Source organism: Pseudophryne corroboree, chromosome 1 (assembly GCF_028390025.1).
Source record: "Pseudophryne corroboree isolate aPseCor3 chromosome 1, aPseCor3.hap2, whole genome shotgun sequence".
Classification (NCBI taxonomy): domain Eukaryota; kingdom Metazoa; phylum Chordata; class Amphibia; order Anura; family Myobatrachidae; genus Pseudophryne; species Pseudophryne corroboree.
In genome coordinates, this window is record NC_086444.1 from 447,988,574 (window position 1) to 448,126,038 (window position 137,465).

Consider the following 137,465-nt stretch of genomic DNA (forward strand, 5'->3'; position numbering starts at 1 on the left):
GGACAGGACAGATACAGATAATACAGCATTTCTGTCCTGGGTGCCCCTATCTGCTATGTGCCAGTGTTACTTTATGATTCTTTTTTTAAAATGCCAGGGTGTTTGTTCATCTAAGCATGTTACATGCTACATTGTCTCCAGAGGATCTCTTGGTAAGTCCCGTAAACCTGCGCCTGCTGTCTCCGTGGACCAGACCACCGGATCCCCTGCCGCTAAGCCTTCTGCTTGACGGTTGGCCCCAGCGGCAAGGCGACTTACAGGTAGTTGCTCGCCTTCAACACTTCGTCCACGTGTGGGCGGAGTCCTGCCGGGATCCTCGGGTGAGGGACCTCATTTCCCAAGGATACCGGCTGGAATTTCAAGCACTCCCTCCTCACAGGTTTTTCACGTCGAGCTTACCAGATTTACCCGCAGCAAAAGTTACCTTGCAAGATGCTATTCGAAAACTTTTGCAGACAGGGGTGGTAGTTCCTGTACCTCCTCCGTTACGCAACAGGGGTTTTTACTCCAGTCTTTTTGTCGTTCCCAAACCAGACGGTTTAGTGCGCCCCATCTTGAACCTGAAGTCTCTAAACTCGTATCTGTGGGTGTTCAAATTCAAGATGGAATCCCTGCGGGTGGTGGTGTCTGCTCTGGAGGAGGGGGAGTTCCTGGTGTCTCTGGAAGTCAAGGATGCTTCCCTACACATTCCCATGTGGGCCCCCCCCCCCCCATCAGGCTTACCTCAGGGTTGCCATATTGGATGACCATTTCTAGTTTCAGGCCTTACGATTTGGATTATTCACAGCTCTGAGGGTCTTCACCAAGGTCATGGCGGAGATGATGCTGCAACTGCGCGTGATGGGAGTGAATATAGTCCCCTATTTGGACGATCGCCTAATAAAGGCTGTGTCCAGGGAATGTCTACTGCACAGCATCAATCTGACTACTTGCCTACTTAAGGATCATGGGTGGATCCTAAATTTTCAGAAATCTCACCTGGAACGGACCCAACGTCTTCAGTTCCTGGTAATGATACTGGATACGGTATCTCAAAAGGTGTTTCTCCCGATGGACAAGGCCTTGACTATCCAGGCGATGGTCCGCTCGGTACTCCGTCCTCGCAGGGTGTTTATACATCTTTGCATCCGATTACTGGGCAAAATGGTGGCTGCTTATGAGGCAGTCCAATACGGCAAGTTTCATGCCCGACCTTTTCAACTGGATCTGCTGTACAAATGGTCAGTTTCTCACCTTCATATGCATCAGGAAGTGACCCTGTCTCCGAAAGCCCGGATTTCTCCGGCAGGGTCCACAGGTTATCCACAGGAAACAATGGAATATGATGAAGCAACAGCAGATTTGCATTAATCGGTCAAAGCTTTTCCGGCCTACCAGCATGCAATGGGCCCGTCCATATATCCCCTCCTCCTTGCTCAGGCAAATCAGTTTTTTGTTTGGTGAGGCAGGAGCCGGACCATGGTCAGAGGGCTGCTGATTCTTAGCAGCCCTAAGCTTTCTTATTTTATTTTTATAGTCTTACTGTTTTTTTAGTGATCTTTCTAAACAGAGTTGCTCCAACAACTCTCCGCCGGGTCACGACAACGCTTACCCATGAGTACAGTGCTGTTTTGATGGGCGTCTGTGTCGGATATACTAGCAGATCCAGCAGACGTTACCAGGCTGTTTCCGGAGCACGGGGAGAAGGTAAGGCATCGATTCCTCTTAGAAGGGGAATACGGACACAGCCACACTGTTTTGGGAAGGAGACCACCAAACAGTCGCTGACGCGGCTGCCACCGTGGGTGCACCAGTGCTAGGACTTAGGGATCAGAGGCTCCAGGATTAGTATGAGGCCGCGATCCCTAGGGTTGATGTCAGCAGTGGGGACTCAGACACTCTCCTGGTCGCCCCTACCCCCGGTTCATGAGCAGTTTCCTCCGAGTCTCCCGCCATGAACTGTTTCCCGTTTTCTGTCTCAGACGCTGTACAGGACCCAGTCGCATCAAAGGCGGCTGTGTGACTGGTGCGTCCGTGTTCACTAAGCGTCTGTGTTCACTACAGGTTGATGGAGCGGCAGTGTACACTAGTAGCGTCTGGATCCACTCAGCATTCGCTAACGTATTGATCGGTCCTGGAAGCGAGGTGAGTCTCCCTGTATCCCACTCTACTGAGTACGGGTAATACAGCACTAAGTCTCTATCTTGGTCCTTTCGCATTTGCATCTTAATACGTTAGATCTGTTTAAAACACGATGCAGTAATATGTTCTCCTACATACTTAAAATGTAGCTGTAGTTGATGTTGTGCTAATATTGCTTAATATACAAATGTATAACGTGACTGACTGCTAGTGTGATTGCTGACTTTACTATATTTCTGTCAGTTTGTCTATTCCGATCCGCAATGCCGGTGCATGAGTAGGGTTGGATTGTGATTACAGTCACAAATTGTGTAGTACACTGTGGAAGTGTTGATTATTTATCATGTCTAAGAGCGGCAAAGGTGAGGAAGGTACACTCACAGCAACACCAACACTCATATCATGTTTGTCTTGCAAAATTGTGTTATCCTCTCAGGATCTGATTCAGGATGGTTTGTGTGCAAATTGTTTTAGCTTTCGTCAAGGGTTAATGAAAAATACAAGGCAAATTCAGGTGCAAATTCAGGTACAAATGGATCCACCTTGGGCTATGTTTGCACATACTTTATCCAGTATAGCTGAAAGGATAATTCCTCCAACTCCTGTACCAGGAAAAGGTTACACTATTAACCCTTACATGTATAACTTCCAGCAGCAGCTTTTCAAAAGAAACAAGCTGATAAACCAGTGGTAAGTACATTTTCACCTTCACAGGCTACACATGATTCAGCATAAGGATTCATTGGAAGATGAAAGCTCAATTCTACTTCGGCATACAAAGTAGAGGAGGAAGGTCTCAGCTCAGTGGATATAGCTGAGTTAATTAAAGCAATGAAAGCATTCTATCCATAGAGGAATCAGCAGAGCCTGTGTTAAAAACCAAGGCACCTGTGTTTAAACGTCCCAAAACAGTCAAAACTGAGTTTCCAGGGTCAGATCAGCTGATGGAAATTATGGAAGAGGCTTGGGCTACGCCCAATAAGAAGTTTAGAATTCCTAAGAAATGGAATTCCAATTATACTCTTCCAGTTGGGGATTGTTAAAAAGGGAGGTGGCTCCTAAAGTAGATACGCATTATCTACCATTATCTATTAGTGCCAAAATCTACATTATCTTTGCCTTCAACATCATTAAATGATGTCACGGATTGAGAGTGGATGGTTTTAAAAAAAACACATTTTTTCCCTGTCTGGGACCAGCCAAAACTTCAGCTTGGATGGCAAAGGCAGTGGCTGCCTGGGCTGATGCATTGGAGGGGGATTTTTCTAAAGCTTCTAGAGAGCAAAAATCCCATATAGCTCATATAAAACAGGCTGCAATGTTCCTGGAAGAAGCAGCATTGAATATGGGTACTATTGCCTCCAGGGCATCAGCTTCAACAATAGCTGCTCGCAGAGCAGTTTGGCTACGTATGTGGAAAGCTGATTCAGAATCCAAGAAGGTTTTGGAATCATTACCTTTTTCTGGAGATAGTCTTTTTGGTAAAGAATTTACAGATATTCTGGAGTCAGAAGCAGGCTCTAAGAAGGTCAAGTTCCCTTCCACATACAATTTCAAACCTAAAGTTCCAGCTTTTTGGCCCTTTCAGTATCAAGGAAAAGCTAAAGGAAAAAATGAGGGCAAGCAGGTCCAATACAAGAAGTCTGGTAAGACTAAAAAGCATTGGGCTACCAGAGGACCAGTTGGGAAGGCAGATGCAAAACCATCAGCCTGACGTGGGGGGGGGGGGGGCGACTTCTTCAATTTGCACAGATCTGGCAGCAGTCTACAACAGATGCCTGGGTGCAGGAAGCGGTATCTCTAGGTTATGCTTTTGCCTTCAAGAAGCACCCTCCTCGAAGTTTTTTTATGTACCAGCCCGTCTCAGGTAGACGAAGTTCAGGGCTTTGTTAGAGGCAGTTCAGAAATTGCTTCACTCAGGAGTAGTCATTCCAGTTCCTCCGGCGCAACGAGGACAGGGGTTTTACTCCAACCTGTTTTTAGTTCAGTAGCCAAATGGGTCTTTTCAGCCCATTCTCAATCTCAAAGTACTGAACAAATACATTTGGGTACCTTGGTTTCTTATGGAGACGTTACGTTCCATCATTTTGGCCATGGAACCAGGGGATTATATGGTATCCCTGGATATACAGGATGCTTACCTATATGTTCCTATAGCACTGTCCCATCAGTGCTATCTCAGGTTCGCTATCCTCTAACAGCATTTTCAGTTCCAGGCCCTACCTTTTGGGTTAGCCACAGCTCCCAGAGTATTTACCAAGATTATGGTGGTAATGGTAGCTTATCTCCGCCAGCAAGGGATAAGAATTTTTCCATAGCTCGACGATCTTTTAATCCTGGCACAGAAGCAGGAGTTGCTCTTATGTCATCTACGACAGACAATAACATGTCTGCAGAACAACAGGTGGCTCATAAATTGGGCAAAATCGTCCCTGGTTCCGTCACAACGGATGACTCACTTGGGGGCGGTACTGAATTCAGGTCTTCAGAGAGTAAGTTTACCTCTGAACAAGATGGCCAAGGTCCAGTCAAGGATTCAGGACTTGTTACACAATCAAAAGGTATCCATTCACGCAGCAATGCGGGTGATGAGTTTGATGGTATCAGCGTTCGACATGGTGGAGTGTGCACAATTCCACTCAAGGCCTCTGCAGCGTCTAATTCTTGCCAAATGGAATGGGTTGCATCAGACGATAAAAGCTCAGACCCTGTCTCTTACGATAGAAGTAAGAAGGTCATTAGCCCGGTGGCTACAGACATCCCATCTGGACAAGGGAAGACCCCTTTGAATATCAGATTGGGAAATTCTGAAGACAGATGCCAGACTTCAGGGCTGGGGAGCAGTGTCAGGAAGGTTGTGTTTTCAGGGGTAGGCATTACGGCAGGCAAGAGTCCCTATTTTATATATTACGGCAGGCAAGAGTCCCCATTTTACACATTACGTTAGGCAAGAGTCCCCATTTTACACATTACGTTAGGCAGGAGTCCCCTTTTCACACATTACGGCAGGCAAGAGTCCCCATTTTATATATTACAGCAGGCAAGAGTCCCCATTTCACACATTATGGCAGGCAAGTGTCCCCTTTTTACACATTACGGCAGGCAAGTGTCCCCTTTTTACACATTACGGCAGGTGTCCCCATTTTACACATAATGGCACTCAGAGTGAGAGATTGAGAGAGACAGAGAGAGAGAGGGTATACTTACAGAAGCGATTCCCGCTCTTCGGCCCGCCTCCCCAGTAGCTCCTTGCGCCGGCCTCCTCTCCCTCTTCTTAACTTGGTTCCCCCTCCTCCTCAGTACTCCGCTCGGGGAGGCGGAGTTTCACGGAATGACGCGGTTGCGTCGTGACGTCACAACGCAACCGCGTCATTCTGCGAAACTCTGCCCCCCTGAGCGGGGTACTCGGGGAAACGGAGGAAGGGGAAGCAGGGAGCCACAGTTAGTGCCACGGCGGGCGCCCCGTGCGGATGCACGGCTAGCCCGCCCCAAGAAACGGCCCTGGTCCTAATCAACGCAACCATGCACACTTCCAAACACAGCCACACACACTTCCTGGATGTCCTGCCCACTACATAGATCTTCTTGGCTGCAATGGTTTCAAATGACAATTGAAACTAGCTTCATATAGTTAAAATTATAAGGCTTCCTATGCAATAGCAATAGCTCATGTGTTTAGGGACCTCGGTATAGGATGGTAGGAGTTTGAGCCCCATGTATGGTATGCTTTGTTTTAAATACAAGGATTTAGATTAATGACAAAGTGCACATAAATCACAATATTGAGTGCTCACAAGTGAAGGGTATAAATATAGTATTAGAGGTTTGGCAAATATGTGATATCCCGTGCAATGCAGGCATCGGTGTGAGTCTTCCCAATGTTTTAAAGCAGCAATTATTTTAAATGCAAACCTGGGTTGGTGTGTTAAGTAGCTAGTACACTTTAAACAAGTTGGAACATCGGTTAACTTTGGAAACCATCATGTTCCTGAACCAATGTTTAGGACTGTCACGATCTAGGTAATTCCTTATCAGTATTTACTTTCCAAATGCCTCCTGAGACTGTCCCAGCGTTCCAAGCCTGGATTCCATCTGCACTGTCTGCATGCAGCACGCTGCATCTCACAGACCCTCCAACATGACCCGCCCCACTAGGTACAAAATGCTCTGTTTCTGGACTTCCCTCTTAATTTATGATTTCCATCACCTGTGTTGAACTAGTTAAATGATAAGAAAGCTGTTTCTTCACAGGTGATTGCAATAATAAATAAAGAGGGAAGTCCAGAAACAGAGCATTTTGTACCTAGTGGGGCGGGTCATGTTGGAGGGTATGCATCTCATTGTCTCAAATCTCTTTACTGTGATTCTGGCAGCTTCATGGTTAAAGCTCACATTCAAGTTACAAACAATCTTTCCCTCCAAAAGCTACCATGGGCGCAGCCATGTTTGCTTTCATCACATGTTGCTTTTCAGCCTATCAGCTGCACTCTGGTTTCTACCTAATTACCCAGCAGCTGCACTCTAGACTCTGCTTAATCAGCCAGCCAATCCCTGTTTCCCAGCTGGTATAAATATCTTGTTCCTGGGCTGGAAAGATTGTCAGTGCTTCAATTGTCTTCAGTGATCCCAGTGTGCAGTCCTCCCATGGACTTTCTCTGCAGTACAGCCTGACTCTGCAGTGTCTCATCATTGCATCCTGTGACTGGCAGTTACCGACACCAGCTTCCAGCAGTGCTCTGCCCTGCCAGTAACCATCTGTGTTTCACCATCGATCTCCAGTGACCATCGGTGTTCCGCCATCGATCCCAAGTCTCCATCGGTGTTCCGCCATCGATCCCAAGTCTCCATCGGTGTTCCGCCATCGATCCCAAGTCTCCATCGGTGTTCCACCATCGATCCCCAGTAACCATCGGTGTTCTGCCATCGATCCTCAGTAACCATCGGTGTTCCACCATCGATCCCCAGTAACCATTGGTGTTCCGCCATCGATCCCCAGTAACCATCGGTGTTCCGTCATCGATCCCTAGTCACCATCGGTGTTCCACCATCGATCCCAAAGTTACCATCAGTGTTCCGTCATCGATTCCAAGTCACCATCGGTGTTCCGTCATCGATCCCAAGTATTTCTCTGAACTGTGTTTAATAAAACCTTTGAACTTTCCCTTGTTGTCGTGGTCACGCCTTCGGGCATTTGTTCTAAAGGTACCCTGTATGTCCAAGAACCCTGTACTGCCTCCCAGGTACACATATACCTCAGCCCCTACAACTGAGGCTTCCCCCTGGTCAGCACCAGCCCTCAGTTGTGACAGTAAGCACTGACCTCATGGATCCGGCCGGAGACCAGGTCCAAGCGACCAGGCCGATGCAAGAACTTGCAGCCCGCCTTGAACGTCAGGAGGCTGCACGGGGCCATGTGATTCTCTGTCTCCAGGACCTCTCCTCTTGGCTGGATGGAATACAAGTAACCCTCCGTGGTTCAGGGACGTCCAGTGTGCCGACTGCAGTACCTTTGGTGGTATCCCCACCCACCACTCCTGTTTCTGCTCCTTGTCTCCATTTACCGACATCTGCCAAGTTTGATGGTTCCCCAAAAGCCTGTCGGGGTTTCCTAAATCAGTGTGAGATATATTTTGAGTTACAGCCTGGCAGTTTCCCAACTGACCACACCAAGGTTGCTTACATCATCTCCCTCCTCAGTGGCTCCGCCCTCGATTGGGCATCACCTCTATGGGAGAAGTCTGATGCCCTGCTCTCTTCATACACAGATTTCGTGGCAACCTTCAGGCGCATCTTTGACGAACCCTCAGCCTCCTCTGATATCCTCCGGCTACGTCAGGGGACACAAACAGTCAGTCAATGTCTGGTACAGTTCCAGATCCTAGTGTCTGAACTTTCCTGGAATGATGACACTCTTTACTCAGCCCAGGAAGGGGCGTCTGTGTCTACAGCCCAGGAAGGGGCGTTTGTTTCTGCAACCCCAGGAGGGGTATCCAATGTTCATGCTCTAGTAGGGGCATATGAGTCTTCTCAAAAAGGAGTTTCTGATCTGTCAACCCCAGGAGGGGTGCTGGAGAAAATAACCCTGAGAGAGGTGTCTGATTCATCAACCCCAGGAGGGGTCACCAAAGTTTCAGTCCCAAGGGAAGTATCCAGAGCCAAGTTCCCAGATGGAAATTTTTGTGCTACAGATGCAGTTATGAACTCCTGTTTGCCGTCTTCAGAGAGCACCACCCTGTTGGCATCCAGCATGGACCAGGTCCAGGATGGTCTAACTGAACACTCGGATACCACTCATTCCGGTTCTAACCGGATTCTGACTCCTTCAGTTCCAGCTGATTCAACTGTCTTTAGACTCAATCCGGTTCCATCCGTCTGTCTGAAGATTCCTTCGGTTCCAGCTGATTCCGATATCTTTGGACCCAATCCGGTTCCATCCGTAGGTCCAAAGACTCCTTCAGTTCCAGCTGATTCAACAGTCAATCCAAAGACTCCTCCGGTCTCAGCCGGTTCAAGGTTTTCTGGACCCAATCCGGTCCCATCCGTCTGTCCGGATCAGCCTCCTTCGGTTCCAGCCGATTCCAATACCTTCGGATCTAATCCGGTCCTATCCGTCGGTCTAAAGTCTCCGCCGGTCTCAACCGGTTCAAGTTTGTCTGGACTTAATTTGGTCTCGTCCATAGGTCCGGTACAATCTCCTCTGGTCCCAGCTAGTTCAAGTTCATCAGGATGCAATCTAGATCCTTCCATTTGTTCAGGTAAAGAACTTATAAGAAGTGTCCTGGGGCCACTCCTAAAGGAGGGGGTGCTGTCACGATCTAGGTAATTCCTTATCAGTATTTACCTTCCAAATGCCTCCTGAGACTGTCCCAGCGTTCCAAGCCTGGATTCCATCTGCACTGTCTGCATGCAGCACGCTGCATCTCATTGTCTCAAATCTCTTTACTGTGATTCTGGCAGCTTCATGGTTAAAGCTCACATTCAAGTTAGAAACAATCTTTCCCTCCAAAAGCTACCATGGGCGCAGCCATGTTTGCTTTCATCACATGTTGCTTTTCAGCCTATCAGCTGCACTCTGGTTTCTACCTAATTACCCAGCAGCTGCACTCTAGACTCTGCTTAATCAGCCAGCCAATCCCTGTTTCCCAGCTGGTATAAATATCTTGTTCCTGGGCTGGAAAGATTGTCAGTGCTTCAATTGTCTTCAGTGATCCCAGTGTGCAGTCCTCCCATGGACTTTCTCTGCAGTACAGCCTGACTCTGCAGTGTCTCATCATTGCATCCTGTGACTGGCAGTTACCGACACCAGCTTCCAGCAGTGCTCTGCCCTGCCAGTAACCATCGGTGTTTCACCATCGATCTCCAGTGACCATCGGTGTTCCGCCATCGATCCCAAGTCTCCATCGGTGTTCCGCCATCGATCCCAAGTCTCCATCGGTGTTCCGCCATCGATCCCCAGTAACCATCGGTGTTCCACCATCGATCCCCAGTAACCATCGGTGTTCCGCCATCGATCCCCAGTAACCATCGGTGTTCCGCCATCGATCCCTAGTCACCATCGGTGTTCCACCATCGATCCCAAAGTTACCATCAGTGTTCCGTCATCGATTCCAAGTCACCATCGGTGTTCCGTCATCGATCCCAAGTATTTCTCTGAACTGTGTTTAATAAAACCTTTGAACTTTCCCTTGTTGTCGTGGTCACGCCTTCGGGCATTTGTTCTAAAGGTACCCTGTATGTCCAAGAACCCTGTACTGCCTCCCAGGTACACATATACCTCAGCCCCTACAACTGAGGCTTCCCCATGGTCAGCACCAGCCCTCAGTTGTGACAAGGACTAAACAATGTTTTTTAACTAATGTTAAAATATTAATAAATACAGGTGAAAATCAAAATAAAGTACTAATTCAGTTGAAATAAATACAAATTGTTGTCTTCCCCTTTAAAAAGATAAAAAATATTTTTTTTCCTGTGAATGCAAATATCAACTAAATAATGTTAATATAAAGCAGCAGCCACAGTAATCATATATACAGTATTAGTGCAAGGGATCAAGATGCAGTTAGGCAAACATCAGTGCTTACTTACAAGAAGGTTTGTAAACCTGTAAGATATATGCCTCCTGGCACATATGTATCTCTGCTCTAATGGTTTTACTGCAATTACTGATTTTGGCTAATTATCAAGTTACAAACACATCTACATACATATGGTATATATACCGATGAAACGTTCAGCAACCAATATAGGTGTGTCCAATAGTTAAAATAGGTGGGGTTTGTCCAAGGAAGGCATGATGGATTGGGCATGGCCATAACATTCAGCTTATACAGTGCAGTATGGTGGTGGGTATGCACCTATGAATCTTCAAATCTAAGAATCAGAGTTATCTCCTGCGTTAAGCAAACAAACGCTTAAGACCGCAATACCCATCATTCTCATATGGGGCAATTTACTAAGCTTTACTAAGGCCAACTTCAGATGGTATTCACCGTTGATAACAGATATTAATTAATTGAGCAAAAATGTGACCATTGATAAATGAACAAATAAAATAGGATATTAATTACCTACCGATAAATCCTTTTCTCGTAGTCCATAGAGGATACTGGGGTCCATTTAGTATCATGGGGTATAGGCAGGTCCACTGGGAGCCATGGGCACTTTAAGAATTTGATAGTGTGGGCTGGCTCCTCCCTCTATGCCCCTCCTACCAGACTCAGTCTAGTTAACTGTGCCCCAGGAGATGGACATACTTTGAGAGAAGGATAGATAAGGAAAGTGGTGAGATTCTGAACCAGCACACACAACAAGAGGAAAGCCAAGCTAATCAAACTTGAAACAGGAACAGCAACGGCTGAACCAAAATTACTTAACCAAGTAACAGTGCAGGAAGAACGAAGCACTGGGCGGGCGCCCAGAATACTCTACGGACGAGAAAAGGATTTACCGGCAGGTAATTCAAATCCTGTTTTCTCTTACGTCCTAGAGGATACTGGGGTCCATTTAGTGCCATGGGGATGTACCAAAGCTCCTAAACTGGGTGAGAGAGTACTGAGGTTCCTGCAGAAGTGATTGACCAAACTGAAGGTCCTCAGAGGCCAAAGTATCGAACTTGTAGAACTTTGCAAACGTGTTCGAACCTGACCAAGTAGCTGCTCGGCAGAGCTGTAAAGTCGAGACACCCTGGGCAGCCACCCAGGAAGAACTCACCAACCTAGTAGAGTGGGCCAGTACAGAGTTTGGACATGATAAACCTGCTGTGGAATAAGCATGCTGGGTAGTAAGCCTGATCCAGTGTGCAATGGACTACGTTGACGCAGGACACCCAGTTTTACTGGGATCATAAAGAACAAACAGCGAGTTTGATTTTCTGTGACGAGCTGTTCGCTTGACATACACCTTCAAAGCTCTCACAACATCCAAAGACTCTGAAGTAGCAGAGGTGTTGGTGATAACCGGAACCACCATAGGTTGGTTGGTGTGAAACGCAGACACCACTTTAGGAAGAAATTGCTGACGAGTTCTGAGTTCAGCTCTGTCCTCATGGAAAATTAAATAGGGACTTTTGTGAGACAAAACCCCCAGCTCCGACACACGTGTGACGGTCTTCCACGTAAGATATTTTATGTCCGCCTCCTGCAAGGGTTAAAACCAATCCGATTAGAGGAACTGCAGCACCAACTTGAGATCCCAAGGTGCCATGGGAGGCACAAAGGGAGGTTGTATGTGCAGAACACCTTTCAAGTACGTCTGGACCTCAGGGAGAGAAGCCAATTGTTTCTGAAAGAAAATGGACAAGGCCGAAATCTGTACTTTTATGGAGCCCAGACGCAGGCCCACATCCACACCTGACTGCAGAAAAAGCAGGAAATGTCCCAAATGATATTCCACCACAGAATAAATGTCTGCTCTCACATCAAGAGATGTATTTCTTCCAAATACGATGGTAATGCTTAGATCTTCCTGGCTTGGATCATAGTCAAGATAACCGTGTTAGGGATCCCTCTCCTGGCTAGAGTCAGCCGGTCAACTTCCATGCCATCAAAAGTAGCCGCGGTAAGTCCTTATAGACTAACGGGCCCTGTTACAGAAGATCCTCGCACAGAGGAAGAGGCCACGGATCTTCGAGGAGCATCTCCAGAAGGTCCACGTACCAGGCCCTTCTTGGCTATTCCGGAGCAATGAGTATTGCTTGAACCTTTTCCCTTTTTATTCGCTTAAGAATTCTTGGGATCAGAGGAAGTGGAGGAAACACGTACACCATTTGAATCTGATAGACCCATGGAGTTGTCAGAGCGACTACCGCCACTGCCTGTGGGTCTCTCGACCTGGAAAAATACCGCCTGACCTTCTTGTTGAGACGAGAGGCCATCATGTCGATCTGTGGATATCCCCATCACCGTGTCAAGCACCTGAACATTTCCGAGTGAAGACCCCACTCCCCTGGGTGTAGGTCATGTCTGCTGAGGAACTCTGCTTCTCAGTTGTCTACTCCCGGAATGAAGACTGCTGACAATGCCACAGCGTTTCTTTATGGCCAGAGGAGAATTCTTGACACCTCTGACATTGCTGCTCTGCTTTTCGTTCCGCCCTGTCGGTTTATGTACGTTACTGCCGTCACATTGTCCGACTGGACCTGAATGGCTCGATCTTGAAGAAGATGTGAGGCCTGCAGAAGGGTGTTGTATATGGACCTGAGCTCTAGAATGTTGATTGGAAGGATGACTTCCTGAGTTGACCATCTTCCTTGATAATGCACCCCCTGAGTGACTGCTCCCCAACCCCTGAGGCTTGCATCTGTGGTTAACAGAATCCAGTTCTGAATTCCGAACCTCCAATCCTCGACGAGGTGAGAAGTCTGTAGCCACCACAGAAGGGAGATCCTTTTCCAACGGACCGAACACTTTCTGCGACTCCGTGTCCAGTATCATTCTCAGGAGGAGTTTGGTTGAGAGACCAATGCTGTCCAGCAACCTTTCCCTGGACAGTGCTTTTATCAAAAGATCATCCAGGTACGGAATTATGTTCATTCCCTGTTTGCAGAGTAGAAACATAATCTCTGCCATCACCTTGGTGAACACCCTCGGTGCCGTGGAGAGACCAAATGGCAGGGCCTGGAACTGGTAGTGAAAGTCCTGCAGTGCAAACCGTAGATAAGCCTGATGAGTCGGCCAGATCAGAATGTGAAGGTACGCATCCTTGATATCCATAGACACTAGGGATTCCCCTTCCTCCAGACCTGAGATCACCACTCTCAGAGCCTCCATCTTGAATTTGAACACTCGTAAGTACGGGTTCAACGACTTGAGGCTCAAAATTGGTCTTACCGAACCGTCCGGTTTCGGTACTACAAACAAGTTGGAATAATACCACTTGTTTGTTGATGAGGAGGAACTGGAACAATGACATGCTGTAAAGTTATACTTGCCTCCTGTGAAACTGGTAAGCCTGATTTGAAGAATCTGCGAGGTGGGAGCTCTTGGAACTCCAGTCTGTAGCCCTGGGAAATAAGATCTATGACCCAGGGATCCTGGCACGAACTTGACCAGATCTGACTGAAGAATTGTAGTCTGGCTCCCACCTGACAGCCTTCCAGGAATTGCGGTCCACCGTCATGCTGAAGGCTTTGAGGAAGCAGAGCCTGAGCTGGCAGTTGCTGGTTTGCGTGGTTTACCTCTTGCGCCGCTGGAGGATGTAGAAGCACCTCTGGATTTGCCCATCCGAAAGGACTGCAACTTAGAAGCTGAATAAGTCCTCTTGGTAGGGGGGGGGGGGGGGGCTGCGGAAGGGAGATACTTAGACTCACCCGCAGTAGCTGTGGAAATCCATTCGTCTAGTTCAGTGGTTCTCAAACTCGGTCCTCAGGACCCCACACGGTGCATGTTTTGCAGGTAACCCAGCAAGTGCACAGGTGTATTAATTACTCACTGACACATTTTAAAAGGTCCACAGGTGGAGCTAATTATATCACTTGTGATTCTGTGAGGAGACCTGCAAAACATGCACTGTGTGGGGTCCTGAGGACCGAGTTTGAGAACCTGTGGTCTAGTTCATATCCAAATAAGGCCTTTCCAGTGAATGGTAGGCCTTTCACGCCTTTCCTGGAGTCCGCGTCAGCAGTCCACTGGCGTAGCCACAAGCCCCTGCGTGCCGACACTGCCATAGCGGTGGTGCGTGCATAAAGCAAGCCTATTTCTTTTACGGCTTCCACCATAAAGTTTGCAGAGTCCTGTGTATGCTGCAGGAGTAAAACAACATCCCCCCTAGACAAGGAATCTAACCTCAATTAGGTTACCTGACCATTTTGCAATGGCTTTTGTGATCCACGTACATGCAATAGTGGGTCTTTGGGCCACCCCAGCAGCTGTGTACAATGATTTGAGTGTAGTCTCAATTTTACGATCATCCGTGTCTTTCAGGGAGGCTACACCAGGAACAGGCAATACAATTTTACGTGACAGCCTAGAGACTGATGCGTCCACTATCGGTGGATTTTTTCCATTTTTTCCTATCCTCCAGAGGAAAAGGAAAAGATGAGAGCAACCTTTTAGGGATCTGAAATTTCTTATCAGGATTAACCCATGGTTCTTCAAACAGAATATTAAATTCCTTTGATGTAGGAAAAGTGACTGAGGACTTCTTTTTTACATTAAAATAAGATTCCTTGCACTCCTCTGACACCTTATCAGGAATATGCAGAACATCTCTGATAGCCTCTATAAGGGGTGGTAGTCATGTGACCGCCGGTCAGCTGACCGACAGTCACATGACCTCCTCCGTGAGCCCGACGGCTCACTATCCCGATGGTCGGCATGCCGACCAACAGGGACTATTTCCACTCGTGGGTGTCCACTGCACTCGCCCCTCCCCGCCGGGATCCCGGCGTCGGTATGCTGCCGGGATCCCGGCGTCGGTAAGGTGACCGGTGGTCAGGAGACCGCCGGTCACCAGTACTACACCCTCTATAAGAGCCTCTATTCCCTGTGACAGAGCCACATCCCCCCTCTCCAAATCCACCTTACCCTCCTCCATGTCTGACCTGTCAGCGTCATACTGCAGGATATGGGCCAAATAGCGCTTTTGCGGACAAATTAAAGGGGATTGAGACGCTGTTTTGGGGACTGAGCCTATGTTCAGAAACTCATCCACAGTCTGTTTTAAGTATTGCATCTCTTTCTCATTGCGGGACAATTTTGTAGAAAGAGTGGAGATCATTCCTTTAAGAGAATTAACCCACTCCAGTTCAGCCCCACTCTTCTGTGAACTCTGAGTGCCCAGTAATGAGTCCCCTGGTGAAGAGGAACACTCCGCTGTACAAGAAACACACTCTTTGCCTGACATAATGTAAATTTGACAGTACACGCACACACCGGAAAAGGTTAAGGACAAGTATCCCACAAAGAGCCCTTCAGGGAGACACAGAGTTGTTCGAAGCCAGCCCCCACCACGCCCTTACCGCTAATGTCAAGCTTAGCCGAGTCGCAGACTAAGTACCCTGATAGGGGACTTAGTACACTAATAGTCGCTCCCTCCCTGCTATGACCCCATTACCGCTGAGGTAATTTGGAGTCACACCAGAGGAGCTGCGTGTCCCTGTCAGTCAGCGTCTGTGTCCACTGCAGAGGAAAAATTGCGCTGGTGAGCTGCTGGATCCTCTCATAGTGAAGCCCCGCCCCTTCAATGGTGCGCCGTCTTCCCGCTTTTTTTTATACTGGCTGAGGTAATTTTTGTGCTTAAAATGGAGCAGAACCATTTTAAGGCTGTGATTGCGAGTTCGGGTACTGTGTACAGTGTACTGAGACGCAGTTGTGTACTGTGTCTGGAGATGTATTCCGCCCCATTTAGAAGCCGTGTGTCTCCGTACCCTTGTGCCGCCATAGTACTCACCACTCTTCATTCTTCTGGCTCTGTTAGGGGTGGCGGCGTGCTGCGGGAATGTACGCTTGCCGTGGTGGGGCTTGCCAATAGTTCCCTTAGGAGCTCAGTGTTCTGTCAGCGGGGAACGGGACCATTAACCCTTCAAGAGGTTGGGACGTCCCCCCCCCCCCTAAGTCCCACGAAGCAGGCAGGCTGTTGCCAACTAGCGCTGCCTGAAAATAACAAACTTAGAAAATAAATGCAGAAAACTCTTCAGGAGCTTCCTTCAGCGTGACCGGCTCCTCCGGGCACATTTTCTAAACTGAGTCTGGTAGGAGGGTCATAAAGGGAGGAGCCAGCCCACACAATCAAATTCTTAAATTGCCCAATGCTCCTAGTAAACCCGTCTATACCCCATGGTACTAAATGGGCCCCAGTATCCTCTAGGATGTAAGAGAAAAAGCCAATGTGGAACCATTTGAAAGCTCTTATTTTAATCTGTGGCCATGAGCTCTAGCTCAAATAAGTTGTTATAGCAGAATCTCTAGTCTCTACTGCAATTTTAATAATTAATTCAGCAATTCGAGTGTGACCATGTGAGCATTAAATTTGTTTTAGGTCCATACAGGCCTCCATAAACTGTAACAATACTAAAGTCTCCCTTGTGAATTAAATAAAATAAAAACACACTGTCTTTACCATATGTATTTATTAAAATCATCAACCCCACATAGAAAGTAAGATTTTTTTCACTTCAACCATGAGTCTTTTAGTCATTATTCTTAGGTAGTGTCCTAAAGATCTATTCTTAGGTAGTGCCCTAAAGTAGAAACTGAAAAACTATTAGCAAAGGAAAGCAAAGCGAATCCCAAAAAATTATTTAAATACATTAATAGCAAGAGATTAAAGAAGGAGAGTATAGGCCCTTTAAAAAACAAGTTGGGAGTCTTAAGCAAAAATGATAATGACATAGCGGACACACTAAATGAGTTTTTTTCAATAGTATTTACTAGAGAGGACCCAATTCAGGGACTAACACATAATCTCAATAATGAGAATATCCCACTGATAGGTACTTATTTAAGCGAGGAAGTAGTCTGTGACCAATTAAAACATTTAAAGATTAATAAATCACCAGGTCCCGATGGCATTCACCCAAGGGTTCTAATGGAGCTTCACTCTGAACTTGCAAAACCGCTACTTTTGATCTTTAAGGATTCAGTAATATCAGGTATGGTTCCCAAAGACTGGCGTATAGTGGAAGTAGTGCCTATATTCAAAAAGGGAAGTAAAGCTGAACCAGGTAATTATAGACCAGTTAGTCTTACAGCTATAGTGGGGAAAGAATTGGAAGGTATTCTAAGAGATAGTATTCAGAAGTTCCTTGAAGTCAATAAGGTCATTAAAAGGAATCAACATGGGTTTATGAAGTACAGATCCTGTCAAACCAACTTACTTGGCTTTTATGAAACAGTAAGCGCAAACCTAGATCAGGGTAAACAGGTGGATGTAATCTTTTTAGATTTTGCCAAAGCATTCGACGCTGTACCACGCATGAGACTTATCTACAAGCTACAAGAAACAGGGCTAGGAAGCACAATATGCACTTGGGTCAAAAACTGGTTAGATAATAGGGAGCAGCGCGTTGTGGTTAATGGATCTTTTTCAAATTGGACTGAAGTGCTAAGTGGTGTGCCGCAATGCTCAGTATTAGGACCGCTATTGTTCAATATTTTCATTAACGACCTAACAGAAGGTCTAGAGAGCATGGTGTCAATTTTTGCAGATGATACCAAATTGTGTAAAGTTAAAAATGTGGAGGGGGATGCTAAGTCGCTTCAGAACGACTTAGTTAAATTAGAAGCTTGGGCAGCGAAATGGACAATGCGCTTCAATACAGACAAGTGTAAGGTAACGCACTGTGGTAACAAGAACAAAAATAACACCTACCTACTAAATGGGGTAAAATTAGGGGATTCTGTACTGGAAAAGGACTTAGGTGTCCTCATGGATAGCAAACTAAGCAGTAGTACCCAAAGTAGGACTGCAGCAAAGAAGGATAATAAGATATTCGCATGCATAAAACGGGGAATTGATGCTAGGGACGAGAGTATTATACTACCGTTATATAAATCACTTGTGAGGCCACACCTTGAATACTGTGTACAATTCTGGGCACCTTACTACAAAAAGGATATCCTGGAGCTAGAAAAGGTTCAAAGGCGGGCGACCAAACTAATTAAGGGTATGGAGACGCTGGAATACGGGGAAAGGCTTGCAAGACTAGGCATGTTTACACTGGAAAAGAGGAGATTAAGAGGGGACATGATCAACATTTACAAATATATAAGGGGACAATATACAGATCTTGCGCAGGACCTGTTTTTGGTTAGATCAACACAGAGAACTCGTGGACATTCGCTCAGGTTAGAGGAGAGGAGATTCCGCACAATACGGCGTAAAGGCTTTTTTACGGTAAGGACGATACGTGTTTGGAATTCCCTGCCTGAGGGAGATGTAATGGCCGACTCAGTCAACACCTTTAAGAATGGGTTAGATAAATTCCTAATGGATAAGGATATCCAGGGTTACGGGGCATAGTCACGCACTATGGTTATTATAAAAAGGAGGTGTAAAACGTAACGGCAGTCATCAACTTCAGTCAAAATTTTATACAAAATAATCGTGCATAGGAGACCACAAATAGGTTGAACTCAATGGACAATTGTATTTTTTTAACCTTAGATACTATGTTACTATATTACATTCCTTTTACTACCTCTCTCTCTCTCTCTCTCTCTCTCTTAAAAGCGCAAACAAATGTTTTAACAGGATCACAGCTCTCAGCATGTCAAGTGATGGCATAGGATGGGGAGGATGTCACAGTGCACAAGATGCTTTTTGTGGGTGGTTATATCAGGAATTGTCATTTTATGTTTAGACTCGGTTCTCTATAATGAATTTTTAGCTTGCTTTGTCAATCACAAAGAATTATCTCACATTAAAATGAATGCCTTATTTTTTTTTATACAAGCTAGGTGTTAAATTAAGTAAATACTTTTATAAGTTAAGTAAACGATGATATATAGCCAGCCTACAGTGTGTACACAAAACGCATCAGCTCTTCCTAGGAATAGCGGCCATTTTCCCGTAGACCAGTGCAGATCGCTGTAGCACGAACAGAAGAATAGAAAGTGTACTCACTCTAGCTACTGATGACTTCCTAGCGATGGGAAGAGACGTGATGATGACATGACTTTAAAAATCTCCCGCTTAATAACAGCTGATGCTGCAGTGTGTGGAGCCAGTTTATTGCTATAGAGATAAAGCGACATTTTACAAGGTTTGCACCATATGTTCGGGGAGGGACCGTCCGCACTGCAGTATTCCATGTCACGCTTACATTCTCTCCCGATTGTTTTATAGGAGACCGCACTCTGCCCGCCGTCGCACCATGTCATCCCGCAGCCTGCAGTATGGTGAGAACTAATAGCATTCCCTAGCGTCATGCACGCATGTGTGTGTAATGTGCTCCTGGAAGCAGGCAGGGCTCAGGCTGATCATACTATCACTTAAGGGTATGTACTAAGCCTTGGAGAGAGATAAAGTTGACGGAGATAAAACAGCCTGTACATGGCAGTTAGGAGCTGATTGGTTAGTACTGTATCTTTCTCCACTTTATCTCTCCCCAAAGCTTAGTACATGGACCCCTTAGTTATTTAATAAGTCTTTGTTGAAGTTTTTTCTCATGAAAAGTTGGCAACTGCTTTTGCATTTCTCGCCTGCATTTTGCGGTAACTGAAACAGGTTGTTGATAATCCAAGACATTTTTAGGCAAACTACCTTAAGGTGAGATCTGCGCTTGTGATTTTCACTATATAGTCCAAATCATAAGAAAAGTTTGCACATATCGCACCATATGTATACAGCTTGTGATACCAATGCGCTGTCCCGTGGGGTTGGTATCGCAAGAAAAAATATACCGCGCAGGCATGGCAGTTTTGACTAGAAAGTGTACAATCTAGTTTGTAGCAGGGACGTGCGGTGAGCTAAATGGCTCAGGAGGCACTGGCTAGCACCAGAGCCAGATTTACATGCAATATATGAGCCAAAGTGTACATCGGGGCATTATACATAGGTGCAGCAGTATAAGCTCCTGGAAATTTGGTGAGTTTTGATCAGAGATGTGCGGAAAAGTTACACAGGTGAGGCACTGCCTCACCTGCCATAGACTTTTTACTCCGGAGATTTGGCTATAAAAATTGTTAGAATAATGCAAAGAAGATATTTCAAACATATTCTTTGTATTTTTGATATACTTTATACAGTCAAACTCTGGCACAAACGTTAGTATGACAGGAAAGGCTCTGCCTCACCCCACCGCACGTCACTGGTTTGTAGTATAGGCAAAATTGTATATAGTCAAAATCGCACATAGTAAAAAACGCAGGTAAATATAGTCAATATTGGTGGTTCTGTGTTCCGGCCAGTTCAAGGGAAATCGCAAAGTTAAAATTGCACATAGTCAATATCTCAGTGTGTGTATGCACCTTTAGTCCAAGTTGCAGATGAATATAAGTAATAGAAGCAGAGCTGTATGCTATGGTCTCGGGTCAATTAGGAGTGATCATCCTTTAGAACAACCCTACCCGCAAGTAATAGGCCCTACACACTACGCAATTTCACAGAAAGATATGAACGATCTCGTTCATTAATGAACAATATATTGTTCGTATCTGTCAGTGTGTAGGCACCAATGATGAACGATGCGCGACCCCTGCGCTCGTTCATCGTTGGTGCCGCGTCGCTTGTACATGCAGGCCAATATGGACAATCTCGTCCATATTAGCATGCGTTGCTATGGGGCCGGGTGACCGCCACCGTCGGGCACCTCGGTGGCACATCGCCGTTATGTGTAGGTGCTTATTCGGTATACCTCATTTACGGTAGCTCTGGACTCGCTGACAATTTTGTTAGCAGCCACCAAGAATCGTCAGGTGCAGGGCGAGATCGTGCTGCGAGGCACCACCCTTGCCCTAATTGAATTGTTATTGGGTAATTTAGCTAATAAGCTTGTGTCCTATTTGTCTTCTGTACTGCAATGAAACTTGGATTTTAATATTAATATCTTTAAGTCTGGAATTTGTTAGGGGCAGGGACTGGGGTGGATGGTACACATCGTATTTTCTTGTGGTCAAATTTGCATCCAAATAGAATGATAGACGTTGTTGTTTGTCAATGTGCGCAGCACTTCATTGGTAATACAAAGATTATTTTTACTCAAACCAAACATCAAAATGCACTATAATAGTGTAACTATCTACTTGTTTATTGGGTAGTCCATCTTTCTGGATTTATTTTATTTAGACCAGTGATGGGGAACCTTCGGCCCTCCAGCTGTTGTTGAACTACACATCCCAGCATGCCCTGCAACAGTTCTAGCATGGCAAAATTGTAGCAAGGCAAGCTGGTATGTGTAGTTCAACAACAGCTGGAGGGCCGAAGATTCCCCATCCCTGATTTAGACCCATTGGAGTTTTGTGCAAATCTAGCTCCCTACCCAGCTGCCCGTGTTTAATACTGTAAATTGGCTAAATGTTTTGACCCAACAGAACGATTATCCAATAAGTGTGCACCCTACACACTGAGCTGTTTTTGCCTAGTTTGTGCTTTCTTCAATGGAATCTATAGGTTGCGTTGGAATTTTAAGCAGGACTTACAGGTGAAGCTTGGGAAACTAGAATATTGTGCAAAAGTTCATTTATTTCAGTAGTTCAACTTAAAAGATTAAACTAATATTATATAGACTCATTACATGCAAAGTGAGATATTTCAAGCCTTTATTTGTTATAATGTCTCTTACGTCCTAGAGGATGCTGGGGTCCACATTAGTACCATGGGGTATAGACTGGTCCACCAGGAGCCATGGGCACTTTAAGAATTTGATAGTGTGGGCTGGCTCCTCTCTCTATGCCCCTCCTACCAGACTCCGTTTAGAAAATGTGCCCGGAGGAGCCGGTCACAGCTAGGGAAGCTCCATAGGAGTTTCTTTAGTTTTATTTTTTTTGAATAGAGTTTAGGCACAGGGAGGCTGCTGGCAACAGTCTCCCTGCTTCGTGGGACTAAGGGGGGGGGGGGGGGAGTAGTGTCCGCCCTGCAGGGTCTGAGCCACTATCTCTGCTGACAGGACACTGAGCTCCTGAGGGGATTGATCGTTCCCTGCCACAGGGGATCGCTCACCCCAGCAGCATGCCGCCAACCCCCTTTCAGAGCCAGAAGACATCGGTGGCGAGTTAGTCACCGGCCCACCTGACAAGCGGGGAGCCGGTGTGAAGATGGCGGCAACAAGGTAAGGAGTGCAGTACTAACTGCGCTTCAGGGCTTAGCGGTACTTGGTACGGTGCTGTGAGGGGCGCCCTGGGCCAGCGCTTAAACCCTACACTGGTCGGCAAGCCTGTCGGGGACCCCAGATCACCGCCAGCACAATTCCTCAGGCCAGTATAAAATTCAAACAGAGTGGGAAGCAGCGCCGGAACAGGGGGCTGCACTTCTCCTCAGAGTGGGACCCAGCAGCGTTCAGCGCCATCTTTCCTGCATGCAGAGACTCTGACAAGAGAGAGCTGTCCCTCCACATCAACTCCAGCTATCTGTGCGGTACCAGGGGGTTGTAGAAGGTAGGGAGGCTGTGCAATAGGCTGTGTAACCTATTAAGGTACACAGCTGGCGCTGGTAAAGGGCGTGCTGTGTGTGGGTGGGCTCCAAACTCTGTGTCTCTCTTGGCATTCTTAGGAGGGAAACTGTCTGCCATTTCACTGTGTGTGTGGGGGGTGCTTGCTGTCTCTCATAAGCAATGTCTAGGGATTCTGTGTCATATGCTGCAGAGGATATTTCATCTCAAGATGATCCAATTCCATCTAATCAGATTGCTCTGGTTAAGCACAGATTCCGATAAGAGAACCTGAATGGTTAACCTCTATTAAGAGTATGATATCTACTAGGATAGCACAGAATGAAACTGCAACTCAGGTTTTACAAAACTCTATGGCTGTTTGGGCCCCCTGGCACTCACACTCAAAAACGTGCTCTTGCCCAGATTAAGCAAGATGACACGGATACAGACTCTGACACGGTAGACTGTGATGGGGTCGTGCTGCGGGGGGCGGCATCTATTGCAAAAGGGGTGCAGTTGATGATTGAAGCCATTAGAAATGTGTTAAATATTGCTGACGCAATACCTGAACAGGTTGAGGAGGCTTACTTCACGGATAATAAGAAAGGCTCGCTAACCTTTCCTGCGTCTAAAGAGTTAAATGCTATATTGGGGAAAACCCAGAGAAAAAATTCCAGATCCCATGAAAGGTTCTGGTGGCATTCCCCTTCCCTGAGGAGGATAGAAAGAAATGGGAAAACCCATCCATAGTTGAAGCATCTGTGTCAAGACTGTCAAAAAAAGGTGGTTTTACCTGTCCCGGGATCTGCCGCGTTGAAAGAAGTGGCTGATCGCAAAATTGACACTGCTCAAATCCATATACACTGCTTCGGAGGCGATATTACGCCCTACTATTGCCTGTGCATGGATTTCTAAGGCTATAGTAAAGTGGTCTGGCACGTTACTTGAGGAATTGGATACAATGGATAAAAGTGACGTTGAATTGCTCTTATGTAACATACAGGATTCTGCGGGATTTACGGTGGAATCCATGAAAGACCTGGGTTCGATGGCTGCAGGGATATCTTCCATGTCTGTCTCGGCTTGTAGAGGATTCTGGCTGCGCCAATGGTCTGCTGACACAGAATCCAGGAGAGGCGTGGAGAACCTACCCTACACAGGTTAGGCTCTATTTGGGGAAGCGCTAGATGCGTGGATTTCCACGGCAACTGCGTGTTAGTCACCTTTTCTTCCTTCAGCTGCGCCTGCTACGAAGAAACCCTTTTCTTCAGCTACGTCGCAGTCCTTTCGGACTCCTAAAACAGGAAAGAACAAGCTACATAACACCACCTTTAGAGGAGGGCGGGCAAAATCCAAAAAAACTGCTACTGCAGGCTCCCAAGACCAGAAGCCTGCTTCTGGTACGTCAAAATCCTCAGCACGACGGTGGACCGCACGGCCTGGAGGTGGGGGCGAGGTTCCGACGATTCAGCCATGTGTGGGTGTCGTCTGGCCTGGACCCCTGGGTACAGAATATTGTGTTCCAGGGATACAGGCTGGAGTTTCAAGAACTCCCCCCTCACCGATTCTTAAAATCAGGCTTGCCAGCTTTGCTGGCAGGCAGGGCTATCCTACAGGAAGCCATCCAAAGATTGGAAGGGTCACAGGTCATTGTCCCAGTTCCACCTCATATGCACAGCAAGGGTTACTATTCGAACCTTTTCGTGGTACTGAAACCGGATGGTTCGGTCAGGCCAATTTTGAAATTGTTAAAAACCCTATCTGAGGGAGTTCAAATTCAAAATGGAATCTCTGAGAGCGGTAATCTCAGGTCTGGAGGAGGGGGAGTTTCTGGTATCCCTGGATATCAAGGATGCGTACCTCCACATTCCAATTTGGCAGCCGCATCAGACTTATCTCCGATTGGCACTGTTAGACAGTCACTTTCAGTTCCAGGCACTGCCGTTCGGTCTCTCCACGGCACCGAGGGTGTTCACCAAGGTGATGGCAGAGATGATGGTTCTCCTCCGCAGGCAGGGAGTGAACATAATTCCATACCTGGACGGTCTACTGATAAAGGCCGTGTCCAGGAAGAGGTTATTGCAGTCTATCACTCTTATGACTCAACTACTCAGGAGTCACGGTTGGATCCTGAACCTTCCGAAATCGCATCTGAACCTTCCGAAATCGCAAGGAGATTGTCTTTCCTTGGAATGATCCTTGACACAGAAGTGCAGAGGGTGTTTCTTCCAAAAGAGAAAGCGTTGGTGATACAATCCATGGTCCGGGATTTCTTGAAACCTGCCCGGGTATCGGTTCATCAGTGCATTCGCCTTCTGGGGAAGATGGTTGCCTCCTACGAGGCTCTACAGTACGGGAGATTCCATGCTCAATCTTTTCAACTGAATCTCCTACACAAATGGTCGGGATCTTATCTGCACATGCACCAGAGGATAAGTCTCACCAAAGGCAAGGATTTCGCTCCTCTGGTGGTTGCAAATGCCTCGCCTTCTGGAGGGCCGCAGGTTCGGAATCCAGAACTGGATCCTTCTGACCACGGATGCAAGTCTCAGAGGTTGGGGAGCGGTCACCCAAGAGGAAACCATCCAAGGAAGATGGTCAAATCAGGAAGCCTTTCTTCCAATAAACATTCTGGAACGAAGAGCCGTGTACAACGGTCTTCTCCAAGCGTCTCATCTTCTACAAGATCGGGCCATTCAAGTACAGTCGGACAATGTGACGGCGGTGGCCTACATAAACCAACAGGGAGGAACAAAGAGCAGGGCTGCAATGTCAGAGGTGACAAGAATCCTCCTCTGGGCAGAAAGGCACGCGTTGTCAGCAATCTTCCTTCCAGGAGTGGACAACTGGGAAGCGGACTTCCTCAGCAGACACGATCTCCATCCAGGAGAATAGGGCCTTCATCCAGAGGTGTTCAGACGTGACCAGTCGTTGGGGCATGCCTCAAATAGACATGATGGCCTCGCTTCGCAACAGGAAAATCCGGAGGTACTGTTCCAGGTCAGGAGACCCACAAGCGGTGGCGGTGGATGCCCCGGTAACTCCGTGGATGTTCAAGTCAGTGTATGTGTTCTCTCCACTTCCACTCATTCCAAGAATTCTAAAGCTCATAAAGAGAACAAGGGTTCAGGCAATTCTCATTGCTCCGGACTGGCCAAGGCGAGCTTGGTATGCAGATCTTCTGGATCTACTGATGGAAGAACCGTGGCCTCTTCCTCTTCGCAAGGACCTTCTGCAACAGGGGCCGTTAGCTTATCGGGACTTACCGCGGCTACGTTTGACGGCATGGCGGTTGAACACCAGATCTTAGCCCGTAAGGATATTATGAGCAAGGTTATTCCTACACTGATACAGTCTAGGAAAGGGGTAACGTCTAAACATTACCATCGCATTTGGAAAAAATGTGTCTTGGTGTGAATCCAAGAAATTTCCTACGGTGGAGTTTCAACTTGGACGGTTTCTCCTCTTCCTGCAAGCAGGGGTGGATATGGGTCTGCGTTTGGGATCCATAAAGGTCCAGATTTCGTCCTTGTCTATTTTTTTTCCAGAAACAATTGGCTGCCCTCCGTGAGGTTCAGACCTTTTTGAAAGGGGTTCTGTACATCCAGCCTCCCTATGTGGCGCCGACTGCACCCTTGGATCTTAACGTGGTGTTGCAGTTCCTGCAATTGGATTGGTTTGAGCCACTACAGGAGGTTGAGGTCAAGTTTCTCACGTGGAAGGCTGTCACTTTGTTGGCCTTAGCTTCCGCTCGACGTGTGTCGGAGTTGGGTGCTTTATCCTGTAAAAGCCCCTATTTTAATCTTCCATGAAGATAGAGCTGAGCTCAGGAAGCGTCAGCAGTTCCTTCCAAAGGTTGTGTCGGCTTTTTATATCAACCAACCTATTGTGGTGCCAGTGGCTGACTCCTCAATTTCATCAAAGTCCTTGAACGTGGTGAGAGCTTTGAAGATCTATGTGAAGAGGACTGCTCGTCACAGAAAATCGGACTCTTTGTCCTGTATGATCTCAAAAAAACTGGGTGTCCTGCTTCTAGGCAGACGATTTCTCGCTGGATTGGGTTCAGTATCCAGCATGCATATTCTATGGCAGGATTGCCGTGTCCAAAATCTGTTAAGGCCCACTCTACTCGTAGAGGGTTCTTCCTGGACGGCTGCCTGGGGTGTCTAGGCTTTACAACTTTGCCGAGCGGCTACTTGGTCAGGGGTGAACACGTTTGCTAAATTCTACCAGTTCAATACTTTGGTCCCTGAAGACCTAAGGTTTGGTCAGTCAGTTCTGCAGGAGCCTCCGCGCTCTCCCTCCCGTTCTGGGAGCTTTGGTACATCCCCCATGGTACTAATGTGGACCCCAGCATACTCTAGGACGTAAGCGAAAATAGGATTTTAATTACCTACCGGTAAATCCTTTTCTCGTAGTCTGTAGAGGATGCTGGGCGCCCGCCCAGCGCTTCGTGATCCTGCAGTGGTTATCTGGTTCAGTTCAACTTTGTTCTTGGTTGAGTACTGCTTTTGTTACTGGTTAAGTAATGTTTCTGCTTTTGCTGAGTTTCAAGCTCGTTAGCTTGGTTTGCCTTGTATGTGTGAGCTGGTATGAATTTCGCCACTATCTGTGTATAATCCTTCTCTCGAAGATGTCAGTCTCCTCGGGCACAGTTTCTAGACTGAGTCTGATAGGAGGGGCATAGAGGGAGGAGCCAGCCCACACTCTCAAACTCTTAAAGTGCCAGTGGCTCCTAGTGGACCAGTCTATACCCCATGGTACTAATGTGGACCCCAGCATCCTCTACGGACTGCGAGAAAAGGATTTACCGGTAGGTAATTAAAATCCTATTTTTGATTGTTTTACAACTTAAAATAACCCCAAATCCAAAATCTCATAAAATTAGAATATTACATAAAGTCAATAAAAAAAAGATTTTAAATACAGAAATGTCGACCCTCTGAAAAATATAATCATGCATATGTACTCAGTACTTGGTTTAGGCCCCTTTTGCATGAATTACTGCGTCAGTGCGGCGTGGCATGTATTCTATTAGCCTGTGGCACTGCCGAGGTGTTATGGAAGACCAGGATGCTTTAATAGCGGCCTTCAGCTCTTCTACATTGTTCGGTCTCATGTCTCGCATCTTTCTGTTGGCAATGCCCCATAGATTCTCTATGGGGTTCAGGTCAGGCGAGTTTGCGAGTAATCTCAGTCATTGAACTAGTGATGTGCACCGGAAATTTTTCGGGTTTTGGGTTCGGTTCCGCGGCCGTGTTTTGGGTTCGAACGCGTTTTGGCAAAACCTCACCGAATTATTATTTTTTTTGTCTGATTCGGGTGTGTTTTGGATTCGGGTGTTTTTTTTCAAAAAACCCTAAAAAACAGCTTAAATCATAGAATTTGGGGGTAATTTTGATCCCATAGTATTATTAACCTCAATAACCATAATTTCCACTCATTTTCAGTCTATTCTGAACACCTCACAATATTTTTAGTTCTAAAATTTGCACCAAGGTAGCTGTGTGACTAAGCTAAGCGACCCAAGTGGCTGACACAAACACCTGGCCCATCTAGGAGTGGCACTGCAGTGTCAGACAGGATGGCACTTGAAAAAAATATTTCCCAAACAGCACATGACGCAAAGAAAAAAAGAGGCGCACCAAGGTCGCTGTGTGACTAAGCTAAACGACACAAGTGACCGACACAAACACCTGGCCCATCTAGGAGTGGCACTGCAGTGTCACGCAGGATGGCCCTTCAAAAAAATACTCCCCAAACAGCACATGACGCAAAGAAAAAAGAGGTGCAAGATGGAATTGTCCTTGGGCCCTCCCACCCACCCTTATGTTGTATAAACAGGACATGCACACTTTAACCAACCCATCATTTCAGCGACAGGGTCTGCCACACGACTGTGACTGAAATGACTGGTTGGTTTGGGCCCCCACCAAAAAAGAAGCAATCAATCTCTCCTTGCACAAACTGGCTCTACAGAGGCAAGATGTCCACCTCCTCCTCATCGTCCGATTCCTCACCCCTTTCACTGTGTACATCCCCCTCCTCACAGATTATTAATTCGTCCCCACTGGAATCCACCATCTCAGGTCCCCGTGTACTTTCTGGAGGCAATTGCTGCTGGTGAATGTCTCCATGGAGGAATTGATTATAATTCATTTTAATGAACATCATCTTCTCCACATTTTCTGGAAGTAACCTCGTACGCCGATTGCTGTCAAGGTGAGCGGCGGCACTAAACACTCTTTCGGAGTACACACTGGAGGGAGGGCAACTTAGGTAGAATAAAGCCAGTTTGTGCAAGGGCCTCCAAATTGCCTCTTTTTCCTGCCAGTATACGTACGGACTGTCTGACGTGCCTACTTGGATGCGGTCACTCATATAATCCTCCACCATTCTTTCAATGGTGAGAGAATCATATGCAGTGACCGTAGACGACATGTCCGTAATCGTTGGCAGGTCCTTCAGTCCGGACCAGATGTCAGCATCAGCAGTCGCTCCAGACTGCCCTGCATCACCGCCAGCGGGTGGGCTCGGAATTCGTAGCCTGTTCCTCGCACCCCCAGTTGCGGGAGAATGTGAAGGAGGAGATGTTGACTGGTCGCGTTCCGCTTGACTTGACAATTTTCTCACCAGCAGGTCTTTGAACCTCTGCAGACTTGTGTCTGCCGGAAAGAGAGATCCAACGTAGGTTTTAAATCGAGGATCGAGCACGGTGGCCAAAATGTAGTGCTCTGATTTCAACAGATTGACCACCCGTGAATCCTGGTTAAGCGAATGAAGGGCTCCATCCACAAGTCCCACATGCCTAGCGGAATCGCTCTGTTTTAGCTCCTCCTTAAATGCCTCCAGCTTCTTCTGCAAAAGCCTGATGAGGGGAATGACCTGACTTAGGCTGGCAGTGTCTGAACTGACTTCACGTGTGGCAAGTTCAAAAGGTTGCAGAACCTTGCACAACGTTGAAATCATTATCCACTGCGCTTGAGACAGGTGCATTCCACCTCCTTTGCCTATATCGTGGGCAGATTAATAGGCTTGAATGGCCTTTTGCTGCTCCTCCATCCTCTGAAGCATATAGAGGGTTGAATTCCACCTCGTTACCACCTCTTGCTTCAGATGATGGCAGGGCAGGTTCAGGTGTTTTTGGTGGTGCTCCAGTCTTCTGTACGCGGTGCCTGTACGCCGAAAGTGGCCCGCAATTCTTCTGGCCACCGACAGCATCTCTTGCACGCCCCTGTCGTTTTTTAAATAATTCTGCACCACCAAATTCAAGGTATGTGCAAAACATGGGATGTGCTGGAATTTGCCCAGATGTAATGCACGCACAATATTGCTGGCGTTGTCCGATGCCACAAATCCCCAGGAGAGTCCAATTGGGGTTAGCCATTCTGCGATGATCTTCCTCAGTTGCCGTAAGAGGTTTTCAGCTGTGTGCGTATTCTGGAAAGTGGTGATACAAAGCGTAGCTTGCCTAGGAACGAGTTGGCGTTTGCGAGATGCTGCTACTGGTGCCGCCGCTGCTGTTCTTGCAGCGGGAGGCAATACATCTACCCAGTGGGCTGTCGCAGTCATATAGTCCTGAGTCTGCCCTGCTCCACTTGTCCACATGTCCGTGGTTAAGTGGACATTGGGTACAACTGCATTTTTTAGGACACTGGTGAGTCTTTTTCTGACGTCCGTGTACATTCTCGGTATCGCCTGCCTAGAGAAGTGGAACCTAGATGGTATTTGGTAACGGGGGCACACTACCTCAAGCAATTCTCTAGTTCCCCGTGAACTAACGGCGGATACTGGACGCACGTCTAACACCAACATAGTTGTCAAGGCCTGAGTTATCCGCTTTGCAACAGGATGACTGCTGTGATATTTCATCTTCCTCGCAAAGGACTGTTGGACAGTCAATTGCTTACTGGAAGTAGTACAAGTGGTCTTCCGACTTCCCCTCTGGGATGACGATCGACTCCCAGCAGCAACAACAGCAGCGCCAGCAGCAGTAGGCGTTACACTCAAGGATGCATCGGAGGAATCCCAGGCAGGAGAGGACTCGTCAGACTTGCCAGTGACATGGCCTGCAGGACTATTGGCTTTCCTGGGTAAGGAGGAAATTGACACTGAGGGAGTTGGTGGTGTGGTTTGCGGGAGCTTGGTTACAAGAGGAAGGGATTTACTGGTCAGTGGACTGCTTCCGCTGTCGCCCAAAGTTTTTGAACTTGTCACTGACTTATTATGAATGCGCTGCAGGTGACGTATAAGGGAGGATGTTCCGAGGTGGTTAACGTCCTTAACCCTACTTATTACGGCTTGACACCAGTTGTCCGCATTTCTGTTGAAATAATTCCACACTGAAGAGCTGATTTTTTTTGTATTTTGACCAGGCATGTCAATGGCCATATTCCTCCCACGGACAACAGGTGTCTCCCCGGGTGCCTGACTTAAACAAACCACATCACCATCAGAATCCTCCTTGTCAATTTCCTCCCCAGCGCCAGCAACACCCATATCCTCATCCTGGTGTACTTCAACACTGACATCTTCAATTTCACTATCAGGAACTGGACTGCGGGTGCTCCTTCCAGCACTTGCAGGGGGCGTGCAAATGGTGGAAGGCGCAAGCTCTTCCCGTCCAGTGTTGGGAAGGTCAGGCATCGCAACCGACACAATTGGACTCTCCTTGGGGATTTGTGATTTCGAAGAACGCACAGTTCTTTGCTGTGCTTTTGCCAGCTTAAGTCTTTTCTTTTTTCTAGCGAGAGGATGAGTGCTTCCATCCTCATGTGAAGCTGAACCACTAGCCATGAACATAGGCCAGGGCCTCAGCCGTTCCTTGCCACTCCGTGTCGTAAATGGCATATTGGCAAGTTTACGCTTCTCCTCAGACGCTTTTAATTTTAATTTTTGGGTCATTTTACTGAACTTTTGTGTTTTGGATTTTACATGCTCTGTACTATGACATTGGGCATCGGCCTTGGCAGACGACGTTGATGGCATTTCATCGTCTCGGCCATGACTAGTGGCAGCAGCTTCAGCACGAGGTGGAAGTGGATCTTGATCTTTCCCTATTTTAACCTCCACATTTCTCTATCGTCCTAGTGGATGCTGGGGTTCCTGAAAGGACCATGGGAATAGCGGCTCCGCAGGAGACAGGGCACAAAAAGTAAAGCTTTCCGATCAGGTGGTGTGCACTGGCTCCTCCCCCTATGACCCTCCTCCAAGCCAGTTAGATTTTTGTGCCCGGCCGAGAAGGGTGCAATTCTAGGTGGCTCTCCTAAAGAGCTGCTTAGAGAAAGTTTAGCTTAGGTTTTTTACTTTACAGTGAGTCCTGCTGGCAACAGGATCACTGCAACGAGGGACAGAGGGGAGAAGAAGTGAACTCACCTGCGTGCAGGATGGATTGGCTTCTTGGCTACTGGACATCAGCTCCAGAGGGACGATCACAGGTACAGCCTGGATGGTCACCGGAGCCGCGCCGCCGGCCCCCTTGCAGATGCTGAAGTAAGAAGAGGTCCAGAATCGGCGGCAGAAGACTCCTCAGTCTTCTAAAGGTAGCGCACAGCACTGCAGCTGTGCGCCATTTTCCTCTCAGCACACTTCACACGGCAGTCACTGAGGGTGCAGGGCGCTGGGAGGGGGGCGCCCTGGGAGGCAAATGAATACCTATTTTGGCTAAAAATACCTCACATATAGCCTCCGGAGGCTATATGGAGATATTTAACCCCTGCCAGAATCCGTTAAGAGCGGGAGACGAGGCCGCCGAAAAAGGGGCGGGGCCTATCTCCTCAGCACACAGCGCCATTTTCCCTCACAGAAAGGCTGGAGGGAAGGCTCCCAGGCTCTCCCCTGCACTGCACTACAGAAACAGGGTTAAAACAGAGAGGGGGGGCACTAATTTGGCGATATGCTTATATATTAAGATGCTATAAGGGAAAACACTTATATAAGGTTGTCCCTATATAATTATAGCGTTTTTGGTGTGTGCTGGCAAACTCTCCCTCTGTCTCTCCAAAGGGCTAGTGGGTCCTGTCCTCGATCAGAGCATTCCCTGTGTGTGTGCTGTGTGTCGGTACGTGTGTGTCGACATGTAGGAGGACGATGTTGGTGAGGAGGCGGAGCAATTGCCTGTAATGGTGATGTCACTCTCTAGGGAGTCGACACCGGAATGGATGGCTTATTTAGGAAATTACGTGATAATGTCAACACGCTGCAAGGTCGGTTGACGGCATGAGACGGCCGACAAACAATTAGTACCGGTCCAGACGTCTCAAAAACACCGTCAGGGGTTTTAAAACGCCCGTTTACTTTAGTCGGTCGACACAGACACAGACAGGGACACTGAATCCAGTGTCGACGGTGAAGAAACAAACGTATTCCTTATTAGGGCCACACGTTAAAGGCAATGAAGGAGGTGTTACATATTTCTGATACTACAAGTACCACAAAAGAGGGTATTATGTGGGATGTGAAAAAACTACCATAGTTTTTCCTGAATCAGATAAATTAAATAAAGTGTGTGATGATGCGTGGGTTCCCCCCGATAGAAAATTATGGGCGATATACCCTTTCCCGCCAGAAGTTAGGGCGCGTTGGGAAACACCCCTTAAGGTGGATAAGGCGCTCACGCGCTTATCAAAACAAGTGGCGGTACCGTCTATAGATAGGGCCGTCCTCAAGGACCAGCTGACAGGAGGCTGGAAAAATATCATAAAAAGTATATACACACATACTGGTGTTATACTGCGACCAGCGATCGCCTCAGCCTGGATGTGCAGAGCTGGGGTGGCTTGGTCGGATTCCCTGACTAAAAATATTGATACCCTTGACAGGGACAGTATTTTATTGACTATAGAGCATTTAAAGGATGCATTTCTATATATGCGAGATGCACAGAGGGATATTTGCACTCTGGCATCATGAGTAAATGCGATGTCCATAACTGCCAAAAGATGTTATGGACACGACAGTGGTCAGGTGATGCAGATTCCAAACGGCACAAAGGTGTATTGCCGTATAAAGGAAGAGGAGTTATTTGGGGTCGGTCCATCGCACCTGGTGGCCACGGCAACTGCTGGAAAATCCACCGTTTTTTACCCTAAGTCACATCTCTGCAGAAAAAGACACCGTCTTTTCAGCCTCAGTCCTCTCGTCCCTATAAGATCATATCTGCCCAGGGATAGAGGAAAGGGAAGAAGACTGCAGCAGGCAGCCCATTCCCAGGAACAGAAGCGTTCCACCGCTTCTGACAAGTTCTCAGCATGGCGCTGAGACCGTACAGGACCCCTGGATCCTACAAGTAGTATCCCAGGGGTACAGATTGGAAGGTCGAGACGTTTCCCCTTCGCAGGCTCCTTAAGTCTGCTTTACCAAGGTCTCCCTCCGACAAGGAGGCAGTATGGGAAAAAAAAATAAAAAATTCACAAGCTGTATTCCCAGCAGGTGATAACTAAATTACCCCTCCTACTACAAGAAAAGGGGTATTATTCCACACTATATTGTGGTACTGAAGCCAGAAGGCTAGGTGAGACTTATTCTAAAAAATTTTTTGAACACTTACAAAGGTTCAAATCAAGATGGAGTCACTCAGAGCAGTGATAACGAACCAGGAAGAAGAGGACTATATAGTGTCCCGGGACATCAGGGATGCTTACCTCTATGTCCCAAATTTGCCCTTCTCACTAAGGGTACCTCAGGTTCGTGGTGCAGAACTGTCACTATCAGTTTCAGACGCTGCCGTTTGGATTGTCCACGGCACCCCGGGTCTTTACCAAGGTAATGGCCGAAATGATGATTCTTCTTCGAAGAAAAGGCGTCTTAATTATCCCTTACTTGGACGATCTCCTGATAAGGGCATAGTCCAGGGAACAGTTGGAGGTCGGAGTAGCACTATCTCGGATACTGCTACAACAGCACGGGTGGATTCTAAATATTCCAAAATCGCAGCTGATCCGACGACACGTCTGCTGTGCCTAGGGATGATTCTGGACACAGTCCAGAAAAAGGTGTTTCTCCCGGAAGAGAAAGCCAGGGAGTTATCCGAGCCTGTCAGGAACCTCCTAAAAACAGTGCATCATTGCACAAGGGTCCTGGTAAAAATGGTGGCTTCCTAAGAAGCAATTCCATTCGGCAGATTTCACGCAAGAACTTTTCAGTGGGATCTGCTGGACAAATGGCCCGGATCGCATCTTCAGATGCATCAGCGGATAACCCTATATCCAAGGACAAGGGTGTCTCTCCTGTGGTGGTTATAGAGTGCTCATCTTCTAGAGGGCCGCAGATTCGGCATTCAGGATTGGATGCTGGTGACCACGGAGCCCAGCCCGAGAGGCTGGGGAGCAGTCACACAAGGAAAAAATTTCCAGGGAGTGTGATCAAGTCTGGAGACTTTTCTCCACATAAATATACTGGAGCTAAGGGTAAATTTATAATGCTCTAAGCTTAGCAAGACCTCTGCTTCAAGGTCAGCCGGTATTGATCCAGTGGGAAAAACATCACGGCAGTCGCCCACGTAAACAGACAGGGCGACACAAGAAGCAGGAGGGCAATGGCAAAAACTGCAAGGACTTTTCGCTGGGCGGAAAATCATGTGATAGCACTGTCAGCAGTGTTTCATCCCGGGAATGGAAACTGGGAAGCAGACTTCCTCAGCAGGCACGACCTCCACCCGGGAGAGTGGAAACTTCATTGGGAAGTTTTTTCCACATGATTGTAAACCGTTGGGAAATACCAAAGGTGGACATGATGGCGTCCCGTCTGAACAAAAAACGGGACAGGTATTGCGCCAGGTCAAGAGACCCTCAGGCAATAGCTGTGGACGTTCTGGTAACACCGTGGGTGTACCAGTCGGTGTATGTGTTCCCTCCTCTGCTTCTCATACCTAAGGTGCTGAGAATTATAAGACGTAGAGGAGTAAGAACTATACTCATGGCTCCGGATTGGCCAAGAAGGACTTGGTACCCGGAACTTCAAGAGATGCTTACAGAGGTCTTATGGCCTCTGCCGCTAAGAAGGGACTTGCTTCAGCAAGTACCATGTCTGTTCCAAGACTTACCGCAGCTGTGTTTGTCGGCATGGCGGTGGAAAGCCGGATCCTAAGGGAAAAAGGCATTCCGGAAGAGGTCATTCCTACCCTGGTCAAAGCCAGAAAGGAGGTGACCGCACAACATTATCACCACATGTGGCGAAAATATGTTGCGTGGTGTGAGGCCAGGAAGGCCCCACAAAGAAATTTCAACTCGGTCGTTTCCTGCATTTCCTGCAAACAGGAGTGTCTATGGGCCTCAAATTGGGGTCCATTAAGGTTCAAATTTCGGCCCTGTCGATTTTCTTCCAGAAAGAATTGGCTTCAGTTCCTGAAGTCCAGAAGTTTGTCAAGGGAGTATTGCATATACAACCCCCTTTTGTGCCTCCAGTGGCACTGTGGGATCTCAACGTAGTTCTGGGATTCCTCAAATCACATTGGTTTAAAACCAGTCAAATCTGTGGATTTGAAGCATCTCACATGAAAAGTGACCATGCTCTTGGCCCTGGCCTGGACCAGGCGAGTGTCAAATTGGTGGTTTTTTCTCAAAAAAGCCCATATCTGTTTGTCCATTCGGACAGGGCAGAGCTGCGGACTCGTCCCCAGTTCTCTCCCTAAGGTGGTGTCAGTGTTTCACCTGAACCAGCTTATTGTGGTGCCTTGCACCTACTAGGGACTTGGAGGACTCCAAGTTGCTAGATGTTGTCAGGGCCCTGAAAATATGTTCCAGGACGGCTGGAGTCAGGAAAACTGACTTGCTGTTATCCTGTATGCACCCAACAAACTGGGTGCTCTTGCTTCTAAGCAGACTATTGCTAGTTGGATGTGTAATACAATTCAGCTTGCACATTCTGTGGCAGGCCTGCCACAGCCAAAATATGTAAATGCCCATTCCACAAGGAAGGTGGGCTCATCTTGGGCGGCTGCCCGAGGGGTCTCGGCTTTACAACTTTGCCGAGCAGCTACTTGGTCAGGGGCAAACACGTTTGCTAAATTCTACAAATTTGATACCCTGGCTAAGGAGGACCTGGAGTTCTCTCATTCGGTGTTGCAGAGTCATCCGCACTCTCCCGCCCGTTTGGGAGCTTTGGTATAATCCCCATGGTCCTTTCAGGAACCCCAGCATCCACTAGGACGATAGAGAAAATAAGAATTTACTTACCGATAATTCTATTTCTCGGAGTCCGTAGTGGATGCTGGGCGCCCATCCCAAGTGCGGATTATCTGCAATACTTGTACATAGTTACAAAAATCGGGTTATTATTGTTGTGAGCCATCTTTTCAGAGGCTCCGCTGTTATCATACTGTTAACTGGGTTTAGATCACAAGTTGTACGGTGTGATTGGTGTGGCTGGTATGAGTCTTACCCGGGATTCAAAATTCCTCCCTTATTGTGTACGCTCGTCCGGGCACAGTACCTAACTGGCTTGGAGGAGGGTCATAGGGGGAGGAGCCAGTGCACACCACCTGATCGGAAAGCTTTACTTTTTGTGCCCTGTCTCCTGCGGAGCCGCTATTCCCATGGTCCTTTCAGGAACCCCAGCATCCACTACGGACTCCGAGAAATAGAATTATCGGTAAGTAAATTCTTATTTTTTGTTCTCCATATTTTAATGCGCACAACTAAAAGCCACCACAGGTATACAATGTAGATGGATGGATAGTATAGTATTATATTACTTATGGACGACGAGTGCACTGACGACACAGAGGTAGGTACTGCCGTGGCCTACCGTACTGCTATATATAATATACTGTATAATAATAACGGACCTGGTGGACACTGTCAGCAGACTGCTAAACTAGTATGAAGAAAAAAAAAAGCCACCACAGGTATACAATGTAGATGGATGGATGGATAGTATAGTATTTTCTCTGACGTCCTAGTGGATGCTGGGGACTCCGTAAGGACCATGGGGAATAGCGGCTCCGCAGGAGACTGGGCACAGCTAAGAAAGATTTAGGACTACCTGGTGTGCACTGGCTCCTCCCACTATGACCCTCCTCCAGACTTCAGTTAGAATCCTGTGCCCGGCTGAGCTGGATGCACACTAGGGGCTCTCCTGAGCTCCTAGAGAGAAAGTATATTTTAGGTTTGTTATTTTACAGTGAGATCTGCTGGCAACAGACTCACTGCAGCGAGGGACTAAGGGGAGAAGAAGCGAACCTACCTAACTGGTGGTAGCTTGGGCTTCTTAGGCAACTGGACACCATTAGCTCCAGAGGGATCGACCGCATGGAACCGGCCATTGGTGTTCGGTCCCGGAGCCGCGCCGCCGGCCCCCTTACAGAGCCAGAAGCAAGAAAAATCCGGAAAATCGGCGGCAGAAGACATCAGTCTTCACCAAGGTAGCGCACAGCACTGCAGCTGTGCGCCATTGCTCCTCATACACACTTCACACTCCGGTCACTGAGGGTGCAGGGCGCTGGGGGGGGGTGCCCTGAGCAGCAATAAAAACACATTGGCTGGCAAATATATCACAATATATAGCCCCAGAGGCTATATATGTGATAAATACCCCTGCCAGAATCCATAAAAAAGCCGGAGAAAAGTCCCCGAAAAAGGGGCGGAGCTATCTCCCTCAGCACACTGGCGCCATTTTCTCTTCACCGTGCAGCTGGAAGACAGCTCCCCAGGCTCTCCCCTGTAGTTTTCAGGCTCAAAGGGTTAAAAAGAGAGGGGGGGGGGGGGCACTAAATTTAGGCGCAATATTGTTTATACAAGCAGCTATTGGGGGAAAAACCACTCAGTTATAGTGTTAATCCCTGCATTATATAGCGCTCTGGTGTGTGCTGGCATACTCTCTCTCTGTCTCCCCAAAGGACTTTGTGGGGTCCTGTCCTCAGTCAGATCATTCCCTGTGTGTGTGCTGTGTCGGTACGGCTGTGTCGACATGTGGGATGAGGAAGGTTACGTGGAGGTGGAGCAGAGGCCGATAAATGGGATGTCGTCCCCTGTGGGGCCGACACCAGAGTGGATGGATAGGTGGAAGGTATTAACCGACAATGTCAACTCCTTACAAGGCTGGATGACGTAAAACAGCTGTGGGACAGCCGGCTTCTCAGCCCGCGCCTGCCCAGGCGTCTCAAAGGCCATCGGGGGCTCAAAAAAGCGCCCGTTACCTCAGATGGCAGACACAGATGTCGACACGGAGTCTGACTCCAGTGTCGACGAGGTTGAGACATATACACAATCCACTAGGAACATCCGTTACATGATCTCGGCAATGAAAAATGTGTTACGCATTTCTGACATGAACCCAAGTACCACATAAAAGGGGTTTTATTTTTGGGGAGAAAAAGCAGCCAGTGTTTTGTTCCCCCATCAGATGAATGAATGAAGTGTGTAAAGTAGCGTGGGTTCCCCCAATAAGAAACTGGTAATTTCTAAAAAGTTACTGATGGCGTACCCTTTCCCGCCAGAGGATAGGTCACGTTGGGAGATATCCCTTAGGGCGGATAAGGCGCTCACACGTTTGTCAAAAAAGGTGGCACTGCCGTCTTAGGATACGGCCACCTTGAAGGAGCCTGCTGATAAAAAAACAGGAGGCTATCCTGAAGTCTGTATATACACACTCAGGTTATATACTGAGACCTGCAATTGCCTCAGCATAAATAGTGCTGCTGCAGCGTGGTCTGATACCCTGTCAGATAATATTAATACTCTTAAGACAGGGATAATAGTTTGCTAACATAGAGCATATTAAAGACGTCGTCTTATATATAAAGGATGCACAGAGGGATATTTGCCGGCTGGCATCCAGAATAAATGCAATGTCCATTCTGCCAGGAGGGTATTAGAAACCCGGCAGTGGACAGGTGATGCTGCCTATAAAAGGCACATGGAGATTCTGCCTTATAAGGGTGAGGAATTGTTTGGGGATGGTCTCTGGTACCTCGTATCCACAGCAACAGCTGGGAAGGAAAAAATTTTACCTTAGGTTTCCTCACAGCCTAAGAAAGCACCGTATTTTCAGGTACAGTCCTTTCGGCTTCAGAAAAGCATGCGGGTCAAAGGCGCTTCCTTTCTGCACAGAGACAAGGGAAGAAGGAAAAAGCTGCACCAGCAGCCAGTTCCCAGGATCAAAAATCTTCCCCCGCTTCCTCTGAGTCCACCGCTTGACGTTGGGGCTCCACAGGTGGAGACAGGTGCGGTAGGGGCGCGTCTAGGGAACTTCAGGGACCAGTGGGTTTGCCCACAGGTGGATCCCTAGGTTCTGCAAATAGTATCACAGGGATACAGGCTGGAGTTCGAGGCGACTCCCCCTCGCCGTTACCTCACCTCAGCCTTGCCTGCTGCCCTCGGAGAAAGGTAGTACTGGCGGCAATTCACAAGCTGCACTTCCAGCAGGTGAAATCAAGGTACCCCTCCTTCAAGGCCGGGGTTACTATTCCAAAATGTTGTGGTACCGAAACCAGACGGTTCGGTGAGACCCATTCTAAAATTGAAAGCCTTGAACACTTATATACGAAGGTTCAAGTTCGAAATGGAATCGCTCAGGGCGATTATTGCAAGCCTGGAGAATTTCATGGTATCACTGGACATCAAGGATGCTTACCTCCATGTCACTATTTACCCTCTTCACCAGGAGTACCTCAAAATTGTGGTACAGGATTATCATTACCAATTCCAGACGTTGCCGTTGGTCTGTCCCCGGCACCGAGGTATTTACCAAGGTAATGGCCGAAATAATTATCCCGTACTTGGACGATCTCCTTATAAAGGCGAGGTCCAGGGAGCAGTTGTTCGGCGGAGTAGCACTATCTCGGGAAGTGCTACAACAGCACGGCTGGATTCTGAATATCCAAAGTCGCAGCTGGTTCCTACGACGCGTCTACTGTTCCTGAGTATGGTTCTGGACACAGAACAGGATAAAAAGGGTTTCTCCCGGAGAAGTCCAAGGAGTTGTCGTCTCTAGACAGAGACCTCCTAATACGTATACAGGTGTCGGTGCATCAATGCACGCGAGCCCTGGGAAGGATGGTAGCTTCTTACGAAGAAATTCCATTCGCCAGGTCCCATACAAGGATTTTCCAGTGGGATCTGTTGGACATGTGGTCCGGGTCGCATCTTCAGATGCATCGGCGGATAACCCTGTCTCCAAGGGCCAGGGTGTCGCTGTGGTGGTGGCTGCAGAGTGCTCATCTTCTAGGGGGGCCGCAGATTCGGCATACAGGACTGGGTCCTGGTGACCACGGATGCCAGCCTTCGAGGCTGGGGGGCAGTCACACAGGGAAGAAACTTCCAAGGCTAGGGAAAAGTCAGGAGACTTCCCTACACATAAATGTTCTGGAACTAAGGGCCATTTACAATGCTTTAAGTCAGGCTAGACCCCTGCTTCAACACCGGCCGGTGCTGATCCAGTCAGACAACATCACGGCGGTCGCTCATGTAAACGACAGGGCGGCACAAGAAGCAGGATGGCGATGGCAGAAGCCACAAGGATTCTCCGATGGGCGGAAAATCTTGTGTTAGCACTGTCAGCAATGTTCATTCCCGGAGTAGACAACTGAGAAGCAGACTTTCTCAGAAGACACGACCTCCACTCGGGAGAGTGGGGACTTCATCCAGAAGTCTTCCAAATGATTGTACACCGTTGGGAAAGGCCACAGGTGGACATTATGGCATCCCGCCTCAACTAAAAGTTACAAAGATCTCAGAGGACCCATGGCCTCTGCCGCTTAGACAGGACCTGCTGCAGCAGGTGGCCTGTCTGTTCCAAGACGTACCGCGGCTGCGTTGGACGGCATGACGGTTGAACGCCGGATCCTGAAGGAAAAGGGAATTCCGGAGGAAGTTATCCCTACGCTATTTAAAGCTAGGAAAGAAGTGAACGCTAACCATTATCACCGCATATGGCGGAAATATGTTGCGTACTGTGAGGCCAGGAAGGCCCCAAAGGAGAAATTTCAGCTAGGTCGATTTCTGCACTTCGTACAGTCAGAGGTGACTATGGACCTACAATTGGGTTCCATTAAGGTCCAGATTTCGGCTCTATCGATTTTCTTCCAAAATGGAACTGGCTTCACTGCCTGAAGTTCAGACTTTTGTTAAGGGAGGGCTGCATAGTCAGCCCCCGTTTGTGCCTCCAGTGGCACCGTGGGATCTCAACGTGGTGTTGGATTTCCTGAAGTCGCATTGGGTTGAGCCACTTAAATCCGTGGAGCTATAATACCTCACGTGGAAAGTGGTCCTTCTGTGGGCCTTGGCGTCGGCCAGGCGTGTATCAGAATTGACAAAAGCCCTTGTCTGTATTTTATATGGGAAAGGCGAAATTGAGGACTCGTTCCCAATTCCTTCCTAAGGTGGTATCAGTTTTTCATGTGAACCAACCTATTGTGGTGCCTGCGGCTACTTGGGACATGGAGGATTCCAAGTTACTGGACGTAGTCAGGGCCCTGAAAATATATGTTTCCAGGACAGCTGGAGTCGGGAAGACTGACTCGCTATTTATCCTGTATGCACCCAACAAGCTGGGTGCTCCTGCTTCTAAGCAGACGATTGCTCGCTGGATCTGTAGCACGATTCAACTTGCACATTCTGCGGCTGGACTGCCGCATCCTAAATCTGTAAAAGCCCATTCCACGAGGAAAGTGGGCTCTTCTTGGGCGGCTGCCCGAGGGGTCTCGGCTTTACAACTTTGCCGAGCTGCTACTTGGTCAGGGGCAAACACGTTTGCAAAATTCTACAAATTTGATACCCTGGCTGAGGAGGACCTTGAGTTCTCTCATTCGGTGCTGCAGGGTCATCCGCGCACTCCCGCCCGTTTGGGAGCTTTGGTATAATCCCCATGGTCCTTACGGAGTCCCCAGCATCCACTAGGACGTCAGAGAAAATAAGATTTTACTCACCGGTAAATCTATTTCTCGTAGTCCGTAGTGGATGCTGGGCGCCCGTCCCAAGTGCGGACTGTCTGCAATACTTGTATATAGTTTTCTCTGACGTCCTAGTGGATGCTGGGGACTCCGTAAGGACCATGGGGAATAGACGGGCTCCGCAGGAGACTGGGCACACTATAAGAAAGATTTGGTACTACCTGGTGTGCACTGGCTCCTCCCTCTATGCCCCTCCTCCAGACCTCAGTTAGATTTCTGTGCCCGGCTGAGCTGGATGCACACTAGGGGCTCTCCTGAGCTCCTAGAAAGAAAGTATATATTAGGTTTTTTATTTTACAGTGAGACCTGCTGGCAACAGGCTCACTGCAACGAGGGACTAAGGGGAGAAGAAGCGAACCTACCTGCTTGCAGCTAGCTTGGGCTTCTTAGGCTACTGGACACCATTAGCTCCAGAGGGATCGACCGCAGGACACGTCCTTGGTGTTCGTTCCCGGAGCCGTGCCGCCGTCCCCCTTACAGAGCCAGAAGCAAGAAGATGGTCCGGAAAATCGGCGGCAGAAGACTTCAGTCTTCACCAAGGTAGCGCACAGCACTGCAGCTGTGCGCCATTGCTCCTCATACACACTTCACACTCCGGTCACTGAGGGTGCAGGGCGCTGGGGGGGGCGCCCTGAGCAGCAATAATATCACCTTGGCTGGCAAAATAACCACAATCTATAGCCCCAGAGGCTATATATGTGGTAATTACCCCTGCCAGAATACAGAAAAAAGCGGGAGAAAAGTCAGCCGAAAAAGGGGCGGAGCCATCTCCCTCAGCACACTGGCGCCATTTTTCCCTCACAGTTCCGCTGGAAGGAAGCTCCCTGACTCTACCCTGCAGTCTACACTACAGAAAAGGGGGGGCACAAATTTGAGGCGCAGTTAATATTATAGCAGCTATAGGGGACATAATTCAGTTAGTCCCTGCATTATATAGCGCTCTGGTGTGTGCTGGCATACTCTCTCTGTCTCCCCAAAGGGCTTTTGTGGGGTCCTGTCTCCTTTAAGAGCATTCCCTGTGTGTGTGTGTGCGGTGTGTCGGTACGGCTGTGTCGACATGTTTGATGAGGAGACTTATGTGGAGGCGGAGCAGATGCCTATAAATGTGATGTCACCCCCTGCGCGGCAGACACCTGAGTGGATGGACTTATGGAAGGAATTACGTGCAAGTGTCGACTCCTTACATAAAAAATTTGACGACATGCCAAATGCGGGACAGCCGGCTTCTCAGCTTGTGCCTGCCCAGGCAATTCAAAGGCCATCAGGGGCCCTGAAACGCCCACTACCTCAGATGGCAGACACAGATGTCGACACGGATACTGATACCAGTGTCGACGACGAGTCAAATTTAATGTCCACTAGGGCCATTCGTTGCATGATTGAGGCAATGAAAGAGGTTTTACACCTTTCTGATATAAACCCAGGTACCTCAAAAAAGGGTATTATGTTTGGGGAGAAAAAACTACCAATAGTTTTTCCCCCATCTGAAGAATTAAATGAAGTGTGTGAAGAAGCGTGGGCTTTCCCTGATAAGAAATTGGTAAATTCAAAAAAATTACTAATGGCGTTCCCTTTCTCGCCAGAGGATAGGTCACGTTGGGAAACTCCCCCTAGGGTGGATAAAGCGCTCACACGTTTGTCTAAAAAGGTGGCACTACCGTCTCCGGATACGGCCGCCCTAAAGGAACCTGCTGATAGAAAGCAGGAGGCTATCCTAAAGTCTATATATATATATATACACACACTGGTGTTATACTGAGACCAGCTATTGCTTCAGCGTGGATGTGCAGTGCTGCTGCTGCTTGGTCAGATTCCCTGTCAGAAAATATTGACACCCTGGACAGGGACACTATATTGCTAACCGTAGAGCATATAAAAGACTCAGTCTTGTACATGAGAGATGCACAGAGGGAGATCTGCCGGCTGGCATCTAGAATAAGTGCATTGTCCATTTCTGCTAGGAGAGGCTTATGGACTCGGCAGTGGACAGGGGATGCAGATTCTAAAAGGCACATGGAAGTTTTGCCTTATAAGGGTGAGGAGTTATTCGGGGATGGTCTCTCAGACCTTGTTTCCACAGCAACAGCTGGGAAGTCAGCATTTTTACCCCATGTCCCCTCACAGCCTAAGAAAGCGCCGTATTATCAGGTACAGTCCTTTCGACCCCAGAAAAACAGGCGGGGAAAAGGCGGGTCCTTTCTGTCTAGAGGCAGAGGAAGGGGAAAAAAGCTGCACCACGCAGCAGGTTCCCAGGAACAAAAGTCCTCCCCCGCTTCTTCCAAATCCGCCGCATGACGGTGGGGCTCCACAGGCGGAGCCAGGTACGGTGGGGGCCGCCTCAAAAATTTCAGCGATCAGTGGGTTCGCTCACGGGTGGATCCCTGGATCCTTCAAGTAGTATCTCAGGGGTACAAGCTGGAATTCGAGGCGCCTCCCCCCCGCCGTTTCCTCAAATCGGCCTTACCGACAACTCCCTCTGGCAGGGAGGCTGTACTAGAGGCAATTCACAAGCTGTATTCCCAGCAGGTGATAGTCAAAGTACCCCTACTTCAACAAGGATGGGGTTACTATTCCACACTGTTTGTGGTACCGAAACCGGACGGTTCGGTGAGACCCATTTTAAATTTGAAATCCTTGAACACATACATAAAAAGATTCAAGTTCAAGATGGAATCGCTCAGGGCGGTTATTGCAAGCCTGGACGAAGGGGATTACATGGTATCCCTGGACATCAAGGATGCTTACCTGCATGTCCCAATTTACTTTCCTCACCAGGAGTACCTCAGATTTGTGGTACAGGATTGCCATTACCAAAACCAGACACTACCGTTTGGACTGTCCACGGCACCGAGGGTGTTTACCAAGTTAATGGCAGAAATGATGATACTCCTTCGAAAAAAGGGAGTTTTAATTATCCCGTACTTGGACGATCTCCTAATAAAGGCGAGGTCCAGGGAGCAGTTACTGGTCGGAGTAGCACTATCTCGGGAAGTGCTACAACAGCATGGCTGGATTCTAAACATTCCAAAGTCACAACTGGTTCCTTCCACACGCTTACTGTTCCTGGGGATGATTCTGGACACAGAACAGAAAAAAGTGTTTCTCCCGCAGGAGAAAGCCGAGGAGCTGTCATCTCTAGTCAGAGACCTCCTAAAACCAAAACGGGTATCGGTGCATCACTGCACACGAGTCCTGGGAAAAATGGTGGCTTCGTACGAAGCAATTCCATTCGGCAGGTTCCATGCAAGGACCTTCCAGTGGGACTTCTTGGACAAGTGGTCGGGATCGCATCTTCAGATGCATCAACTGATAACCCTGTCTCCAAGGACCAGGGTGTCTCTACTGTGGTGGCTGCAGAGTGTTCATCTTCTAGTGGGCCGCAGATTCGGCATACAGGACTGGGTCCTGGTGACCACGGATGCCAGCCTTCGGGGCTGGGGCGCAGTCACACAGGGAAGAAATTTCCAGGGACTTTGGTCAAGTCAGGAGTCGTCCCTACACATAAACATTCTGGAACTGAGGGCCATTTACAATGCCCTAAGTCAGGCAAGGCCCCTGCTTCAAAACCAGCCGGTTCTGATCCAATCAGACAACATCACGGCAGTCGCCCATGTAAACCGACAGGGCGGCACAAGAAGCAGGGTGGCCATGGCAGAAGCCACAAGGATTCTCCGATGGGCGGAAAATCACGTACTAGCACTGTCAGCAGTGTTCATTCCGGGAGTGGACAACTGGGAAGCAGACTTCCCCAGCAGACACGACCTACACCCGGGAGAGTGGGGACTTCATCCAGAAGTCTTCCTACTGTTGGTAAACCGCTGGGAAAGGCCACAGGTGGACATGATGGCGTCCCGCCTCAACAAGAAGCTAAAGAGATATTGCGCCAGGTCAAGGGACCCTCAGGCGATAGCTGTGGACGCTCTAGTGACACCGTGGGTGTACCAGTCGGTTTATGTGTTCCCTCCTCTGCCCCTCATACCAAAGGTACTGAGAATAATAAGAAGGCGAGGAGTAAGAACGATACTCGTGGTTCCGGATTGGCCAAGAAGAGCTTGGTACCCGGAACTTCAAGAAATGTTATCAGAGGACCCATGGCCTCTACCGCTCAGACAGGATCTGCTACAGCAGGGGCCCTGTCTGTTCCAAGACTTACCGCGGCTGCGTTTGACGGCATGGCGGTTGAATTCCGGATCCTAACGGAAAAGGGCATTCCGGAGGAAGTCATTCCTACGCTGATAAAAGCCAGGAAAGAAGTAACCGCAAACCATTATCACCGCATTTGGCGAAAATATGTTGCGTGGTGTGAGGCCAGGAAGGCCCCTACAGAGGAATTTCAGCTGGGTCGATTTCTGCACTTCCTACAGTCAGGAGTGACTATGGGCCTAAAATTGGGTTCCAGTAAGGTCCAGATTTCGGCTCTGTCGATTTTCTTCCAGAAAGAACTGGCTTCACTGCCTGAAGTTCAGACTTTTGTAAAGGGAGTGCTTCATATTCAGCCCCCTTTTGTGCCTCCTGTGGCACCTTGGGATCTCAATGTGGTGTTGAGTTTCCTAAAATCACATTGGTTTGAACCACTTAAAACCGTGGATCTCAAATATCTCACATGGAAAGTGGTCATGTTATTGGCCTTGGCTTCGGCCAGGCGTGTGTCAGAATTGGCGGCTTTGTCATGTAAAAGCCCTTATCTGATTTTCCATATGGATAGGGCAGAATTGAGGACTCGTCCCCAGTTTCTCCCTAAGGTGGTATCAGCTTTTCACTTGAACCAACCTATTGTGGTGCCTGTGGCTACTAGGGACTTGGAGGATTCCAAGTTACTGGACGTAGTCAGGGCCTTGAAAATGTATGTTTCCAGGACGGCTGGAGTCAGGAAAACTGACTCACTTTTTATCCTGTATGCACCCAACAAAATAGGTGCTCCTCCTTCTAAGCAGACTATTGCTCGCTGGATTTGTAGCACAATTCAGCTGGCGCATTCTGCGGCTGGATTGCCGCATCCTAAATCAGTGAAAGCCCATTCCACGAGGAAGGTGGGCTCATCTTGGGCGGCTGCCCGAGGAGTCTCGGCTTTACAACTTTGCCGAGCTGCAACTTGGTCAGGGGCAAACACGTTTGCTAAATTCTACAAATTTGATACCCTGGCTGAGGAGGACCTTGAGTTCTCTCATTCGGTGCTGCAGAGTCATCCGCACTCTCCCGCCCGTTTGGGAGCTTTGGTATAATCCCCATGGTCCTTACGGAGTCCCCAGCATCCACTAGGACGTCAGAGAAAATAAGAATTTACTCACAGGTAATTTTATTTCTCGTAGTCCGTAGTGGATGCTGGGCGCCCATCCCAAGTGCGGATTGTCTGCAATACTTGTATATAGTTATTGCCTAACTAAAGGGTTATTGTTGAGCCATCTGTTGAGAGGCTCAGTTGTATTTCATACTGTTAACTGGGTTTAATATCACGAGTTATACGGTGTGATTGGTGTGGCTGGTATGAGTCTTACCCGGGATTCAAAATCCTTCCTTATTGTGTCAGCTCTTCCGGGCACAGTGTCCTAACTGAGGTCTGGAGGAGGGGCATAGAGGGAGGAGCCAGTGCACACCAGGTAGTACCAAATCTTTCTTATAGTGTGCCCAGTCTCCTGCGGAGCCCGTCTATTCCCCATGGTCCTTACGGAGTCCCCAGCATCCACTACGGACTACGAGAAATAGAATTACCGGTGAGTAAATTCTTATTGTTAACTACAAGGGTTATTGTTGAGCCATCTTTTGAGAGGCTCTGTTGTGTTCATACTGTTAACTGGGTATATTATCACGAGTTATACGGTGTGATTGGTGTGGCTGGTATGAGTCTTACCCGGGATTCAAAATCCTTCCTTATTGTGTCAGCTCTTCCGGGCACAGTATCCTTACTGAAGTCTGGAGGAGGGTCATCGTGGGAGGAGCCAGTGCACACCAGGTAGTCCTAAATCTTTCTTAGCTGTGCCCAGTCTCCTGCGGAGCCGCTATTCCCCATGGTCCTTACGGAGTCCCAAGCATCCACTACGGATTACGAGAAATAGATTTACCGGTGAGTAAAATCTTATTATATTACTTATGGACGACGAGTGCACTGACGACACAGAGGTAGGTACAGCCGTGGCCTACCGTACTGCTATATATAATATACTGTATAATAATAACGGACCTGGTGGACACTGTCAGCAGACTGCTAAACTAGTATGAAGAAAAAAAAAAAAGCCACCACAGGTATACAATGTAGATGGATGGATAGTATAGTATTATATTACTTATGGACGACGAGTGCACTGACGACACAGAGATAGGTACAGCCGTGGCCTACCGTACTGATATATATAATATACTGTATAATAATAACGGACCTGGTGGACACTGTCAGCAGACTGCTAAACTAGTATGAAGAAAAAAAAAGCCACCACAGGAGTGTTTTTCAGGCAGACAAACGTATACTGGACTGGTGGTCACTGTCGGCAAAACTGTGCACTGTACTCCTGCTATAACTGCTCCCCAGTCCCCACAATTAGGCAGTGTGAGCAGTGCACTCAGCACAGATATATCATGCAGCAGTGCAGCACACTGAGCACAGATATGGTGGAGCGTTTTTTCCAGGAAGAGAAACAACGGATTAAACTCACTGGTGGTATTATAATCAAAACCCTGCACTGTACTCCCTAACAGCTGCTCCCCGTCCCCAATCCTCCCCACAATTATAACTAAGTCACTTTTTTCTACTATAACGGAGAGGACGCCAGCCACGTCCTCTCCCTATCAATCTCAATGCACGTGTGAAAATGGCGGCGACACGCTGCTGCTTATATAGAATCAGAATCTCGCGAGAATCCGACAGCGGGATGATGACGTTCGGGCGCGCTCGGGTCAACCGAGCAAGGCGGGAGGATCCGAGTCTGCCTCGGACCCGTGTAAAAAGGCTGAAGTTCGGGTGGGTCGGTTTCCGAGAAACCGAACCCGCTCATCACTACATTGAACCAGGTTTTGGTACTCTTGGCGTTGTGGCAGGTGCCAAGTCTTGCTGGAAAATGAAGTCCGCATCTCCATAAATCTTGTCTGCTGAAGGAAGCATGAAGTGCTCTAAAATGTCCTGGTAGACGGCTGCGTTGACTTGATCAGCAGATGACATGGCTCCCCAAATCAACACAGACTGTAGAAACTTCACACTTGACTTCAAGCATCTTAGATTGTGTGCCTCTCCATTCTTCCTCCATACTCTGGCACCTTGGTTTCCAAATGAGATGCAAAATTTGCTCTCATCAGAAAAGAGGACTTTGAACCACTGAAAGGACTTTTTTTCTTTAACTCAGGTAAGACGCTTCTGACGTTGTTTGTTGTTCAGGAGCTACTTGCCAAGAGGAATACGACATTTGAAGCCCATGTCCAGGATCCGTCTGTGTGTGGTGGCTCTTCATGCACTAACTCCAGCCTCAGTCCACTCCTTGTGAAGCTCCTCTACACTTTTGAATGGCCTTTTCCTGACAATCCTCTCCAGGCTGCGGTTATCCCTGCTGCTTGTGCACCTTTTTCTTCCACACTTTTCTCTAACGTCCTAGAGGATGCTGGGACTCCGTAAGGACCATGGGGATAGACGGGCTCCGCAGGAGACATGGGCACTTTAAGAAAGACTTTGACTCTGGGTGTGCACTGGCTCCTCCCTCTATGCCCCTCCTCCAGACCTCAGTTTGATACTGTGCCCAGAGGAGCTGGGTGCATTTCAGGAGCTCTCCTGAGTTTCCTATAAGAAAGCATTTTTGTTAGGTTTTTTATTTTCAGGGAGCTCTGCTGGCAACAGACTCCCTGCATCGAGGGACTGAGGAGAGAGAAACAGACCCACTTCTCTGAGTTTCAGGGCTCTGTTTCTTAGGCTACTGGACACCATTAGCTCCAGAGGGATCGGTACGCAGGTCTCACCATCGCCGTCCGTCCCAGAGCCGCGCCGCCGTCGTCCTCGCAGAGCCGGAAGATTGAAGCCGGGTGAGTATGTGAGGAAAAGATAATCACAGGCGGCAGAAGACTTCAGATTCTTCACGGAAGTAACGCACAGCACTGCAGCTGTGCGCCATTGCTCCCATTCACCTCACACACTCCGGTCACTGTAAGGGTGCAGGGCGCAGGGGGGGGCGCCCTGGGCAGCAATTTAAACCTCCTATATGGCATATAAGTGCATATACATGTACAGCTGGGCACTGTACATGTATATAGAGAGCCCCCGCCATAATTTTAATTTCGAGCGGGACAGAAGCCCGCCGCCGAGGGGGCGAGGCTTCTCCCTCAGCACTCACCAGCGCCGTCTTTTCTCCACAGCACCGCCGAGAGGAAGCTCCCCGGACTCTCCCCTGCTTGACACACGGTGAAAGAGGGTTTTTAAGTAGAGGGGGGGCACATATTTGGCGCAATACAGATTACAAAGCGATACTAGGTAAACACAGTGTTTTTCCTGGGTCATATAGCGCTGGGGTGTGTGCTGGCATACTCTCTCTCTGTCTCTCCAAAGGGCCTGGTGGGGAACCTGTCTTCAGAAAAAGGGCTTCCCTGTGTGTGTGGGCGGTGTGTCGGTACGCGTGTCGACATGTCTGAGATTGAAGGCTCATCTAAGGAGGTGGGGGAGTGTATGAATGCTAGGTCTACGTCAGCAGTGCCGACACCTGACTGGATGGATATGTGGAATGTTTTGAGTGCAAATGTTAATTTACTGCACAAAAGATTAGACAAAGCTGAAGCTGGGTTACAGTCAGGGAGTCAACCCATGCCTGTCCCAATGTCGCCTGGACCTTCGGGGTCTCAGAAGCGCCCACTATCCCAAATAGCTGACACAGATACCGACACGGACTCAGACTCCAGTATCGACTACGAAGATGCAAAATTGCAGCCAAGGGTGGCAAAATGTATTCTACCCTCAAGGATCCTGCTGACCGCAGGCAGGAGGTTACCTTGAAGTGTATTTACGCACATTCTGGTACGTTACTCAGACCGGCTATTGCGTCGGCCTGGGTTTGTAGTGCTGTAGCAGCATGGACAGATTCCTTATCAGCAGATATTGAGACTCTTGATAAGTATACCATTTTAATGACCCTAGGGCATATAAAAGATGCTGTCTTATATATGAGAGATGCTCAGAGACATTAGGGTTCCAGAATAAACGCTATGTCTATTTCTGCTAGGCGTGGCTTATGGACCCGGCAGTGGACAGGTGATGCCGACTCCAAGAGGCATATGGAGTTGTTGCCTTACAAGGGTGAGGAATTGTTCGGAGAGGGCCTCTCTGATCTCCTCGCTACGGCAGGTAAATCAAATTTTTTGCCATATATTCCCTCACAATCTAAGAAAGCGCCTCATTATCAAATGCAGTCCTTTCGTTCCAATAAAAGCAAGAGAGCACGTGGATCGTCCTTTCTTGCCAGAGGTAAGGGCAGGGGGAAAAAGCTGCACACCACAGCTAGTTTCCAGGAACAGAAGTCCTCCCCGGCCTCTGCAAAATCCACTGCAAGACGCTGGGGCTCCCCTGAGGGAGTCGGCTCTTGTGGGGGCACGTTTTCGACTGTTCAGCCACGTCTGGGTCCACTCACAGGTGGATCAATGGGCAATAGAAATTGTTTCCCAGGGTTACAAGGTAGAATTCGAAGAAGTGCCTCCTCGCCGGTTTTTCAAATCGGCCCTATCGAAACAACCCCTGGAAAGGGAGATAATTTTACAGGCAATTCACAAATTGTGTCTGCAACAAGTGGTGGTAGAGGTTCCCCTGCTTCAAAGAGGGCAGGGGTACTACTCAACTCTGTTTGTGGTTCCGAAACCGGACGGTTCGGTCAGACCCATTTTGAATTTAAAATCCCTGAACCTTTACTTAAAACGGTTCAAGTTCAAGATGGAATCGCTCAGGGCGGTCATCGCCAGCCTGGAAGGGGGAGAATTTTTGGTATCTCTGGACATAAAGGATGCATACATGCATGTCCCCATATATCCTCCTCATCAGGCGTACCTGAGATTTGCGGTACAGGATTGTCATTACCAATTTCAGACGTTGCCGTTTGGGCTTTCCACGGCCCCGAGAATTTTCACCAAGGTAATGGCCGAAATGATGGTGCTCCTGCGCAAGCAGGGTGTCACAATTATCCCGTACTTTGACGATCTCCTCATAAAAGCGAGATCAAGGGAGAAGTTGCTGAGCAGCGTATCACTTTCACTGAATGTGTTACAGCGACACGGCTGGATTCTCAATATTCCAAAGTCGCAGCTGAATCCTACAACTCGTCTGCCCTTCTTGGGCATGATTCTGGACACAGACCAGAAAACGGTTTTTCTTCCGACAGAAAAAGCACTGGAACTCATGACTCTAGTCATGAACTTGTTGAAACCAAAACAAGTGTCAGTACATCATTGCACTCAAGTTCTGGGAAAGATGGTGGCAACATACGAAGCCATTCCATACGGCAGATTCCATGCAAGGACCTTCCAATGGGACCTATTGGACAAATGGTCCGGGTCGTATCTGCAATTGCATCAGAGGATCACCCTGTCACCCAGGGCCAGAGTATATCTCCTGTGGTGGCTAAACAGTGCTCACCTTCTAGAGGGCCGCAGGTTCGACATTCAGGACTGGATCCTGGTGACCACGGACGCGAGCCTCCGAGGTTGGGGAGCAGTCACACACAGGGAAGAGATTTCCAAGGACTTTGGTCAAGTCAAGAGACTTGTCTTCACATCAACATCCTGGAACTAAGGGCCATATACAACGCCCTACGTCAAGCGGAGATCTTACTTCGCAATCGACCACTTCTGATCCAGTCAGTCAACATCACCGCAGTAGCTCATGTAAACTACCAAGGCGGCACAAGGAGCAGAGTGGCAATGGCGGAAGCCACCAGGATTCTTCGCTGGGCGGAGAATCATGTAAGCATTCTGTCAGCAGTGTTCATTCCTGGAATGGACAACTGGGAAGCAGACTTCCTCAGCAGACACGATCTGCATCCGGGAGAGTAGGGCCTTCATCAGGAAGTCTTCGCGCAGATTGCAAGTCGATGGGGACTACCCCAAATAGACATGATGGCGTCCCGTCTCAACAAAAAGCTACAAAGGTATTGCGCCAGGTCAAGAGACCCTCAGGCGGTAGCTGTGGACCCCCTAGTGACACTGTGGGTGTTCCAGTCGGTATATGTTTCCTCCTCTTCCTCTCATACCCAAGGTGTTGAGGATAATAAGAAAAAGAGGAGTGAGAACAATTCTCATTGTTCCAGATTGGCCACGAAGGACCTGGTATCCGGATTTGCAAGAAATGCTCACAGATGATCCGTGGCCTCTTCCTCTAAGACAGGACCTGTTACAACAAGGTCCCTGTCTGTTCCAAGACTTACCGCGGCTGCGTTTGACGGCATGGCGGTTGAACGCCGGATCCTAGCGGAAAAAGGTATTCCGGATGAGGTCATTCCTACGCTAATAAAGGCTAGGAAGGACGTGACATCTAAACCTTATCACCGAATATGGAGAAAATGTTTCTTGGTGTGAGGCCAGGAATGCTCCTACGGAAGAATTCCACCTGGGCCGTTTTCTTCACTTCCTACAAACTGGAGTGAATTTGGGCCTAAAATTAGGCTCCATTAAAGTTCAGATCTCGGCCTTATCCATTTTCTTTCAAAAGGAATTGGCCTCATTACCTGAAGTACAGACTTTTGTGAAGGGAGTTCTGCATATTCAGCCTCCTTTTGTACCTCCGGTGGCGCCTTGGGACCTTAACGTGGTGTTGAAATATCTCACCTGGAAGGTGGTCATGTTAGCCTTGGCTTCGGCTAGGCGAGTGTCGGAGTTGGCGGCTTTATCACATAAAAGCCCCTATCTGGTTTTCCATATGGATAGAGCGGAATTGCGGACCCGTCCTCCATTCCTGCCTAAGGTGGTCTCATCTTTTCATATGAACCAACCTATTGTCGTGCCTGTGGCTACACGTGACTTGGAGGATTCAGAGTCCCTTGATGTGGTCAGGGCTTTGATAATGTATGTGGTCAGAACGGCTAGGATCAGAAAAACAGAAGTACTGTTTGTCCTGTATGCAGCCACCAAAGTTGGCGGCCCTGCTTCAAAGCAGACTATTGCTCGCTGGATCTGTAATACGATTCAGTAGGCGCATTCTACGGCAGGATTGCCGTTACCGAAATCGGTTAAAGCCCATTCCACTAGGAAGGTGGGCTCTTCTTGAGCGGCTGCCCGAGGGGTCTCTGCACTACAACTGTGCCGAGCTGCTACTTGGTCGGGGTCAAACACCTTTGCAAAGTTCTATAAGTTTGATACCCTGGCTGAGGAGGACCTCCTGTTTGCTCAATCGGTGCTGCAGAGTCATCCGCACTCTCCCGCCCGTTTGGGAGCTTTGGTATAATCCCCATGGCCCTTACGGAGTCCCAGCATCCTCTAAGACGTTAGAGAAAATAAGATTTTTAAACCTACCGGTAAATCTTTTTCTTAGTCCGTAGAAGATGCTGGGCGCTCGTCCCAAGTGCGGACTACTTCTGCAAGGCTTGTATATAGTTTTGCTTACATAAGGGTTATGTTATAGTTTCATCGGTCTTGGACTGATGCTATGATGTTTTTTCATACTGTTAACTGGGTAGTATTTCACAAGTTATACGGTGTGATTGGTGTGGCTGGTATGAATCTTGCCCTTGGATTACAAAAATCCTTTCCTTGTACTGTCCGTCTCCTCTGGGCACAGTTTCTCTAACTGAGGTCTGGCGGAGGGGCATAGAGGGAGGAGCCAGTGCACACCCAGAGTAAGTCTTTCTTAAAGTGCCCATGTCTCCTGCGGAGCCCGTCTATCCCCCATGGTCCTTACGGAGTCCCAGCATCCTCTACGGACAACGAGAAAAAGATTTACCGGTAGGTTTAAAATCTTATTTTCTCTAACGTCCTAGTGGATGCTGGGGACTCCGTCAGGACCATGGGGAATAGCGGCTCCGCAGGAGACAGGGCACAAAAGCAAGCTTTTAGGATCACATGGTGTGCACTGGCTCCTCCCCCCATGACCCCCCTCCAAGCCTCAGTTAGGTTTTTGTGCCCGGCCGAGAAGGGTGCAATCTAGGTGGCTCTCTTAAAGAGTTACTTAGAAAAAGTTTTTAGGTTCTTTATTTTCAGTGAGTCCTGCTGGCAACAGGCTCACTGCATCGAGGGACTTAGGGGAGAGATTTTCAACTCACCTGCGTGCAGGATGGATTGGATTCTTAGGCTACTGGACATAGCTCCAGAGGGAGTCGGAACACAGGGCTCGCCCTGGGGTTCGTCCCGGAGCCGCGCCGCCGACCCCCCTTGCAGACGCTGAAGATGAAGAGGTCCGGAACCAGGCGGCAGAAGACTCTCAGTCTTCATCAGGTAGCGCACAGCACTGCAGCTGTGCGCCATTGTTGTCAGCACACTTCACACAGCGGTCACGGAGGGTGCAGGGCGCTGGGGGGGGGCGCCCTGGGCAGCAATGTATAATACCTGTATGGCGAAAAATACATCACATATAGCCCTTGAGGCTATATGGATGTATTTAACCCCTGCCAGATATCTAAAACTCCGGAGAAGAAGCCCGCCGAAAAGGGGGCGGGGCCTATTCTCCTCAGCACACAGCGCCATTTTCCCTCACAGAAAGGCTGGTGGGAAGGCTCCCATGCTCTCCCCTGCACTGCACTACAGAAACAGGGTTAAAACAGAGAGGGGGGGGCACTGATTTGGCGATATGTATATATATTAAAATGCTATAAGGGAGGAACACTTATATAAAGGTTGTCCCTGGATAATTATAGCGTTTTGGTGTGTGCTGGCAAACTCTCCCTCTGTCTCCCCAAAGGGCTAGTGGGTCCTGTCCTCTATCAGAGCATTCCCTATGTGTGTGCTGTATGTCGGTACGTGTGTGTCGACATGTATGAGGAAAATATTGGTGAGGAGGCGGAGCAAATTGCCTGTAATGGTGATGTCACTCTCTAGGGAGTCGACACCGGAATGGATGGCTTATTTATGGAAATTACGTGACAATGTCAACACGCTGCAAGCCGGTTGACGACATGAGAGGGCCGGCGAACAAATTAGTATCTGTCCAGGCGTCTCAAACACCGTCAGGGGCTGTAAAATGCCCATTTACCTCAGTCGGTCGACACAGACCCAGACACGGACACTGATTTCAGTGTCGACGGTGAAGAAACAAACGTATTTTCTTTTAGGGCCACACGTTAAGGGCAATGAAGGAGGTGTTACATATTTCTGATACTCCAAGTACCTCAAAAAAGGGTATTATGTGTGAGGTGAAAAAACTACCTGTAGTTTTTCCTGAATCAGATAAATTAAATGAAGTGTGTGATGATGCGTGGGTTTCCCCCGATAGAAAATTATTGGCGGTATACCCTTTCCCGCCAGAAGTTAAGGCGCGGTGGGAAACACCCCTCAGGGTGGATAAGGCGCTCACACGCTTATCAGAACAAGTGGCGGTACCATCTACGGATAGGGCCGTACTTAAGGAGCCAGCTGATAGGAGGCTGAAAAATATCCTAAAAAGTATACACACACATGCTGGTGTTATACTGCGACCAGCGATCGCCTCAGCCTGGATGTGCAGAGCTGAGGTGGCTTGGTCGGATTCCCTGACTAAAAATATTGATACCTTTGACAGGGACAGTATTTTATTGACTATAGAGCATTTAAAGGATGCATTTCTATATATGCGAGATGCGCAGAGGGATATTTGCACTCTGGCATCAAGAGTAAATGCGATGTCCATATCTGCAAGAAGATGTTTATGGACACGACGGTGGTCAGGTGATGCAGATTCCAAACGGCACAAAGATGTATTGCCGTATAAAGGGGAGGAGTTATTTGGGGTCGGTCCATGGGACCTGGTGGCCAGGGCAACTGCTGGAAAATCCACCGTTTTTTACCCTAAGTCACATCTCTGCAGAAAAAGACACCGTCTTTTCAGCCTCAGTCCTTTCGTCCCTATAAGAGTCATATCTGCCCAGGGATAGAGGAAAGGGAAGAAGACTGCAGCAGGCAGCCCATTCCCAGGAACAGAAGCCCTCCACCGCTTCTACCAAGTTCTCAGCATGACGCTGGGACCGTACAGGACCCCTGGATCCTACAAGTAGTATCCAAGGGGTACAGATTGGAATGTCGAGAGGTTTCCCCCCTCGCAGGTTCCTGTAGTCTGCTGTACCAATGTCTCCCTCCGACAGGGAGGCAGTATTGAAAACAATTCACAAGCTGTATTCCCAGCAGGTGATAATAAATTTACCCCTCCGACAACAAGGAAAGGGGTATTACTCCACACTATATGGTGGTACTGAAGGCTAGGTGAGACCTATTCTAAATCTGAAAAATTTGAACACTTACAAGGGTTCAAATCCAGATGGAGTCACTCAGAGCAGTGATAGCAAAGAACAAGGGGACTATATGGTGTCCCGGGACATCAGGGATGCTTACCTCCATGTCCCAAAATTTGCCTTTTCTCACCAAGGGTACCTCAGGTTCGTGGTACAGAACTGTCACTATCAGTTTCAAGACGATGCCGTTGGATTGTCCAAGGCACCCCGGGTCCTTACCAAGGTAATGACCGAAAGGAGGATTCGTCTTCAAAGAAAATGGACGACCTCCTGATAAGAACAAGGTCCAGAGAACAGTTGGAGGTCGGAGTAGCACTATCTCAAGTAGTTCTACGACAGCACGGGTGGATTCTAAATATTCCAAAACCGCAGTTGTTCCGACGACACGTCTGCTGGTCCTAGGGATGATTCTGGACACAGTCCAGGAAAAGGTGTTTCTCCCAGAGGAGAAAGCCAGGGAGTTATCCGAGCTAATCGGGATCCTCCTAAAACCAGGAAAAGTGTCAGTGCATCATTGCACAAGAGTCCTGGTAAAAATGGTGGCTTATTACGAAGCGCTTCCATTCGGCAGATTTCACGCAAGAACTCTTCAGTGGGATCTGCTGGACAAATGGTCTGGATCGCATCTTCAGATGCATCAGCGGATAACCCTATATCCAAGGACAAGGGTGTCTCTCCTGTGGTGATTACAGAGTGCTCATCTTCTAGAGGGCCGCAGATTCGGCATTCAGGATTGGATGCTCGTGACTACGGAGGCCAGCCTGAGAGGCTGGTGAGCAGTCACACAAGGAGTGTGATCAAGTCTGGAGAATTCTCTCCACATAAAGATACTGGAGCTAAGAGCGAATTTATAATGCTCTAAGCTTAGCGAGACCTCTGCTTCAAGGTCAGCCGGTATTGATCCAGTGGGATAACATCACGGCAGTCGCCCACGTAAACAGAAAGGGCGGCACAAGAAGCAGGAGGGCAGTGGCAAAACTGCAAGGATTTTTCGCTAGGCGGAAAATCATGTGATAGCACTGTCAGCAGTGTTCATTCCGGGAGTGGACGACTGGGAAGCAGACTTCCTCAGCAGGCACGACCTCCACCCGGGAGAGTGGGAACTTCATCGGGAAGTTTTCCGCATGATTGTGAACCGTTGGGAAAGACCAAAGGTGGACATGATGGCGTCCCGCCCGGAAAAAAAAATGGGACAGGTATTGCGCCAGGTCACGAGACCTTCAGGCGATAGCTGTGGACGTCCTGGTAACACCGTGGGTGTAACAGTCGGTGTATGTGTTCCCTTCTCTGCTTCTCATAACCAAGGTATTGAGAATTATAAGACATAGAGGAGTAAGAACTATACTCGTGGCTCCGGATTGGCCAAGAGGGACTTGGTAACCGGAACTTCAAGAGATGCTCACAGAGGACTAATGGCCTCGGGAGATAAGAAGGGATTTGCTTTCAGCAAGTACCATGTCTGTTCCAAGAGGAACCGTGGCATCGGCCTTTAAGAAAGGACCTGCTCCAGCAGGGACCTTGTCTGTTCCAAGACTTACCGCGACTGCGTTTGACGGCATGGCGGTTTGAACGCCGGATCCTAAGGGAAAAGGCATTCCGGAAGAGGTCATACCTACCCTGGTCAAAGCCAGGAAGGAGGTGACCGCACAACGTTATCACCACATGTGGTAAAAATATGTTGCGTGGGTGAGGCCAGGAGGGCCCCACGAAAAAATTTCAACTAGGCCGATTTCTGCACTTCCTGCAAACAGGAGTGTCTATGAGCCTCAAATTGGGGTCCATTAAGGTTCAAGTTTCGGCCCTATAGATTTTCTTCCAGAAAGAATTGGCTTCAGTTCCTGAAGTCCAGACGTTTGTCAAGGGAGTATTGCATATACAGCCCTTGTGTGCCTCCAGTGGCACCGTGGGATCTCAACGTAGTGTTGGGATTCCTCAAATCATATTGGTTTGAACCACTCAAATCTGTGGATTTGAAATATCTCACATGGAAAGTGACCATGCTGTTGGCCCTGGCCTCGGCCAGGCGATTGTCAAAATTGGAGGCTTTGTCTTACAAAAGCCCATATTTGATTTTCCATTCGGACAGGGCAGAACTGCGGACTCGTCCCCAGTTTCTTCCTAAGGTGGTGTCGGCGTTTCACCTGAAACAACCTATTGTGGTGCCTGCGGCTACTAGGGACTTGGAGGACTCCAAGTTGCTAGACGTTGTCAGGGCCCTGAAAATATATATATATATATATATATATATATATATATATATATATATATATATATATATATATATATATATATATATATATATATATATATATATATATATATATATATATATAAATATATAAATTCCGGGACGGCTGGAGTCAGAAAGTCTGACTTGCTGTTTATATTGTAGGCACCCAAAAAGCTGGGTGCTCCTGCTTCTAAGCAGACTATTGCTCGTTGGATTTGTAGTACAATTCAGCTTGCACATTCTGTGGCAGGCCTGCCACAGCCAAAATCTGTAAATGCCCATTCCACAAGGAAGGTGGGCTCATCTTGGGCGGCTGCCCGAGGGGTCTCGGCTTTACAACTTTGCCGAGCAGCTACTTGGTCAGGGGCAAACACGTTTGCTAAATTCTACAAATTTGATACCCTGGCTGAGGAGGACCTGGAGTTCTCTCATTCGGTGCTGCAGAGTCATCCGCACTCTCCCGCCCGTTTGGGAGCTTTGGTATAATCCCCATGGTCCTGACGGAGTCCCCAGCATCCACTAGGACGTTAGAGAAAATAAGATTTTACTTACCGATAAATCTATTTCTCATAGTCCGTAGTGGATGCTGGGCGCCCATCCCAAGTGCGGAGTGTCTGCATTACTTGTACATAGTTATTGTTACAAAAAAACCGGGTTATTATTGTTGTGAGCCATCTTTTTTAGAGGCTACTTCATTGTTATCATACTGTTAACTGGGTTCAAATCACAAGTTGTACGGTGTGATTGGTGTGGCTGGTATGAGTCTTACCCGGGATTCAAGATCCTTCCTTATTGTGTACGCTCGTCCGGGCACGGTACCTAACTGAGGCTTGGAGGGGGGGTCATGGGGGGAGGAGCCAGTGCACACCATGTTATCCTAAAAGCTTGCTTTTGTGCCCTGTCTCCTGCGGAGCCGCTATTCCCCATGGTCCTGACGGAGTCCCCAGCATCCACTACGGACTATGAGAAATAGATTTATCGGTAAGTAAAATCTTATTTTCCCTTCCGCCTAACTTTTCTTTTAATGTGCTTTGATACAGCACTTTGAGAACATCCAATTTTTGCAATTTCCTTTTGAGGCTTTCCCTCCTTGTGGAGGGTGTCAATGATGGTTTTCTGCACAACTGTCAGGTCAGCAGTCTTTCCCATGATTGTGAATTGTATTGAACCAGACAGAGAGACTATTTAAAGGTTCAGGAACCCTTTGCAGGTGGTTTGGATTAATTAGCTGATTAGGGTGTGACACTTTGAGCCTACAGTATTGAACCGTTTCACAATATTCTAATTTTCTCTAACGTCCTAGTGGATGCTGGGGACTCCGTCAGGACCATGGGGAATAGCGGCTCCGCAGGAGACAGGGCACATCTAAAGAAAGCTTTTAGGATCACATGGTGTGTACTGGCTCCTCCCCCCATGACCCTCCTCCAAGCCTCAGTTAGGTTTTTGTGCCCGTCCGAGCAGGGTGCAATCTAGGTGGCTCTCTTAAAGAGCTGCTTAGAAAAAGTTTTTTTAGGTTTTAAATCTCAGTGAGTCCTGCTGGCAACAGGCTCACTGCATCGAGGGACTTAGGGGAGAGATTTTCAACTCACCTGCGTGCAGGATGGATTGGAGTCTTAGGCTACTGGACATGGCTTCAGAGGGAGTCGGAACACAGGTCATCCTGGGGTTCGTCCCGGAGCCGCGCCGCCGACCCCCCTTACAGATGCTGAAGATCGGAGGTCCGGAAACAGGCGGCAGAAGACTCTTCAGTCTTCATGAAGGTAGCGCACAGCACGGCAGCTGTGCGCCATTGTTGCTACACACTTCTCACTGACCAGTCACGGAGGGTGCAGGGCGCTGCTGGGGGCGCCCTGGGCAGCAATATTAAATACCTTTAGTGGCAAAGAATACATCACATATAGCCATTAAGGCTATATGTATGTATTTAACCCAGGCCAGATTTCTCAAAACCCGGGAGAAAAGCCCGCCGGAAAAGGGGCGGAGCTTATTCTCCTCAGCACTCAGCGCCATTTTCCTGCTCAGCTCCGCTGTGAGGAAGGCTCCCAGGACTCTCCCCTGCACTGCACTACAGAAACAGGGTAACAAAGAGAAGGGGGGCATAAATTGGCGATATTTATATATTAAAAGCGCTTATAACAAAAACAACACCTTTTAGGGTTGTTTATATACATTTATAGCGCTTTTGGTGTGTGCTGGCAAACTCTCCCTCTGTCTCCCCAAAGGGCTAAGGGGGTCCTGTCTTCGATTAGAGCATTCCCTGTGTGGCTGCTGTGTCGGTACGTGTGTGTCGACATGTATGAGGACGATGTTGGTGTGGAGGCAGAGCAATTGCCGGTAATGGTGATGTCACCCCCTAGGGAGTCGACACCGGAATGGATGGCTTTAGTTATGGAATTACGTGATAATGTTAGTACATTACAAAAGTCAGTAGACGAAATGAGACGGCCGGAAAACCAGTCAGTACCGGCTCAGGCGTCTCAGACACCGTCAGGGGCTGTAAAAAGTCCCTTACCTCAGTCAGTCGACACGGGTACCGACACAGATGAATCTAGTGTCGACGGTGAAGAAACAAACGTATTTTCCAACAGGGCCACACGTTATATGATCACGGCAATGAAGGAGGCTTTGCAGATCTCTGATACTGCTGGTACCTCAAAAAGGGGTATTATGTGGGGGGTGAAAAAACTACCTGTAGCTTTTCCAGAATCAGAGGAATTGAATGACGTGTGTGATGAAGCGTGGGTTAACCCAGATAGAAAACTGCTAATTTCTAAGAAGTTATTGGCATTATACCCTTTCCCACCAGAGGTTAGGACGCGCTGGGAAACACCCCCTAGGGTGGATAAGGCGCTCACACGTTTATCAAAGCAAGTGGCGTTGCCGTCTCCTGATACGGCCGCCCTCAAGGATCCAGCGGATAGGAGGCTGGAAACTAACCTGAAAAGTATATACACTCATACTGGTGTTATACTGCGACCGGCAATAGCCTCAGCCTGGATGTGCAGTGCTGGGGTAGTGTGGTTGGATTCCCTGACTGAAAATATTGATACCCTGGATAGGGACAGTATTTTATTGACTCTAGAGCAATTAAAGGATGTTTTTCTTTATATGCGAGATGCTCAGAGGGATATTTGTACTCTAGCATCAAGAGTAAGTGCGATGTCCATATCTGCCAGAAGAAGTTTATGGACGCGACAGTGGTCAGGTGATGCGGATTCCAAAAGGCATATGGAAGTGTTGCCATATAAAGGAGAGGAATTATTTGGGGTCGGTCTATCGGATCTGGTGGCCACGGCAACTGCCGGCAAATCCACTTTTTTACCTCAGACCCCCTCCCAACAGAAAAAGACACCGTCTTTTCAGCCGCAGTCCTTTCGCTCCTATAAAAACAAGCGAGCAAAAGGACAGTCTTATCTGCCGCGAGGCAGAGGAAAGGGTAAGAGAGGGCAGCAAGCAGCCCCTGCCCAGGACCAGAAGCCCGCCCCGGGTTCTACAAAGCCATCCGCATGACGCTGGGGCTTTACAAGCGGACTCAGGAGTGGTGGGGGGTCGACTAAAGATTTTCAGCAATCAGTGGGCTCGCTCACAGGTGGACCCGTGGATCCTGCAGATAGTATCTCAGGGTTACATGTTGGAGTTCGAAAGGTCTCCCCCTCGCCGGTTCCTAAAGTCTGCTTTACCAACGTCTCCCTCAGAAAGGACGACGGTATTGGAAGCCATTCACAAGCTGTATTCTCAGCAGGTGATAGTCAAGGTACCCCTCCTACAACAGGGAAAGGGGTATTATTCCACGCTATTTGTGGTACCGAAGCCGGACGGTTCGGTAAGACCTATTCTAAATCTGAAATCCTTGAACCTGTACATACAGAAATTCAAGTTCAAGATGGAGTCACTCAGAGCAGTGATAGCGAATCTGGAAGAAGGGGACTTCATGGTGTCCCTGGACATAAAAGATGCTTATCTGCATGTCCCAATTTACCCCTCACACCAAGGGTATCTCAGGTTCGTGATACAAGACTGTCATTATCAGTTTCAAACGCTGCCGTTTGGTTTGTCCACGGCCCCTCGGGTCTTTACCAAGGTAATGACCGAAATGATGGTTCTTCTACGAAGAAAAGGCGTATTAATTATCCCTTACTTGGACGATCTCCTGATAAGGGCAAAGTCCAGAGAACAGCTGGAAGTCGGTGTAGCACTAACCCAAGTAGTGCTTCAGCAACACGGGTGGATTCTGAATCTTCCAAAATCTCAATTGACCCCGACAACACGTCTGCTGTTCCTGGGAATGATTCTGGACACGGTTCAGAAAAAGGTGTTTCTCCCGGAGGAGAAAGCAAGGGAGTTATCCGAACTGGTCAGGAACCTCCTAAAACCAGGAACTGTCAGTACATCAATGCACAAGAGTCCTGGGAAAGATGGTGGCTTCTTACGAAGCAATTCCATTCGGCAGATTCCATGCACGAACATTTCAGTGGGATCTGCTGGACAAATGGTCCGGATCGCATCTGCACATGCATCAGCGGATAACACTGTCACCAAGAACAAGGTTGTCTCTCCTGTGGTGGTTGCAGAGTGCCCATCTGTTAGAGGGCCGCAGGTTCGGCATACAGGACTGGGTCCTGGTGACTACGGATGCCAGCCTACGGGGCTGGGGAGCAGTCACACAGGGAAGAAACTTCCAGGGTGTATGGTCAGACCTGGAGACGTCTCTTCACATAAATATACTGGAGCTAAGAGCGATATACAATGCTCTAAGCTTGGCAAAACCGCTGCTTCAGGGTCAGCCGGTGTTGATCCAGTCGGACAACATCACGGCAGTCGCCCACGTAAACAGACAAGGCGGCACGAGAAGCAGAAGAGCAATGACAGAAGCTGCAAGGATTCTTCGCTGGGCGGAAAATCATGTCATAGCACTGTCAGCAGTGTTCATCCCGGGAGTGGACAACTGGGAAGCAGACTTCCTCAGCAGACACGACCTTCACCCGGGAGAGTGGGGACTTCATCCGGAAGTTTTCCACATGATTGTGAACCGTTGGGAAAAACCAAAGGTGGATATGATGGCGTCTCGCCTCAACAAAAAACTGGACAGATATTGCGCCAGGTCAAGAGACCCTCAGGCAATAGCTGTGGACGCTCTGGTAACACCATGGGTGTACCAGTCAGTGTATGTGTTTCCTCCTCTGCCTCTCATACCAAAGGTACTGAGAATTATTCGGAAAAGGGGAGTAAGAACAATACTAGTGGCTCCGGATTGGCCAAGAAGAACTTGGTATCCGGAACTTCAAGAGATGCTCACGGAGGATCCGTGGCCTCTACCTCTAAGAAGGGATCTGCTTCAGCAGGGACCTTGTATGTTCCAAGACTTACCGCGACTGCGTTTGACGGCATGGCGGTTGAACGCCGGATTCTAAAAGAAAAGGGCATTCCAGAGGAAGTTATTCCTACCTTGATTAAGGCTAGGAAGGAAGTGACCGCACAACATTATCACCGCATTTGGAGAAAATATGTTGCGTGGTGTGAAGCCAAGAAGGCCCCAACGGAAGAATTTCAATTGGGTCGATTCTTACATTTCCTGCAGGCAGGATTGTCTATGGGCCTCAAATTGGGGTCTATTAAAGTTCAAATTTCGGCCTTATCAATCTTCTTCCAGAAGGAATTGGCTTCAGTGCCTGAAGTACAAACTTTTGTCAAGGGTGTACTACATATACAGCCCCCGATTGTGCCCCCAGTGGCACCGTGGGATCTAAACGTAGTTTTGGATTTTCTCAAATCTCATTGGTTTGAGCCTCTCAAATCTGTAGATTTGAAGTATCTTACATGGAAAGTAACCATGCTACTGGCCCTGGCTTCAGCCAGGAGAGTTTCAGAGTTGGCGGCTTTATCGTACAAAAGCCCATATCTGATTTTCCATTCGGACAGGGCAGAACTGCGGACACGTCCTCATTTCTCTATCGTCCTAAGTGGATGCTGGGGTTCCTGAAAGGACCATGGGGAATAGCGGCTCCGCAGGAGACGGGGCACAAAAAAGTAAAGCTTTACTAGGTCAGGTGGTGTGCACTGGCTCCTCCCCCTATGACCCTCCTCCAGACTCCAGTTAGATTTTGTGCCCGAACGAGAAGGGTGCAATCTAGGTGGCTCTCCTAAAGAGCTGCTTAGAGAAAGTTTAGTTTAGGTTTTTTTCTTTACAGTGAGTCCTGCTGGCAACAGGATCACTGCAACGTGGGACTTAGGGGGAAAGTAGTAAACTCACCTGCATGCAGAGTGGATTTGCTGCTTGGCTACTGGACACCATTAGCTCCAGAGGGATCGAACACAGGCCCAGCCGTGGAGTCCGGTCCCGGAGCCGCGCCGCCGACCCCCTTGCAGATGCTGAAGCGTGAAGAGGTCCGGAAACCGGCGGCTGAAGACTCCTCAGTCTTCATAAGGTAGCGCACAGCACTGCAGCTGTGCGCCATTTTCCTCTCAGCACACTTCACTGGGCAGTCACTGAGGGTGCAGAGCGCTGGGGGGGGGCGCTCTGAGAGGCAAATATAAACCTTATACAAGGCTAAAAATACCTCACATATAGCCCATAGGGGCTATATGGAGATATTTAACCCCTGCCTGACTGGAAAAATAGCGGGAGAAGAACCCGCCGAAAAAGGGGCGGGGCCTATCTCCTCAGCACACGGCGCCATTTTCTGTCACAGCTCCGCTGGTCAGAACGGCTCCCAGGTCTCTCCCCTGCACTGCACTACAGAAACAGGGTAAAACAGAGAGGGGGGGCACATTAATGGCTATATATATATATATTAAAGCAGCTATAAGGGAGCACTTAATATAAGGATATCCCTTGTATATATAGCGCTTTGTGGTGTGTGCTGGCAGACTCTCCCTCTGTCTCCCCAAAAGGGCTAGTGGGTCCTGTCTTCATTAGAGCATTCCCTGTGAGTTTGCGGTGTGTGTCGGTACGTGGTGTCGACATGTATGAGGACGATATTGGTGTGGAGGCGGAGCAATTGCCAAATATGCAGATGTCACCCCCCAGGGGGTCGACACCAGAATGGATGCCTTTATTTGTGGAATTACGTGATGGTTTATCTTCCCTTAAACAGTCAGTTGAGGACATGAGGCGGCCGGACAATCAATTAATGCCTGTCCAGGCGCCTCAAACACCGTCAGGGGCTGTAAAACGCCCTTTGCCTCAGTCGGTCGACACAGACCCAGACACGGGCACTGATTCCAGTGACGACGGTAGAAATTCAAACGTATTTTCCAGTAGGGCCACACGTTATATGATTTTGGCAATGAAGGAGACGTTACATTTAGCTGATACTACAGATACCGTAAAACAGGGTATTATGTATGGTGTGAAAAAACTACAAACAGTTTTTCCTGAATCAGAAGAATTAAATGACGTGTGTGATGAAGCGTGGGTTGCTCCTGATAAAAAGTTGATAATTTCAAAAAAGTTATTGGCATTATACCCTTTCCCGCCAGAGGTTAGGGCGCGCTGGGAAACACCCCCTAAGGTGGACAAGGCGCTCACACGCTTATCCAAACAAGTGGCGTTACCCTCTCCTGAGACGGCCGCACTTAAGGATCCATCAGATAGAAAGATGGAAGTTATTCAAAAGAATATATACACACATGCAGGTGTTATACTACGACCAGCTATAGCAACTGCCTGGATGTGCAGTGCTGGAGTAGTTTGGTCAGAATCCCTGATTGAAAATATTGATACCCTAGATAGGGACAATGTTTTACTGTCGTTAGAACAAATAAAGGATGCATTTATCTATATGCGTGATGCACAGAGGGATATTTGCACACTGGCATCTCGGGTGAGTGCTATGTCCATTTCAGCCAGAAGAGCCTTATGGACACGACAGTGGACAGGCGATGCGGATTCAAAACGTCACATGGAGGTTTTGCCGTATAAAGGGGAGGAGTTATTTGGAGTTGGTCTATCAGACTTGGTGGCCACGGCTACTGCCGGGAAATCCACTTTTTTACCTCAAGTCACTCCCCAACAGAGAAAGGCACCGACCTTTCAACCGCAGCCTTTTCGCTCCTACAAAAATAAGAGAGCAAAGGGCTTGTCGTACCTGCCACGAGGCAGAGGAAGAGGGAAGAGACACCAACAGGCAGCTCCTTCCCAGGAACAGAAGCCCTCCCCGGCTCCTGCAAAAACCTCAGCATGACGCTGGGGCCTCTCAAGCGGACTCGGGGACAGTGGGGGGCCGTCTCAAAAATTACAGCGCGCAGTGGGCTCACTCGCAGGTAGACCCCTGGATCCTGCAGATAATATCTCAGGGGTACAGGTTGGAATTAGAGACGGATCCTCCTCATCGTTTCCTGAAGTCTGCCTTACCAACCGTCTATTCCGAAAGGGAGAGGGTGTTGGAAGCCATTCACAAGCTGTACGCTCAGCAGGTGATAGTCAAAGTACCCCTATTACAACAAGGAAAGGGGTATTATTCCACTCTATTTGTGGTACCGAAGCCGGATGGCTCGGTAAGGCCTATTCTAAATCTGAAGTCCTTGAACCTCTACATAAAAAAGTTCAAGTTCAAGATGGAGTCACTCAGAGCAGTGATAGCGAACCTGGAAGAAGGGGACTTTATGGTATCCTTGGACATCAAGGATGCGTATCTACACGTTCCGATATACCCCGCACACCAGGGGTACCTCAGGTTCATTGTTCAAAACTGTCACTATCAGTTTCAGACGCTGCCGTTCGGATTGTCCACGGCGCCTCGGGTCTTTACCAAGGTAATGGCCGAGATGATGATTCTTCTTCGAAGAAAAGGCGTATTAGTTATCCCATACTTGGACGATCTCCTAATAAGGGCAAGGTCCAGAGAACAGCTGGAGACAGCTTTAGCACTATCTCAAGAGGTGCTAAGACAACACGGGTGGATTCTGAATATTCCAAAATCCCATTTAATCCCGACAACTCGTCTGCTGTTCCTAGGAATGATTCTGGACACGGTTCAGAAAAAGGTTTTCCTTCCAGAGGAAAAAGCCAAGGAGTTATCCGATCTGGTCAGGAACCTCCTAAAACCAGGAAAAGTGTCAGTACATCAATGCACAAGAGTCCTGGGAAAAATGGTGGCTTCTTACGAAGCAATTCCATTCGGCAGATTCCATGCAAGAATATTCCAAAGGGATCTGTTGGACAAATGGTCAGGGTCGCATCTGCAGATGCACCTGCGAATAACCCTGTCACCAAAGACAAGGGTGTCACTTCTGTGGTGCAGAAGGCTCACCTATTAGAAGGCCGCAGATTCGGCATTCAGGATTGGATCCTGGTGACCACGGACGCCAGCCTGAGAGGCTGGGGAGCAGTCACACAAGGAAGAAACTTCCAGGGAGTATGGACGAGTCTGGAAAAGTCTCTTCACATAAACATTCTGGAACTAAGAGCAATCTACAATGCTCTAAGCCAGGCGGAACTTCTCCTGCAAGGAAAGCCGGTGTTGATTCAGTCGGACAACATCACGGCGGTCGCCCATGTAAACAGGCAGGGCGGCACAAGAAGCAGGAGTGCAATGGCAGAAGCTGCCAAGATTCTTCGCTGGGCAGAGAATCACGTGATAGCACTGTCAGCAGTGTTCATCCCGGGCGTGGACAACTGGGAAGCAGACTTCCTCAGCAGACACGATCTTCATCCGGGAGAGTGGGGTCTACATCCAGAAGTCTTCAACATGTTAATAGACCGTTGGGAAAGACCAATTGTAGACATGATGGCGTCTCGCCTCAACAAAAAACTGGACAAATATTGCGCCAGGTCAAGAGATCCACAGGCAATAGCTGTGGACGCACTGGTAACTCCTTGGGTGTACCAGTCAGTGTATGTGTTTCCTCCTCTGCCGCTCATACCAAAGGTATTGAAGATCATACGGCAAAGAAGAGTAAGAACAATACTAGTGGTTCCGGATTGGCCGAGAAGGACTTGGTATCCGGAACTTCAAGAGATGCTCACGGACGAACCGTGGCCTCTACCTCTGAGAAGGGACCTGCTACAGCAGGGTCCCTGTCTTTTTCAAGACTTACCGCGGCTGCGTTTGACGGCATGGCGGTTGAACGCCAGATCCTAAAAGGGAAAGGCATTCCAGAAGAAGTCATTCCTACCTTGATTAAGGCACGGAAGGAAGTCACCGTGAAACATTATCACCGCATTTGGCGAAAATATGTAGCGTGGTGCGAGGATCGGAGGGTTCCGACGGAGGAATTCCAACTGGGTCGTTTCCTACATTTCCTGCAATCAGGATTATCTATGGGTCTCAAATTGGGATCCATTAAGGTTCAAATTTCGGCCCTGTCAATATTCTTCCAAAAAGAATTGGCCTCTGTCCCTGAGGTCCAGACTTTTGTCAAGGGAGTACTGCATATACAGCCTCCTGTGGTGCCTCCGGTGGCACCGTGGGATCTAAATGTAGTTTTAGATTTCCTCAAATCCCATTGGTTTGAACCATTGAAAAAGGTGGATTTGAAATATCTCACATTGAAAGTGACTATGTTACTAGCCCTGGCCTCTGCCAGGAGAGTATCTGAATTGGCGGCTTTATCTTATAAAAGTCCTTATCTAATCTTCCATTCGGATAGGGCAGAACTGCGGACTCGTCCGCATTTTCTCCCTAAAGTGGTATCAGCATTTCATCTGAACCAACCTATTGTGGTGCCTGCGGCCACTAGCGACTTGGAGGACTCCAAGTTGTTGGACGTTGTCAGAGCCTTAAAAATATACATTGCAAGGACGGCTGGAGTTAGAAAATCTGACTCGCTGTTTATATTGTATGCACCCAACAAGTTGGGCGCACCTGCTTCTAAGCAGTCGATTGCTCGTTGGATTTGTAACACAATTCAACTTGCACATTCTGTGGCAGGCCTGCCACAGCCTAAAACTGTAAAAGCCCACTCCACAAGGAAGGTGGGCTCATCTTGGGCGGCTGCCCGAGGGGTCTCGGCATTACAACTCTGCCGAGCAGCTACGTGGTCGGGGGAGAACACGTTTGTAAAATTTTACAAATTTGATACCCTGGCAAAGGAGGACCTGGAGTTCTCTCATTCGGTGCTGCAGAGTCATCCGCACTCTCCCGCCCGTTTGGGAGCTTTGGTATAATCCCCATGGTCCTTTCAGGAACCCCAGCATCCACTTAGGACGATAGAGAAAATAAGAATTTACTTACCGATAATTCTATTTCTCGGAGTCCGTAGTGGATGCTGGGCGCCCATCCCAAGTGCGGATTATCTGCAATACTTGTACATAGTTATTGTTAACTAATTCGGGTTATTGTTAAGGAGCCATCTTTAAGAGGCCCTTTCTGTTGTCATACTGTTAACTGGGTTTAGATCACAAGTTGTACGGTGTGATTGGTGTGGCTGGTATGAGTCTTACCCGGGATTCAAAATGCCTCCCTTATTGTGTATGCTCGTCCGGGCACAGTACCTAACTGGAGTCTGGAGGAGGGTCATAGGGGGAGGAGCCAGTGCACACCACCTGACCTAGTAAAGCTTTACTTTTTTGTGCCCTGTCTCCTGCGGAGCCGCTATTCCCCATGGTCCTTTCAGGAACCCCAGCATCCACTACGGACTCCGAGAAATAGAATTATCGGTAAGTAAATTCTTATTTTTCTCCCTAAGGTGGTTTCGGCTTTTCACTTGAACCAGCCTATTGTGGTGCCTGCGGCTACTAGCGACTTGGAGGACTCCAAGTTACTGGACGTTGTCAGAGCATTAAAAATATATATTTCAAGGACAGCTGGAGTCAGAAAATCTGACTCGTTGTTTATATTGTATGCACCCAACAAGATGGGTGCTCCTGCGTCTAAGCAGACGATTGCGCGTTGGATCTGTAGCACAATCCAACTTGCACATTCTGTGGCAGGCCTGCCACAGCCTAAATCTGTAAAGGCCCACTCCACAAGGAAGGTGGGCTCATCTTGGGCGGCTGCCCGAGGGGTCTCGGCATTACAACTTTGCCGAGCAGCTACGTGGTCAGGGGAGAACACGTTTGTAAAATTTTACAAATTTGATACTCTGGCTAAGGAGGACCTGGAGTTCTCTCATTCGGTGCTGCAGAGTCATCCGCACTCTCCCGCCCGTTTGGGAGCTTTGGTATAATCCCCATGGTCCTGACGGAGTCCCCAGCATCCACTAGGACGTTAGAGAAAATAAGAATTTACTTACCGATAATTCTATTTCTCATAGTCCGTAGTGGATGCTTGGCGCCCATCCCAAGTGCGGATTGTCTGCAATACTTGTACATAGTTATTGTTACAAAAATCGGGTTATTATTATTGTTGTGAGCCATCTTTTCAGAGGCTACTTCGTTTGTTATCATACTGTTAACTGGGTTCAGATCACAAGTTGTACAGTGTGATTGGTGTGGCTGGTATGAGTCTTACCCGGGATTCAAGATCCTTCCTTATTGTGTACGCTCGTCCGGGCACAGTACCTAACTGAGGCTTGGAGGAGGGTCATGGGGGGAGGAGCCAGTACACACCATGTGATCCTAAAAGCTTTCTTTAGATGTGCCCTGTCTCCTGCGGAGCCGCTATTCCCCATGGTCCTGACGGAGTCCCCAGCATCCACTACGGACTATGAGAAATAGAATTATCGGTAAGTAAATTCTTATTTTCTGAGATTTTGGCTTTGGGGTTTTCTTAAACTGTAAACTGCAATCATCAAACTTATAACAAAGACTTGAAATATCTCACTTTGCATGTAATGAGTCTATATAATATATTAATTTCAACTTTTAAGTTGAATTACTGAAATATATGAACTTTTGCACAATATTCTAATTTTCTGAGTTTCACCTGTAAAATCCAGACCTGATCCGACTATTGCAGGCTTCAGCACAGATGGTTAAATCAGAATCGCGGAGTTACTGATTAAGGCACCTGTGCTGAAGTATGCATATCAACAAAACCTGGACTGTTATACCCCTTTCAGACGTACAGCAAAAACCTGGGGTTTTGCCTTTGAACGTGCATCGACCCGGGTTGAAGTCTTGGGTCCACAACCCTGCTATCTACCTGGGTTTTTCCTGGGTGCGACCAGAGTCCCCTCTAGTGTGAATGCATTCAACCTGGGTTTTTAGACCTGGATTTGAAGAAAATATTGACTGTACGGGTAATGGCTATAACGTAACCCAGCTAAGTTTACACTATTACACAGCAGAATGGACAAATGCTGTGTACTTACAGGCAGATCACACACGTTAAACAGGCGGTGAAGTATTGGCGAGTGGTTCATGATACTATGAGTTTTGCTCCTGATAACCTTCTTTGGTATAATGCTAGATTACTCATAGTTATGAGGGTGGTGTTTCTTGGCCTCATTGTGGCGTAACTACATTGGGTTGTGTATACCAAGATTCCCTTTTTAATAGTTTTGACCAAATTAAACTGGATTTTTCAGGTTTTCAAACCATGATGATTATTATCATTATTGAAATATATATATATATAATATGTGTTGAGTATCCCTTATCCAAAATGCTTGGGACCAGAGGTATTTTGGATATGGGATTTTTCCGTATTTTGGAATAATTGCATACCATAATGAGATATCATGATGATGGGACCTAAATCTAAGCACAGAATGCATTTATGTTACATATACACCTTATGCACACAGCCTGAAGGTAATTGTAGCCAATATTTTTTGTAACTTTGTGCATTAAACAAAGTGTGTATACATTCACACAATTCATTTATGTTTCATTATACACCTTATACACACAGCCTGAAGGTCATTTAATAAAATATATTTAATAACTTTATGCATTAAACAAAGTTTGTGTACATTGAGCCATCAGAAAACAAAGGTTTCACTATCTCACTCTCATTCAAAAAAGTCCGTATTTCGGAATATTCCGTATTTCGGAATATTTGGATATGGGATACTCAACCTGTGTGTATGTGTGTATGTGTATATAAATAAATATAATATATATATTTTTTTTTTTTTAAATCTTCAATTATGCCATATTACCCATGCCAGAGTGGGTGGACTCTACTCCGTCTTTCTGGTTCTCCTGTTAAAGGTTGCTTCTCTCGTTAGGGAAGTGTCAGACTGACTTTACTGAGAGGGTTTACTGCTATCATTGAAACCTAAATGGGGAGGAGAATTTGGGGGCCTAGCAGAGGAACAGTGGTCACCAGATAATTGGATCTAACGTGAAGCTACGGCGTGAATTGGGTGTCAACAAATACACTTTTATGTTGTTCATAGAATTTATTACACTCTGTTTTCTCCGTGTGGGTCTTCAGTCAGACTCCTGTTGTCTGAGATGTGGTACCTCTGATGCTGATTATTGGCACCCACTGTGGGCATGACTGGATGTTCAACTGTTCTGGGAGTGCATATGTGATATGGTTCCTGCCCTGCCTACACTTGACCCTCTTCTGGTTTATTTCTTAAATGTTATTTATAAATATGTATTTACACTGTTGACCTGAGCTAAGGTTAATATGGCCAGACAATGGCTTGTGCTCCTACTACTGACCATTATAAATGCATCGCAATATTGAAATAAAGTATGGTTGCTGGTGTGATGACTGTAAATGCGAGAAACCTGCACACAATTGGATTGACCCCTGATGCCAGTAGCACAAGGGCTATTGCCCACACCATGGGTCCGTAGGTGTAGGGTTATTTATTATAATAAAATTGTTCACACTACAGGTCCTAGCAAATCCTGTTTCTCTATCGTCCTAGTGGATGCTGGGGTTCCTGAAAGGACCATGGGGAATAGCGGCTCCGCAGGAGACAGGGCACAAAAAGTAAAGCTTTTTCCGATCAGGTGGTGTGCACTGGCTCCTCCCCCTATGACCCTCCTCCAGACTCCAGTTAGATTTTTGTGCCCGGCCGAGAAGGGTGCAATCTAGGTGGCTCTCCTAAAGAGCTGCTTAGAAAAAGTTTAGCTAGGTTTTTTATTTTACAGTGATGCCTGCTGGCAACAGGATCACTGCAGCGAGGGACTGAGGGGAGAAGGAGTCAACTCACCTGCGTGCAGGATGGATTGGCTTCTTGGCTACTGGACATCAAGCTCCAGAGGGACGATCACAGGTACAGCCTGGATGGTCACCGGAGCCACGCCGCCGGCCCCCTTGCAGATGCTGAAATCAGAAGAGGTCCAGAATCGGCGGCTGAAGACTCCTGCAGTCTTCAAAAGGTAGCGCACAGCACTGCAGCTGTGCGCCATTTTCCTCTCAGCACACTTCACACGGCAGTCACTGAGGGTGCAGGGCGCTGGGAGGGGGGCGCCCTGGGAGGCAAATGATTACCTATAATGGCTAAAAATACCTCACATATAGCCCTAGAGGCTATATGGAGATATTTAACCCCTGCCTAATGTTTCTAAATAGCGGGAGACGAGCCCGCCAGAAAAGGGGCGGGGCCTATCTCCTCAGCACACGGCGCCATTTCCTCTCACAGCTCCGCTGGTCAGGACGGCTCCCAAGTCTCTCCCCTGCACTGCACTACAGAAACAGGGTAAAACAGAGAGGGGGGGGCACATTTATGGCGATATTTGATATAACAAAGCAGCTATAAGGGAGCACTTATTATAAGGCTATCCCTGATATATATATAGCGCTTTTGGTGTGTGCTGGCAAACTCTCCCTCTGTCTCCCCAAAGGGCTAGTGGGTCCTGTCTTCGTTAGGAGCATTCCCTGTGTGTCTGCTGTGTGTCGGTACGTGTGTGTCGACATGTATGAGGACGATATTGGTGTGGAGGCGGAGCAATTGCCAAATATGAGGATGTCACCCCCTAGGGAGTCGACACCAGAATGGATGCCTTTATTTATGGAACTACGGGATAGTGTCAACACGCTAAAGCAGTCGTTTGACGACATGAGGCGGCCGGACAATCAATTAGTGCCTGTCCAGGCGACTCAAACACCGTCAGGGGCTGTGAAACGCCCTTTGCCTCAGTCGGTCGACACAGACCCAGACACAGGCGATGACTCCAGTGGTGACGGTGACGAATCAACCGTATTTTCCAGTAGGGCCACACGTTATATGATTTTGGCAATGAAGGAGGCGTTACATTTAGCTGATACTACAGGTACCACTAAACAGGGTATTATGTGGGGTATGAAAAAACTACCTATAGTTTTTCCTGAATCAGAAGAATTAAATGACGTGTGTAATGAAGCGTGGGTTGCCCCTGATAAAAAGCTGATAATTTCAAAGAAATTATTGGCATTATACCCTTTCCCGCCAGAGGTTAGGGAGCGCTGGGAAACACCTCCTAGGGTGGACAAGGCGCTAACACGCTTATCTAAACAAGTGGCGTTACCCTCTCCTGAGACGGCCGCACTTAAAGATCCATCAGATAGGAGGATGGAAAATATCCAGAAAAGTATATACACACATGCAGGTGTTATACTACGACCAGCTGTAGCGACTGCCTGGATGGGCAGTGCTGGGGTAGTTTGGTCAGAGTCCCTGATTGAAAATATTGATACCCTGGACAGGGACAATATTTTACTGTCGTTAGAACAAATAAAGGATGCATTTCTTTATATGCGTGATGCACAGAGGGATATCTGCACACTGGCATCACGGGTAAGTGCTATGTCCATTTCGGCCAGAAGAGCTTTATGGACGCGACAGTGGACAGGCGATGCGGATTCAAAACGGCATATGGAAGTTTTGCCGTATAAAGGGGAGGAGTTATTTGGAGTCGGTCTATCAGATTTGGTGGCCACGGCTACAGCCGGGAAATCCACCTTTCTACCTCAAGTCACTCCCCAACAGAAAAAGGCACCGACTTTTCAACCGCAGCCCTTTCGTTCCTTTAAAAATAAGAGAGCAAAGGGCTATTCATATCTGCCACGAGGCAAAGGTAGAGGGAAGAGACAGCAACACGCAGCTCCTTCCCAGGAACAGAAGCCCTCCCCGGCTTCTACAAAAGCCTCAGCATGACGCTGGGGCTTCTCAAGCGGACTCGGGGACGGTGGGCGGTCGTCTCAAAAATTACAGCGCGCAGTGGGCTCACTCGCAGGTAGATCCCTGGATCCTGCAGATAATATCTCAAGGGTACAGGTTGGAATTAGAGACAGATCCACCTCGCCGTTTCCTGAAGTCTGCGTTACCAACGTCCCCCTCCGAAAGGGAGACGGTTTTGGAAGCCATTCACAAGCTGTACTCTCAGCAGGTGATAGTCAAGGTACCTCTTCTACAACAAGGGAAGGGGTATTATTCCACTCTTTTTGTGGTACCGAAGCCGGATGGCTCGGTAAGGCCTATTCTAAATCTGAAGTCCTTGAACCTGTACATAAAGAAGTTCAAGTTCAAAATGGAGTCACTCAGAGCAGTGATAGCGAACCTGGAAGAGGGGGACTTTATGGTATCCTTGGACATCAAGGATGCGTATCTCCACGTTCCAATTTACCCCTCACACCAGGGGTACCTCAGGTTCGTTGTACAAAACTGTCACTATCAGTTTCAGACGCTGCCGTTCGGATTGTCCACGGCACCTCGGATCTTTACAAAGGTAATGGCCGAGATGATGATTCTTCTTCGAAGAAAAGGCGTATTAATTATCCCATACTTGGACGATCTCCTAATAAGGGCGAGGTCCAGAGAACAGCTAGAGATGGGATTAGCACTGTCTCAAGAAGTGTTAAAACAGCACGGGTGGATTCTGAATATTCCAAAATCCCAGTTAATACCGACAACTCGTCTGCTGTTCCTAGGGATGATTCTGGACACGGTTCAGAAAAAGGTTTTTCTCCCGGAGGAAAAAGCCAAGGAGTTATCCGAGCTTGTCAGGAACCTCCTAAAACCAGGAAAGGTGTCTGTACATCAATGCACAAGAGTCCTGGGAAAAATGGTGGCTTCTTACGAAGCAATTCCATTCGGCAGATTCCACGCAAGAATTTTCCAAAGGGATCTGTTGGACAAATGGTCAGGGTCGCATCTTCAGATGCACCTACGGATAACCCTGTCTCCAAGGACAAGGGTGTCTCTTCTGTGGTGGTTGCAGAGTCCTCATCTATTGGAGGGCCGCAGATTCGGCATACAGGATTGGATCCTGGTGACCACGGACGCCAGCCTGAGAGGCTGGGGAGCAGTCACACAAGGAAGAAACTTCCAGGGAGTATGGACAAGCCTGGAAACGTCTCTTCACATAAACATTCTGGAACTAAGAGCAATATACAATGCTCTAAGCCAGGCAGAACCTCTGCTTCAGGGAAAACCGGTGTTGATCCAGTCGGACAACATCACGGCAGTCGCCCATGTGAACAGACAGGGCGGCACAAGAAGCAGGAGTGCAATGGCAGAAGCTGCAAGGATTCTTCGCTGGGCAGAGAATCATGTGATAGCACTGTCAGCAGTGTTCATCCCGGGAGTGGACAACTGGGAAGCAGACTTCCTCAGCAGACACGATCTTCACCCGGGAGAGTGGGGACTTCATCCAGAAGTCTTCCACATGCTGGTAACCCGTTGGGAAAGACCAATGGTGGACATGATGGCGTCTCGCCTCAACAAAAAACTGGACAGGTATTGCGCCAGGTCAAGAGATCCGCAGGCAATAGCTGTGGACGCGCTGGTAACGCCTTGGGTGTACCAGTCGGTGTATGTGTTTCCTCCTCTGCCTCTCATACCAAAAGTATTGAGAATTATACGGCAAAGAGGCGTAAGAACGATACTAGTGGTTCCGGATTGGCCAAGAAGGACTTGGTACCCGGAACTTCAAGAGATGATCACGGAAGATCCGTGGCCTCTACCTCTAAGGAGGGACTTGCTTCAGCAGGGTCCCTGTCTGTTTCAAGACTTACCGCGGCTGCGTTTGACGGCATGGCGGTTGAACGCCGGATCCTAATGGAAAAAGGCATGCCGGAAGAAGTCATTCCTACTTTGATTAAAGCAAGGAAAGAAGTAACCGTGCAACATTATCACCGAATTTGGCGAAAATATGTTGCGTGGTGCGAAGATCGGAGTGCTCCGACGGAGGAATTTCAACTGGGTCGATTCCTACATTTCCTGCAATCAGGATTGTCTATGGGTCTCAAATTGGGATCTATTAAGGTTCAAATTTCGGCCCTGTCGATTTTCTTTCAAAAAGAATTGGCTTCAGTCCCTGAAGTCCAGACCTTTGTTAAGGGTGTGCTGCATATACAGCCCCCTGTGGTGCCTCCAGTGGCACCGTGGGATCTCAATGTAGTTTTGGATTTTCTAAAATCTCATTGGTTTGAACCACTAAATAAGGTGGATTTGAAGTATCTCACTTGGAAAGTGACCATGCTTCTAGCCCTGGCTTCTGCCAGGAGAGTGTCAGAATTGGCAGCTTTATCTTACAAAAGCCCATATCTGATTTTCCATTCGGACAGGGCAGAACTGAGGACTCGTCCGCATTTTCTCCCTAAGGTGGTGTCAGCATTTCATCTGAACCAGCCTATTGTAGTGCCTGCGGCTACAAGTGACTTGGAGGACTCCAAGTTACTGGACGTTGTCAGAGCATTAAAAATATATATTGCAAGAACAGCTGGAGTCAGAAAATCTGACTCGTTGTTTATATTGTATGCACCCAACAAGATGGGTGCTCCTGCGTCTAAGCAGACGATTGCTCGTTGGATCTGTAGCACAATCCAACTTGCACATTCTGTGGCAGGCCTGCCACAGCCTAAATCTGTAAAGGCCCACTCCACAAGGAAGGTGGGCTCATCTTGGGCGGCTGCCCGAGGGGTCTCGGCATTACAACTTTGCCGAGCAGCTACGTGGTCAGGGGAGAACACGTTTGTAAAATTTTACAAATTTGATACTCTGGCTAAGGAGGACCTGGAGTTCTCTCATTCGGTGCTGCAGAGTCATCCGCACTCTCCCGCCCGTTTGGGAGCTTTGGTATAATCCCCATGGTCCTTTCAGGAACCCCAGCATCCACTAGGACGATAGAGAAAATAAGATTTTACTTACCGATAAATCTATTTCTCGGAGTCCGTAGTGGATGCTGGGCGCCCATCCCAAGTGCGGATTATCTGCATAAATTGTACATAGTTATTGTTAACTAATTCGGGTTATTGTTGAAGGAAGCCATCTTTCAGAGGCTCCGCTGTTATCATACTGTTAACTGGGTTTAGATCACAAGTTGTACGGTGTGATTGGTGTGGCTGGTATGAGTCTTACCCGGGATTCAAAATCCTCCCTTATTGTGTACGCTCATCCGGGCACAGTACCTAACTGGAGTCTGGAGGAGGGTCATAGGGGGAGGAGCCAGTGCACACCACCTGATCGGAAAAAGCTTTACTTTTTGTGCCCTGTCTCCTGCGGAGCCGCTATTCCCCATGGTCCTTTCAGGAACCCCAGCATCCACTACGGACTCCGAGAAATAGATTTATCGGTAAGTAAAATCTTATTTATTCCCGCTTCCAGGGCATACTGGCTCTTTTATAACCACAAGTTCCAGTAAGCCATGGCAAACAAATCCCACTGGGACCTGTAGTTCCAAATAAGAGAAGCCACACACATTGGGGTCGATTCTATTCGGCAACTAATGAATAGCGCCGGGAATTAGCTCCCGACGCTATTCAATTCAGCAACTAGTTACGTCGGCGATGGCCCGTTCTCGCCGACAAAACAGGTTGAATTGTCGGGAGAACGGGCATTCTCCGACTTAACTCCCCGGCGCGAGGCTGATTCCCGACAGAATCAGCCTCGCGCCGGCCGCAAGGCAGCACTTTTGTCGGGTTTCTCTTCTCATCCCCCGGGGATGAGAGAAGAATTCCCGACAATTGCAGGTAATTAGTTGCTGAATTGAATAGCGTCGGGAGCTAATTCCCGGCGCTATTCATTAGTTGCCGAATAGAATCGACCCCATTGAGTTGTAAAACTTCTTTATTGAAATAATACTCCCCTAGACCCCTTGTGTACCCATCCTAACTGATTGATCCTCTTCAGTCAGTGTAGGCATCCAATGGAACTTGTGGCAAAAAAAAAAAAATTGTTTTGTCACATCTCTCTATCTATGGGATCCCAGTGCGGATGAGGAGTAGGTCTCAGGGATGAATGGACTGTACTCTGATTGGTCAGTGTGCAGCAACTCCCACTCTGTATTTGCATATTTTCATAATTTATAGAAGCCCGGACAGATCCCAGATAGAATAGGGGCTTAGGAGCTAATGGGATTGACAGCAGTTTTCAAAAGACAGTCAAAACCATGGCTTAGTAAATGCTGTATTTTGAGACTAAAACAGCTGTCGATGTCCAACACTTTTAAAATGATGGCAAAACTGCCTTTATAATTGAACCCCGTTGAGTCCAATCAATGACACAAAATTGAAGGTGTTGGTTAAAGTTGCCCTGCCATAAAAAACACAAATTGTGAGTTTGCTAGTCGCAGGAAGCATTGTCTGATGTGCAAAATGTTCTGTGGATAGACGAAACTATAGTTTGGGACAAACGCACAACACTGTAGGGTAGATTTACTATGGAGCAGGCTGTCAGTCCCCCTGTGTTTAAAGAAAAAAAAGGCTCAGCACACCATCATGAAATCCTTATGCCTACTGTAAAGCATGGTGAAGGGAGAATCATGGTTTGGGGCTGCTTTGATGCCTCAGGGCCAGGACCATTTGCTCTCATTGGCGGAAAAATAAATTCCAACGTTTTTCAAAACCTTTAGCAGAAGAATGTGAAGCTAGCTGTATGCCATTTGAAGCCGAACAAAAGGTAAGTGATGCAACAGCACAATGATCCAAAATACAGAAGAAAATTTGCTTTCTGGAGTGGGTTCTGGCGGTTTATTTTAAATGATTTGTCGTTCCGATTAGTTGAAAACGGACAAATTGTTTAAAATCTCGTCCCGTGTGTAAGCAACTTTAGATGGCACTTGAGAAAATGTTCTGGATTTGTATCCAGTGCTAGTTTAGAAATGATTACATTTGTTTTGTCTTTTAGTAAATGGTCATCTTCCAATGCTTCAGTTAGAGGAGGAAGACCTGGAGCGGAATCCACAGTTCAGAAAACTTCTACTAGAATTGTGTCAAATTTTGGATCAAAGTGGGGGTAGTGCTAGCTTAAGTCGTGAGTTGGAGGAGGTAATTCATTCTATGTTGTCAAGTCTCAAAGTAACATTCGATAGTGATCCCTTGACCTGCTCTTTCCACTTGGTGGAATATTCCTGAGGTGAAGAAGATTATTGGCCTAATTCAGCATGGATCGCTATTCAGAGAATTCGCAAGTTGAGCGGTTATCGAAAAACTGCGCATGCATAGTGTTCGTATTGCACACACACAAGGGGTAATAGCGACAGAAAACACGGGTTCCTGGGCAGAAACCTGCCATTTTCTGGGTGTGTCGGAAAAAAATGCAGTTGTGCCCAGCTGTTTTTGAGAGGGTCTCTGACGTCAGCGCAGACCACTTCCAGGCTGTCTCAGTCGCAGATTAGTTGCAGCCTCAGACCTACTTACGACGGCAAAAAAAATTGTTGATGATCCAGAAATTGCGATGCATTTGCAAACTTGCACGGGGTGTTTTTCTTCCTGTCTGGGCGGCGCTTTTCTACTCGCAGACAACTGCGATTTCTCAGAATAATGATCCATACTGATTTAGGCCCTATGCAATCTCATTAGCGAAGAGTAAAAAGAACAAAATGTCAGTGCTAAATTGTATTTCACATTAAGGGGTCAATATGTATTCCTATGGTCCTGTAAATTAAAATGTGCAATTTATGGGTGATAAATTGACCCCCTAAAAATCAGCTGCTAGAAAAAAATATGCTAGCATAAGATTTCTTTAACCGAAACCAGTTTCAAGAACATGTAAATTACATTTATTTATTAATGTAGTAAGAAATTTGAGTAAAACATATGGCACACAACCAGATAAATTGGGCAAGTATTTGTGTGATATGAATATTGGAACAATCAGTGTCCCTCTGCTTAATTAGAAGCGAGCATGTAACTGGCTACCTTAACTGCCACTTCTACTTTTTGCCAAAACAAAGCCCCTCCTGTCCCAGTGCTGTTTGTATAAATGTTACCAGTAAATAATGATCATTACATGCACAGGTTCCTCATACATTACTGTTTCTTTCTAAACCAAGACACAGAGAGAGCTACGGTTACAGAGGAAGGTGTGGCTAAGGTCAGAGGTCGTTCACAGACTGATTCAGGAGATGTTACTGGATTTGCAGGTTAAGAAGCAGGAGGGCGCAATAACCGATGAGGAGAACAAGGTATAGATTTTATTCTGTATTTCTTCTGCCACCTTTCAGTATGTGTGCATGTATGTAATTGATCCTGTCTCTTTCTTTGCAGTTTCAGGAAGGTCTGCAGCAGTGTTTGTTGGTCACAGAATGCTCACGCCTACTTCCTTCTGGTTCAGAGTCTGGTTCTGTATCTCTTCTTGGGTTGGAGAAGCAAGATCTTCTTGACCTTCTTCCATCAAATATGGTGACCTGAAGTTCAACTCTCTTTAAATGATGTGCGAATACATTGCTTTCCTTCCACGTATAATTGCTTTCCTTTCTTATTAGGATATTCTCTGGATTAAAGAGCGACTCCATAAGCAGCTGGAAGAGGCTCTACGAAAGAAATGTTTTACGTTTTTGTCATTCCACCAACCTGAGACAGGTATGCCCACATTTGTTACTGGACATAATGTCGTTATTTAACTCTCTACTTCTTCCTTCCTCCTCTCATGTTTCCATGTAGCTTAGAAATAGGAATACAATAAGTGATATAAGCACACTGAAACAATATTAATTTGAGATTTCTATTTTGAAACAAGACTACAATTTCAAATTAAATCCTTCCCAACTCTATTGCACAACCTCCGTGGAGTCATGCAGTCTGTCTATGTATGTCCCTTTTTATGTAATCTCCCCAGTTATGGATCACTATTTAATATATATGGGGTTATGTAATTATGTCATTGATTTAGGCCAAAATAGACATGTGTAGCTGTCCATCAAGCAATCTTGGCCAGATGTCATTTTCAAATTTTTCACCAGTTTTAGGGCTCTATTTACTAAGGGGTATATGCAATTGCGGTCGAATTCCCGAAATTGTCGAATTTCGGGTCATTTTCGCCAAAAAAAAAAAATCGTCATTGCAATTCAGTGCTTTCCGTCAAAAAAACGGACTTTCAAAATTCGACTTTTTGAAATTCGACTTTTTGCAAATTCGACTTTTCTGCAATGATACAAGTGCTGCAATTCGACAAAAGCATATTCAATTCAAGTTTGGAAATTCGACAGCAGTGCTTTTAGACAGTAAATTCGTCATTTTCAATCCGCCACACTTTGGAGGGTGAAAACAATAAAAAAAATTTTAAACATGTTTTTTTTTGGTGTTTTTTTTTTTTTGGGGGAATAGCATATCTATTTATATTAGAAGGGATTAGGTACTTTTTTTTTTTTTTTGGAGGCACAAGTATTATTTATATATTTTTTAAAATATTATTATTATTATTATTTTTTTAGTGCTGGAACGGTAAAAAAAAAAAAAAAAAATGGCGTGGTGTCCCCCCTCCAAAGCATAACCAGCCTCGGGCTCTTCGAGCTGGTCCTGGTTCTAAAAATGCGGGGAAAAATTGGGCAGGGATCCCCCGTATTTTTAAAACCAGCACCGGGCTCTGGTGCTGGTGCAAAAAATACGGGGGACAAAACGAGCAGGGGTCCCCCGTATTTTTCACACCAGCATCGGGCTCCACTAGCTGGACAGATAATGCCACAGCCGGGGGTCACTTTTATACAGTGCCCTGCGGCCGTGGCATTAAATATCCAACTAGTCACCCCTGGCCGGGGTACCCTGGGGGAGTGGGGACCCCTTCAATCAAGGGGTCCCCCCCCCCCCCAGCCACCCAAGGGCCAGGGGTGAAGCCCGAGGCTGTCCCCTCCATCCATGGGCTGCGGATGGGAGGCTGATAGCCTTGAGTAAAATGACAAGAATATTGTGGTTTCCAGTAGTACTACAAGTCCCAGCAAGCCTCCCCCGCAAGCTGGTACTTGGAGAACCACAAGTACCAGCATGCGGGAGAAAAACGGGCCCGCTGGTACCTGTAGTACTACTGGAAAAAAAATACCCAAATAAAAACAGGACACAGACACCGTGACAGTAAAACTTTATTACACACTGCCGACACACACATACTTACCTATGTTCACACGCCGACATCGGTCCTCTTCTCCATGTAGAATCCACGGATACCTGAAAAGAAAAGTTCAATATACTCACCTCAGCCAGGGTCCAGAGATAAATCCACGTACTTGGCAAAAAAAGAAAACGGACACACGGACCACCGGACTGAAAGGGGTCCCATGCTGACACGAGACCCCTTACCCCGAATGCCGGGACACCACGTGACTCCTGTCACTGAAGTCCCTTCAGCCAATCAGGAAGCGCTACTTCCGTGGCGCTCACCTGATTGGCTGTGCGCTGTCTGTGCTGTGACAGCGCATCGCACAGCTCGGTCCATTAGTTTCAATGGTGGGAACTTTGCCGGCAGCGGTGGGGTTACCCGCGGTCAGCCGCTGACCGGCGGGTGACCTCACCGCTAGCCGCAAAGTTCCCACCATTGAATATAATGGACGGAGCTGTGCGATGCGCTGTCGCAGCACAGACAGCGCACAGCCAATCAGGTGAGCGCCACGGAAGTAGCGCTTCCTGATTGGCTGAAGGGACTTCAGTGACAGGAGTCACGTGGTGTCCCGGCATTCGGTGTAAGGGGTCTCATGTGTCAGCATGGGACCCCTTTCAGTCCGGTGGTCCGTGTGTCCGTTTTCTTTTTTTGCCAAGTACGTGGATTTATCTCTTGACCCTGGCTGAGGTGAGTATATTGAACTTTTCTTTTCAGGTATCCGTGGATTCTACATGGAGAAGAGGACCGATGTCGGCGTGTGAACATAGGTAAGTATGTGTGTGTCGGCAGTGTGTAATAAAGTTTTACTGTCACGGTGTCTGTGTCCTGTTTTTATTTGGGTATTTTTTTCCCCAGTAGTACTACAGGTACTAGCGGGCCCGTTTTTCTCCCGCATGCTGGTACTTGTGGTTCTCCAATTACCAGCTTGCGGGGGAGGCTTGCTGGGACTTGTAGTACTACTGGAAAAAACAATATTCTTGTCATTTTACTCTAGGCTATCAGCCTCCCATCCGCAGCCATTGGATGGGGGGGACAGCCTCGGGCTTCACCCCTGGCCCTTGGGTGGCTGGGGGGGGGGACCCCTTGATTGAAGGGGTCCCCACTCCCCCAGGGTACCCCGGCCAGGGGTGACTAGTTGGATATTTAATGCCACGGCCGCAGGGCACTGCATAAAAGTGACCCCCGGCTGTGGCATTATCTGTCCAGCTAGTGGAGCCCGATGCTGGTGTAAAAAATACGGGGGACCCCTACTCTTTTTGTCCCCCGTATTTTTTGCACCAGGCGCAGAGCCCGGTGCTGGTTTTAAAAATACGGGGGATCCCTGCCCAATTTCCCCCCCGCATTTTTGGAACCAGGACCAGCTCGAAGAGCCCGAGGCTGGTTATGCTTTGGAGGGGGGACCCCACGCCATTTTTTTTTCGTGTTTTTCCCGTTTTTTTAAATCGCGGCAAAATCCGGCAAATCGGCCGTTTTTCGCCCGCGGGACTGTCGAATCCGTTTTTCATTGAATATGGTGAATTCCGGCAGCCACCTGCCGGAATTCACCTGTCAAATTGTGTCGAATTTAAAAACTGCGATAATTTGCCGCGATTTGCATATACCCCTAAGTCTTGGATGGAGATAAAGTGTATAGAGATAAAGTACCAGCCAATCAGCTCCTAACTGCCATGTTACAGACTGTTACACTTTACTTTTGCTGCATTAGATGAGGAAGGTGAAGTTCTGCGGGCAGCAAAAGCTCTACGCTTGGCCAGTACACTGGAGGATGAGAAGAGGCGGCTGCAGAATGAGCAGGAGAAGCATCAAGAAATGGGAGCTTTACTGGAAAAACAGCAGGAGATGTATTCTCATGTGAGTATACATAAGGAACATGTATATTGGGAAAAGAGCAAGTAACCCACCCTTGTAATTGCTGAACTAAACAAAATTCCTAACATTCGTACTTGACCAGATCAGTCCAGTGCTGTGAGCAGACCTTTTTATGATGCTGCTTGGTGTTGCTTCTCGTTCTTGCATCACTCTTGGACAGAGCCGTAGCCAGATCTTTAGATAACAGGATTTCTAACTACAGAATGCAGATTGGTGGATTCTTCTGCAAGTGTGGGCATGGCAAACTGTCACAGCACGCATATCTGACCTAGGGGTCTATTTACTATGCCTTATACAGAGATAAAGGGGAAGATGTATAATTTTGACCTTTTCATTCCTTATGTTGGTTCCGCTTCACCGCATTACTACGGTGAAGCGGCTACTTGCATCAGCAAAATGTATTAATATACAGAGAGCCGTTAAGGGAGTGCATTATTTCACCTTACTAGTGAAACACCTCCTTCCTGTTCGGCTCTCCTTATAACATCCCCCCCCCCCCCTGCAACAGTACTGCGCATGTGCTGGCTTTCACTCCCAGCAGTTCTTGCATCGTAGTTCCTTCTGGATGACTAAGGACTTGCAGTGTCAGGGAGGCGAGCGAGGGCTATTTTTTATTTTAACTACTAATAAAGCTTTATTTAAAACAAAAAAAAAATACCAAGACAGGAGGTGATTGAAGCGATATGCACATGCTGCTCCTTCATACATCAGAGGAAGCATCAAATTCTATCTTTAGAACAGGAAGGTGGTAAATGCCAAGGCCGCGCACAGACCTGCACTGCGAACGGTAAACTGGGATTCGTACATTTGGGAGATGTGGAAAGTGCACAATCCTACATTTGCCCAAAAGAACCAGCCAATCATCTCCTGCCATGTCACAGGCTGTGTTTGAAACATGAGAGGAGCTTATTGGATGGTACTTTTATCTCCGTTCTCTTTATCCCGCTCCAAAGCTTAGTACATAGATCTCCTAGTTTCTTAATCATCCTAGATTTTGTCCTAGAGGATACTGTATCTAAATGCATGTAGAATAATATGTTTCAGAAAGGACATGCATACTTAGATGTTCCAAGTCTAAATAATGGGGGTCATTACGACCCGTTCGCACGCTGCATTTTTTCGCAGCCGCGCGAGCGGGTTAGAACTGCGCATGCGGGCGGCAATGCGAAGGCGCGTCGCTGCCCGTTGACGGAATGGACGAAGAAAGCGTTTGCAGCGGCGAACGCTAGAAGATTGACAGGAAGAGGCCGGCCGGGGGTGTCTACTCACCGTTTTGAAGGCGTGTCCAGCCGTCTCCAGGAAGGGATCCTGACGTCTGCTCCGGACAAGATCATCGCAGCGGGTAAGTCCTGAGCTGTGCAGAAACTGCGTAAACTTTTTTTGTTTTTGCAGCTCTCTGCATAGCGGTTCGCAGCCCTGCACAGCGATTCTCCCCCCCCCCCCTCCCTTATACGCGGTGACTATCTGATCGCAGCAGTGCTAAAAATAGCCTGCTAGCGATCAGGTTGGAATCACCCCCCAATGCCATTGAGCTTCATGTATGAACAGTCTTGTATGTTCTCAATTTGTTGAGTTTTAAATGCCACTAGTATCCAGAACTTTCAGGAGCATCTGTTAGATCTCTTAAATATTTTAAAGGACAAAATATAAGAAAAGGCAGAGAGCAATATATACAAGGTACCAAAGTAATGAACACAGGCAACTATATGAGAGTTTAATTTTCTAATAAGATTTAAGTTTCAGAAAAAACTCCTATAACTCATGTAAATTTCATCCATTCTATCTGTATTTTAAGGTACTACTGCGCTGCCTTTCCTTACTCAGACAGGCTGCCTCTGATCTCCGTCTCCAGGCACAGTCTGACATTGATCGCATGAACGCTGAATATTTGGAGGCAAAGAGCAACGCGCTGTTTTTGAAACTGCGGTATGAATGTATAGTAATAATGTTAAGCCACTATATGTTGGCATGTTACTCCCTGTGACTTCCATCCCCTTTTCCTATGCAGGATGGAAGAGCTTCAGATCCTCACAGACGCTTACACCTCTGAGAAAGTTGAAGTCCACAGATACATAAGGTAAAACCCATCACTTTCCTTTGGGTATAAGGTATGATTCCTCATCACATGTATAATCAAGATTCTTTTCAGGTCCAGTCTGGAAGCTGCAGTGAAAGCGGAGAAGACTGAACTGTCTGCGTCTAGGCAGATTCTTTCCTCTTATGAATTCCTGGGCACAAAGTTTGAGGAGTTGGTGCAAGAGTATACTCATCTGAGAGATAAGATCAAGGACAATCGCTGGGCAATTCAGGAACTCAGCAAGACATTACCCTAAGCAATACAGACGTTTCCCTTATTAAATATGAAAAATCCACTCATTCTTCACTTGACACGACAACCATGAAGGATTCTCTTCCTCCACCAAGTGGAAAAACGTGCCATCATGCGCTTACTTTATATACTCTAGTGCAACAAGTGGGCTTCTTGGTACTTGATCAACATAAGCACACAACTGCAGCATCACTTTCGCAGGGAAGTGCCCACTCTGTAGAGCAGGCATTTCCAACTTCTGTCCTCAAGGCACATTAACAGTCCAGGTTTAAAGGTGTGTACACATGGTGAGATTCCTCCTTTTTGATTTTGACTTTATAGTCAAAATTGCAAGGAAAGTTAGTGCAAATTGCAAGGTGTTAGCCACCTTGCGATCCCGATGCGCACTCCCACATGGTCTGTATCGCAAGGCTAGATAAATTGTGCAGGCAAGTCAATCTTGACTATCTAGTGTACTATCTAGCATAAAGTATAGTCAAAATTGGCACTTAGTCAAAATCGGTACTTTTGGGCTCTGGGGGAGTTCAAGGGAAATCACAAAGTCAAAATCGGGCATAGCAAGGATCTCACCATGTGTATGCACCTTTAGTGATATCCATTCTTGTGCACAGGTGACTTAATTAGTACCTCAGATATTTTGATGTAACCATCTGTGCTGAAGCCTGGATATCACTAAAACCTGCGCTGTGAGTGTGCCTTGAATATTAAAAGTTGGGAATGAAGGGTATAGAGAGCGACTGCAAATACAAAAGACTATATATACCAGTGATGGCTAACCTTGACACTCCAGCTGTTGTTGAACTACATATCCCAGCATGCCCTGCTACAGTTTTGTCATTTGGCCATGCTAAAACTGATGCAGGGCATGCTGGTATGTGTAGTTCAACAGCTGGAGTGTCAAGGTTAGCCATCAATGATATATACCATGCACTTTTTTATTCTTACTTTGCTAAAGTCTAAAAGTAGAGCCCTGTCCTATGCAATACTTCAGAAGCAAACATTTAAATTATCGATAACATTTAGTATGCTAATATCTTAAATTAAAAATAAAAATAAGTTAACAATGTATGAGTATTATTTTTGGGAATAATATTTATCTTTTCAGTTAACACTGCTACTTGTTAATTAACATTTACTTCCTATATAACTAGCATATTTAGATGAGGTTTACAATTCGGGGGGAAAAAACTTAATACCCCTTTCACACAGCCATACATTTCCCGGGTTAAAACACATGAACGCGCATCAACCCGGGAAATTTCTTGGTGTGAAAGGGTACAGGGACAAAAACCCGGGTTTTCTGTCCCCGCATTTCAACTAGTGATGAGCGGGTTCGGTTTTACTCGGTTCTCAAAACGGCATCTTATTGGCTCACGGATGTCACGTGTTTTGGATAGCCAATAAGATGCCGTTTTGAGAACCGAGTAAAACCGAGTAAAACCGAACCTCGCTCATCACTAATTTCAACCCTGCAATCGACCAGGGTTGGTCCCGGGATGTTCCCTGGAACCTGGACAGTGTGAATGGTGCAGGGACATGTCCCACCTTCCCAGGTTGCCTATACTGATGCTGATTGGCTATTCAGGGCACTTCCTGGTCTTGTGTCTTTTCTGAGACGCCCATTTTCAGAAAATGCAGGGCCATCCCGGGTTCAGTATGAAAGGTGCAGACCCGGGATGTCCCGGCAAAAAATGCTAGTGTGAAAGGTGCCAACCCTGGAATGTCCCTGCATGAGCTTGTGGCAGAATTCCCGGGTTTTGCCCCTGCATTTCTGGTGTGAAAGGGGTATAACAGATGCAGAGTAAAGAGGGCCCTGCTCGCAAGTTTACAATCTATAGGAAAATAGGGATTTGATACATGAGGATAAGTGCTACCTATAAAATAGGTCAAGATTGCAGAGTTTCTTAAGAGGTTATACTGTATGTGGATGGCTTTGGAATTTGATACACTTGTCTGAAGAAGTGAGTTTTTCGGGAAGCGTTTGAAGGTTTGCATACAAGTCCAAAGGTGGGCTGTCTGCGTATGCTCACAAGATTGACATGCTGCAGCCATTAGGTGGCAGGACGTGGGTGGTACAGGGCAGCATTTTGTTTTGTAGGCGTGTCTATGCCAGGGTTTGCTTCTACCAACACAGACTTCCTGGCCTTGGCTGAGCAGTTGTGCCAGTCATTCTGCGTAAGCCTCAGCTTACTCTGATAGGCAAGGGTTGCAACCTGGTGATCTGATATTGCGTCTGCTTGCTTGGCCCTGATAGGTCACTTCATCTCCAGATGGGCTACTGTGTAGCTGATTGCTGCGCAGTGTGAGCCAAGGACCTGAACAAGTGAGCAATGTGATAGCGTAATACTATCACACTGCCTCCAGTTCTTCGCCAGGATGAGCTCTTATCAATGCCCATCTTCTGGCAAGATAAATACTTTAGTAAATTTACTATGTTTATCACATCTGCATTATAAATGCGGATTGTGATAAATATGCCCCTTTGGATTGTTGGAGTGCACGCATTGTTTGTGGTAGTCAGCAACCATAGAAAAGAGAGAACTTCTTATCCACCATGTAAGTCCAGATATTGCTTTTATTTGCTTGTAAGAATGTATACAGCCAATGGGAAATGTGGGTGGCGCCATAGGTGGGTCAGGGGGGCAAGTAGGGTGCCAACACTAACTGACCATTCAGTTTGTCCCAGACGTATGGAAGAGTCTTTACGCAAGGGACCTCATGAACTGAGACTGGTCTCATATTTTGAGATAGCCATGGGAGGAAGCTCACCAATTAATCACTTACCAGATTACTCCCAAAGAGAAAAGTGCGCCAAGATACAATATGGCTCCACTGCACTGCATAAAAATATCAATCAAAATTAGGAAGGACCAGACCACCCTTAACTGCAGATTTATCTAAACCTGCTCTACGATGCCTGGGTTCTTTATTTGACCACACAAATGATTCACACAGCAACTGGACCTCACAGAGCTAGAAAGCCAGAATCGTTATTGACATAGTCTTGAATGGTATAACAGCCTTAGTAATTTTTCTAAACTGAAATTGACTTACCTAGTCCATGAAATACAGAAGGGACTCCTCTTGCTGAATGTCATTTTAAGCGAGTGAAGTAAAGGGTATAATTAACCTGGTACAACTGATCATACGTCTTTGTATGATAATATGTGTGTGTATGTGTAGATGTAATCTCCTATCGGTCTGGCACTCCCCTTAACGAATAATATCACCTGCACCGGTGCCTTCATGTAGAAAATAGATACACTCCCGGGGATGCGTCACTCTAGTTCACCTTAAGAAGCATAGGCGGGTGTGGACTCCCAAATGTAGATCAACGTTTCAATATTTATTTATATTGTCATCAGGATAAAAACTTACAAACAAGAACATACCTTTATAGAACCCCATCACCACGTGAATGCCGGCGTCGGGTCCTTTTGTATCTAGGATTAGCTTGTTGCTATGGTGATACCACTTTGGACGCTCAGGACGCAGGTCTGTGACGTCTTTTTTTCAGCGCGGCAAAGGGGCGGGTGAGCGGTCCCGCGCCCGACGCCGGCATTCACGTGGTGATGGGGTTCTATAAAGGTATGTTCTTGTTTGTAAGTTTTTATCCTGATGACAATATAAATAAATATTGAAACGTTGATCTACATTTGGGAGTCCACACCCGCCTATGCTTCTTAAGGTGAACTAGAGTGCCGCAACCCCGGGAGTGTGTGTGTGTGTGTGTGTGTGTGTCTCTTACGTCCTAGAGGATGCCTGGGACTCCGTAAGGACCATGGGGTATAGATGGGCTCCGCAGGAGATATGGGAACTCTAAAGAACTTTCTCTGACGTCCTAAGTGGATGCTGGGGACTCCGTAAGGACCATGGGGAATAGCGGCTCCGTAGGAGACAGGGCACAAAAGTAAAAGCTTTAGGATCAGGTGGTGTGCACTGGCTCCTCCCCCTATGACTTTCCTCCAAGCCTCAGTTAGGTTTTTGTGCCCGGCCGAGAAGGGTGCAATCTAGGTGGCTCTCCTAAAGAGCTGCTTAGAGTAAAAGTTTTGTTAGGTTTTTTATTTTCAGTGAGTCCTGCTGGCAACAGGCTCACTGCAACGCGGGACTTAGGGGAGAAGAAGTGAACTCACCTGCGTGCAGGATGGATTGGCTTCTTAGGCTACTGGACACTAGCTCCAGAGGAACGATTACAGGTACAGCCTGGATGGGTCACCGGAGCCGCGCCGCCGGCCCCCTTGCAGATGCTGAAGAAAGAAGAGGTCCAGAAATCGGCGGCTGAAGACATCCCTGTCTTCTTAAGGTAGCGCACAGCACGGCAGCTGTGCGCCATTGCTCTCAGCACACTTCACACCAACGGTCACTGAGGGTGCAGGGCGCTGGGGGGGGCGCCCTGGGCAGCAATGAAAGTACCTATGCTGGCTAAAAATACATCACATATAGCCTCTGGGGCTATATGGATGTATTTAACCCCTGCCAGGTTGTCAGAAAAACCGGGAGAAGAAGCCCACCGAAAAGGGGGCGGGGCCTATTCTCCTCAGCACACAGCGCCATTTTCCTACACAGCTCCGCTGCTAGGAAGGCTCCCAGGCTCTCCCCTGCACTGCACTACAGAAACAGGGTTAAAACAGAGAGGGGGGGCATTTTGTGTGGCGATATTATAATATATTAAGATGCTATAAGGGAAAACACTTATTATAAGGTTGTCCCTGTATAATTATAGCGTTTTGGTGTGTGCTGGCAAACTCTCCCTCTGTCTCCCCAAAGGGCTAGTGGGGTCCTGTCCTCTATCAGAGCATTCCCTGTGTGTGTGCTGTGTGTCGGTACGTGTGTGTCGACATGTATGAGGACGATGTTGGTGTGGAGGCGGAGCAATTGCCTGTAATGGTGATGTCACCCCCTAGGGAGTCGACACCGGAATGGTTGGCTTATTTATGGAATTACGTGATAATGTCAACACACTGCAAGGTCGGTTGACGACATGAGACGGCCGGCAAACCAATTAGTACCTGTCCAGGCGTCTCAAACACCGTCAGGGGCTTTAAAACGCCCATTACCTCAGTCTGTCGACACAGACACGGACACTGACTCCAGTGTCGACGGTGAAGAAACAGACGTATTTTCCAGTAGGGCCACACGTTACATGATAAGGGCAATGAAGGAGGTGTTACATATTTCTGATACTACAAGTACCACAAAAAAGGGTATTATGTGGGGTGTGAAAAAACTACCTGTAGTTTTTCCTGAATCAGATGAATTAAAAATTGCTAATATCTAAGAAATGATTGGCGTTATACCCTTTCCCGCCAGAAGTTAGGGCGCGTTGGGAAACACCCCCTAGGGTGGATAAGGCATTCACATGCTTATCAAAACAAGTGGCGTTACTGTCTCCAGATACGGCCGCCCTCAAGGAGCCAGCTGATAGGAGGCTGGAAAATATCCTAAAAAGTATATACACACATACTGGTGTTATACTGCGACCAGCGATCGCCTCAGCCTGAATGTGCAGCGCTGGGGTGGCTTGGTCGGATTCCCTGACTGAAAATATTGATACCCTTGACAGGGACAGTATTTTATGGACTATAGAGCATTTAAAGGATGCATTTCTATATATGCGAGATGCACAGAGGGATATTTGCACTCTGGCATCAAGAGTAAGTGCGATGTCCATTTCTGCCAGAAGATGTTTATGGACACGACAGTGGTCAGGTGATGCGGATTCCAAACGGCACATGGAAGTATTGCCGTATAAAGGGGAGGAGTTATTTGGGGTCGGTCTATCGGACCTGGTGGCCACGGCAACAGCTGGAAAATCCACCTTTTTACCCCAAGTCACCTCTCAGCAGAAAAAGACACCGTCTTTTCAGCCTCAGTCCTTTCGTCCCCATAAGGGCAAGCGGGCAAAAGGCCAGTCATATCTGCCCAGGGGTAGAGGAAAAAGACTGCAGCAGGCAGCCCCTTCCCAGGAACAGAAGCCCTCCACCGCTTCTGCCAAGTCCTCAGCATGACGCTGGGGCCTTACAAGCGGACTCAGGTGCGGTGGGGGGTCGTCTCAAGAGTTTCAGCGCGCAGTGGGCTCACTCGCAAGTGGACCCCTGGATCCTACAGGTAGTATCTCAGGGGTACAGATTGGAATTCGAGACGTCTCCTCCTCGCAGGTTCCTGAGGTCTGCTTTACCAACGTCTCCCTCCGACAGGGAGGCAGTATTGGAAGCAATTCACAAGCTATATTCCCAGCAGGTGATAATGAAAGTACCCCTCCTACAACAAGGAAAGGTTTATTATTCCACACTATTTGTGGTACCGAAGCCAGACGGCTCGGTGAGACCTATTCTAAATCTGAAATCTTTGAACACTTACATACAAAGGATCAAATCAAGATGGAGTCACTCACAGCAGTGATAGCGAACCTGGAAGAGGGAACTATATGGTGTCCCTGGACATCAAGGATACTTACCTCCATGTCCCAATTTGCCCTTCTCACCAAGGGTACCTCAGGTTCGTGGTACTGAACTGTCACTATCAGTTTCAGACACTGCCGTTTGGATTGTCCACGGCACCCCGGGTCTTTACCAAGGTAATGGCCGAAATGATGATTCTTCTTCGAAGAAAGACGTCTTAATTATCCCTTACTTGGACGATCTCCTGATAAGGGCAAAGTCCAGGGAACAGTTGGAGGTCGGAGTAGCACTATCTCGGGTACTGCTACAACAGCACGGGTGGATTCTAAATATTCCAAAATCGCAGCTGATCCCGACGACACGTCTGCTGTTCCTAGAGATGATTCTGGACACAGTCCAGAAAAAGGTGTTTCTCCCGGAGGAGAAAGCCAGGGAGTTATCCGAGCTAGTCAGGAACCTCCTAAAACTAGGAAAAGTGTCAGTGCATCATTGCACAAGGATCCTGGGAAAATGGTGGCTTCTTACGAAGCGATTCCATTCGGCAGATTTCACGCAAGAACTTTTCAGGGGGATCTGCTGGAAAAATGGTCCGGATCGCATCTTCAGATGCATCCGCAGATAACCCTGTCTCCAAGGACAAGGGTGTTTCTTATGTGGTGGCTGCAGAGTGCTCATCTACTAGAGGGCCGTAGATTCGGCATTCAGGACTGGGTCCTGGTGACCACGGATGCCAGCCTGAGAGGCTGGGGAGCAGTCACACAGGGAAAAAATTTCCAGAGAGTGTGGTCAAGTCTGGAGACTTCTCTCCACATAAATATACTGGAGCTAAGGGCAATTTACAATGCTCTGAGCCTAGGAAGACCTCTGCTTCAAAGTCAACCGGTGCTGATCCAGTCGGACAACATCACGGCAGTCGCCCACGTAAACAGACAGGGCGGCACAAGAAGCAGGAGGGCAATGGCAGAAACTGCAAGGATTCTTCGCTGGGCGGAAAATCATGTGATAGCACTGTCAGCAGTGTTCATTCCGGGAGTGGACAACTGGGAAGCAGACTTCCTCAGCAGGCACGACCTCCACCCGGGAGAGTGGGGACTTCATCTGGAAGTTTTCCACATGATTGTGAACCGTTGGGAAAGACCAAAGGTGGACATGATGGCGTCCCGCCTCAACAAAAAACTGGACAGGTATTGCGCCAGGTCAAGAGACCCTCAGGCAATAGCTGTGGACGTTCTGGTAACACCGTGGGTGTACCAGTCGGTGTATGTGTTCCCTCCTCTGCTTCTCATACCCAAGGTACTGAGAATTATAAGACGTAGAGGAGTAAGAACTATACTTGTGGCTCCGGATTGGCCAAGAAGGACTTGGTACCCGGAACTTCAAGAGATGCTCACAGAGGACCCATGGCCTCTGCCGCTAAGAAGGGACTTGCTTCAGCAAGTACCATGTCTGTTCCAAGACTTACCGCGGCTGCGTTTGACGGCATGGCGGTTGAACGCTGGATCCAAAGGGAAAAAGGCATTCCGGAAGAGGTCATCCCTATCCTGGTCAAAGCCAGGAAGGAGGTGACCGCACAACATTATCACCACATTTGGCGAAAGTATGTTGCGTGGTGTGAGGCCAGGAAGGCCCCCACGAAGAAATTTCAACTCGGTCGATTCCCGCATTTCCTGCAAACAGGAGTGTCTATGGGCCTCAAATTGGGGTCCATTAAGGTTCAAATTTCGGCCCTGTCGATTTTCTTCCAGAAAGAATTGGCTTCAGTTCCTGAAGTCCAGACGTTTGTCAAGGGAGTACTGCATATACAACCCCCTTTTGTGCCTCCAGTGGCACCGTGGGATCTCAACGTAGTTCTGGGATTCCTCAAATCACATTGGTTTGAACCGCTCAAATCTGTGGATTTGAAATATCTCACATGGAAAGTGACCATGCTGTTGGCCCTGGCCTCGGCCAGGCGACTGTCAGAATTGGCGGCTTTGTCTCACAAAAGCTCATATCTGTTTTTCCATTCGGACAGGACTGAACTGCGGACTCGTCCCCAGTTTTCTCTCTAAGGTGGTGTCAGCGTTTCACCTGAACCAGCCTATTGTGGTACCTGCGGCTAATAGGGACTTGGAGGACTCCAAGTTGCTAGATGTTGTCAGGGCCCTGAAAAATGAAATATGTTTCCAGGACGGCTGGAGTCAGGAAAACTGACTCGCTGTTTATCCTGTATGCACCCAACAAACTGGGTGCTCCTGCTTCTAAGCAGACGATTGCTCGTTGGATTTGTAGTACAATTCAGCTTGCACATTCTGTGGCAGGCCTGCCACAGCCAAAATCTGTAAATGCCCATTCCACAAGGAAGGTGGGCTCATCTTGGGCGGCTGCCCAAGGGGTCTCGGCTTTACAACTTTGCCGAGCTGCAACTTGGTCAGGGGCAAACACGTTTGCAAAATTCTACAAATTTGATACCCTGGCTGAGGAGGACCTGGAGTTCTCTCATTCGGTGTTGCAGAGTCATCCGCACTCTCCCGCCCATTTGGGAGCTTTGGTATAATCCCCATGGTCCTTACGGAGTCCCCAGCATCCACTTAGGACGTCAGAGAAAATAAGAATTTACTTACCGATAATTCTATTTCTCGTAGTCCGTAGTGGATGCTGGGCGCCCATCCCAAGTGCGGATTGTCTGCAATACTTGTACATAGTATTGTTACAAAAATCGGGTTATTATTGTTGTGAGCCATCTTTTCAGAGGCTCCGCTGTTATCATGCTGTTAACTGGGTTCAGATCACAGGTTGTACAGTGTGATTGGTGTGGCTGGTATGAGTCTTACCCGGGATTAAAGATCCTTCCTTATTGTGTACGCTCGTCCGGGCACAGTATCCTAACTGAGGCTTGGAGGAGGGTCATAGGGGGAGGAGCCAGTGCACACCACCTGATCCTAAAGCTTTTACTTTTGTGCCCTGTCTCCTGCGGAGCCGCTATTCCCCATGGTCCTTACGGAGTCCCCAGCATCCACTACGGACTACGAGAAATAGAATTATCGGTAAGTAAATTCTTATTTTTAGTATGGGTGTGCACTGGCTCCTCCCTCTATGCCCCTCCTCCAGACCTCAGTTTGATCCTGTGCCCAGAGGAGACTGGGTGCTCTACAGGGGAGCTCTACTGAGTTTCTTTGATAAAAGAATTTTGTTAGGTTTTTTATTTTCAGGGAGCACTGCTGGCAACAGGCTCCCTGCATCGTGGGACTGAGGGGAGAGAAGCAGACCTACTTAAATGATAGGCTCTGCTTCTTAGGCTACTGGACACCATTAGCTCCAGAGGGATCGGAACGCAGGTCTCCCGCTGCCGTTCGTCTCAGAGCCGCGCCGCCGTCCTCCTCGCAGAGTCGGAAGATAGAAGCCGGGTGAGTATAAGAAGAAAGAAGATTTCTAAGGCGGCAGAAGACTTCAGATCTTCACTGAGTTAAGCGCGCAGCGTTACCGCTGCGCGCCATTGCTCCCATACACACACGGCAGGCACTGATGGGTGCAGGGGGGAGGGGGGGGGGGGGAGAGCAATATATACTTCTATTTTTGGCATGTTAGATACATATGGGCTGCGGAGTCAGTGAATGTGTTCATCCCCCGCCACTGATTGTGAATTTGAGCGGGACCGAAGCCTGCCACTAGAGGGGGCGGAGCTTGGTCGCACAGCACTAACCAGCGCCATTTTCTCCACAGTGTGTTGAAGAGAAGCTGTCTCCCCGGACTCTCCCCTGCAGAACGGTGATACAGGGATGAAAAAGAGGGGGGGCACATTTTGGCGCAGTGAGTGTATTACACGATTGACTTAATATAAAAGCGCTATATCTGGGAATTGTTTCCAGTGTCAGTTGGCGCTGGGTGTGTGCTGGCATATTCTGTCTCTCCAAATGGCCTTGTTGGGGAACTGTCCCCTTTATAGATATATCCCTGTGTGTGAGGGTGTCTGTACGCGTGTGTCGACATGTCTGAAGCGGAAGGCTCATCTAAGGAGGAGGTGGAGCAGATGAATGTGGTGTCTCCGTCGGCAACGCCGACTCATGATTGGTATGATATGTGGAATATTTTAAATGCTAATGTGACCTTATTACATAAGAGAATGGACAAAGCTGAGTCCAAGGAAACAGCAGGGAGTCAATCCGCGGATGTGGCTGGGTCACAGGGCCCGTCAGGGACTCAAAAGCGTCCCTTATCACAAATAGTAGACACTGATACCGACACGGATTCTGACTCCAGTGTCGACTATGATGAGGCAAGGTTACACCCTAAGGTGACCAAAAGTATTCATTATATGATTATGGCCATAAAAGATGTTTTGCATATTACAGATGACCCCTCTGTTCCTGACACGAGGGTGCGCATGTATAAGGAAAAGAAACCTGAAGTAACCTTTCCCCCATCTCATGAACTGAACGAATTATTTGAAAAAGCTTGGGAAACTCCAGACAAAAAACTACAGATTCTCAAGAGGATCCTTATGGCGTATCCTTTCCCTGCAAAGGACAGGGTACGTTAGGAATCCTCGCCCAGGGTGGACAAGGCATTAACGCGTCTGTCCAAGAAGGTGGCGCTATCGTCTCCTGACACCGCGGCCCTTAAGGATCCTGCGGATCGTAGACAGGAAACTACCTTAAAGTCTATTTATGCACATACAGGGGCTTTACTCAGACCGGCAATAGCATCGGCATGGGTCTGTAACGCTGTTGCAGCATGGACAGATATCTTGTTGGCTGACATGGATACCCTGGACAAGGATACCGTTGTCCTGACTTTGGGCCACATTAAGGACACAGTCTTATATATGAGAGACGCTCAAAGAGACGTGGGACTGCTTGGTTCCAGAGCCAACGCCATGGCAGTTTCGGCAAGGCGAGCTCTGTGGACCCGCCAATGGTCGGGTGATGCCGACTCAAAAAAGCATATGGAGGTTTTACCTTACAAGGGTGAAGTTTTGTTTGGCGATGGTCTCGCGGACCTGGTTTCCACAGCTACCGCGGGTAAATCTACTTTTTTGCCTTTTGCTCCCCCACAGCAAAAGAGAACCCCACAATATCAGATGCAGTCCTTTCGGTCGCATAAGTCCAGAAGAGGTCGGAGCTCCTCTTTCCTCGCCAGAGGTAAGGGTAGAGGTAAGAGAACACCTGCTTCGGCTAGTTCCCAGGAGCAGAAGTCCTCCCTGGCTTCTGCTAAATCCACTGCATGACGCTGGGGCTCCACGGAGGGAGTCCGCATCGGTGGGGGCACGTCTTCGACTCTTCAGCCAGGTCTGGGTCCTATCAGGCGTGGATCATTGGGCGTTGGAAATTGTATCCCAAGGTTACAAACTGGAGTTCGAAGAGGTGCCCCCTCGCCGATTTCTCAAGTCTGCCTTGCCAACCTCTTCCCCGGAGAGGGAAGTGGTATTAGATGCAATTCAAAAGCTGTGTCAACAGCAAGTGATTGTCAAGGTTCCCCTAGGCCAACAGGGCAAAGGGTACTATTCAACAATGTTTGTGGTCCCGAAGCCGGATGGTTCGGTCAGACCAATTTTGAATCTAAAATCACTAAACCTATACTTGAAAAAGTTCAAATTCAAGATGGAGTCACTCCGGACTGTGATATCCAATCTGGAAGCAGGGGATTTTATGGTGTCGCTGGACGTGAAGGACGCCTACCTTCATGTCCCCATATTTCCTCTTCATCAAGAATACCTGCGTTTCGTGGTACAGGACTGTCATTACCAGTTTCAAACGTTGCCGTTTGGGCTTTCCACGGCCCCGAGGATTTTCACCAAGGTAATGGCGGAAATGATGGTGCTCCTGCGCAAACAGGGTGTCACAATTATCCCGTACTTGGACGATCTCCTGATAAAGGCGAGATTAAGGGATCAATTGCTGAAAAGCGTGTCACTCTCCCTGAGAGTGTTACATCAACACGGTTGGATTCTCAATCTGCCAAAGTCTCAGTTGCTTCCAACGACTTGACTATCATTCCTAGGCATGATTCTGGACACTGAACAGAAGAGGGTTTATCTACCAATAGAAAAAGCCCAGGACATCCAGAACATGGTCAGGAAAAATGGTGGCAGCCTACGAGGCCATTCCGTTCGGCAGGTTTCATGCGAGGTCGTTTCAGTGGGACCTTCTCGACAAATGGTCCGGGTACCATCTACACCTTCATCAAAAGATAAGCCTGTCCCCCAGGGCCAGGGTGTCTCTCCTGTGGTGGCTGCAGAGTGCTCACCTTCTAGTGGGTCGCAGGTTCGGCATTCAATACTGGGTTCTGGTGACCACGGACGCGAGCCTCCGAGGATGGGGAGCAGTCACAAAAGGAAGAAATTTTCAGGGGATATGGTCAAGCCAGGAGGCTTGTCTACACATCAACGTACTGGAATTGAGGGCCATATACAACGGCCTACGACAAGCGGAGTATCTTCGCGACCTACCGGTTCTGATCCAATCAGACAACATCACAGCAGTGGCTCATGTAAACCGCCAAGGCGGGACAACGATCAGAGTGGCAATGGCGGAAGCCACCAGAATTCTGCGCTGGGCAGAAAATCACGTAAGTGTTCTGTCCTCAGTCTTCATACCGGGAGTGGACAACTGGGAAGCAGACTTCCTCAGCAGACACGATCTCCATCCAGGAGAGTGGGGATTTCATCAAGAGGTCTTTGCAGAGATAGCAAGTCTTTGGGGACTTCCTCAAATAGACATGATGGCGTCACGCCTCAACAAAAAGCTTCGGAGGTATTGTGCCAGGTCAAGGGACCCGCAGGCAGTAGCGGTAGACGCCCTAGTGACACCATGGGTGTTTCAGTCGGTCTATGTGTTCCCTCCTCTACCTCTCATCTCAAAAGTGTTGAGAATCATAAGACGAAACAGAGTACAAGCAATACTCGTGGTTTCAGATTGGCCTCGAAGGGTCTGGTATTCGGATCTTCAGGAAATGCTCACAGAATATCCGTGGCCTCTTCCTCTCAGGGAGGACCTGTTACAGCAGGGGCCTTGCATGTTCCAAGACTTACCGTGGTTGCGTTTGGCGACATGGCGGTTGAACACCGAATCCTAGCAGAGAGAGGTATTCCGGAGGAAGTTATACCTACTCTGATAAAGGCTAGGAAGGAGGTAACGGTGAAGCATTATCACCGTATCTGGAGGAAGTATGTATCTTGGTGTGAAACCAAGAATGCTCCTACGGAAGGTTTCCATCTGGGCCGTTTTCTCCACTTCCTACAGACGGGAGTGGATATGGGCCCAAAATTAGGCTCCGTTAAGGTACAGATTTCAGCCCTATCTATATTCTTTCAAAAGGAATTGGCTTCTATCCCTGAAGTCCAAACGTTCGTGAAGGGAGTGCTGCACATCCAGCCTCCTTTTGTGGCACCATGGGATCTTAACATGGTGTTGCAGTTCCTTAAATCACACTGGTTTGAACCTCTTCAAACGGTGGAATTAAAATTTCTCACCTGGAAGGTGGTTATGTTATTAGCCTTGGCATCTGCACGGCGGGTGTCGGAGTGGCGGCCTTGTCTCACAAGAGCCCTTATTTGATTTTTCATGTGGATAGAGCAGAATTGTGGACTCGTCCTCAATTTCTGCCTAAGGTGGTCTCTTCTTTTTTCATTTGAACCAACCTATTGTGGTGCCTGTGGCTACGGGTGACTTGGAGGATTCCAAGTCCCAGGATGTGGTCAGGGCCTTAAAAATTTTACGTAGCCAGGACGGCTAGGGTTAGGAAAACGGAGGCTCTGTTTGTCCTGTATGCAGCCAACAAGATTGGCGCACCTGCTTCAAAACGGACTATTGCTCGCTGGATCTGTAACACGATTCAGCAGGCTCATTCTACGGCTGGATTGCCGGTACCAAATTCCGTAAAGGCCCATTCCACTAGGAAGGTGGGCTCTTCTTGGGCGGATGCCCGAGGCGTCTCGGCATTGCAGTTGTGCCGAGCTGCTACTTGGTCGGGTTCAAACACTTTTGCAAAATTCTACAAGTTTGATACCCTGGCTGATGAGGACCTCGCGTTTGCTCAATCGGTGCTGCAGAGTCATCCGCACTCTCCCGCCCAGTTTGCAGCTTTGGTATAAACCCCATGGTCCTTATGGAGTCCCCAGCATCCTCTAGGACAGGGGTGTCAAACTCAAATTCATCGGGGGCCGCATCAGCAGTTTGGTCCCCATCAAAGGGCCGGTTGTATCTGTAGGTCTATCCAAAATTTACCGCTCCACCTGCCTTATATGTGCCCAGCCATCTGCCCCCTTTTAAAGTGCCCAGCCATGTGCCCCCTTTTATAGTGCCCAGCCATGTGCCCCCTTTTATAGTGCACAGGTCCCCATTTTACACATTGCGGCAGGCACAGGTCCCCATTTTACACATTGCGGCAGGCACAGGTCCCCATTTTACACATTGCGGCAGGCACAGGTCCCCATTTTACACATAGCGGCAGGCACAGGTCCCCATTTTACACATAGCGGCAGGCACAGGTCCCCATTTTACACATTGTGGCAGGCACAGGTCCCCATTTTACACATAGCGGCAGGTACAGGTCCCCATTTTACACATTGTGGCAGGCACAGGTCCCCATTTTACACATAGCGGCAGGTACAGGTCCCCATTTTACACATTGTGGCAGGCACAGGTCCCCATTTTACACATTGTGGCAGGCACAGGTCCCCATTTTACACATAGCGGCAGGCACAGGTCCCCATTTTACACATTGTGGCAGGCACAGGTCCCCATTTTACACATAGCGGCAGGTACAGGTCCCCATTTTACACATTGTGGCAGGCACAGGTCCCCATTTTACACATTGTGGCAGGCACAGGTCCCCATTTTACACATTGTGGCAGGCACAGGTCCCCATTTTACACATTGTGGCAGGCACAGGTCCCCATTTTACACATAGCGGCAGGCACAGGTCCCCATTTTACACATAGCGGCAGGCACAGGTCCCCATTTTACACATTGTGGCAGGCACAGGTCCCCATTTTACACATTGTGGCAGGCACAGGTCCCCATTTTACACATTGTGGCAGGCACAGGTCCCCATTTTACACATTGTGGCAGGCACAGGTCCCCATTTTACACATAGCGGCAGGCACAGGTCCCCATTTTACACATAGCGGCAGGCACAGGTCCCCATTTTACACATTGTGGCAGGCACAGGTCCCCATTTTACACATTGTGGCAGGCACAGGTCCCCATTTTACACATTGCGGCAGGTGGTGGAAGGAGGGAGAGAGAGAGAAAAGAGGAAGGGAGAGGGGCTGACTTACATTTGAAGCGGTTCTCGCCGCTCTTCAGCCGCCTCTCCCTCCTCGTCTGCGCGGCTCCCTTCTCCCTCCTCCGACGGGGTTTCGTTGAATGACGTGTTTGCGCCGTGACGTCACGACGCAATCGCGTCATTCCGCGAAACCCCGCCCCCCCCGAGCTGGGCACTCGGGAGAAGGGGGTTTCATGGCGGCGGCACCGCGGGCCATCAGACGAGGTCTGGCGGGCCGGATTTGGCCCGCGGGCCTTGTCTTTGACACCCCTGCTCTAGGACGTAAGAGAAAATTAAGATTTTAAACCTACCGGTAAATCTTTTTCTCCTAGTCCGTAGAGGATGCTGGGCGCCCGTCCCAGTGTGGACTAAATCTGCAAGACTTGTATATAGTTGTTGCTTACATAAGGGTTATGTTACAGTTGGAATCGGCCTTGGACTGATACTGTTTTTTTTCGTTCATACTGTTAACTGGTTGCGTATATTCTAAGTTATATGGTATGATTGGTGTGGGCTGGTATGAATCTTGCCCTTAGATTTACAAAATCCTTTCCTCATATTGTCCATCTCTTCTGGACACAGTTTCTCTAACTGAGGTCTGGAGGAGGGGCGTAGAGGGAGGAGCCAGTGCACACCCATACTAAAAGTTCTTTAGAGTGCCCGTATCTCCTGCGGAGCCAGTCTATACCCCATGGTCCTTACGGAGTCCCCAGTATCCTCTACGGACTAGGAGAAAAATATTTACCGGTAGGTTTAAAATCTTATTATATATAGCTCAAAAAAAATAAAGGGAACACTAAAATAACACATCCTAGATCTGAATGAATGAAATATTCTTATTAAATACTTTGTTCTTTACATAGTTGAATGTGCTGACAATAAAATCACACAAAAATTATCAATGGAAATCAAATGTATTAACCCATGGAGGTCTTGATTTGGAGTCACACTCAAAATTAAAGTGGAAAAACACTACAGGCTGATCCAACTTTGATGTAATGTCCTTTAAAACAAGTCACAATGAGTCTCAGTAGTGTGTGTGGCCTCTACGGGCCTGTATGATCTCCCTACAACGCCTGGGCAAGCTCCTGATGAGGTGGCGGATGGTGTCCTGAGGGATCTCCTCCGAGACCTGGACTAAAGCATCCACCAACTCCTGGACAGTCTGTGGTGCAACGTGGCGTTGGTGGATGGAGTGAGACATGATGTCCCAGATGTGCTCAACTGGATTCGGGTCTGGGGAACGGGCGGGCCAGTCCATAGCATCAATGCCTTTGTCTTGCAGGAACTGCTGACACTCCAGCCACATGAGGTCTTGCATTAGGAGGAACCCAGGGCCAACCGCACCAGCATATGGTCTCACAAGGGGTCTGAGGATCTCATCTCGGTATCTAATGGCAGTCAGGCTACCTCTGGCGAGCACATGGAGGGCTGTACGGCTCCCCAAAGAAATGCCATCCCATACCATTACTGACCCACTGCCAAACCGGTCATGCTGGAGGATGTTGCAGGCAGCAGAACATTTTCCTTGGCGTCTCCAGACTCTGTCACGAACCTGCTTTCATCTGTGAAGAGCACAGGGCGCCAGTGGCGAATTTGCCAATCTTGGTATTCCCTGACAAATGCCAAACGTCCTGCACGGTGTTGGGCTGTAAGCACAACCCCCACCTGTGGACATCGGGCCCTCATACCACCCTCATGGAGTCTGTTTCTGATTGTTTGAGTAGACACATGCTCATTTGTGGCTTGCTCGAGGTCATTTTGCAGGGCTCTGGCTGTGCTCCTCCTGTTCCTCCTTGCACAAAGGCAGAACCCTTGCACAACCCAGCAGCAGGTCCTGCTGCTGGGTTGTTGCCCTCCTACGGCCTCCTCCACGTCTCCTGATGTACTGGCCTGTCTCCTGGTAGCGCCTCCATGCTCTGGACACTACGCTGACAGACACAGCAAACCTTCTTGCCACAGCTCTCATTGATGTGCCATCCTGCACTACCTGAGCCACTTGTGTGGGTTGTAGACTCCGTCTCATGCTACCACTAGAGTGAAAGCACCGCCAGCTTTCAAAAGTGACCAAAACATCAGCCAGAAAGCATAGGAGCTGAGAAGTGGTCTGTGGTCACCACCTGCAGAACAACTCCTTTATTGGGGGTGTCTTGCTAATTGTCTATAATTTCCACCTGTTGTCTATTCCATTTGCACAACAGCATGTGAAATTGATTGTCAATCAGTGTTGCCTCCTGAGTGGACAGTTTGATTTCACAGAAGTGTGATTGACTTGGAGTTACATTGTGTTGTTTAAGTGTTCCCTTTATTTCTCTAACGTCCTAGTGGATGCTGGGGACTCCGTCAGGACCATGGGGAATAGCGGCTCCGCAGGAGACAGGGCACAAAAGCAAGCTTTTAGGATCACATGGTGTGTACTGGCTCCTCCCCCCATGACCCTCCTCCAAGCCTCAGTTAGGTTTTTGTGCCCGGCCGAGAAGGGTGCAATCTAGGTGGCTCTTAAAGAGTTGCTTAGATAAAGTTTTTAGGTTCTTTATTTTCAGTGAGTCCTGCTGGCAACAGGCTCACTGCATCGAGGGACTTAGGGGAGAGATTTTCAACTCACCTGCGTGCATGATGGATTGGATTCTTAGGCTACTGGACATAGCTCCAGAGGGAGTCGGAACACAGGGCTCGCCCTGGGGTTCGTCCCGGAGCCGCGCCGCCGACCCCCCTTGCAGATGCTGAAGATGAAGAGGTCCGGAACCAGGCGGCAGAAGACTCTCAGTCTTCATCAGGTAGCGCACAGCACTGCAGCTGTGCGCCATTGTTGTCAGCACACTTCACACAGCGGTCACGGAGGGTGCAGGGCGCTGGGGGGGGGGCGCCCTGGGCAGCAATGTATAATACCTGTATGGCGAAAAATACATCACATATAGCCCTTGAGGCTATATGGATGTATTTAACCCCTGCCAGATATCTAAAACTCCGGAGAAGAAGCCTGCCGAAAAGGGGGCGGGGCCTATTCTCCTCAGCACACAGCGCCATTTTCCCTCACAGAAAGGCTGGTGGGAAGGCTCCCATGATCTCCCCTGCACTGTACTACAGAAACAGGGTTAAAACAGAGAGGGGGGGCACTGATTTGGCGATATGTATATATATTAAAATGCTATAAAAGGAACACTTATATAAAGGTTGTCCCTGGATAATTATAGCGTTTTGGTGTGTGCTGGCAAACTCTCCCTCTGTCTCCCCAAAGGGCTAGTGGGTCCTGTCCTCTATCAGAGCATTCCCTATGTGTGTGCTGTATGTCGGTACGTGTGTGTCGACATGTATGAGGAAAATATTGGTGAGGAGGCGGAGCAAATTGCCTGTAATGGTGATGTCACTCTCTAGGGAGTCGACACCGGAATGGATGGCTTATTTATGGAAATTACGTGACAAGGTCAACACGCTGCAAGCCGGTTGATGACATGAGAGGGCCGGCGAACAAATTAGTATCTGTCCAGGCGTCTCAAACACCGTCAGGGGCTGTAAAATGCCCATTTACCTCAGTCGGTCGACACAGACCCAGACACGGACACTGATTTCAGTGTCGACGGTGAAGAAACAAACGTATTTTCTTTTAGGGCCACACGTTAAGGGCAATGAAGGAGGTGTTACATATTTCTGATACTCCAAGTACCACAAAAAAGGGTATTATGTGTGAGGTGAAAAAACTACCTGTAGTTTTTCCTGAATCAGATAAATTAAATGAAGTGTGTGATGATGCGTGGGTTTCCCCCGATAGAAAATTATTGGCGGTATACCCTTTCCCGCCAGAAGTTAAGGCGCGGTGGGAAACACCCCTCAGGGTGGATAAGGCGCTCACACGCTTATCAGAACAAGTGGCGGTACCATCTACGGATAGGGCCGTACTTAAGGAGCCAGCTGATAGGAGGCTGAAAAATATCCTAAAAAGTATACACACACATGCTGGTGTTATACTGCGACCAGCGATCGCCTCAGCCTGGATGTGCAGAGATGAGGTGGCTTGGTCGGATTCCCTGACTAAAAATATTGATACCTTTGACAGGGACAGTATTTTATTGACTATAGAGCATTTAAAGGATGCATTTCTATATATGCGAGATGCGCAGAGGGATATTTGCACTCTGGCATCAAGAGTAAATGCGATGTCCATATCTGCAAGAAGATGTTTATGGACACGACAGTGGTCAGGTGATGCAGATTCCAAACGGCACAAAGATGTATTGCCGTATAAAGGGGAGGAGTTATTTGGGGTCGGTCCATGGGACCTGGTGGCCAGGGCAACTGCTGGAAAATCCACCGTTTTTTACCCTAAGTCACATCTCTGCAGAAAAAGACACCGTCTTTTCAGCCTCAGTCCTTTCGTCCCTATAAGAGTCATATCTGCCCAGGGATAGAGGAAAGGGAAGAAGACTGCAGCAGGCAGCCCATTCCCAGGAACAGAAGCCCTCCACCGCTTCTACCAAGTTCTCAGCATGACGCTGGGACCGTACAGGACCCCTGGATCCTACAAGTAGTATCCAAGGGGTACAGATTGGAATGTCGAGAGGTTTCCCCCCTCGCAGGTTCCTGTAGTCTGCTGTACCAATGTCTCCCTCCGACAGGGAGGCAGTATTGAAAACAATTCACAAGCTGTATTCCCAGCAGGTGATAATAAAATTACCCCTCCGACAACAAGGAAAGGGGTATTACTCCACACTATATGGTGGTACTGAAGGCTAGGTGAGACCTATTCTAAATCTGAAAAATTTGAACACTTGCAAGGGTTCAAATCCAGATGGAGTCACTCGGAGCAGTGATAGCAAAGAACAAGGGGACTATATGGTGTCCCGGGACATCAGGGATGCTTACCTCCATGTCCCAAAATTTGCCTTTTCTCACCAAGGGTACCTCAGGTTCGTGGTACAGAACTGTCACTATCAGTTTCAAGACGATGCCGTTGGATTGTCCAAGGCACCCCGGGTCCTTACCAAGGTAATGACCGAAAGGAGGATTCGTCTTCAAAGAAAATGGACGACCTCCTGATAAGAACAAGGTCCAGAGAACAGTTGGAGGTCGGAGTAGCACTATCTCAAGTAGTTCTACGACAGCACGGGTGGATTCTAAATATTCCAAAACCGCAGTTGTTCCGACGACACGTCTGCTGGTCCTAGGGATGATTCTGGACACAGTCCAGGAAAAGGTGTTTCTCCCAGAGGAGAAAGCCAGGGAGTTATCCGAGCTAATCGGGATCCTCCTAAAACCAGGAAAAGTGTCAGTGCATCATTGCACAAGAGTCCTGGTAAAAATGGTGGCTTATTACGAAGCGCTTCCATTCGGCAGATTTCACGCAAGAACTCTTCAGTGGGATCTGCTGGACAAATGGTCCGGATCGCATCTTCAGATGCATCAGCGGATAACCCTATATCCAAGGACAAGGGTGTCTCTCCTGTGGTGATTACAGAGTGCTCATCTTCTAGAGGGCCGCAGATTCGGCATTCAGGATTGGATGCTGGTGACCACGGAGGCCAGCCTGAGAGGCTGGGGAGCAGTCACACAAGGAGTGTGATCAAGTCTGGAGAATTCTCTCCACATAAATATACTGGAGCTAAGAGCAAATTTATAATGCTTTAAGCTTAGCAAGACCTCTGCTTCAAGGTCAGCCGGTATTGATCCAGTGGGATAACATCACGGCAGTCGCCCACGTAAACAGAAAGGGCGACACAAGAAGCAGGAGGGCAGTGGCAAAACTGCAAGGATTTTTCGCTAGGCGGAAAATCATGTGATAGCACTGTCAGCAGTGTTCATTCCGGGAGTGGACGACTGGGAAGCAGACTTCCTCAGCAGGCACGACCTCCACCCGGGAGAGTGGGAACTTCATCGGGAAGTTTTCCGCATGATTGTGAACCGTTGGGAAAGACCAAAGGTGGACATGATGGCGTCCCGCCCGAACAAAAAATGGGACAGGTATTGCGCCAGGTCACGAGACCTTCAGGCGATAGCTGTGGACGTCCTGGTAACACCGTGGGTGTAACAGTCGGTGTATGTGTTCCCTCCTCTGCTTCTCATAACCAAGGTATTGAGAATTATAAGACATAGAGGAGTAAGAACTATACTCGTGGCTCCGGATTGGCCAAGAGGGACTTGGTAACCGGAACTTCAAGAGATGCTCACAGAGGACTAATGGCCTCGGGAGCTAAGAAGGGATTTGCTTTCAGCAAGTACCATGTCTGTTCCAAGAGGAACCGTGGCATCGGCCTTTAAGAAAGGACCTGCTCCAGCAGGGACCTTGTCTGTTCCAAGACTTACCGCGACTGCGTTTGACGGCATGGCGGTTTGAACGCCGGATCCTAAGGGAAAAGGCATTCCGGAAGAGGTCATACCTACCCTGGTCAAAGCCAGGAAGGAGGTGACCGCACAACGTTATTGCCACATGTGGTAAAAATATGTTGCGTGGGTGAGGCCAGGAAGGCCCCACGAAAAAATTTCAACTAGGTCGATTTCTGCACTTCCTGCAAACAGGAGTGTCTATGAGCCTCAAATTGGGGTCCATTAAGGTTCAAGTTTCGGCCCTATAGATTTTCTTCCAGAAAGAATTGGCTTCAGTTCCTGAAGTCCAGACGTTTGTCAAGGGAGTATTGCATATACAGCCCTTGTGTGCCTCCAGTGGCACCGTGGGATCTCAACGTAGTGTTGGGATTCCTCAAATCATATTGGTTTGAACCACTCAAATCTGTGGATTTGAAATATCTCACATGGAAAGTGACCATGCTGTTGGCCCTGGCCTCGGCCAGGCGATTGTCAAAATTGGCGGCTTTGTCTTACAAAAGCCCATATTTGATTTTCCATTCGGACAGGGCAGAACTGCGGACTCGTCCCCAGTTTCTTCCTAAGGTGGTGTCAGCGTTTCACCTGAAACAACCTATTGTGGTGCCTGCGGCTACTAGGGACTTGGAGGACTCCAAGTTGCTAGACGTTGTCAGGGCCCTGAAAATATATATATATATATATATAATTCCAGGACGGCTGGAGTCAGAAAGTCTGACTTGCTGTTTATATTGTAGGCACCCAAAAAGCTGGGTGCTCCTGCTTCTAAGCAGACTATTGCTCGTTGGATTTGTAGTACAATTCAGCTTGCACATTCTGTGGCAGGCCTGCCACAGCCAAAATCTGTAAATGCCCATTCCACAAGGAAGGTGGGCTCATCTTGGGCGGCTGCCCGAGGGGTCTCGGCTTTACAACTTTGCCGAGCAGCTACTTGGTCAGGGGCAAACACGTTTGCAAAATTCTACAAATTTGATACCCTGGCTGAGGAGGACCTGGAGTTCTCTCATTCGGTGCTGCAGAGTCATCCGCACTCTCCCGCCCGTTTGGGAGCTTTGGTATAATCCCCATGGTCCTGACGGAGTCCCCAGCATCCACTAGGACGTTAGAGAAAATAAGATTTTACTTACCGATAAATCTATTTCTCATAGTCCGTAGTGGATGCTGGGCGCCCATCCCAAGTGCGGATTGTCTGCATTACTTGTACATAGTTATTGTTACAAAAAATCGGGTTATTATTGTCGTGAGCCATCTTTTTTAGAGGCTACTTCATTGTTATCATACTGTTAACTGGGTTCAAATCACAAGTTGTACGGTGTGATTGGTGTGGCTGGTATGAGTCTTACCCGGGATTCAAGATCCTTCCTTATTGTGTACGCTCGTCCGGGCACAGTACCTAACTGAGGCTTGGAGGAGGGTCATGGGGGGAGGAGCCAGTACACACCATGTGATCCTAAAAGCTTGCTTTTGTGCCCTGTCTCCTGCGGAGCCGCTATTCCCCATGGTCCTGACGGAGTCCCCAGCATCCACTACGGACTATGAGAAATAGATTTATCGGTAAGTAAAATCTTATTTTTTGTGAGCAGTGTATTATATCCCCAAATACTTAAAAGAAATTTGGATGTCAAATGCATTCCGTGTTTTACATTTTAATGATTTAGCTAGTGTCTTTGAGCCCATAAACAAATCAACACGTTACCACTCATCGACATTTGTTCATTATGCTGGATTTCAGAGATTTCTTGAGGTTAATGACTCCTATCTCTGCTGACAGGACAATGAGCTCCTGAGGATGCTGATCGCAATCCCCCAAGGCGACCGCTCACTCCCGTAGCACTGCCGCCACCCCCTAACAGAGCCAGAAGATGTGGTGGTGAGTATGACGCCGGTGTCCCCGTAAAGGGGGCGCCGGCGGGAATGGCGGCACAAGGGTGGGAGTGCAGTGCTAATGCTGCGTTCTGGAGGGCGCAGGTACAGTTGTGAGGGGCGCCCTGGGCCAGCGCAATACCCCAACACTGGTCATCTGAGCTAACAGGTGCTAATCCCACTGTTAGCAACAAGCAAGCTCTGGCCAGTATAATATAACAAGAGCAGGAAGATGCGCCGTTACAGGGGGCGGGGCTTCTCATCAGAGCGGATCCAGCACTCACCAGCGCCAATTTCTCCCTGCAGATCACACTACAGAGACACTGACAGGGAGTGCTGCCCTCCACTTAACTCTGTGGTACCAGGGTGTTATAGAAGTGGGGGGGGGGGGGGGGGGGGGGGGGGAAGTGTTATTCATTGTTTAATCTATTAAGGTTACTCCGTCAGCGCCAGGCATTTATCATATATGCCTACTGGGGCGCTGTGTGTGCTGGCTCCTTATACTCTCTCTCTGAAGGTGCGTGGGGGAAATTGTGTCTGACATTTTCCTGTGTGTATGTTCTATATCTCGCATTACCATGTCTAGGGACTCTGTATCTTGCGCTGCAGAGTGTGTGTCCTCTCCAGAGGAGTCTATTCCATGTGCTCAGGAATGCAATATGCTGTCTCAGCCTTCTGAATCCAAACACCCATGGGTAGGATAGCTCATAATGAGACTGAAACACAGGTTTTGAAAAGATCTGTAGAGGTTTTGTCGTATTCTGCTACCGCTACCTCATCCAAAACCCCTGATATATGTCCTAAAAAGCGTGCTCTTGCCCAAATAATGCAAGTCGACACAGATACCGACTCTGATACAGGAGACTGTGAGGGGGATATACTGGGGGGGGGGGGGGGGTGTGAGGCATCCCTGCTAAGGGGGTGCAACTCAGGGTTGTGAGGTCAGTGGCTGGTGAGGCACTACAGCCATAATGTCCGCCGAATCCTGCCGATGACCCCGACCGCCACCGAGCCAACGCCCGCCACTGCCCCTGAGCCGATGCCCGCTGCCACTGCAAATGGCTTACAAACTCGCCCACCATCAACTGACCCAGCCCTCCGCCACTAATTTGCATCTCAGTCCGATGCCGCCAATGCCCGCTGACTGCCTGCTCATTATACTTGTGATATATTGTACATTTTTATAGAAATAAAATAATAATTAGTGTTTGGGACTGGGAAGGGAGTGGGAGGAGGACATGAATGTAATTTTGCTGTCCAGGGCTTCCATTAAAAGGGTCTGAATGGGTTAAAAAAAAATGAAAATGCGCGAGGTCCCCCCTCCTAAGTATAACCAGCCTCAGGCTCTTTGAGCCGGTCCTGGTTGTTTAAATACTGTGAAAAAAATTGGACAGGACTTAGTCCGGTCCTGGTTCCAAAAATAAGGGGGTCAAAAGATGTAGGGGTCCCCCGTAACCAGCATCGGGCTTCACTAGCCAGGGAGATAATGCCACAGCCGGGGGGACACATTTATGTAGGTCCCTGCGGCCATGGCAATATTCCCCTGACTAGTCACCACTGGCTGGGGTTCCCTGGAGGAGTGGGGACCCCTTAAATCAAGGGGTTCCCCTCTCCAGGCACCCAAGGGCCAGGGTTGAAGCCCGAGGCTGTCCCCAGCACCCCTGGGCGTTGGGTTCTGGGCTGATAGCCATAAGTGTGTCAAACAAATTAATATTGTCTCTTGTGGAACTACAAGGCCCAGCAAGCCTCCCACGATTGCTGGTACTTGGAGAACCTCAAGTACCAGCATGCGGGGAAATAACGGGCTTGCTGGTACCTGTAGTTCTATAACAACAAAAAATACCCAAATAAAAACACAACACACACCGTGAAAGTAAAAATTTATTAAAACACACTTACTCACACATACTTACCTACATCCCACGCCGATCACATCCACTTGTCCATGAAGAATCCAATGGGGTACCTGTAAAAATGAGAGAGAGATTACTTACCTACATCCCACGCCGATCACGTCCACTTGTCCATGTAGAATCCAATAGGGGTACCTGTAAAAATGAGAGAGAGATTACTTACCTACATCCCACGCCAATCACGTCCACTTGTCCATGTAGAATCCAATAGGGGTACCTGTTAAAATGAAAAATATATTTACAAACTTCGTTCTAATCCACAGGAGAAGAAAAGGAGAGAGAGAGACCTGGTTATGCTGCTGCCTGGGAAGAAGGAGCCGGCGAGAGTCCCCGACCTGGTTATGCTGCTGCTTGGGAGGAAGGAGCCGGCGGAACACGAAGGAGAGTGGCGAGCCGCAGAGAGTTATGCTGCTGCCTGGGAGGAAGGAGCCAGTGGAACACGAAGGAGAGGGGAGAGCTGCAGAGAGAGAGAGTGTCTCTGACCTGGTTATGCTGCTGCCTGGGAGGACGGAGCCGGCAGAAGACGAAGAAGAGGGGAGAGCCGCACTCGGACACTGCCACTGCTATGCACGTCCTTTGCCACGTACAGCACTGCCAGTGACAGCCAGATGTAGTCACGGTCAGTGCTGCAGCTGCTACCCAGTGACCAATCATAGTGACAGGGGCGTGCTTTCAGATAGGCTGAAAGCACATCCCTGCTGTTCTGCGTCACTTGGGCAGGTGCAGCTTCCATTACTTGTTTCAATGGGCTTTTACAGCCGTTTGCTTGGCCCCGTCCCCTGCTTCCGGACGATTACAATGCACAGTGGGAGGCACCGTTCTCGGTGCAGCACAAATGTATTTAAACAGCCATTTACAATCTAAAAAAATGAACATACTATAAAAAATATACTTATGACACATAATGTGTCATAAGTATCTTCTTTGTATTATTTTAATCAGGAATGACGGGAGGCACTGCCTACCCTGACTGCACGTCCCTAGTGCAACTCATGATTGAGACTATTAGGGACATTTTACACATTACTGATAAGGCACCTGAGCAAGTAGAGGAGGCTTACTTTACTGACAATAAGAAATCCTCCCTTACATTCCCTGCATCTAAGGAATTAAACGCATTGGTGGTCATTCCGAGTTGATCACTCGTTATTTTTTTTCGCAACGGAGCGATTAGTCGCTAATGCGCATGCGCAATGTCCGCAGTGCGACTGCGCCAAGTAAATTTGCTATGCAGTTAGGAATTTTACTCACGGCATTATGAGGTTTTTTTCTTCGTTCTGGTGATCGTAATGTGATTGACAGGAAGGGGGTGTTTCTGGGCTGAAACTGGCCGTTTTATTGGAGTGTGTGAAAAAACGCTACCGTTTCTGGGAAAAACGCGGGAGTGGCTGGAGAAACGGGGGAGTGTCTGGGCGAACGCTGGGTGTGTTTGTGACGTCAAACCAGGAACGACAAGCACTGAACTGATCGCACTGGAAGAGTAAGTCTCGAGCTACTCCGAAAATGCACAGAGAAGTCTTTTCGCAATATTGCGAATCTTTCGTTCGCAATTTTGATAAGCTAAGATTCACTCCCAGTAGGCGGCGGCTTAGCGTGTGCAATGCTGGTAAAAGCAGCTTGCGAGCAACAACTCGGAATGACCACCATTGTTTGAAAAATCCTGGGAAAACCCAGAGAAAAAGTTTCAGATCCCTAAAAGGGTTCTCATTGTTTTTCCTTTCCCTGAGGAGGATAGGAAAAAGTGGGAAAACCCGCCAGTAGTAGATGCTTCTGTTTCTAGGTTGTCTAAGAAAGTGGTTTTGCCTGTCCTTGGGTCCACCGCTTTAAAAGAGCAGGCCGACCGCAAGATTGAGACTACACTCAAATCTTTATACACAGCAAATGGCGTAGCTTTAAGACCCACTATTGCTTGTGCATGGATTTCTAAAGCCATAGTAAAGTGGTCGGGCACTTTACTAGAGGAGTTAGATTCTATGGATAGAAGTGACATTGAATTGTTTTTATGTCACATACAGGATTCTGCAGGTTTCATGGTGGAAACCATGAAAGATCTTGGACATCTGAAAGCGAGGGCTTCTTCCATGGCTGTCTCGACACGTAGAGGACTCTGGCTGCGCCAATGGTCTGCGGATGCGGAATCCAAGAAGAGTGTAGAGAACCTACCCTTTACAGGTCAGGCTCTGTTTGAAGAAGCATTAGATGCATGGATCTCCACGTCAACTGCGGGTAAGTCAACTTTTCTTCCCCCTTGTATACCACCGACTAGGAAATCATATCCTACGTCTGCAATGCAGTCCTTTCGGACTGCTAAAGTTAAAAAGTCCAAATCCCACTCCACTTTTTTTTTTTTTTAGATGTGGTCCGGGGAATTCCAGAAAACCTGCAGGTTCCCAGGATCAGAAACCTGGTTCGGTTTCCTTAAAATCCTCAGCATGACGGTGTACCGCCCAGCCTGGAGATCGGGCAGGTTGGAGCAAGACTAAGAAATTTCAGTCATGTTTGGGCGTCCTCATGCTTGGATCCCTGGGTACAAGATATTGTTGCCCAGGGGTACAGACTGGAGTTTCAAGAACTCCCACCTCACATATTCTTCAAATCATGCTTGCCAGCTTCGCTGACAGAAAGTGCTATCCTACAGGAAGCCATTCAGAAGTTACTAAGGTCAAATGTCATTGTCCCAGTTCCACCTCACCTGCAACACAAGGGTTATTACCCAAACTTGTTTGTGGTACCGAAACCGGATGGTTCAGTAAGACTGATATTAAACCTAAAGTCATTGAACCCCTACTTGAGGGAATTCAAATTCAAGATGGAGTCTCTGAGAGTGGTGATCTCAGGTCTGGAGGAAGGGGAATTCCTGGTATCTCTGGATATCAAGGATGCCTCTCAGATTTGCACTGCTGGACTGTCACTATCCGTTTCAAGCGCTGCCGTTTGGCCTCTCCACGTCACCAAGAGTGTTCTCCAAGGTAATGACGTAGATGATGCTACTCCTCGGTAAGCAGGGTGTGAACCTAATTCCTTATCTGGACGATCTAATAAAACATCTTCCAGAGAGAAGCTGTTACAGAGTATTGCTCTCTCAACTCGGCTGCTTCGGGATCATGGATGGATCCTGAACCTTCCAAAGTCATACTTGGAAGCCGACAAGGAGGCTGTCCTTCCTTGGGATGATCCTCAACACGGAATTTCAGTGGGTGTTTCTGCTGGAAGAGAAGGCGTTGGTGATACAAACAATAGTCCGGGATATCCTGAAGCCAGCCCGGGTATCGGTTCATCAGTGCATTCGCCTTCTGGGGAAGATGGTTGCTTCCTACGAGGCTCTACAGTATTGAAGATTTCATGCACAATATTTCCAACTGGATCTCCTCGACAAATGGTCGGGATCTCATCTTCACATGTACCAGAGAATACGTCTGTCACCGAAAGCCAGAATATCACTTCTCTGGTGGCTGCAAACTTCTCACGTACTAGAAGGCCGCAGGTTCGGGATTCAGAATTGGATCCTCCTAACCACGGATGCAAGTCTCAGAAGTTGGGGAGCAGTCACCCAAGGAGAAAACTTCCAAGGAAGGTGGTCAAGTCTGGAATCCATCCTTCTGATAAACATTCTGGAATTAAGGGCTGTGTACAATGGTCTTCTACAAACAGCACATCTTCTAAAAGATCAGGCCATTCAGGTTCAGTCGGACAATGTAACAACGGTGGCTTACATAAACCGACAAGGCGGAACGAAGAGCAGAGCGACAATGTCCGAGGTAACAAGGATCATCCTCTGGGTGGAAAAGCACGCGGTGGCGCTATCAGCAATCTTCATTCCGGGAGTGGACAACTGGAAAGCGGAATTCCTCAGCAGACACGATCTCCATCCAGGAGAATGGGGCCTCCACCCAGAGGTGTTCACAGAGGTGACAAGCCGATGGTGCGTACCTCAGGTAGACATGATGGCCTCTCGCCTCAACAAGAAGCTTCGCAGGTACTGTTCCAGGTCGAGAGACCCACAGGCAGTGGCGGTGGACGCACTGGTAACTCTGTGGGTGATCCAGTCAGCGTATGTGTTCCCTCCACTCCCACTCATCCCAAGGATTATCAAACTAGAGTTCAGGCGATCCTCATTGCTCCGGACTGGTCAAGGAGGGCTTGGTACACGGATCTTCTGGAATTACTGCTGGAGGATCTGAGGCCTCTTCGCGAGGACCTTCTGTAACCGGGGCCATTCGCCTATCAAGACTTACCGCGGCTACGTTTGATGGCATGGAGGTTGAGTGCCAGATCTTAGCTCGGAGGGTATTCCGAAAAAGGTCATTCCTACGGTGATACAGGCTAGGAAAGGAGTAACGTCAAAACATTACCATCGGATTTGGAAAAAGTACGTGTCTTGGTGTGAATCCAAGAAGTTTCTAACGGTGGAGTTTCAGTTTGGACGGTTTCTCCTCTTTCTGCAAGCAGGTGTGGATGTGGGCCTACGCTTGGGCTCCATAAAGGTCCAGATTTCGGACTTGTCCATTTTCTTCCAGAAACAATTGGCTGCCCTCCCTGAGGTTCAGACATTCTTGAAAGGGGTTCTGCACATCCAACCACCCTTTGTGCCTCCTACTGCACCTTGGGATCTTAATGTGGTGCTGTAGTTCCTGCAATCAGATTGGTTCAAAGGCGGTCACACTGTTCGCATTGGCATCTGCTAGACGTGTGTCAGAATTGGGGGAATTGTCATGCAAGAGCCCCTACTTTATTTTCCATGAAGATAGAGCTGAGCTCAGAACACGGCAGCAATTTCTTCCAAAAGTTTTGTTGGCATTTCATATCATTCAGCCTATTGTGATGCCAGTGGTAACTGACTCCTCAGTTACCTCAAAGTCCTTGGATATGGATCAGGCTTGCTGTGTCCCAAATCTGTTAAAGCCCACTCTACTCGTAAAGTGGGTTCTTCCGTGGCGGCTGCCCGGGGTGTCTCGGCTTTAGCTGCTCGGCAAAGCTGTACTTGGTCTGGGTCGAACACGTTTGCTAAGTTCTACAAGTTCGATACTTTGTCCTCTGAGGACCTAAAGTTTGGTCAATTCTTTCTGCAGGAGCCTCAGCACTCTCCCTCCCGTACTGGGAGCTTTGGTACATCTTCATGGTACTAAATGGACCCCAGCATCCACTACGGACTACGAGAAAAGGATTTACCGGTAGATAATTAAAATCCTATTTTTACAATGTCAAAGGAGTGTGTCCAATGCATGGCAGTGTCTTTCTTCCCGAGGGGGATCACTACAGTGTACTCAGGATAGTACACATTCTCAGGCTAGTGGGTCCGAACCAGTATGGTTGGCTTCATTAAAAGGGATGAGAAAAGGATTTACTGGTAGGTTATTAAAATCCTATTTTCTCTTACGTCCTAGAGGATACTGGGGTCCACATTAGTACCATGGGGTATAGACTGGTCCACTAGGAGCCTTGGGCACTTTAAGAAATCAATAGTGTATACTGGCTCCTCCCTCTATGCCCCTCCTGCCAGACTCCATTTAGATAATGTGCCCGGAGGAGCCGGTCAAGCTCCTGTAGAGTTTTCTACATTTATTTTTTCTGTTTGTTATTTTCAGAGAGCGCTGTTTGGTAACAGCCTATCTGCTTTGTGGGACTTGGGGGGGGGGGGGGGGAGGGAGGGGAAAGGAACGGAACGGCCCAACCTCCTCCAGGGTTAATGGTCCCTTTCCCCGCTGACAGGACACTGAGCTCCTGATGGTCCTATTCACAAGCCCCACCACGGCGAGCGTACGGTCCCACAGCATGACGCCACCCCTAACGGAGCCAGATGTAAGAAGAGTGGTGAGTAGGTGGCTGGTGTCCCGGTTAGCGGGTCACCGGCTGAAATGGCGGCATAAGGGTGTGGAGCGCATCGCTGACAGGCAGGCTGCGCTCCAGGGCTCAGTATGATATGCTGTGTGCGCGTGTTCCGCTGTGAGGGGCGTGCTGTGCCACTACTTACATTACCCACACTGGCAAACTAGCTTACAGGGGTTCAAACCCACTGTTAAGCACCATACATACCTCAGCCAGTATAAAAAAAACGGGAAGACCGCTGCCATTACGGGGGCGGGGCTTCACCATGAGCGGACCCAGCAGCTTACCAGTGCCATTTTCCCTCTGCAGCCCTACAGAGACAGACTGGCAGGGAACCACAGCCCCTCCACAAGGACTCCAGGTTGTCTCAGCGGTACCAGGGGGTCATAGCAAAGGGGGGAGTAGTAATAGAATACTGAGCCTTTATTAAGAGGGCTTAGTTTGATATTTAGCTATCGAGGCGCTGTGTGGCTGGCTTTATCATACGCTGAGTCTCCCTAGGGGGCTCTGTGTGGGTTAACTGTGCTTTTAACCTATTCATCCTGTATGTGTGTATGTTCTTTTACATTTTACTATATCAAAGGAGTGTGTTTCATGCACAGCTGAGTGTTTTTCGAACTCTGGGGGATCCCTACAGTGTACTCAGGAGAGTACACATTCTTGGGCTAGTGGGTCCGAACCAGTATGATTGGATTCATTAAAAGGGATAATCTCAAATATTTCACATAAATTATCCCAAAATGAGAAGGAGACGCAATACTTAAGACAGTCTGTGGATGACCTGATGAATAGAGATTCAGTGGCCATTCCAACGTCTCAGACCCCTGCCGTTTGTCCACAAAAGTGTACACTGGCCCAAATCATGCAGACTGATCCTGATGATGATGTATCAGACGTTGAGGAGGGTGAGGTGGACCCGGGAGGGGACGATGCAGCTTTGTCATAGGGAATACTGGCCCTGATAGAGGCTATTAGAGATGTCCTCCACATTCCTGACAAAGCGACCGAGGACGATGAGGAATGTTATTTTAATGTAAAAAAAGAAATCCTCTGCTACTTTCCTTGCATCTAAGGAATTAAATTCCTTATTTGAAGAAACTTGGTCTAATCCTGACAAGAAGTTTCAGGATACTCGCATCTTTCCCTTTTCCTCAGGACGATAGAAAAAAAATGGGAAAACCCATTGATTTTTGATGCATCGGTATCTAGATTATCACGTAACATAGTTTTACCGGTCCCTGAGGCAGCCTCCTTTAAAAGATGCGGCAGATTGCAAGATTGAGACCACTCTCAAATCTCTCTACACAGCTGTGGAGTTGGCCCAAAGACCCACTATAGCTTGTGCATGAATCACTAGGGCCATTGCAAAATGGTCAGGTAACCTAATTGAGGGGTTAGATTCCTTACCAAGAGGTCAGATGATTTTACTCCTGCAATATATACAGGACTCTGCAAATTGTATGGTGGTAGCCATTAAAGAAATTGGATTTCTCAATGCACGCTCCACGGCCATGGCAGTGTCAGCACGCAGGGGCCTATGGCTACATCAGTGGACGGCGGATGCGGATTCCAGAAAGGGTGTGGAAAGCCTACCTTTCACAGGCGAGGTCCTATTTGGTGACGAACTGGATACATGGATATCCAAGGCTACAGCGGGTAAGTCTACATATCTTCCTTCCGCAGCCCCCCCCCAGCTAGGAAGACCTACTCCGCTCCAAGTCTGCAGTCCTTTCGGACAACAAAATTTAAACATAAAGCCAAGGGTTCTTCTACAGCCTTCAAAATCAATAGAGGTAAACCCAGAAAACAAGCAACTGCAAGTTCATTGGAACAGAACTCCGGTTCTGCTTCCTCAAAGCCTTCAGCATGACGGTGGGAGCCCGATTAAGAGATTTCAGTCACATATGGGTGACGTCATGCTAGGATCCCTGGGTCAAAGAGGTCATCGCCCAGGGGTACAGATTGGAGTTTCAGGAACTCTCACTTCACAGATTCTTCAAGTCAGGCTTACCTGCTTCTCAGGAAACAAGTATAAATTTACAGGATGCAATTCAAAAACTAGTACAGACTCAGGTCATTGTTCCAGTTCCACCTCAGCTACAGAACAAAGGTTATTATTCCAATGTGTTTGTGGTACCGAAACTGGACGGTTCGGTGAGACCCATTCTAAACCTCAAGTCGTTGAACCCATACTTACGGGTGTTCAAATTCAAGATGGAGTCTCTGAGAGCAGTGATCTCAGGTCTGGAGGAAGGAGAGTTCTTGGTGTCTCTGGATATCAAGGATGCATACCTTCATATCCCGATTTGTTCGCCTCATCAGGCTTATCTCAGGTTTGCCCTTTGGCCTCTCCACAGCTCTGAGGGTGTTCACCAAGCTAATGGCGGAGATGATGTTTCTCCTTCGCAAACGGGGAGTGAACATTATTCCGTACCTGGGTGATCTGCTGATAAAAGCACCATCCAGGGAACGGTTATTGGACAACATTGCCCTCTCAACTCGACTACTCCGGGATCACGGGTAGATTCTGAACCTACCAAAATCTTACCCTGAACCAACTCGGAGGCTTCCGTTCCTGGGGATGATACTGGATACGGAGGTACAGAAGGTGTTCCTTCCATTGGAAAAGGCAGTGGTGATCCAGTCAATGGTGCGGGATGTTCTAAAACAAACCCGGATATTGGTGCATCTCTGCATTTGCCTTCTGGGAAAGATGGTAGCTGCTTACGAGGCACTGCAGTACGGAAGGTTTCACGCAAGACCCTTCCAGCTGGTCCTGTTGGACAAATGGTCTGGATCGCATTTACACATGCACCAGAGGATTCGTCTGTCGCCAAAAGCCAGGATTTCTCTGCTGTGGTGGCTCCAGACTTCTCACCTGACCGAGGGCCGAAGGTTTGGGATTCAAAAATGGATTCTACTAACCACAGACACAAGACTCAGAGGTTGGGGAGCAGTCACCCAGGGGGCACACTTCCAAGGAAAATGGTCAAATCAGGAAACCATTCTTCCAATCATCATTCTGGAACTAAGGCCATATATAACGCCCTTCTGCAGGCAGCCCATCTTCTTCAAGATCAGGCAATCCAGGTTCAGTCGGACAATGTGACGGCAATAACGTACATAAACCGACAGGGCGGAACGAAGAGCAGAGCAGCAATGTCAGAGGTAACACGGATTCTCCTCTGGGCAGAAAGACACGCTGTGGCGTTGTCGGCGGTCTTCATTCCGGGAGTAGACAACTGGGAAGCAGACTTCGCCAGCAGACAAGACCTCCACCCAGGAGAGTGGGGCCTTCACCCGGAGGTGTTCGGGTGCATGACACGTCGGTTGGGAATTCCACAAATCGACATGATGGCCTCTCGTCTCAACAAGAAGCTCAGGCAGTGGGGGGCGTGGCCACGGCAGCACAGGAGTAGGCAGCAGGTCCCGGGAGCTCCCTGGCTGATTTATCCTGCAACACAATCCTGACCCCCTCTGGTGTGCCTGACTAGCCTGCTTCCTCTCCCCACACTGCGTGGCACAGGCAGGCGTCCTTCTCCGCTCTCCCTAAGGTCCGTACGGCTGCGGAGGCGCACTTCAGGTTCTGCGGCCTGTGCCTCCTCCGGATCCCCGGCCTCAATTTTGGCGGCTCCCGGCCGCGTTGCGCCCGGAGCTCGAGCGGCGGGCCGCTGTCACCGCTGGACGCCGCGGAGCGGCGGGGGGAAGGCGGCTGGCCCTCCTCCTCCTGACAGGCTGCGATTCGGGGCCCTGACTCCCGGAGGGAACGCAGGCACTCCTGGAGAAGGGGTGAGGGCACTGTGAGACCGGCGGCCATTTTAACAGCTGCACAGATGGCCCCACTGCTTTGGACTGTCATCCTAGCCGGGAAGGGATATCTGCATCCAAGGGCTGCCTGGCCTGTTTTTCTGTGTCCGGTGAGTGGATTCTGCCTTCTGGGACCACACTGCAGGCTGACTTCACCCGCTCTCATTTTACATACTGACTATTACATTGCTCCTGCTTTCACCTATATTCTGGGACGCTGCCTGTACCCTCCTTTATATTTGCCTACTACTTTGACGGCCAGCTGCGGCTACATTCCTACACACTGAAAGCTTAAGACTCCACTACTGTTGCCTCCTTTTTACGCTTCTGACCTGTGAATTTGCTGGAGTGATTGTCACTACCTTTTGTCCGTCATGGTTCGGGATGGCCAGCGCATGGCTGCGGCTAAGTTGGAGAGGTTTGTCAGACAACCTAATCCACCTAACCCCCGGGCCTTGCAGGCCCCTTCTCAGGGGGCCTCTCCGTCTCACTCCTATTCCCCGTCTGCGGCAGCTGCTGACTCCCCTACCACACCCTCAGCTCCATCCCTTCAACAAGTGCTGGAGGCCATTGCCGGGACAGAACAGCGTCTGTCGGATAAGATGGAGAAAGTACAGTGTGATCTATCCTTGCTTCGCCAGGATGTCCAGCGCATACGAGAGAGAGTGGGTGAGGCGGAAACCCGTGTCTCGAATCTGGAGGATATGTGCGGCCCTATGAAACAATCCGTATCCGCGGTGACCCAGCAAGTTTCTTCCCTTCAATCCAAGCTATTAGACATGGAGGGTCGGCTACGTAGAAATAATGTGCGATTTGTGGGCCTGCCGGAGAGGGAGGAGGGCTCCCAGCCTGAGGACTTCCTTGAATCGTGGCTAAAGGAAATGTACGGCGCTGAATCCTTCACGGCACAGTTTACGGTGGAGCGTGCACACCGGATACCATCCCGTCCTCTACCTCCTGGCGCTCCTCCACGCACCTTCATTGCCAAATTTCTGCATTATAAAGATCGTGACTCGGTCCTCCGTCTGGGACGCACGAAGGAATGGGGTTACCGTGTCAGCTTTCCCTGATTTTGCCGCGGACGTCCAGAAAGACCGAGCCCAGTTTATACCTATTAAGAGGCGCCTCAGGGACCTGAACCTCTCCTACTCTATGCTGTTCCCTCCTCGGCTCCGGGTGGTGGCGGACGGGGAAACCAAGTTCTTTAATTCCCCTAGAGAGGCGGCCCAATGGCTGGACAGATATGCACCAGGTGCTCGCCAGCTGGCCCCGGACTGATGTCCTGCATTGCTTATGGTTCGTTTGGGCTCACCAGAGGTCTCCACCCATTGTCCAGGGAGCCCCCCCCCCCCATGGCTTTGGTGGCTCAGGACTTTTCTTTCCCTTGCTCACTTGATTTTGGTTAAGGGTTTTGTTGAGAATTTAGCCCTTGGGAGTTAGGATTGGTTGTTTGGGATATAAGTATGCCGAAGTTAGGGGTGGTGTTACGGGGAGGGGGGGGGGGATCTCAGCAAACAGTTTGTTGCTGTTTCTTCTGCATGTTTTTTTCTTTCTATAGTTTGTTATTTTTCTTGTGTTTGAATTTGTTTTTATGTTTATTTTCTTTGATGTGGGAAGTATATTTGATGCATTGGATACTGTGGATTGCGTTTCAGGGATTAAGTAAAATGAGCACGGTTCTTGCCTTTACTGACGACTTCCAGGTATATTTGCTGGGATGTTTATTTACTGTGCTACATAGAACCCTACCTGGATTATGGCTAATTTGAAGTTTCTGACATGGAATGTTCGAGGTTTGAATAATAAGATAAAACGTTCCTTAGTCTTGACTACACTTCGGAAATATGGCCCGGATGTTGCATGTCTCTGCGAGACTCACTTGGAGGGGAATAGGTTGTTGTCACTTAGAAGACCCTGGGTGGGTTGGGCCTATCATGCTTCTCATTCCTGCTCTTCCAGGGGTGTGTCGGTTCTGATAAGAAAGTCAGTACACTTTGAGTTGGTGTCGGTCAAGACTGACCAGTATGGTCGTTTTGTGTTCCTTGACTGTAAGCCGAGTTCCCAACCCTATTACATTCTGGCGGTTTATGTCCCCCCCCCCCCCCTTTTCCGTATGATGTGTTAAAACAGGCAGCTTCATTCATAGCCTCCTCTCCATGTACCCCGGTGATCTGCTTGGGTGACTTTAATAATGTTATGAATTTGGCATTAGACAGGTGGCGCTCTCCGCAGGCTGCTGGGGTGGGTTCTGGTCCTACTAAATTTGCTGATTTTCGGAATAATTTGTAGTGAGTGGATGTGTGGAGGTCTCGGCACTCTACAACTAGTCAGTTTTCATGCTTCTCCGGCACGCATGGCTCATTTTCCAGACTCGACCTGATCCTACTGTCTCCCGTTCTTCTCCCCAGGGTAGTTGATGTCCAGTACGAGGCCCGAGGTATTTCTGACCACTCCCCTATGATGTTGACTCTTGCTATGGTGAGCCAGAGGGGACAATCTTATTGGAAACTGCACCCTTCCTGGCTGGTACAAATGGGCGACTGCTCTGACCAGGTGACTCAGTGGGAGGGTTATTTTAATGATAATGTAGGGTCGGCCCCGGGAACAGCGGTCTGGGATTCATTTAAGGCCTTTTTAAGGGGTACGTATATTAGACGAATATCTGCTCATAAGATATCCTGCAGGGAGATGGAGCGAGCCCTTGAGAGTGACGCCAGAGATCTGGAGTCCCGCTACCTGGTGAATGGTACCCCTGCACTGAAGGCACGCTGGTTGGCGGCCCAGTCAGCATGGGTGGCTCATTTGTCTGATAAAAACTCGCGCTCGCTTCTATTTCAGGCTACTAACATTTATATGCAGGGTGACAGGCCTGGTAGCCTGCTGGCTAGACTGATACACTGCGACCGCCCTGGCTCTACGATTACCCAGATGTCCGGTAGCGATGGCTCCCTTGTAGACACCACGCCCGACATTGCGCAGTTATTTAATTCTTACTATGCTGAGGTCTATAGTTCAGTTAGTATGCTCGGCATCAGACCTCTCCACTTATTTGAGAAATATTCCCTTACCCACACTCTCCTCTGAGGCCTCTGAAGTGTTGGAGGCACCTTTGACACTGGAGGAGGTGACGGCGGCTATTGGTCTGTCTCCCAATGGCAAGGCACCGGGGTGTGACGGCATCCCCTCTGAAGTGTATAAGACCCATATTGATTTTTTTGGTCCCAAGCTTCACGCCCTGTATTCTGATGTATTTGTTAATAATGAACTTCCCCCCTCTATGTCGGTGGCGATTATTATAGTGATCCCGAAGCCCGGAAAGGACCCCAGGTTCCCGGAATCCTATAGACCGATCTCTTTGATTCCCACCGATGCTAAGATCCTGGCAAAAATGTTAGCAGTTCGGCTTAACACTGTAATTACCTCCATTATCCACCCTGACCAGACCGGCTTTATGCCAGGGATGTCCACTTCTATTAACTTGCGTAGATTATATACCATTTTACAAGTCCCACATGATTTTCCCTCCGACTCGGTAGTGGTCTCGCTGGATGCCGCCAAGGCATTTGACAGTATTGAATGGCCTTATCTATGGGAAGTCATGACTTGTATGGGCTTCGGGCCTAATTTTATAAAATGGACTAAACTACTCTACCAGCACCCGACTGCCAGGATCTCAGTAAACGGCTATATCTCTCCCTCATTCCGCCTGTCTCGCGGAACCAGACAGGGCTGCCCTCTATCCCCCACTTTGTTTGCCCTGGCCATCGAGCCCTTAGCCTGTCTGATAAGGTCGCACCCGGATATCGTGGGAATCCATACCGGCCCTCGGGAGGATAAGATTGCTCTTTACGCTGACGACATGCTGGTGTTTTTGCAGGATTACACCAGGTCTATGCCTACTTTGTTCCAATTGATCGACGAGTTCGGTGCATATTCAGGCCTTCATATCAACTGGTCTAAATCCTCCATTATGCCTGTGATAGCCCCCCCCCCCCCTTGTTGTTCCTAAAATCTCCCTGCCACTATGTTGGACGGCGAAATTTAAATATCTCGGGATTCAGGTAACCAACGACCCCTCTGGCTTTACACCTCTGAATCTCGATCCGATCATGCAACAGGTTGCTCGTAAATCTAGGACTTGGTGTAAGCTTCCATTGACTGTATCTGGCAGGGTCAGCCTTGTTAAAATGATAAAATTACCTAAGATTCTGTATGTTATTCTTCAATCCCCTATGTATATCCGTCCATCCTTCTTTAGGAAATTGAATAGTGTTTTATCTTCTTTAATATGGGCTAACAAACGTCCTAGAATACAGCGGACTACTCTCACCAGGCTGCGCTTCGACGGTGGTCTGGCCTTACCAAATTTTCAAATGTATTATGCCGCTCAGCTGACTCATATTAGTGCATGGGTGCAGGATACTGGCATCACTTCTCTACAATGGGTGTTTATTCAATGTTACTTCCCTGACCTATCTCCCCTGCAGGTGTTGTTGAGTGGGAGCATGGCCCGGTTTCTTCTCCCAATTATATTTCAGATCGTGAAGGTTTGGCAGGCCCTAAGGGACCTTTTGAAATTTGACTGATTGGACCCAGACACCCCCCTCTGGTATTCTAAATGGCTCCCTGAACTGCATGCGCTCGAGGGGAGGGAGGTTTGGGCCCCTAAATCAGTGGTTTCCACATCTCACCTCTATACAGATACTACACTTAAATCCTTCCAACAATTAAAGGATGAGTTTGACCTACCTAACTCCTACTTTTTTAGATACCTTCAACTTAGACATGCTCTACAGTCCCAATTCGCTAGTTCTCCCCCTAAGATCCTTCCATTTCCCATTAAGACCTTTGTAAGTATGCTGGGTCGAGCTAAGATGATTTCCCTTGCTTATGGTTATCTTCTCGCTAAACTCCATATAGACCCTTTGACACGTCTCCGTGGCAAATGGGAGGAGGATCTGGGCCCCATAACTGAAGAGGACTGGACCCTTGCTTTGGAAAATCCGAGCACGGTTACCAAATCCATTAGGTATTAACAATTACAATATTTCCTTTTGCATAGAACGTATATGACCCCGGTTAGACTGGCTAGATTCGGAGGGGGTTGATCGGGTGACTGCCCTAAATGTGGGGTGGCTGTGGGTACTTTTTGGCACCTTATTTGGGTCTGCCCGCTGCAGCAGGCCTTCTGGTCGGGGGTCAGGTCGATTCTGGGGAACACGGGAGTGGCGGACGCCATGCTTACCCCACAATTTTGTATTCTGGGGGTGGGATGCTCTGATTTCGTATCCAGTCCAGAAGGCCTATATGCTCGCAATATATGCGCCTTGCCGAAGGTGTGCATCGCGAGGCTATGGATGGCCCCCAGTGGCCCTTCGTTGCCTGCTCTTAAAGTACTAGTAAACGACAGTTTTTAAGGAACGATACATTTATATGAAACACAATGCCTCTGCTAAATTTGAAAGAATTTGGTCTCCATGGATGGAATCCATATACTCCCTCCCAGACCCTGTAACTTAATGGCTGTAGGGATACTATCAGGCCCTTGATTCGCTAATTTGCAATTTTGTGCTATATGCTTCCTTCTCACCCGATGTGTTATATGAGTGGGAGGGTAGTTCTGTGCTCTGTTAGACAGGGTAAAGCTTAGAGTGTTAGTTTTTACTTGTGTCTCTTCTTCCCCTTTTTTTTTCTTTGAGGGTTTTTCTTTTCGGTTGGTTGTTTGTAAATGTTTTAATGGGAAAAAAGTCTAATGAGGTTTTTGTTTACATAAATGTACGGAATATGCAAGTTTATTAGATATAAATAACTGTGTGTACATACACGCTCCTGTGCCATCGGCATGGTAAGATGTTATGCCAAAAGTGAATGTTGTTTTTTCCAGAAATACCATGTCATGCTGTACATGTTATGTTCCTGCTATGCATCTTCTGTGTACAAACTGTTCTCCTTCGAAATAAAAATACTCTATTTAAAAAAAAAGAAGAAGCTCAGGCGGTATTGTTCCAGGTCGAGAGACTCACAGGCAGTGGCGGTGGACGCTCTGGTGACTCCATGGGTTTACCAGATGATGTATGTGTCCGTCCCCCCCCCTTATACTGATCCCAATAATTCTCAAAAGAATAAAAAGAAAAAAGGTTCAAGCAATTCTCATTGCTCTGGATTGGCCAAGAAGGGCTTGGTACGCTGATCTCCTGGACATGTTGCTGGAGTATCCGTGGCCTCTACCTCTTCGAGAGGATCTTCTGCAACAGGGGAGGGTTCGTCTATCAAGACTTACCGCGGCTACGTTTGATGGCATGGCGGTTGAATGTCAAATTCTAGCCCTGGAAAGGCATTCCGGACAGGGTAATTCTTACCCTGATCCAAGCCAGAAAAGGGGTAACGTCTAAACATTACCACCGGATTTGGAGGACGTACGTTCAGGCTAAAGACAACAATTGGGTATCTACCACTGTGTATGTGTCTTGGTGTGAAAACAGGAAATTTCCTACGTTGGAATCTCAGCTGGGTCGTTTTCTGCTTTTTATGCAGTCAGGAGTGGATGTGGGCCTACGCCTGGGTTCCTTAAAGGTCCAGATCTCGGCCTTGTCCGTTTTCTTCCAAAGACAGTTGGCGTCCCTTCATGAGGTTGACATTCTTGAAAGGGGTTCTGCACATCCAGCCGCCCTTGTGCCTCCCACGAGTTGCAGTTTCTACAATCTGAATGGTTTGAGCCTTTACAGGAGGTTGATGTAAAGTTTTTCTTACGTGGAAGATTGTTGCATTGCTGGCCTTGACCTTCGGCAAGGCGTGTGTCGGAATTGGGGGCGTTGTCTCACAAGAGACCCTATTTAATTTTTCATGAAGATAGAGCTGAACTCAGAACTCGTCAGCAATTTCTTCCAAAGGTGGTGTCTGCGTTTCATATCAACCAACTTATTGTGGTCCCGGTGGTTCCCGACACCTCTACTACTTCAAAGTTCCTGGATGTTGTGAGGGCTTTGAAAATCTATGTGAAGTGGTCACAGAAAACCGGACTCGCTGTTTGTACTCTATGATCCCAATAAAATTGGGTGTCGTGCTTCCAAGCAGTCTATTGCTCGCTGGATCAAGCTTACTATCCAGCATGCTTACTGTACAGTAGGTTTGCCGGTTCCTAGATCTGTACATGCCCACTCTACTAGGTCGGTGGGTTCTTCCTGGGCGGCTGCCTTGGGTGTCTCGGCCTTACAGCTCTGCTGAGCAGCTACTTGGTCAGGTTCAAACACGTTTGCTAAGTTCTACAAGTATGATACTTTGGCCTCTGAGGACCTTCAGTTTGGTCAATCAGTTCTGCAGGAACCTCAGCACTCTCCCACCCGGTTTGGGAGCTTTGGTACATACCCATGCTACTAATGTGGACCCCAGTATCCTCTAGGACATAAGAGAAAATAGAATTTTAATTACCTACTGTTAAATCCTTTTCTCATAGGCCGTAGAGGATACTGGGTGCCCGCCCGGTACTTCATTTCTGCACTGTTACATGGTTAAGTAATGTTGGTTCAGCTGGAGCTGTTCCGGTTTCATGTTTGGGTAGCATGGCTTTCCTCTTGTTGTGTGTGCTTGTTCGGAATCTCACCACTATCTTTACCTATCCTCTCACGGTATGTCCATCTCCTCGGGCACAGTTTCAAGACTGAGTATGGTAGGGGGGGCATAGATGGAGGAGCCAGTGCACATTATTGATTTCTTAAAGGGCCCAAGGCTCCTAGTGGACTAGTCTATGGTACTTATGTGGACCCCAGTATCCTCTACGGACTACGAGAAAAGGATTTACCGGTAGGTAATTAAAATCCTATTTTCTGTTTGCTAGTGGTTGTTAGACAATCATTTGTTTGCTGGGAGGCTTGTCACCTAGCAACAGCTGGTGGGTAGGTGTGCAAGCCTCCTGACTTCGCTGGAGAAGGCAAAATATAAGAAACTTTCATGGGAACAATCAGGGGAACATCCCGGTGCAGCTCTGCATGTGCATCACATAGTTGAGCGTGCCCGCTGGTCACGTGCGCTAATCCCACTTCCTGCTTCAGATTTTACCTCAGAGCTAGAGGTGGAGGACACAGTGTCTGTGTCTGCAATAGATACTTTTTAGTAATGTCCCCATCTCACAGCAACAGGCATAACAGTTGGACCTCTAAACACGGGTTGTCTGACAGATGATTCATCAGAAGAAATATTATTTAAAAGGAGAAGATTATTAACCGTGTCCGATCTGAACAGCAGGGATATCTCGGAGGCTGAAGGAGTCCCTCAGGCTGTTAAATAACCTTCAACTTCTGCCTTCTCACACCAGGTTGTGAAGAAGTGCACCTCCAAAAAGAAACCTAGGGAGTGTTTCTTTAAGAGATGCCTTTTCAGGATGAAACCTCTTTTTCCCAGGTATTGCCCATAGCTGGAATACCTCCACGGTCCACACCAAACCACCTTCTCCTACCCATGGCCGGCACACCTTCCCTGCCACTAACCGGCTCTATGAGTAACCCCTCTCTCATAAGCGGGCAAGCCAGTAGTGTTTTCCACATCTCATTTCTATAAGTACAGTAGTTTCAGAAGAAGTTACCAGAACCATTGTGTTCTTCCGCAGAGATGAGGATATTGACTTTCAAATGGAGGGAGTAACATTAGGCAGCAATGTACACATCGCAATGAGCAAGCACTCTCAGGTATATCAATATGCACAGATAGCTTTTAGAACAGCCCTTATTAAAGAGAATTAAATTGTTCTCCATAACCATACCAACATTCCTGCCATCTTTGCCCTGGAGATTGAGCCATCACTTTCTTTATTCGTTGAGGGTAAGGCTTAGATACAAATTATTAAGAAAAATTAAATTCAATGTCTAAGATGCTACCAGCCCAATATTATTATTTGTCCTAAATATGGCAGAAAAGGAAGGAGTTTCTAGCACCTCCTTAGACTCCCTGGTAGCTTCCAAGACAGCCCTCTTAAAAGCTATAAGTAGAGCTAACTTGATGATTGGCCAGACTTTCAATTTTATATTGAATACCCACAGAACTCACTGGGTTAGGTACAGATCTTGGCGGTTGGAAACCCGACGGTCAAAATCCCAACGCCGGAAACCCGACCGTCAGAATGCCGGCAGAAAGGGTGAGTGGAGCGAAGCCCCTTGTGGGGCTCGGTGGCTCGCTTCGCTAGATGCAGGTTCTATTACCACTCCATGGGTGTCATAGACACCCAGGAGTGGGAATAGCTGTGGCGGTGCTGGATTCCGACCGCTGGAATTCTAACTACATCTCAACTCACTGGCTAGTTACAGGAGGTCTGACTAATCCAGCTCCCAGGCCAGTAGATGTCCCCAATCTGACATAGTCTGACCTTTTTGGCCCCAGTTTTATAGAAGAGGTTAAAAGTGTCTATAGTGCCTGCAAATACTTTGCAGATTGAGGTGCTACCAGCCTTCAATGTGGCCATTTCATCAGGAGGGTCATTTTGTCAACAGTTTGACTTCAGACCAGCAAGACATCCTGAGAGCTCATAGAGGAGGTTTCTCATGAACACGAGTTGCAAGACCTGTGGTGTCCATGAATGCTAATTCCGCCAAGAAAGATAGAGGGGACAGTAATTTGCATTTTCAATCAATAATATCCTAGAGGCAGTAAAAATAATAGAAAGAGGTCTGTCCCTCCCCCACTACCACTTTCTTCGCCAGAGATTACCTTCTTGAAAAAATCCAGCCATCTGCTGGACAATGTTTAGTCCCTAGCTCTGCCTCAGGGGAAAATAGTTAGCAGACACCTCAAAGACAGGCTGGATCAGCCAACTTTTTCCTGTAAGGTCTCATTTTAAATATAAAGTCCAGTGTTTAAAACCTTGGCCCTCATTCTGAGTTGTTCGCTCGGTATTTTTCATCGCATCGCAGTGAGAATTCTCTTAGTGCGCATGCGTAATGTTCGCACTGCGCATGCGTCAAGTAACTTTACTAAGAAGAAAGTAATTTTACTCACGGCTTTTTCGTCGCTCCGGAGAACGCATTGTGATTGACAGGAAATGGGTGTTACTGGGCGGATGTACGGCGTTTTAGGGGCGTGTGGCAGGAAACGCTACCGTTTCCGGAAAAAACGCAGGCGTGTCTGGAGAAACGGTGGGAGTGCTTGGGCGAACGCTGGGTGTGTTTATGACGTCAGCCGGGACCGAAAAGCACTGAATTGATCGCACAGGCAGAGTAAGTCTGGAGTTACTCAGAAACTGCTAACTCGGTTTTGATCGCAATATTGCGAATACATCGGTCGCACATTTAAGATGTTTAGATTCACTCCCAGTAGGCGGCGGCTTAGCGTGTGTAACTCTGCTATAATCGCCTTGCGAGCGAACAACTCGGAATGAGGGCCCTTGTTCATTCAGAATGGAGGGTCTTGCAAATGTGCCTATCCTGCCTGTCCAGAATGATTTTGTATCAAGATAGCTCTCAAAGAGGTTATTCATACAATTAAGCTCCATCCAAATCACAGGAAGTGTCTAAGATTCCTCTGTGACAACATTCTCTACCAATGGACCATCATGGTTTTCCCTTGACAAATAAATATTGACACCTTGCCATTCAATCATTTTTCTGGGTTTCACATTAGATTCCCTTTCTTTCTCACTCCCTTTCTTTCTCAAATTTGTCTTTCAAGTTCTTTGCCGTCAGCTCTCTTTGATAGGTTTAGCCAAAGTCATAGGGAAAATGAGAGCTTTGGATCCAGGATTCCTCCATGCTCCCCTCATATGCAGACACTCCCATAACCTTCTGGCATCTCTCCTCCGGGAGATGAATATTTCATGTGCCCAGGAGCCGGGTGCATGTCTCTGGAGCTCCAGAGAGTTTTCTTTTATTTTAGTTTATTATTTTCAGGTAGTACTGGTTGGCAACCAGGCTATCTGCTTCGTTGGACTTAGAGGGGGGACCGAACCATCCTCCTGAGGGTTAATGGTACGAAATCCCAGCTGACAGGACACTGATCTCCTGAGGTACTGATCACACATCGTTAGTATGTGTTCCCACGCCAGCAGCTAGCCGCCACCCTCTAACAGATGCCGAAGTTACAAGGTGCAGTGAGTGTTACACCGGGGTCCCGGTTAGTGGGTCCCCGGTGCAGTTTTGGTGACAAGTCACGCGGCGGTCACGGACCCGGAGCTGCGGTGCCCACCACGGACAAACTGGCTCAGGGCTGTTGCCCCACAGTGCTCACTGTCTCAAGGCTTTGTGTGGACTGTGCAGTACAATTTCTGATCTTTGTTATAACGTGGCCAGTATAATCTATGATAGGGACCACGCGCCATTGCAAGGGGTGGGGTTTCCCGGAGTGGGACCAGTGGTGGGATGGCGCCCTTTCCCTGCTGCTGCGGATCATCAAGGCTGCATGCACGCTGCTCCTCTAGGACCCATGCTGTTACAGATTATAAGACTGGAACCAGTGGGTCATAGACAGGGGGGAAGCACGCCAGCGGTAGCGCAGCTGCACTACTATTGGGTCATACACATATATTCCAACACATTGTGCCGCTGTGTTCTGTGAGCTGGTGTCTGCTCCTCAGTGTCACTCCAGGGGCTCTCTAGGGTCTGTGTGGAGGTGCTGATCAGTGGGCTGCACTGTGTTACAGTTGTGTAAGATGTCTGTTGACTTGGTTATGTGTGCTGCTTGTAACTCTACCCCGTCTTCAGCGGGGTCACTCATGTGTGAGCAATATTCCTTATCTCCACAGGGACCCAGCTCACAGGCACCTGACTGGCTAGATTGCTTTAAAAGCATGATTCAGAATGTAAATTCAGAATTAGCTGCTGCTAACAGAGAAAGACAGGTGTTAAAGCACTCTACTGATTGTGTGGCTAAAGCAGCAGATACCAAGAAGGCTTCCCAGCCCCCTCTAGTGGTTTCACATACAGTGGTGCAAAAAAGTATTTGGACAGCCACCGATTGTGCAAGTTGACCCACTTAAAAAGATGAGAGGTCTGTCATTTCCATCATAGGTACACTTCAAATGTGAGAGACAGAATCTGAAAAAAATAAACAGGAAATCACATTGTCTGATTTTTAAACAATTTATTTGTATATTCTTGCGGAAAATAAATATTTGGACAATCAAAAAGTTTAACTCAATACTTTGTAATATAACCTCGGTTGGCAATTACAGAGGTCAAACGTTTCCTGTAGTTCTTGACCAGGTTTGCACACACTGTAGCAGGTATTTTGGCCCACTCTTCCATGCAGATCCTCTCTAGATCTGTCATGTTTTGGGGCTGTCGCCGGGCAACACGGACTTTCAACTCCCTCCACAGATTTTCTATTGGGTTGATGTCTGGAGACTAGCTAGGCCACTCCAGGACCTTGAAATGCTTTTTACAGAGCTACTCCTCAGTTGCCCGGGCAGTGTGTTTGGGGTCATTGTCATGCTGGAAGATCCAGCCACATTTCATCTTCAATGCTCTTACTGCGGGAAGGAGGTTTTTGCCCAAAATCTCACGATATATGGCCCCATTCATCCTCTCCTTAATACGGATCAGTCGTCCTGTCCCCTTTGCAGAAAAGCAGCCCCAAAGCATGATGTTTCCACCCCCCATGCTTCACAGTGGGTATGGTGTTCTTGGGCTGCCAATCATCATTCTTCTCCCTTCAAACACGGTGAGTGGAGTTTATACCAAAAAGTTCGATTTTACTCTCATCTGACCAC

At 48.1% G+C, this 137,465-nt stretch overlaps 1 protein-coding gene across 1 annotated transcript; it reads left to right on the forward strand.

Moving 5' to 3' along the window:
* Positions 1–19,204: 19,204 nt before the first annotated feature.
* Positions 19,205–90,472, forward strand: HAUS4 (HAUS augmin like complex subunit 4). Its single transcript, XM_063913565.1, has 10 exons — positions 19,205–19,321; positions 19,405–19,457; positions 82,023–82,162; positions 83,170–83,301; positions 83,384–83,518; positions 83,602–83,698; positions 86,914–87,059; positions 88,873–89,003; positions 89,086–89,154; positions 89,227–90,472. The coding sequence occupies exons 2-10, from the start codon at positions 19,433–19,435 to the stop codon at positions 89,408–89,410; spliced, it is 1,059 nt and encodes a 352-aa protein (XP_063769635.1). The 5' UTR covers positions 19,205–19,321; positions 19,405–19,432; the 3' UTR covers positions 89,411–90,472.
* Positions 90,473–137,465: the final 46,993 nt, after the last annotated feature.

Excerpts from the sequence above, each read along its gene's own strand:
- HAUS4 (XM_063913565.1), top strand. The coding sequence starts at position 19,433 with ATGTCATCCCGCAGCCTGCAGTATG. Across the intron at positions 83,519-83,601 it reads ACCTTCTTCCATCAAATATG|GATATTCTCTGGATTAAAGA; the intron begins GTGACCTGAAGT and ends CTTTCTTATTAG. Across the intron at positions 87,060-88,872 it reads AGCAGGAGATGTATTCTCAT|GTACTACTGCGCTGCCTTTC; the intron begins GTGAGTATACAT and ends CTGTATTTTAAG.